This window comes from Equus caballus, chromosome 5, assembly GCF_041296265.1.
Source record: "Equus caballus isolate H_3958 breed thoroughbred chromosome 5, TB-T2T, whole genome shotgun sequence".
NCBI lineage: Eukaryota > Metazoa > Chordata > Mammalia > Perissodactyla > Equidae > Equus > Equus caballus.
Genome location: NC_091688.1, coordinates 1,953,686 through 2,076,620, shown reverse-complemented (window position 1 = coordinate 2,076,620; position 122,935 = coordinate 1,953,686). Strand labels below are relative to the sequence as shown.

The 122,935-nt window shown below is 52.3% G+C and overlaps 3 protein-coding genes and 3 long non-coding RNA genes across 22 annotated transcripts; 3 read left to right on the top strand and 3 right to left on the bottom strand.

Moving 5' to 3' along the window:
• Positions 1 to 1,416: 1,416 nt before the first annotated feature.
• Positions 1,417 to 4,779, bottom strand: LOC138924194 (uncharacterized). The gene is made up of 2 exons (XR_011438945.1): positions 2,260 to 4,779; positions 1,417 to 1,805 (listed from the first exon to the last, which is right to left on the bottom strand). It is a non-coding gene; the product is annotated as an uncharacterized lncRNA (long non-coding RNA).
• A 934-nt stretch (positions 4,780 to 5,713) lies between these two features.
• On the top strand, positions 5,714 to 25,876 carry ELK4 (ETS transcription factor ELK4). Of its 4 annotated transcripts, none has more exons than XR_002807797.2 (6): positions 5,790 to 5,966; positions 11,742 to 11,957; positions 12,934 to 13,809; positions 15,097 to 15,213; positions 16,884 to 17,052; positions 24,341 to 25,876. XR_002807797.2 is itself a non-coding variant. In XM_023640412.2 (5 exons), the coding sequence occupies exons 2-5, from the start codon at positions 11,751 to 11,753 to the stop codon at positions 16,980 to 16,982; spliced, it is 1,299 nt and encodes a 432-aa protein (XP_023496180.2). In that variant the 5' UTR covers positions 5,714 to 5,966; positions 11,742 to 11,750; the 3' UTR covers positions 16,983 to 25,876. The 4 variants fall into 4 exon arrangements, 2 of the variants coding, with proteins under 2 accessions (XP_023496180.2, XP_014594940.1); XR_011438940.1 differs by lacking the exon at positions 5,790 to 5,966 and adding an exon at positions 11,231 to 11,371; XM_023640412.2 differs by having other exon boundaries at positions 5,714 to 5,966; positions 16,884 to 25,876.
• A 5,141-nt stretch (positions 25,877 to 31,017) lies between these two features.
• Positions 31,018 to 64,683, bottom strand: MFSD4A (major facilitator superfamily domain containing 4A). 4 transcript variants are annotated; one of them, XM_023640410.2, is made up of 11 exons: positions 64,270 to 64,683; positions 55,797 to 55,995; positions 54,841 to 55,101; positions 51,303 to 51,471; positions 50,750 to 50,865; positions 49,606 to 49,779; positions 37,425 to 37,572; positions 34,041 to 34,111; positions 32,684 to 32,804; positions 31,480 to 31,531; positions 31,018 to 31,240 (listed from the first exon to the last, which is right to left on the bottom strand). In XM_023640410.2, the coding sequence occupies exons 1-11, from the start codon at positions 64,497 to 64,499 to the stop codon at positions 31,144 to 31,146; spliced, it is 1,638 nt and encodes a 545-aa protein (XP_023496178.1). In that variant the 5' UTR covers positions 64,500 to 64,683; the 3' UTR covers positions 31,018 to 31,143. The 4 variants fall into 4 exon arrangements, with proteins under 4 accessions (XP_023496178.1, XP_070123702.1, XP_070123701.1 ...); XM_070267601.1 differs by having other exon boundaries at positions 64,033 to 64,289; XM_070267600.1 differs by lacking the exon at positions 64,270 to 64,683 and adding an exon at positions 61,323 to 61,642.
• Positions 54,658 to 64,030, top strand: LOC111773425 (uncharacterized). Of its 3 annotated transcripts, none has more exons than XR_011438941.1 (5): positions 54,658 to 54,795; positions 62,153 to 62,221; positions 62,623 to 62,796; positions 63,358 to 63,449; positions 63,682 to 64,030. It is a non-coding gene; the product is annotated as an uncharacterized lncRNA (long non-coding RNA). The 3 variants fall into 3 exon arrangements; XR_011438943.1 differs by having other exon boundaries at positions 63,358 to 63,461; positions 63,682 to 63,816; XR_011438942.1 differs by lacking the exon at positions 63,682 to 64,030 and having other exon boundaries at positions 63,358 to 63,490.
• Positions 64,311 to 66,628, top strand: LOC138924193 (uncharacterized). The gene is made up of 5 exons (XR_011438944.1): positions 64,311 to 64,440; positions 64,824 to 65,116; positions 65,245 to 65,307; positions 65,832 to 65,920; positions 66,036 to 66,628. It is a non-coding gene; the product is annotated as an uncharacterized lncRNA (long non-coding RNA).
• Positions 66,629 to 89,396: 22,768 nt separating this feature from the next.
• CDK18 (cyclin dependent kinase 18) lies at positions 89,397 to 115,177 on the bottom strand. Of its 9 annotated transcripts, XM_070267604.1 has the most exons (17): positions 114,873 to 115,152; positions 113,719 to 113,906; positions 98,605 to 98,755; positions 98,293 to 98,369; positions 97,594 to 97,719; positions 96,734 to 96,790; positions 95,809 to 95,923; positions 95,526 to 95,620; positions 95,222 to 95,284; positions 94,632 to 94,755; positions 94,408 to 94,528; positions 93,323 to 93,420; positions 93,034 to 93,139; positions 92,877 to 92,919; positions 92,131 to 92,221; positions 91,690 to 91,767; positions 89,397 to 91,025 (listed from the first exon to the last, which is right to left on the bottom strand). In XM_070267604.1, the coding sequence occupies exons 3-17, from the start codon at positions 98,726 to 98,728 to the stop codon at positions 90,991 to 90,993; spliced, it is 1,353 nt and encodes a 450-aa protein (XP_070123705.1). In that variant the 5' UTR covers positions 98,729 to 98,755; positions 113,719 to 113,906; positions 114,873 to 115,152; the 3' UTR covers positions 89,397 to 90,990. The 9 variants fall into 9 exon arrangements, with proteins under 9 accessions (XP_070123705.1, XP_070123703.1, XP_023496175.1 ...); XM_070267602.1 differs by lacking the exon at positions 113,719 to 113,906 and having other exon boundaries at positions 95,809 to 95,938; positions 98,293 to 98,432; positions 114,873 to 115,177; XM_023640407.2 differs by lacking the exon at positions 113,719 to 113,906 and having other exon boundaries at positions 98,293 to 98,432; positions 114,873 to 115,177.
• Positions 115,178 to 122,935: the final 7,758 nt, after the last annotated feature.

Here is a 122,935-nt window from a genome sequence, read left to right as displayed (position 1 = left end):
TTTGGAGTTTGCTACTGAAGGGAAGGAAAGAGAGAAAAAGATGGGTCGATAGTTGAAAGGAGGCGTCTTCTTAGGATGGGTGAGACTCAACCACGTTTACCAGCAGAAGGCCAGGGAGGCGAGAGGCTCAGACTTGAGGCGACAGTGGATGGGGCAAGCCCATGGGGCGGTGGAGGGAGGCGGCCCGAGCTTCAGTCACACCGCACTTCTGTGTCAGGCACGTCTGTGCCTCTGAGCTGTGCTACCCCGTGCCCTTCACCTGGACGGCCTGGTCATCCCGTGAGCATTTATCAGCAGCTCTGGGGGTGGGGACAGTGCCGCGAGCTGGCCTGCAAAGGTGAACGAGACCTAGGCTCCCCTCTCAAGGACCTGGTCCAAAAGGTTGAAGAGACAAACAAGAAATTTCAGGTCAGTGTGGTGAGTGTCACAAACAGCGTCAGTACTGGACACGACGGGAGACACTGGAGGTCCCAAACCCAGCCGAGGGGCGTGGGGGACTCCCTGGAGGAGGTGGCTTTGGAGCCGAGACCTAGGGTGGGAGATAGCGGTGGGGGGCAGAGCAGGGGAGGAGGCCATCCCTAACCCTACAAATCCCCTCCCCGATTTCATCTAAACCCTCCACACCCTGGAGCACTGGAGTCATGTCCTCTGGGGGGAACCTGAGGGTCCTCCTGCCCCCCTACTCCCTGCTCCCAGCACCTGGGGTTTGTGCCTATTGGATCAACACCCCGTCCTGTCTCATATCGGTGTTTACCCTCTTGTTCACCAGGAACTTCTAAAGAGGACAGACGGAGCTTAACCACCCTGTTTCTCCTAAAGTATCTAGTGCAGCGCTCAGCACAGGGTCAATACTTCAAAGCATCTTTTGATATGACATTTTCTCAGGGCCCAAGGGCCACTATCATGGCTAATAAATTCTCAAGGGGGTCACTGGCAGGGTTAAGGCATAGAGGTAAAAAGGGAAAGGAAAAGTAGGCATAGGAAGAAAAATAAGGCTGAGTGAGAGGGCTGGGGTGGGGGTGGGAGGAAGCACAGAGATGAAGACAGAAGTGCACACACAGCGGGAGGGGGACATTCCAAACAAACTCTACCCAGGACTCTGCTCTGTGAAACCTTGCCTCTGGATTCTTCTCCATGGTAGGAGAGGTCCCATTCTCCTTCTTCTTTAGGGCCCTCCCACTGGCATCGATTCCCAGGCATATTCAATGATACAGCATCCCAGGTGCATTTTCTGAGAAGCCGGGAGAAGCTGAGAGAAAGAAGGGAGAAAAAAAAAGCCCTACAGACCCAACAATTTTCCTACTTTACGCGGTGGGCCCAGACGGAATTCACATCTCCTTCCCTTGAGAGTCTGAAGGAGGGAAGCTGGTGGCTGTGTCACTCTTCCGAATTGGGTATATAACTCACAAGCAGTTCTCTAGCACAGCAAAACTAACTTTGTTTTGCAGCTGGATAAATAAAGTTAGGAAGAAAAAAAGCTGGCATTACACATTTTCGAATTAACACCAAGTCTTTAAACTCCACCCCTTTCAGGAAACGTCCCTTAACACAGGGGGAGGTGGTGCCTTTGCTCCCTCCCCAATGCCTCCTCACCACAACATGAAACCCGTGAGAGCGCAGTTACCCCCCACTTGTCAGCTTGACCTCGCCTTCCGGTCATTTCTGGACCCTTAGCTGAATTCTTTGCTGATATCAATAGAATATCAAAAGAGGCTATGTGAAAGAACTCTAAAAACAATGGAAATCACGGACAGTAACGACGGTCTCTGAGGGTGTCAGTGTCGCTGGTCCAAGCCTGAAAATCCCTAGAAAACAGAACAAAGCCTCTGAATTTCTTCTGTAGGAAACAGCATAGTATTATACATTGGTGATTTAATTGTAATTGAAAAAGAAATTTTTTTCCAGCCAGTTATCATAAAATATACAAGAGTGGAAACAAAACTTCTGGCTTAAAATTCGGAGCAATATGTATCCTACAAGGCGTTGGTCAAACCAACCAGAATCTTATACGGTTATACCCGCGGTCGACTTGATGAGCTCGTGTCAACTAAGCTACATCTTTCCCACAGGGCGGCTAGGAATAAAGCCATCAGTTCCCTCCTCTTTCTCTAGTATGTACTCCACATCAATTTTCATAAGCCCAGAAAAAGTACGTTTATCAAAGATCAATCAAATTATTTTAGGTTAAAAATATTAGCAGAGGAGGAAAGAAGTAACTGGGTGTAGATTCCAAAGACGACCATTACACGAAGTTATTACCGAGGTGTGTTTGTGACAGGTCACTCCTGGCCTGGATAGCTGCTGAGCCCCACGCACATAACCGCAGTAGCTCACATCTTCTCACGTCATCTCTGAGAAAACAGTGTGCTGTGGAGGCCACAGCGAGGGCTGACATGTGCCAGGAGCTTTCCTCAGTCAGTCTAGAGGCCACAGAGCCTTGTTCTATGGCCTTTTCATGGGTTTTCCTCTGGATGATGAATACCTTCTGATGATATCTCATTATCAAGGACGAAATTTCTTTGCCCAGAATAATAGTCTTGGTGAAGAGGTATTTCTAACCATCATTTCACTGGCTGTCTTTGGTGAATTTTAGGGCCTTGAGAGGTAGTGGGGTTCGCGAACGCTGCCAAATTCAATACACAGATAGCCTGCATTTTATTTTCAAAGATAACTTTTCCTCTAACTGTCAATCCCCACAAAGGCGGTAACTATGGGGTCATTTAACAACAGCTCAAAGCATAGTTTGATCAACTGTCTTTTTCGTTTACTCCACCCACCACACACTAGATGTGAAAGGAATGAGTCGCTCTTATTTTTAAAGATGTTGAAAGCGAGGGCTAGAAAGGAAGCATTATAAGGGTTTTCTCAGGAAGCTCCAGCTGTGCGTTTAGGAGACTGAAAGGCTAGAACCCAGAAATCCCCGACCTTTCTTCTTCCATCGCAGTCACGCTGCAGCTTGCTTCCCACCTGTCCCGACCTGGGGTTGTCAGTGCTCCCTCCAACTTAAAGGGCCTCTCTTTATTTCACCTGCTGGAAGACGTAACACGCCATCGGATGGCTCCGTGCTTGCGTGAAATATTTCTTTAGGGAAAAGGGATACTGACTTGGGGCAATGATGTCGCAGTGAAATAGAAGGAAGGGGAAGTTGCCTTGAGATGAAATGATCATAACGAGGTGTTACTGGGATACGAAATGTCATTAACTTAGGGGAATAGAGGTGGCAGGGCTGAGACAACTGTAATGGCTAAAAACACAATCTAGGGCAGGTCAGGCAGAAAATATACGTTTGAACACAAATAAAATTTGCAAATTTTATTTGAGATAGCCCTGAGTGGCTACGGCCAAGACTGGGAAGCCATCTATCTGGTGGGAAAATGACCACACAAGATAACAAAAAAGCACAGTCTTTTTGGTTGACCAACATAACCACCACCGGGTTTGCGAAAACAGAACCATCTGTGGTGTGAGGAACCAGGGAAAGAGATTCTGTATTTATAGAATCCTGAGTGGGAAAACCACCCACATTAACAAACTTTTTCCCCCAGTTCACTAATCTGAAATTTACTTTTCTTCTAGTTTCTCTGCTGTCAACGTGCACTGTGTTTAAAAAAAGAGCCAATTTAAAAGCAGACAGACTTGCTACGACTAATTTAAGAACTCCAAAAGTAGGCTGTTTTCCAAAAATACACTGCAGTTGACAATCCTGTCAGCTCAGTCTAAAGGGTTATGATACAACTCCAGCCCCTGAGGCTGATGAGACGCCACTGCGCGTCCATGCAGAGCAGGGGAGGCCGCACAAGAGTTCCACACCCCCTGTGCTTGGTGTGGGGCTTCAAGAAGAAAACGTTCTATAAGCAACTGTTTCCAAAGGCTGTGTCTGAAACAGCCCACCTCAATAACTCTGATTGTTTCCTCTTGGTTTTTAAAATGGAAGCTGTTGCAAGAAAAAAAATTATATCATGGGCCAAGAGTGCTAGCCCCTGATATAGCCCAGATACTGCGCTAGCCCAGACACTGCATGCTCCTTTTAAAGCACATATTTCTTAACGAAAACATGTTTACATGCTTTGGTAAAATTATTTTAGAAAAGCTATCTTTTGGTAGCGTTGCTTTTACAGAAATACCTCTGTGTATTATAATTACTCTGTATTATGGTGGAGGAGGTTAGAAATCAAAGGAAGTGATGATTCTCTTCCAAAAGCCTACCAAGGGATGACAGGATCACATTTCACCAAGTGAATTCAATTAATTTTACCCTGAATTCAGTTTAAGGGAGAATGGGGTGGCAAAAATAAATGACATCACCATTAACTGGGCGTCTATGTGCCAGGTAACGCGCTAAGCGCGTTATAGCCTGTATCTCATTTAATCTTCTCAGCAACGATGCACATTGTCGTCTTCATTTTATATAAGGCACTGAGGTTCAGAAAGGTTAAGAAACTCGCTGCAGGTCACACAGCTAATAAATGGCCAGGAACAAGAAGTAACTCAGACAGTCGCCTTTGGTTTCCTGTTAAATAGAATATGCAGTCTATGTCTTGGAGGTTTTGGTCAGCAGTCCGGCTGATTAATGACTCTGCGTCCCTCCTGCTAAATTATTCAAGCAGCCTCTTGTACCAAGTGTGTCCTGGCTCCTCAGAATTGTCTTTAATGAGAACCTGGGGCTAGAAACTCTGCTGGGTGACTTGCGCGCCTTGGCTCCCCGCATCCTTACGACAACTCCAGGCGACAGGGCGCCCCGGCCTGCAGGTGAGGCAGGTGTCCGGGGCGGTCGCGAGCGTCGCCGAGGCCGCCGCGCCCCACCGGACGCGACCCGAGGCCGGAGCGCGCCCCCCGACGCCCGCGGGCCCGCGCTGGCCAACAGTCGCCGAGCGTCAACTGCCCGGGCGCCCGCACTTCGACGAGGGCGCGGGGTCGCCGCCGCCTCCCGTCCGCGCAGCGGGCCCCCGCCCGGTCACCGCGCGGGCAGGCAGGAGCTGCCCGGGCCGGGCGTGCGCCGTGCAGGCGGGAGCGCGGAGCTGCAGGGGCGGGGGGGCCGGCGGGGGGAGGGGCGTGCGCGGGGGGCGGGGGGCGGGGGGCCGGCCCGAGGGGTCGTGCGCGCGGCAGGCTGGTCTGCAGCGGGAGGGCATGCGCGGGGGGAGGGGGGCGGGCCTGCGGGGGAGCGTGCAAGTGGCGGGCGGACCTGAGGGGAGGGCGTGCGTGCGGGTGGGAGGGGCGGTGGGGGGGCGTGCATGCGGAGGGCGGGCCTGCGGGGGGGGGGGGCGTGCGTGCCGGGGGCGGGGCGGCGGGGGGGCGTGCGTGCTGGGGTCGGGGGTGGGGCGTGCGTGCGGAGAGCGGACCTGCGGGGGGCAGGGGGGCGGGGGGGGGCGTGCGTGCGGAGGGCGGGCCTGCAGGGGGGCGTGCGCGCCGGGGTCGGGGGAGGGGGCGTGCGTGCGGAGGGCGGGCCTGCAGGAGGGGCGTGCGTGCTGGGGTCGGGGGTGGGGCGTGCGTGCGGGGGGGCGGGCCTGCAGGGGGGCGTGCGCGCCGGGGTCGGGGGAGGGGGCGTGCGTGCGGTGGGCGGGCCTGCAGGAGGGGCGTGCGTGCTGGGGTCGGGGGTGGGGCGTGCGTGCGGGGGGGGGGGGCGGGCCTGCAGGGGGCGCCCGCGCCCGCCCTCCCCTGTCCCGGAAGTGACGCGCCGCCGCAGGCGGGGTGGAGCGCGGCGGCGGCGCAGCGCCGGCGGGCCGGGGTGGGAACGCCCCGAGCGCGCGCCCGGCCGAGGCGGAGGCGGTGGCTGCTGGCGGCCCGCGCCGCGTGCGGGGGCGGGCGGGGCGGCGGCGGGAGATGCGGGTGGCTGCGGGCGCCCGGCGGGCTCGGCTCGGCCGCCGCCGCCTTCTCCGGCTCCGCCGCGCCGCGCTCGAGTGCCCAGCGTGAGGAGGCGGCGGGCGGAGAGCAGCAGCGTGTTCGCGGCGGAGACCCCGAGGGAGCCGGTGAGCGGCCCGCCCGCGCCCGTCGCCGTTCGCGCCGCCCCGTCGGCGGGCGCGGGCTCGCGGCGCTGCAGGAGGCGGGCGCGGGCGGGCGGGCGCGGGCGCGCTGCCGGGGGCCCCGCCACGGCCGCCGGTCCCGCGGCGGGCGCGCAGGTGGCCGCGGGCGCCCCGGCTCTCGCCGCCCCCGGGCCCGCGGCGCTGGGCGGGGCCCCCGAGCGGGACGCAGGCCCCTCTGCGGGGAGGGAGCCGCGGGAGCGCAGCGCCGCCGCCCCGAGGGCGCGCCGGCCCGGACTTTGCGCCCCTGCGGGCCCGGCGGCTGCGGCCCCCGGCGCGCCGCATCCGGTGTCGAGTTTCGTTTCGTTTTCTCCTGCCCAGCACCCCGCCGCCCTTCCCTTTCCGCCGAGGCGCCTTCGCCCCCGGAGGCCCGGCTGGATGCGTGCCCCGGGGGCGGCCCTGGCCGGGGGCGGCGGGCGGCCTCGCCCGCGCGGTGGCTGCTGCCCTTCCGGGCGGCGCGCTGGCGCCCCGAGTGTCCCCGGACGGCTCGCCCGTCTCTGGCCGGCGGGTCACGTCCTCCCGCCGCCGCCCGCCGCGCGGAGAACGAGCTGCTTCAGTATTTAGGGCCGTCAGTGGGGTTTTCCTTAAGATGTAGTGTGACTCCACTTCCCCCGTCAGGAATTCTCTCCTCTCTGATTTTATTGAAACGTTGAAACCGCACAAGTGGATTCGGTTGCATTGTTAGGGAAGTGTCTCCGGTTTCCTTGTAATGTAACAGTGTACTTTTAACGTTCTCAGCGTAGGATGCGATACACCTGGATACACCTGGTTACTTTTCGACGACCACGATGACTTAATTCAAAAGTAGCCTTGATACGTTTCATAGTTTGGCTTTATTTTATCTAGACAGCACGCTGAATTTGGAGACTTTTTTTTGGATCTTAGCTACTGTTTCTGAAAAATAGTTGAGCCGTGGGTCACCACAGCAACTGGACTATGTATTATAAACACGTTCAGGGTGGAAAAGGTTTCATTTAGCAAAGACTTCCTTTCCCTGATAAGTCAGTTTAGCACAGGGATTAACTACTCTCTTGGAAGTGTTAACGTAGTTAATGTTTTCATCATTTAACCCCTCAAAAGTCAGATTCCTTCATTTGGATCAGTTAAGAATTTCCCTCCATTATACTTTTACTAAAAAAAAAAAACTCTTTAATTATAGAAAACTTGAGATTTTTGTGAGGAAACAAAGGTTTTTGGTTTTTTTAAACTGATAGCAAGAATAAAAGTGTATATATATATATATATATGTATATATATATTTTTTTTTTTTTGAGGAAGATTAACCCTGAGCTAACATCTGCCAATCCTCCTCTTTTTGCTGAGGAAGACTGACCCTGAGCTAACATCCGTGCCCATCTTCCTGTACTTTCTGTGTGGGACGCCTGCCACAGCATGGCTTGCCAAGCTACACCCCCCGGGATCCAAACCTGCAAACCAGGGCCGCCACAGCAGAACGTGTGACCCTAACTGCTGTGCTACCAAGCCAGCCCCTAAAAGTATATATATATTTTTTAAAGATTTTATTTTATTTTTTTTTTCTTTTTCTCCCCAAAGCCCCCTAGTACATAGCTGTGTAATCTTCTTTGTGGGTCCTTCTAGTTGTGGCATGTGGGACGCTGCCTCAGCGTGGTTTGATGAGCAGTGCCATGTCCGCGCCCAGGATTCGAACCAACGAAACACTGGGCCGCCTGCAGCGGAGTGCGCGAACTTAACCACTCGGCCACGGGGCCAGCCCCCCTAAAAGTATATTTTTTGACTCTTCATTTCACCTTTGTAATTTTTTAATAATTGTCTTCTGGAATTTTTTTCCTTTAGTTCTCTTTTATGGCTGAGGAAATAATTGAATTTCATATTAATAGCACACTTTTAGGAACTAAAATGAAGAGGTTCACCACCTTTTCAAAGAATAACTTGGGGCCGGCCCCGGGGCCGAGTGGTTAAGTTCGCCCACTCTGCTTCGGTGGCCCAGGGTTTCACCGGTTTGGATCCTGGGCACGGACATGGCACTGCTCATCAAGCCATGTTGAGGCGGCGTCCCACATGCCACAACTGGAAGGACCCACAACTGAAAAAACACACAACTGTGTACCAGGGGGCTTTGGGAGAAAAAGGAAAAATAAAATCTTTAAAAAAAAAAGAATAACCTGACATCAGAATTGAATAAATAAAATATTCCTTTAAAGTACCCACTGAAGATGTCTATTTTATGTCTGTTAGTTTTTCACAAAAGAAGATTCTTTTCCAGTACTTCAGTCCAAAACCACAAGGCCCTTTTTCTTTCCTCCTAGCAGCCTTCTATCCCAGACGCACTGTAAAGTCCTGCAGAGGCATCAGCGTTTCCCACAGCTGTTAGGATCTGCCCTGGAGCATCCAGCAGCTCCCCAGCATTTGACCCAGTGCGCGCCACGCCCCTCCTAACCAAGGGGCATGCCGAAGTTAAACCCGGAGCACCTCGGGAACACCCATGCTTTCGGGAGCCTCCCCTTGCTCAGGATGGCACTTGTGTGCTCATTGTGGAGATGTTGACGGTTGTTTTTCTTTTTGCATGTATAGCCTAGCCATTATACACCTAGGGCTCAAGCGTTATCGACGTGATAGGTATTAAGCCTGTAGCATTTGGTTTGGGGAACTTTTCCAAAATCAAATGAAATTATAGACACCAAGTGTGTAGTAGCCTTGAGATTGCGGTTCTCTGCCTGTCTTTCCTTCTGTTGTCATCATCATTTCTGTCTCTCTCTCTCTCTGACACCCCTATAAGCATTCTTGATATGAAGAGGATGTCTGGAAATGTGGAGACTGAGTTTTTTGGTTAAGCTAAAATTTACTAGAGAGTAGTTTGGACAGATTTAGACTGACAGTAGTTGTTTAAACGGGAAACGTAGTTCAAAAGTAACTTGCCATGAACAGGCATCATCAGAACAAAGGCCTTTCTGGTAAATTCAGAGAAATGACAGGGAACACACCCACCCTCCATCCCCCACTTGATGGATATAATATAAAACTACTATTTTAATCCAGTTTGAGTGAGGCTGTGGGAAACTATGATTTCGAGTGGGCATGGTTATTTAGCATTAAAGTAGCGCCTCCTATTTGTAGATTATCATCACTTAGTAATACTTCTTTACAACCAGCTGGTGATGTGAATGCTTTTATCTATCTGGGGCAGTGGTTTCCTTAAGGAACCCAGTACGTGGCTGTGATGAAAGAGACCTGGACCCATGGCCTCAGCGTCCCCATTAACTCTCACGTTGGGAGGCATCTCCCCTCTCTCTGTGGTTGCCCCATCTCTACTTTTGGACGACAGTGTCTGTATAACCAACTTCAAAGTGATAACTGTGGGGATTATTGGAGGATGTTTTGAGTGTCTTAGGAAAGTTGTAGAAACCCAGGTATTTTGCACTATAGTTCCTCATTTCTGCCCTTTCTGGAAGCAGGCATAGTTAACCCTTAAGGACCCCATCCTCTGTGAGTTGCTTGTTAGAATTAGGCTTCTCAGGCCTAACTTTTGTTTGTAGTGTTTTTAACGTCTTTATTGAGGTAAAATTCACCTAACATAAAATTTATCTACTTAAAATGTCCGATTTAGTGGTTTTAGTAAATTCACAGAATTGTGTAACCACAACCACAATCTTAAATTAATAATATTTTCATCATCCCATTAGCAGTCACTCCCTATTCTTTTCCGCACATCCCCCATGCCTCAGCCCTGCATAACCCCTGATTTACTTTCTGTTTCTAATAGGTTTGCCTATTCTGCACATTTCATATAAATGGAATCATACGATATGCGGTCTTTTGTGGCTGGCTTCTTTCAGTTAGATGATGGTTTCAAGGTTCATGTTGTAGCATGTATCAGTACTTCATTCCTTTTTCTGGCCGAGTAATATTCCACTGTACGGTTATACCGCATTTTGCTTGTCCATTCATCATTTGATGGACACTCAGGTTGCTCCTACTTTTTAGATGTTATGAATAATGCTGCTAGGAACATTTTTGTACCAGTATCTGTGTTGACGTACATTTTCATTTCTCTTGATTATATACCTAAGAGTGGAATTGCGAGTCGTGTGGTAACTATGTTAGCATTTTGAGGGACTGCTGGACTGTTTTCCGAAGTGGGCGCCCCATTTTACGTTCCCACCAGCCGTGTGTGGGGGCTTCCCGTCCTCCGCATTGTGGCCATCACTGCTCCACTGTCTGTCTCTGATGACAGCCATCCTAGTAGATGTGAAGTGGTATTGATTTCCATTTCCCTAAGAACTAATGGATGTTAAGCATCTTTTCATGTGCTTATTGGCCGTTTGTATATCTTCTTTGGACAAATTTTTTTCAAATCCTTTGCCTATATTCTTTTTTTTTTTTTAACTGTAAGAGTTCTTTATATATTTTTAATCCAAATCCCTTCTGATCTGAAAATATTTTCTTCCATTCTGATTGTCTTCTCACTTGATTGTATTGTTTGCAGCACAAAAGTTTTAAATTTTGATGTAGTCTAATTTACCTGTTTTTGTAGTATTTTATGGAATCGAGTTGATTTGTTTTCAAGTCCTATTAGGATCCATTGAGATCTCATTCCTAGACAAAGAAAAGAAGGTTTTATTTTTGTGTGTGTACAGTTGAGTTATAGGTTTCTTAGGATGTGCTTAGGTGTATTTGCCCAGAGTTTTTGCCATAAAGAATTCTTCCTAACAGACAAAGTGCCTTGAGGTTTTGAGCAGAATAACTTTGTGGGAGCATTTCCTTGCTGCTCCATGATTGAACCGATGGTTATAACCAGGATGATTTTTTTCTCCCAGGAGAACATTTGGCAATGTCTGGAGACATTTTTGGTTGTCACAACTAGGCAGGGCTTGCTACTAGCATCTAGTGGTAGAGGCCAGGGATGCTTTTAAACAAACCACAATGCACAGGACAGGCTCCAGGAACAAAGAATTATCTGGCTCAAAATATCAGTAGTGCCAAAGTTGAGAAACTCTGGCCTAAACAGGAAGATCCTAAGACTTGAGATATTGAAAAGTTTTTCAGTTCACATCTGGATAATTAAATAAAGTTTGCTAATCAAATCAAAGGAGGATGGACTCTCTGTGGACAGAATGGTGACAGAACTTGTAAGTTAAATCAGGGAACAATTTGCTGAATTTTCAGTGCCGCCAATTTATATGTAAATTACATTTGTGATCATGGAAACTATTTGGAGGAGAAATAGCAGTCGAGCAAGAGTAGATTATTCCTTAGACCTCCAGGACACCTGGAGACACGCACATGTACGTATCCTGGCAAATGGACCGACTCGGTTGACTTAGGTACTGCTGAAATGGTGGTCTCCTTGGAGAATATGGCGATGAGTTTTTAAGGTAAAATTTAATAACTGATACTCTGGTGACTAACAGTCATTGGTCTGCCCCTAGAATTTGTGGAACTAGGTTTTCCTCCCAGCAAGGCTTTTCTTCAGCAGCGTGGCATGCTTAAGTGTCTGGACTTAGGATCCAGATTGCCTGGAGTTGAATCTCAGCTCCACCATCTCCTTGTGTGACATTAGACAGGTTACTTAACTCTTTTATGAATCAGTTTTTTCGTGAGTAAACTGAGGCTGTGGTAGAACGTCTTACAGGATTGTTGTGGGAATGAAGTGGAGTCGCACATTAGAGCGCTGACGGCAGTGCCTGCCGTCCGGGGTCGTGTGAGTGCTGGCTGTTAATGTTCTGTGTCTTCTGCCCCTTCCAGCTCTTTGCTATGGACAGTGCTATCACTCTGTGGCAGTTCCTTCTCCAGCTCCTCCAGAAGCCTCAGAACAAGCACGTGATCTGCTGGACGTCTAATGATGGGGAGTTCAAGCTTCTGCAGGCGGAAGAGGTGGCTCGCCTCTGGGGCATTCGAAAGAACAAGCCTAATATGAACTATGACAAACTCAGCCGAGCCCTCAGATACTACTACGTAAAGGTAGTACACATCCTCCTCAAAGCAAGAATTGTTCTTTTCTGTTGAGGTTGTTGCTGCTAATGTCTTGGTTTATTTTAATCCAATTTATTTTATAGGATGAAAGGTGTAAATGATCCAGCTATACTTAGCAAACTCTTACTCAGTACCTTACTCCCATTATACGTATTTTATTCCTAATTGCAGTTGTCTTTCAAGAAAAAGTGAGTATAGGGTTGAAATAAAAGGAAATTTGAGATTCTCGGGGGTAAATATTCTTTTATATATCATGATTTACTCTTAAAATGATCATATATGTACATGTTTTTAGCTTTACTTAATTTTTACTTTTGAGTTTAACCCAGAGAACACAAGTTAATACTTTAAAGAATAGCTGTTAATACATAGATTTGATTTCTTAGTTCAAATGGTAATTTTTTGTGAATTCATATTATTTTGAATACATTCTTTGGGCACTGAAGTAAAATAAATGGCTCAAAATGATAGAGTCATGAGAAGCTGCGATCTTAGTTTCTTTCACCCGTCAGTGGTTAGTCTTAGCAGTTTTCTTGTGTGGAGACATGAAGTAGGAAAGCCCTGGAGCTTTTGAAGGAAGTGGGAGCCTTAGCAGAAGCGGTGTTCTAGGTGCCTTTGTGCGTTCTCAGGATGTGTGTGGCTTGTCCCTGTGGAATTATCTGAAACTGCAGTTCAGTGCGTTTTGACTTAATATAGATATTTGGTTGAGAGTGTTAAGAATTAAAATCTTTCAGCTTTTATGTAGCATGTAAGTTCAGCTATTAATAAAATATTGAAATGTTCTTCTCTTATGCTCCATAATAGTAGCGACTGTGTTTGGCATGGCTAGATAAATTTAGATGATTTTGAAGCTTTTAAGTAAACTACTTGTCAAATAGAGAACCTCACTGGGTCAGCCTTTTCATGAGCTGTGGAAGGTAGGTTTATAAGAAAGTATAAGAATGCTTATTTTATTTGTCTACAGAATATCATTAAAAAAGTGAATGGTCAGAAGTTTGTGTACAAGTTTGTGTCTTACCCAGAGATTTTGAAGATGGACCCCATGACAGTGGGCAGGACTGAGGGAGAGTGCGACATGCTCAGCTTCAGTGAGGTCAGCAGCAGCTCCAAAGACATGGAGAGTGGGGGGAAAGAGAAGCCGCCTCCCCCTGGAGCCAAGACCTCCAGCCGCAACGACTACATACACTCTGGCTTATATTCTTCATTTACTCTTAACTCTCTGAACTCCTCCCATAAGAAGCTTTTCAAATCTATAAAGATTGAGAATCCAGCTGAGAAACTGGCCGAGAAAAAATCCCCTCAGGAGCCAACGCCATCTGTCATCAAATTTGTAACAACACCTTCCAAAAAGCCACCAGTTGAACCTGTTGCTGCCGCCGTTTCTTCTGGCCCGAGTATCTCTCCATCTTCTGAAGAAACCGTCCAAGCATTGGAGACTTTGGCTTCCCCCAGACTGCCTTCCCTGGAGGCCCCCACCTCTGCCTCCAGTGCAACCACCGCTTTTCCCACCACGCCTCCTCTTTCCTCCATGTCCCCATCTTTGCAAGATCCTCCAAGAACACCTTCCCCACCGCTGAGTTCTAACCCAGACATTGACACAGACATCGATTCGGTGGCTTCTCAGCCAATGGAACTTGCAGAGAACTTGTCACTGGAGCCTAAAGATGAGGGTTCATTTTTGCCAGAAAAGGACAAAACAAATAGTTCATCAAGATCCAAGAAACCTAAAGGGTTAGAGTTGGCCCCAGCCCTTGTGATCACAGGCAGTGACCCAAGCCCACTGGGAATATTAAGCCCCTCTCTGCCTACAGCTTCTCTCACACCAGCACTATTTTCACAGGTAACTTTCTTTAGATGCCACCATTGTTTGCATTTACTCACCTCTTTAAGCAAATCCAGAATTTATAATCTCAAGTTCTCATTCTGCTACTTCGATTTCTCTTGGAAAGATTATACATAACCCAGTGAAAGTAACCCAATTGCTCACTTCAGTTAGGATTGCCAAAATAAAAGGTTTGGAGTATTGTGTTAAAAAATTTATTGTTCTACAAGTAAATAAATATTTTGATTTTTTCACTTCTCCCTAAAGAAAATAAGTATTCTCTCTCTCTCTTTTTTTTTTTGGTGTTACAAAAAAAACAGTGATAATCTCAAGTTAGAAGACAGTAGGTTCTGAGAACCTTAAGAAAAACGACGAGTGTGATGCTGAGTAACGAGTTTATGCAGTTAGCTTAGGAGTTTCTTTTTTTTTTTTTTTAAAGATTGGCACCTGAGCTAACATCTGTTGCCAATCTCCTTTTTTTCCCCTCCTTCTTCTCCCCAAAGCCCCCCAGTACATACTTGTATGTTCTAGTTGTGGGACCTTCTGGTTGTGCCATGTGGGAGGCCACCCAGCGTGGCCTGAGGAGTGGTGCCACATCTGCACCCAGGATCTGAACTGGCGAAACCCTGGGCCACCGAAGCAGAGTGTGCGAACTTGGGCCACCACTCGGCCACAGGGCCGGCCCCTAGATAGTTCTTAATTTGTTTGTCTCATTAAACATTTAAAAAGATAGGTTATTCCCAGACTTTCTTATTATTAAAGAAAAAATATGTTGTTGACTCAGTTACCCGTTATTTCTCAATACCTGAATTCAGATTGTGTTTTCTCTTTGGAAAAGAACCTACAAAAGGCGGGTTAGAAAATTTTTTTTTTTTTAAAGGTTGCCAATCTTTTTTTTTTTTGATTGCTTTTTCTCCCCAAATCTCCCCGGTACATAGTTGTATATTCTTGTTGTGGGTCCTTCTAGTTGTGGCACGTGAGATGCTGCCTCAGCGTGGCCTGATGAGCGATGCCCTGTCCGTGCCCAGGATCCGAACCGGTGAAACCCTGGGCTGCCGAAGCGGAGGGTGTGAACTCAACCACTCGGCCACGGGGCCAGCTGCTAGAAAATACTCTGACCTTTATCTTTCTTAGTTTGTCACAATAATTTCTGAGTTTTTCCTCGTGCTACAATTTCAGACTTGGAGATATTTGGAGTGGCTAACAGGACAATATTTGGGTTCCGGGCTATGTGTGTATGATTACAAGGATAGAACATAATGCTGTTAGGTCACTGAGTGAATATTTCTGTTCTGTGTATTGCAGACACCCATCTTACTGACTCCGAGCCCCTTACTCTCCAGTATCCACTTTTGGAGCACTCTCAGCCCTGTTGCTCCCCTGAGTCCAGCCAGACTGCAAGGTGCTAACACGCTTTTCCAGGTAAATTACCTAAAAGCCTGTCTCTTGGGAAGTGAGGAAAGAGGCAGCCAGGCGGTACCCACTCTTCAGCTTAATCGTTAGGAAACTACTATTTAATAAGTGCTCTGGAAACTACTATTTAATAAGTGCTCTTTAGGTTTATTTTTGAATTTCTTTGTTAATTTTCTAGCCAGCAAACAGCTCAGATAAATATTTACAGCAGTGTCTTTCCATTGTTTACTGTTACATACATTTGTGTTAGACCAAGAATTGTTCAATACTGAAGTAAATTTTGAGCTTGCCCAATTTTTTCATCATTTTAAATGCTAGAAATCTTTTTTCGAAAAAAAACATAGGCACGTATGTATTCATACAAATACACAGATACATGTATATGTGTTTTTATAGCTGTTGAGGGCATTTCTGCACATGAGTTCCTCCTTTTAACTGAAGATTTTACAAAGAGAGAACACTCTTGAGAGTAGTATATCGAATACTCCATATCCCCTCACTCAGAGTTGACATTTATCAACATTTTAAATATATGTTTTTGAAAATATGATATTATGTCTTACCAAAATCTTAGGAAAGGTCTTATAGTGTTTAACCATTATTTTGCCCAAAACATCCAGACTTTATAACTTGTAGGCTTTCTTGTGGTTGATTCATTCACTTATTCAGGGGTGACCCCCTGGAACATTTTCTCATGTTTTGTAATTTAACTTTTCATTTGTTCTTTTGGAAATGAAATGGTAAGGAAAAAGAAGAAAGTTAGCAATCTTTCTACTTTTATGTTTTGTTTTTTTTTTTTAAGATTTTATTTTTTTCCTTTTTCTCCCCAAAGCCCCCCAGTACATAGTTGTATATTCTTCGTTGTGGGTCCTTCTAGTTGCGGCATGTGGGACGCTGCCTCAGCGTGGTTTGACGAGCAGTGCCATGTCCGCGCCCAGGATTCGAACCAACGAAACACTGGGCCGCCTGCAGCGGAGCGTGCAAACTTAACCACTCGGCCACGGGGCCAGCCCCAACGTTTTTTGTTTTTCTGCAAAAAGTTCTAAATTACTCAACAGAAAGAGTGTTGAGAACTTTCCATTCATTTTTACATTTTTCTTTGCCTTTCATAAACAGATAATTGAGTTACAGAGTGATCTGTGAGACTGTAGGCAAAGTCATAGTGCTCACGTAGCTTCAGCCTGGACTCTCCCTACAGAATTCGTCTCAGAATACATGATGGGGACCCTTTTCTAGGATGAGCACCCTGTAACTATTTGTACCAGTTATAAATGGAGTTAATAGATGGGCATCTCTGTCTGGACCTCTTTTTGACAGTCTGATGTGCTTTATAATTGAATTAGACTCCAAAGTGCATGTTGTCATGTACTGAACTTCCTAAAACCCTCATTTGAAGTTAACGTAAACCTGCGTGCCTTAGGATGGGGGGCGGGGGTTGTCCTTTCTGTTCCATCAAGGGAGGCTGGAGACTATTAGTATTTAACATGTCGGACAAACAATTGTTTTCTTTAAAGTTTTTGTTATGACATCATATACTTCCATGATAAATAGTTACTGCCTTTGTCCTGTGAGCCACTGCAGGTGGCTGTCATCTTCTGCCTCAGGGAATATAGTAGGGACAGAACGTGAAAGCTGGGTTGAGTAATAGGATGATAATGTGGTTTTTTTTTCTTTCTCAGTTTCCTTCTGTACTGAACAGTCATGGGCCGTTCACTCTTTCTGGCCTGGATGGACCTTCCACCCCTGGCCCATTTTCCCCAGATCTACAGAAAACATAACCTATGCACTTGTGGAAGGAAAGAACGAAGGAATAAAGAAGGAGAGACATTCAATGTGGCTACATTTGAAGTGAGCAAATGATAGTTCCACAATGCTGATAATAGACTATTGCGATTTTTGCCGTTCCTTATTGAAATGCCTTTTTAGGCTTTTCTTTGAATAAGACTCAAGTTGGATTGTGTATAAAAATGCCTTAATTGGAGTCCTAACTCCACCTCCCTCTTTTTCTTTTTTTAAAATGTTTTGAGCTTTGTGTTAAAGAAATTTTGGTTTGTGTTAAAGAAAATTCTGGCTATGCTTTGCAGGAGCAATTAAGAACAAAGTTACTCCTTCTGCCTTATTGGAACCTTTTGACCAAGAAAAAAATCATGCTTTGAGTATATTATTTAAAGAAATATTAGTTAAGTGAAATTGGCCATATCTTTAGGACTAAGTGTGCTCTGTTGAATAACTAAAAGTGAGCTGTGCATAAGCAGCGGAGGGAAAAGAATCATTCGTTTTCACACAAAGTAAGATCGGAGCAGTGCTATTGGGGAGATTGTATTCTGCTGTGAATGTAACCTGTGTAAGCAACTCCACAAAAAGGCATCTTATTTACATTTATTCAGGATGGGTCGCTGAGCCATGTGTGTGATCTTGTCTGGACCTGTCGACAGCATGGTGCTAGTCTGTTTAAGCATAGGAAGATTTTAGACCTGGGGTGTAAGACTGTTTGGAACAGCCAGTGAGCATATGGGACCCGTGTCTAGCACAGAAATGTTGCCTGCTCTCTGGGTAATGTGATTACACACCCATGGGACACAGCATGGTAAATGGTGGCCTTTGGGATGATGAACCTGGGTTTTGAAGTTTTGAGGCATCTCTGAAGTGAAAGACTCAGTCATATAACCTGGAACAGCATGCGGGGCTCTTCCCAGGTAGAAGACACCCAGTATGAGGACCCTCTCTCTTTTTTGTTTATTTTACCGCAGTTTCTCCTGTATATTTATTTTCTTTTAAATTGAAGTTGTTAGAGGTTGTGATAGCTTTTTGTTGTTGTTTTTTTTTTGGTGAGAAAGATTCACCCTGAGCTAACAACAGTACCCATCTTCCTCTATTTTGTATGTGGGATGCCACCACAGCATGGCTTGATGAGTGGTTTGTAGGTCTGCACCTGAGATCCAAACCCCTGAACCTGGGCTGCCAAAGCGGAGCATGCGAACTTAACCACTGTGCCGCTGGGCCAGCCCGTGATAGTTTTAACGATGTGATTAGGAAAATGCAAAACAAAATGAAGCCTCAAATCCGTGGTGAGCTAAAGATGTACTTCTTTCTTTTTTTTTTTTAAAGATTGGCACCTGAGCTAACCTCTGTCGCCCATCTTTTTTATTTTTCCTTCTCCCTAAGCCCCCCAGTACATAGTTGTATATTCTAGTTGTGCGTGCCTCTGGTTGTGGCATGTGGGACGCCGCCTCAGCGTGGCCTGATGAGCGGTGCTGTATCCGCGCCCAGGATCTGAACTGGCGAAACCCCGGGCCGCCAAAGCGGAGCGTGCAAACTTAACCACTCGGACTCCAGGCCGGCGGCCCCAGATGTGCTTATTTCCTTGAATTTTTTTTTAATTATGGAGGAGCAGAGTTCGCTTGGAAATGCTCCTACTTAGGGATTGGATTATTCATATTAGTATGAAAAATTTAGGCCTTTGTCTCTGCATTACCAAATTTATGAAACATTACCGTGTGGTAATCAATGCCAGGTACAGACAGATTTGTTGATGCCCCCAAACTGAATTGATACAACATCACAGTGGAATCTTTTGAAAAACTTGGCTTCAAAGTCCAGAATTAGATTATATACTGCTACTGCTTCCACCACCACCACCTCGTCCATTAAACTAATGTTTGAATCCTAGAAATAGTTCCTATGATTGAATCATATGAATTTAAATGGAATGAGGGAGTAAGGACTTGAGAGCTGCGAATGACACTGATACAAAACCAGCTTCTTCCAGAGGCTAATGTTCCCTTTCACTGTGCGTATGCAGTGTGGGGAAGCTCTAGCGTGAGCTGCCGAGGCGAGCTCGTTAGTGGCCGAGGGACAGCATTCAGGGAGCTGCCTTTCTCTGTGTCGTGTTGGAGACCTGTGACTGCCTCATTGTGGCTGTCAGCTGGAAGTTCTGTCCCTGAGACGTGCAATAGTGGTGTCAGAAGGTGGAGTTCGTGATGGGGAACAGACAGACTGGACTGTTTCCCGTATCAAATCATTTAGTTTGCATGCCTGTTTGAACTTAGACCTCTCAGCAGCACTTTGGAATAGTTTTCTTAGGCTAATTAACATTTTGTACATTAAATAAGTAAATATTGATAGCTTGATTTAACTAGATATTTTAAATTTTGAAAGCACAAAAAGTGTTTTATCTTTTTGAATTAAAGGAGAAAAGCCATTGATTTGTTTTCACAGATGACATCTTTGATAATTGACTGTCTTGGCACAGGGCCACCTGGGAGCCGAGGGCACCATTCAGACTCAGTCAGAGCAGCTTCTCGGAACGAGTTCTGGGGGGTCCTCTGTGGACCCATCCCGGAAGCATCCGAGAGGCGTGGGCCTCAGGACGCGGTGAAGAGCTGCGTCTCCCTGAGACCAGCTCCTCTGGGGAAGCTTGTGTGTGTGTGTGTTTCCTTTTTTAAGTGAAAGTTTACAACCTTAGCTCGAGTGTGTGAGGCCGACCATCCTGTTTGCTCACTCCCTCCTTCCTGGAAAAGTCTCAGCGTCATGTTCTTTCCAAACACCCGCAGATCATCAAAAGGTAGCATCCCACTTAAGATCGGTATTCCCTGGAGAGGTTTACGTTTGGGAGCTGGAGCTGGAATCCATCACTAGTCACTTTGCCAGAATGAATGCTGTTGAAAAAGGAGCCCAGGTTAAGGCTGGGGAGCAGATTGAATGAGTTTTTGAGGTGTCTTCTGTGATTATCTTAGCTTTTCATCTGCTCTGGCCCATCTCTACTCAGTCATATGGTGGAAAATGTTTAACAACCAGGCTCTCTGAAGGGGGAAAAAAGCCCTAAATTGTAGCATTTGCCACTTTCCATGACGTAAATTTCTCCTCCTGTGGCTGATTTTAAGCCCCCACCTTGGAGTTGAGAAGGGTGCACACAGTTGGCTCAGAGGCGCTCACTCAGCCACCAGACCACTGCATTGATTTTACCCTCGGATCCATTTTCACATTATTTCTAATTGTTTTTCTTGTTCACATGCTTATTTTTAAAAATACAAAATTAAAATTGCATCTGACTTTAGTAATCTTTTCTTTAATGTTGTATCACAGTGCTTTTGTGATGTTACAGCATATTGTGTGTGTTCAAACAAGGGTGGAAACTTCCACTGATTTTTAAAATTTATACATAATGGAAGAAAAGAGTCTAGAAACCCTCAAAAGGTCATCCTTAAACTTCTTAGGGTTAAAATAGAGGTTTAATTTTTTCACATTTTGATGGTCCTAATATAGGTAGAATTTTTTTTTCTTAAGATTTTTATGGGGAAAGTAAGCCCATGAGCCTATGTGGTAAGAGGACAGATTCTTTTTTAACTGGAAGAATTCCTACTTTATTAGAGATCCAAGAAACCTTGCCTGACTGTTGAACCTATTTACCTGTCACAACTTCTAGTTTTCTCCACACTGTGTGTCTCTTAGGCCTGGAGGGGAAAATAAATCAGAGGCTTGCAATTCTGGAGCTGTAACCACAGGCTATAGATAGTGTCACTTCAATTCCGTTCATACCTGCATTGTAGGATTTCTGGTCTAATGACATTGTTTCATCCTGAGCTCAAAATTTGTGCTATAGATTCTAAAGTTCCAGAAGGCAGTTTTGTATTTTTCTAGTGAATTTAAGCACATTAGAGGCACTCGTTAACATTTCAGAAAAGCAGTCTCCAACCTTTTTGAAAACACACATCGATCAGTAAAAGTTTTTGAACACAAATTCCGTATTGCAAATTCGTATGTATGTTAAGTTATATACTGGTGTACTAAAGTATTATGTACATTATGAGACGTAAAAATAGAAATTAAGGATGGCATAAAGTGTACCCCGAGGAAAGTCCTGGTATTTTCCTCCTGCACCCAGTAGGCTGTCCTGTGCACCCCCTGGCAGCATGCACCCTGCCTTCCAGACCACGCACTGCAGCTGTCGTTTCTCAGTCTCATCCTGAAAAAGGGGGTGCTCTTGCTGTGATGTGTGGAGAAATCTTTCACGTGTCTGGTCTGATGTTCCTGTGAAGTCTCTGGCAAGGGTTGGGAATTTTTCAGGAGAGTTTGTCATCAAATTTCTGAAATTTCATATTAATTCTTTTTCATATTGCCAAATAACCTATTACCAGATGTTTTCCAGAGCTTCACACGTATTATTTTTGACAGCCTGTGGTCTATTTCCTCTTCATATTAGGTATGAATCTAATTTACTTTTCTTTTACTAGTCTGCTAACAAACTTCTTTTGGCCTTGTGTTATATTTTACCAACAAACTGAGAATTATTTCAAGTTACTTTATGTTAAAATATATAATAACCTCCTTTTTTTTAATAGAAACTAGATATTTTTTTTTTAAAGATTGGCACCTGAGCTAACATCTGTTGCCAGTCTTCATTTTTTTTCCTCTTCTTCTCCCCAAAGCCCCCCAGTACATAGTTGTAGATTCTAGTTGTAGGTCCCTCTGGTTGTGCTGTGTGGGATGCCACCTCAGCATGGCTTGATGAGTGGTGCCATGTCTGCGCCCAGGATCCGACCCTGCGAAAGCCTGGGCCACCGAAGCAGAGCGCACGAACTTAACCACTCGGCCATGGGGCCGACCCCTATAATAATCTCCATTTTTTTGCCGCGTTAGTGTTTGACTTTTTTTTATTTGTAACATTTCATCATCTGAAGAAGTACTTTTCTTGCTGGGTCTGTTCTGTTCATCGCTTCCTTTACTATTTATGTGTCATTTCCCCATGGCAGAACTCTGGAATGGTGCCGAGGTGCTGTTCTCAGGTTTGTGAACAAGTGTGGAGACGAGTGCGGGTCTCTGTGCGGAAACCTGGACGCTCCTAGTGCATTACTAAACCAACAGGAAAGTTAAAAAGATTGCCCCTGGTGTCTGTGACCCGTGATCTGAGGGCACGGCAGAATCTATTATTCCTAAAAGGGAATCGAGACTTGTTCAGTCCATGGTAGCGAAGTGGAGGTCAGCCGTAATTGCCTGTCCCTCACAGGGACTCTGACCAGGGAACGAGTTCAATGGGAAGGAATTTGTTAATTACCTTCTTGGTTTGGGGTCTAAAATAAGTGTTTTATCATTGTTTAATGCTGCTGGCATTGCCTGAAACAAGGTGCCCTGTTATTCCTCTTATGTCATCAGAATTCTGCTTACTGAAGTTGAAGTTTTAATCTTAGAATCTAGAGTTCTTGTGGGTGGTAGTGTATTGAGCAAGAAAAGCAGGCGGTTTGATTTCATTTCTCACACTTGGTGGAACCTGTTAGTGTAAAAGTCATGTTTTGACTTGTAAACAGAGCAAATCTGAAAGGTGGGTTGTTGATGTAGTATCATGTTCCATTTGAAGCTGCCGGTTTCTGCAAGCTACTTTTCTGAAAAAAAATTGTAAGTGATAGCTTGACAGCCTACCAGAAAATAGCAATTTCTAGGGGGCTGCTGTTCACACTTAGCCATTGTGAGAGCTGGAAACCCACAGTGGTTTGCGTGAGAGGGGAAATGTTGGCTTTAAGCTTTCTTCAGAAACCAGGAAATTCAGGCTGTTGTTAACATCATTTGAAGTGAAACCTTTAACAGGAAAATTCATGAGGGATACAATCAAACATAGTAAGTCTCTTGAACTCTAATCTTTCGAATATAATACACATCAGGAAGTTTTATGAGGTTTAAATTTTTATTTTTAAATATTTAATTGGGAGACTAGAGAATTTCTTTCCAGGTCATTCTGATTTATTGGCTGAGTACATATATGTCTGTGTACATAGACTGATTTATTGACTGAGAGTGTTTATGTGTGTATAAATAAATCTATTTTTCAGAGGGAACATATATTATTCATCCTCTTGGATGGCTCCTAGGCTATTTTATACTAAAACTTAAAAAAAAAAATTGGCTGCACTTTGCAGTTGCCACTTTTTAAAAATTAATGCCTTGCACATTTCAGTTTTTTTAAATATATAGAATCATAGGCCTTAAAGATTAATTGCTTGCCAGGATTTTAGAAATACAGCGCTACATATGACATACTCTAAACAAAGTCATCTTAAAATATTCGCTAAATGTTCATGTATTATCGAGCAAATAAGGCTATCCTTTCTTAAAATTTCTACATTACTTTTGCTTTTGTGTAAAATCCTTATTACCCTGGTTCTAAATTTCTGAGAGAGGAGGTTTACGCCAGAAGTGGTATTTCTAAAATACAGATTTGACCATGGATTGATACCGTGGTGGAGGAATTCTGACGTTGTAGCCTAGTTTACCCTTTTAAACTGTACATAATAAGCATTAGCAGAAACCTCAGAGTATCTTGGGCTGAATATTCTTCTCAACTTTGCCTTGTTTCCCATCTCTTAAGGGCCCATTCTGGTTCTCATTCCTTCCAAGGATTATGAGCCAAGCTGGGACGGGCCAGGTTGGGGTGCCCCATGGCTGGGCCAGAGTTCTAGCCAATGGAATCACTCAAGTATGCCCAGAGTTCAGGGTGGGAATGCCATATACTGGTATTAAATCACTTGGCACTTTTTGGAGCACCATTATTAGCACTGTTTTGTTTTTAATAACTGGAAGCACTTAATGATTATTTCGTTTGTTTAATTTCAACTTGAGATTGTGGGTCGGGGAAGTCAGTTTATGTCTTGTTTATGTTTTCTGGATCTTAAGACTATTTGGAGAAGGGATAAATGTATTACCTAATGAGCCATTATTTGGCTGAGACGTTTTAAAATAATTTACAATCTTTTAACATTGTGCTTTGTAGAAATATAAGACTTTTTTAATGATTTAATGGGATTACACTCAACTTTGCAAACTATCCTATTTTAAGTTTCTTTTCTCTTTAATTATTGTTGCTTATTGTCTGTTATGTAGGGGGCACATTCTCTTCTAAGACATTTCATGTTTTTTGTTTTTGATGGCAGGATTACCAGTGGCCTTTACATGTTCTTTACATCCATTGCTTATCTGATAAAGTAGCTTATTTTATGAACTTCCCTGTTCAGTATTAGTGAAATTAAGATGCATTATATGTAAAGATAGCAATTAATACAGGTTTTTTTTTTTTTTTTTGGCACCTAACAGCTAACAACTGTTGCCAATCTTTTTTTTCTTTTTCTTCTTCTTCTTCTCCCCAAAGCCTCCCTAGTACATAGTTGTATATTGTGTTCGTGAGTGCCTCGGGCTGTGCCATGTGGGACGCCGCCTCAGCATGGCCCAATGAGTCGTGGCATGTCCGCGCCCAGGATCCGAACCGGCGAAACCCCGGGCCGCCGAAGCAGAGCGCGCGGACTTAACCACTCGGCCACGGGGCCGGCCCCTGTAATTGATTTTTGATTACTCGAGGCCTGTTTATTCCGTTTGGCCATTTGATCTTTTCTAATCACAGTCTTATCTGTCCTTCACTTTTGCCTTCTAGCAGTTTCATCTGTTTTTGTGGGTGGGGAGGATTAAATATGAAACTCAGCCCAGTCATTTTGCTACTGGTTAGCTTTGGTTTGAGGTGAATAAAATTTTTGACTAAAATTAGTTTTTTAGAATTATGCCCTTTATTCACCAAATAATCAAGTTGGCTAAAAAAAAATGTGTAACTTTGCATTTTGAAGAACAAACTAAGAATTTCCTCTGAGCCCTCCTGGATCTTCAGGTGTGGACATGACTTGACAGTTAAATGACGTGAAGTAAGACACTTCTGATTCTCCTTCGCCCAACCTGTCACTCAGAAGAGAGGCTGTGTCTGCCGTGGCCTCAGCACAGGACAGGCGTGTCCTCTTACGCCGGGTCTCAGTTTGGGATCTGTGGTAATAAGAACCTGTCCGGGTGCTGTCCTCAAACCTAGACCCACCCAGCTGAGAAGACAGTTACTCGTGTATTTTATTAAACTCTCTCTCTCATAATGTCCAGTATCCCCCACTTTTGTATAAATGGAATATTATATATAATGCAAGTACACACCCACCCAAAGGAATGAATAACTGTTAAAGTGTCGTTAGTAACTTGTCTTAATTTCAGTGTAATTTACATTATAGGGAGAACTTCAAAGTATTAAAATCACTTGGTTTCTTTTCTTTCTCCTAAAAAAGCAATTTTAAAATGATGGTAACTGCTAATGTTTATTAAAACCACGTTAATTGTTGATGCAACTGGAGAGAAACTGCCATGTCTTCTAGCTCAGCCGTCTGATGTAACCTGTTGGGAAACAAAGGGTGTTGTCTTGGGGTTGACCAGGATGACGGTCACGGACCCTCAATTCCGTCTGCATGTGACCGAGAGACTTGACCCAGAGTTTAGGGCTGAGAAGAGGCGCTCGCCCTTGAGGGCTTTACAGTACGCTGCTTCTAAGAAAGTGTAGTCGATACTCAGTGCGTCTCCAGACCTAGTCAGGGGTTGCTCTGAATAACCAATCAGGTGATCATTTTTTCTATCGCTTCAAGTTTTATGCAAAAATTTTGTTAAATTCTGTAATGGTGATATGCATCTTTGTAGAAAGATGATACATTAAAAACTATTTTATGTAAGAACTGACAGAGGCATTTGCTTTGTATCCAAGCTGGCTTTAAGAAAGCACTGTAGCAAATTTACTAAAGTGCAAAATTATATAGATATGTTAATAGATATATGTGCAACTAGATATGGACAATTGTATTTTTTTAAATAAATATTTTTAACAAAATGACGTTCTGAATTGATTATTCATTTCCGTCCTCTCACATCCATTGAGGTAAGTAGTGTTTGTCTGTGCTCAGTGTGGGTAAGGAGAGAGTTCAGTTTTCCCCGTGATTAGCATTAAAACCTGGCCTTCAATTGTTTGATGTGTATCTGCATTACTTTTTTTGTTTTGTTTTGTTTTTTTGGAGGAAGATTAGCCCTCAGCTAACTACTGCCAGTCCTCCTCTTTTTGCTGAGGAAGCCTGGCTCTGAGCTAACATCCGTGCCCATCTTCCTCTAGTTTATACGTGGGACGCCTACCACAGCATGGCTGTCAAGCAGTGCCATGTCCGCACCCGGGATCCGAACCAGCGAACCCTGGGCCGCCGAGAAGCGGAACGTGCGAACTTAACCGCTGCGCCACCGGGCCGGCCCCCTGTATCTGCATTAAACTAATTAATACGAGAGTTAGGATAGGTGGTGAAAGGGGATTGTAAAATGGTTGTTGATATAAAAAGGAATTAAAAGGGAACTGACAAGGTTGAAAAATTATTCACCATGTGAAATCTCTTTATTTTAAATTTTATTCTTTTATTCCAGCTCTTGTAAGAAGCAAGTTTTATTATTTCTGCTCTAGGCACTATCCCTTCATGTAGTTTTTGAGATAAGAAACTAGAAACTGCAGTTTGTTTAGCAAATGAAATTAGGCCTTTTTAGAACTGGGTCAATATAATATACAGGAGAAAGTGGGGTTAATAGGTGGCGAAATCACATCAGAGAGGTCTGTATCCTATCTCTAGGTGAAAATAAGGAGAGAGAGTAACAAACCGTCCAGTGTGGGGCAGCAGCTCACTAACCCTGGTGAAGTGTCACTTCGGGGGGTCAGTGGGCAACATGCAGCACAGCTGGGTGGGAACAATGGATGAGGAGGGCTGGGTTCTCCCAAACCGCTCTTCTCAAAATACGTTACCTAAAACAGTAGTCCCGTGAGGTCATCCAAGTTTGGGAAGTGGGGTCGTCTCCCTTGGAGACTCAGAATGCATATGAGAATATTAAAAGCCCTGAGAAGTCCTTCAGGAAGAGCCTGTTTAATCCACCATTTTCTAATCTTTCTGTTGACACGTCCTCTTTTGAGAGACATAATGTCTATTTTGCAGTCACTTTCTGCGTTTTATAGATGCATCTAATGACAAACTGATGCCCTAACGTTGGGTATTTTCCAGGGCTGGAATTATCAGGTAGGAGATACTCATTAACAGCTGTACGATTTCACACTGATTGGAGTGCACCCTGTAACTGAAGGGAGTCCTGGAAGATGACTTCACTTGGAATAACCTTAAAGTAAGAGGACAGTGCATAATGAAACAGGAAAGGTAATTTCTTTTCTTCTCTTTTTTTTTGAGGAAGATTAGCCCTGAGCTAACCGCTGCCAATCCTCCTCTTTTTGCTGAGGAAGATTGGCCTGAGCTAACATCCATGCCCATCTTTCTCTATATATGGGATGCCTACCACAGCATGGCTTTTGCTAAGCGGTGCCATGTCCACACGCAGGATCCGAACCGGTGAACCCCAGGCAGCCGAAGCAGAACAAGCGAACTTAACCGCTGTGCCACCGGGCCGGCCCCAGGAAAGGTAATTTCTAATAGGTGGAAAGCGTCGGTGTCAACGAGGTTGCTGGAACATCAGAGTTGATTGTGGGATTCCTGTGTGCTTTGAATACATCATCATCGACAGAAACCCTTCTCTAGTTGAGGTCGCCTTCCTTCCATGTTGCCAAATCCAGTGATTGATGCTCAGACCTCTCTGGACCTCGTGGCAGCACTGATTACTTCCTCCTTGAGATATCCTTCACATGCCTTCTGGGAGACCACATTCTCTCCTGAACTTCCCTCCCACTTCTCTGGCCTCTTCTCTCATTGGATCTCCTGGATCCTATTTTTTCAAACTCCTAGGTGTTCAGAACCCCAGGCTCAAGCTTCCAATCCTACAGTCACTCCTGGGTGACCTCGTTCAGTCCCATGGCTTTAAACATTATATTACTATATATATAGTACATACTAGATGTACGTGACAACGAAACTTTTATATTTGGGCTTGACTTCTTTTCAGCTCTAGACTTATATCTACCAGCCTTCTTGACATCCAAGATGGTGTCATAAAATGAGCATGTCCAAAACAGAACTCTTGAGTGCCCCCACTGTCTTCCAGTGTTAAATGGCCTCATCATATACCCAATTACTCAAATTAAATGACTTGGGGTCATCAGGGATGCCTGATTCCCATCTTTGTCTCACACCCCACACCCAATCCATCAGCAAATTCTGTCAGTTTCAAAATATAACTTGAATCCAGTCACGCTCACTACCTCCGACGCTAGCAACATTGTCTAAACCACCATCATCTCTTACATAGTTTCTTGCAATTGTACCCTTACTGGTGTGCCCAATTTCATTCTTGCCCCCACAGTCTCTTCTCCGCACAACAACCAGAATATCACTTTTAAACATGGAAATCACATCATGTCCCTCTCCTGCTCAAACTCTCCCGATCTCAACAGAACGCAAAGAAATCCCCCACTCCTACCATGGCTTCTCTGATCCAGCCCCTCACGACCACTGCACCGTTTTCTGCCCTCTCCCCTTTCCGCCCTCACTGAAGCCACGCTGGCCTGCTCGCTATTCCTCAGATACTACGAGCACCTCCGTTCAGGCTAAGGCCCTTGCACGTGCCGTGTCCCGTGCCTGCTACCTCCTTCCCAGGGACTTGGCTTGCTCCTGCATATCGTTTAGGTTTCTGCACAAATGGTGCCTCCCTAGATAGGCCTTCCAGAGCATCCCTTGACATGCTACTCGTATCCCTTGCCTGCTGGATTGTTTTTATGGTACTCAGTCATCCCTCGTCCTGCGGCATGTTCTCTCAGTTTACTATCAGGTCTTCAACTGCACTGGAACCTCTGGGAGGCGCGGACTTCCATCTCATTCTCTGCCGTATCTCTGCACCTAGATCAGTGCCTTGAACAGAGCGGATGCTCAGTAAATCTTTTTTACATGAATAGATGAATTCTCTAGAAGACTTCCATGTCCCCGTGTCTCCCGTTATGGAATCGGGTGTACTGGCGGGTTGATTCCGCGTCTGAGGAGCAGAGGGGAATCTGGGAAGCGGGTGGCTCCACAGCACTCTGAGATGTCAAACTCTTAGGAGACAGGAAAAAAGCCCTACCTACTCTGTAACTGATTGCCAAGGTGGGATAAACACCCATCTGCCTTCCCTTGTTCCGACTGCATGTGAGAGGGAATAGTGGTTCTCAGTCCTGTGCGAGTTTTGTTTCTTCTAAAGTGTCAGCCATGTGAACCTATAGTATGAGAGAGACCTGTCTTCAGTCATTCGTTTCTGAGCTCACATAAAAGGATCAATTGTCCTTCAAAATGCTTAGTAAATTTAAAATATTTTGGGAAAGGTACTCTTAGATTTGTTTCAATCTTGTTTGCTGTATTCACAAATTAATAATGATCACTTTAGATATAGCCATTGATTCTTCTTTCTAAATCTGTATAAAGAGGGTGTTTTCTTGCAAAAACCACAAGAAAAATACAGCTGTTTTCTTTTGCCCAGGTCAGTGACTAGAGTAGATTGCCCGTTTAAGGTTGGCTGCCATGTAATACTTTGACGTATTTACAGACATAGCTGAAACTCTATCTCTAGACCACCAGCTTTCAAAAGAATTTGGATCTGTTTGACTGACAATGAATATGTACCAAACACATGAACAGTTTCTAAGCTGCTTATGAGGAGGTTTTAAAAATAAAAATGTCTAACATTTATTAGGCAATTTCTGTGTCAGGCATATAATAATTGCTTTACACAAATTCACTTTAATTCTTTCAGAACTTCTTTGAGGTAGGGTAAGGCTCTTTTAGAAATGTCACTTTACAGATAAAAAAGCGAGGCTGGAAGAGCCTCAGGGCCACACAGCTGGAAGGTGAGGCCAGTGCTCGAACCAGGTTCGCACTGCTGCTTGCGTTGCTGGCAGCGGGAGCCGGCTTCCGTGCCAGGATAAACCTCCAGTGTCGGGCATGGGAACCACGCCCCTTGGTGGCTGGGTTACTGAGAACTAGGATCCACTTGCTTCTTATGTGCCTTGGCGTGCTATGTCAAGGTACTTCACATGCTAAAAAACCTTGACAGTTTTTTTCTCTAAAGAAGATGTAAAGTTTAAATTAGATATTTCTGAGAAATTCTTAGTGCTGTTTCTACACTTTTTATAAGTTAATATCAGGAAAGAGAAATAGAACATCCATCCATTCTTCCAGGCAACTTATGGACCGATTATCATTGATTATTAGCAGTGGTGTGCTGGTCAGCGTTCAGCAGCTGGCTCTCCAAGGGGAAAACAAAGCCATGGCTTGTAGCTTCTGCCAATTTCTGTGATGTAAATACCCCCACCGTGGCTGGTCTCAAGCTCCCCACATGTTATCACTGAGAGCGGAGCTGGAGAGAGGTGCAGACGCACACCTCCAGACAGTATCTCCACCCTGTGGGTGCAGCAGACACAAGCTCGAGAGTGCAGATGGAAGACAGCTAGGAAGTGATGAGTTCGAGTATTACCTTTGTTTTAATGTAATTTAAATTTCTGTAATGTAATTTTTAATATTGGCTGCGCTTTACATACCAGCTGTCAAAATGAAAATTTAAGTCAGTTTTTATAAGCTGGTATAAGCTAGCCCAGCATACCACTGAAAGGTCTCAAGGTATCTCAAAGATAGCAAAATTCAACTTTTCCGTTCTGTTTTTTTTAAGGTATGCTTTTTTTTTTGGCTGAGGAAGATCAGCCCTGAGCTAACATCTGTTGCCAATCTTCCTCTTTTTTTGTTTTTTTCTCCGCAAAGCCCCAGTACGTAGTTGTATATCCTAGTTGTAAGTCATTCTAGTTCTTCTGTGTGGGATGTCACCACAGCATGGCGTGATAAGTGGTGCGTAGGGCCCGTGCCCGGGATCCGAACTGGCAAACCCCAGGCCACTGAAACCGAGCGCAAGAACTTAACCACTCGGCCACGGGGCCGGCCCCTCAATTTCTCCTTTTGATGTTTTAGATTCCAGATGAACTACTGGAATCAGCAGCAGGAATCTGAGGGACTTTGGACTATTAATAAGTAGAAAGCACACAAATCCTTTGAGCATGCCAGGGAATAACTGGGGGTTTGATTCATTTAAAATATATCTACATACAGCAAGGATCATCAGGCTTTACAATTTCAACCTATTTTTTCAAATTTCAACTAAGAGTGATCTTCAAACTCAGGATGTGGTCCATGCAGGAGGCGGCCAATGAGCGAAGCATATGGCTGTCTTCTTCCTTCCCATCTGGGCATCCTGGACGGCTCTTACCAAAAGTCTGAACCAGGGAAGAAGAAGTTCACTTGAGTAGCCAGGTAAACCACTAATGATTTGCCCAGGGAGGACCCACATACCAGAATTCAATTTAATTTCTTCTACCCAACCAAGTGTTAGTGGAGAAGATGTGAACCAGGTGTTGAGAGATTGCCTCCACTGCCACCTCCAGCTTCCTTAAACACTGTGTGCTGGTGCTCAGGAGGCTGGAAGTCCTTGCCTGCCTCCTTCGCCCAGTTTTACCTCTGGTAGCACTCCAAGTTTTCCATTCCAAGTGATTTGTCCCGGGTAGAAACTACAAAAGAAAAAAACAGGCCGCAGGCTTCAGCAGCTCCGATTAGTGGCAGCCAGCACCCGTTCTGAGAGCTCACCAGGCTCTCCGTTTCTCTGCCACCTCTGCTCATCAGGGAGCCAAGTGCAGAGCCAGACCTGCTAGTTCCGGCACCCTGTTGGTGAAGGCGGCTCGTCGAGCCTAGCCTCTAGGGCTTGGGAAATATGTACTTCTTTTTGTGCCCCATGAACAAGGAACTCATTAAGGGTTGCTCATTTGATATGCAGAAAATATTTCTTGAACTTGTGGCCTAAACGAAGGCTCTGTGCTGAGCGCCGCGCTGGACGACTGGTTCCGGCCGTCTCAGAAGTGAGGCTGCAGTCAGGGCTGACCCGGGGCCCCTGCTGCTCTTCCGGACCCTTAAACTGAGCATTTAAAGGGGACCTATGTCCACCTGTGAGAGACAGGACGGTGGAGCCCGTCTCTTCAGGCTTCCTGTGATTCTTTCGCTTTCTATGGAGAGGATGAGGGCCCTGCCTGGCACCTCCTCTCAAGGACTGGCTCTCTGCACAGCTGATGCACTTGCCGGGGCTGTGAGCGCTCTGGGCGGAAGGGCAGGGGAGGGCTCAGGGTTATGAAAACAGCTTTGGGACTCCCCCTGCCTGGGGTCTCTAGGAGGGAGACTATTCTTAGGAAGCGTCTCTACCCTGAAGGAGCTTTTCTTCACCACTCGGCCTGAAGGACTTCTTTTTGAAAAAGACCTGGACTAGAGTCGAATCCCGAACTGCAAAGAGATGGCCAATTAGGCTGCTTGGCCGCGTTCTAGCCAAGGAGGCAGCCCCTGCCTTTCAGGGCCCGGCACAGGCTGGAAAGAGATTCTTGGCCCGCGGTCCCGTGGCGCGCTGGGATGCAGGAAGCCCAGTTCGCAGTCCCTGCCCCTCTGCTCATGGAGAAACCATGAGTCAGCCTATCCCATTCCCTCCTGTGCTGAGAGCCCAACGCAGACAATTGCCTGGCAAAGCAGGAAGAGGGGAAAGGGAAGCTGCAGGAAAATAAACATTTCCTTGCATTTTACTTGGAACTGAACGGCATTTGTGGCGTGCTAAGATCCATAGCATCGCCCAACTCCCCCCGCCTGTTTTCCTCCTCTTGTGTAGAAACAGATTCTTTCCTTACCTGATGAGAGTCCAGGGTGCATCCTGTGGAAAAACAGGAGCAAGATATAGAAGGTAAAAGCCAAGCAACCAAAGATCACGCCGCAGACCAGGAAACTATAGCTGCCCCGAGCCTGGAAGACCTGCCAAAGGGAAAACACGGAGACAGGCCATCGAACCGCACACGGAGGAGGAGTGGAGGAAGCAGCCTGCTGGGCTCGGCAGGTCTGCCAGTCAAGTTCAGGCCCGTCACACCAATAGATAGAAACATGCGGAGGAGGCACGTCCTGCCCTCCTTTCAAGGCTATGTTTCTGGAGGAGGCAGAAATCCTGCTCTAAGGCAGGGGCTGAACCTGGTGACCCCTGGAGTCCCTTTCAGCTCTGTGTCTGGGACCTTCTGAAAATCTCTAAATCTTCATTAAAACTCCAGTCATGCTAGGTGTTTCTATGCCCACAAGGCCTGACCAGAGCTTTGCAGAGGATATCTTTATATATTTTCAGCCTTTTACTATGGAAAATTTAAACATATGCCAGAGTAGCCTATGGAACGCCCACAGACCCATCACCCCACTTTAACCATCAGCGCCGCTCTCCCCTGTGCCCGCGCCCCCTGAACGAGATGACCCTGAAGCACACCCTGGCCATGATGTCGCCTCCACGCAGAGGCTACTGTGAGATGCGGGGGAGCAGGGCCAGAGGGCAGGGCAAGAAGAGGAAAGCAGAGTAGTGATTAGGGGCATTCTGGGGACTGAGAGACTCAGGTTGGAACGGCATCTCTGTCAGTTACTAGAAGGGTGATGGACCGAGGGCAGGTTGCTTAATTTATCTGAGCTTCAGTATCCTCCTTTGTAAAAAGGGGAATAACAATATGTATATTGTAGTTTTCAGTAAAAAACGGATATGGTTTTTTTCCTGGTAAACAAATAAAACGTGGCTATGTTTGAAGAGGACTGGGAGAGTTGGCCCTTGATCAGGGGAGGAGTTGGGCAGGCAAGCTGGCCCCTTGCAGGGTGGCCTAAGGCTGGGAGAGGTGGAGTAGAGAGTGGGAGGTGAGAAAGGATGGAAAGAGAGCTGTGACTGCAGCTCCAGCCCACCCCAGGCTCTGAGAGCTGAAGAGCTGTCCCACGGGGCCCTCTGGCCCTGCTCCCAGACATGGCTGCTGTTTGCTTTGGACTGTACCCTGCAGCCTTTCCCATCTCCAGGTCCCAAATTCAGAGGCTCAGCTTTCAAGGCTGGCGCAGAACCAGAAACAGGTAACACCGACGGAGGGGGCCCTTGCTGTGTGGATGCTCGGGGAAGGGCCAGCTGGGTTCAGCACCTTCTCACCTGCCTGGAGGAGTGGTCCCCAACTGCTCCCCCGCCCAGAGTTTCCCACGTACCGAGCCAACAAGCATCTGGAGGGCCATCTCACCAATTCCTGCCCCGATCACCAGCACCGTGGTCGCACAGCCTAACCGAAAGAGAGGATTTGGATTAGTAAAAGCAAGTTAAAAGACAGAAGTCAGCTAGCGTAATCCAGGTTGTTTCTGGAAAATGGCAAGGCTGCCTAAGGGGACTACTTTGGATTCCTAAGATTTCTCAGACTTTAGCCCTTATCTTTGCTTCAGGAATGCTTGGGTCCTGTGTCATTATGGTCCTTCCTTGTTCTGAAACCTTCAGTTGCTCACGATTGTCTTCAGGGTAAATTCCAAGTTGCTCAGACTGGTATTCAGGGCTCTTCGCAATCTGACCACCACCTTCCTTTCCAGAAAGATTTCCTGGTCTCCTCAGGCCAGCGCTCTGCCCTAGGCATACCAGTGTCTTCACTGCCCTGGTGTTGCCTGACCAGCCACACCGCTGATGAATCTGGCGACATGGCACACACCTTCAGAGCCCAAGCTTCAGAGTCAGACTTGGGTCCCAAGCCCAGCTGTGCAGGTAGCCTACTAGCCATGTGACATTAGGCAGGTTCTTCCCTTCTCTTGGTCTCCTGCTGTCAAATGGGCATGATGACACCACCTTCACAGGGTGGCTGTGTGGTAACTCCGAAGCAACCCGTGCAAGTGCACAGTGCTGGCAGAGTCCACCTCGAGCCCGGGCCAGCGCTCCACTTCGACCCTTCGCTGCTGCCTTCAGGATAAAGTCCAAACTCCCTGATGTGGTTCGCAGGCCTTCATCCCCATCCCTGCTGAGAGCTCTCACGCTCCCTGCTGACCTGCCCTCGGCCAGCAGGACTACCTTCAGTGTCACCGGCGTCCTCACGCTCACCGCTGGGTCTGCCATATGTGCTCACTCCCTCCAGAACATTCCTGCTCCTACTCCTTGTCTGGCAAGCTCCCGTTCATCTTTGAAGTCCTGGCTTAGTTTCCCTTCAGTCATCTTCTCCCCGGCCCTAACCCTGCATTCCTTGCTCTGCCTCTGTGCCCCCTCAGCGCCCCGCCGTCACATACCCCACTGTCTGTGTACCAGGCGGCCTCCCCACCAAGAGAGGACTGCGCCAGGAATGTCAGTTCCAGCGGCATCTACCGCTGCTGATTATGAGCGCAGTGGCCAACGTGCGGTAGACAGTGTTTTCGAATGAGACAGATCATCATCATCCGCCTGCGGCTTTCGGTGCTTCTTTTAATCTCGCTCACATTTAGACCCATCCTGGGCCTTGGCTCTGCCCTCCCACACCCCTCCCCGGAATGCCTTTCCTCTTTCCTTCTGCTTTTCCAAATCCTGGGCCAGCTCCCACCCCATCTCCTCCAGGAAGCCATCTCTAGATTCAACACTGGCCACTCCCTTCTCTGAGTTCCAGCAGCACCCATTGTCAATTCTGCTCGTTCATTCAAAACCCTTTCAGGACCTCTGTGCGTCAGGCACTGTGCCAGACACTGCAGGGAGTCCGATGGATGATCAAAGTCGACACAGATGCTGGGCACCTGTGAGCCAGTTAAGCTGCTAAATCAATTACATTTTCTCTGATGCACAAACAATCCTAAAAGGTAGGTATTTGCAAGCCTATTTTACAGGCGAGAAAAGAGGCTCGAAGAGTTGAATTGCACAAGGTGACAAAGCCAGAAATGGTGAGGCAGGACTGACATTCAGGTCTGCTGATGACCTCAAAGCCAATGCTCCTGCCCTTGTCCCCTGCTGATGCCCATGGGAGCATGGTGTCGAGGAGAGGATGTGGATGATGTAGGGACGAAAGCCTTGAGGTGGGTCAGACACGAGAGGCAGGTACAAAGGAGGAGGCACACCCTTCCAGCAGAGATCAGGGAGGCTTCCCAGAGGGGGAGGGGGGAGGGCAGGAGATAAAGGGGTGGGACAGAGTAGAAGGGGCATTTCAAACAGAGGGTTCACCATGTGCCACAGTGTGGAGGTGCGAGACGGTGTCTGTGCCATCAGGGAAGAGAAAATAACTCCACGTGGCTAGAAGGCAGGCTCTGAGGGGCAGTGGTGGGGAGAAGCCCGGAGGAAGGAGGAGCTCCGCAGGAAGATAGGAAGACTGTGATCCCCTCCGGGTTTGAAAGGACCCTCTGCATCAGGCGGAGGACGAATCAGTCAGTGGTCCCCTGGCTACACGCTAGGATCACCCAGCTGCTCTGGACCCACACCATCAGACTGTGTGCAGAGGAAGCCCAGGCTTGGGTGCTGCTACAAGTGCTCCAGGGGATATTAACGTGGACCCAGGGTGGAGGACCACTGATGGAGGCAAATCTGAAGGCAAGGACACCAGCCCAGACCTGCCAAGGCCGGACGGAAGTGATTAGAAATTGGGAAAAGCTGGGCGCCGTTAAATATTACAAGTGGGTAAGTGACGATAAACCCTTGAACTAAGTCAGGGACAGTGAGAAATGAGATGAAGAGGGCGGATTTGAGTCACTATTTGCAAGCGGAAAGAACCGATATAACGTGATTATTATTATTAAACCCTAACATTTGTTGATCACTTAACCTCCGTGGGATACACTGTGTGACGGGTGATACCAACATTGTTTCATCACTTCATTTACCGGCTTGAGGCATGGGGACATCCTTGGCTTTCCAGGCTCGGGGTCTCCGTCTCCGTTCCTGTGGATAACTGAGTGCGGGCTGCTCCCCTCGGCCCCAAGTTCCCCCACTTCTCCTCCAAAGAAATCTCTCAACTTTAATGCTGGTTTTCCAACACTCGAGGGCTTCTCTAGTTACTTCTAAGGATAATGTTAAATGTTCAAAACATAATTATTTTTAACTGGTTAAAAAACGCATCTTTGCTATATGTCCTTGGCAGGCTACAGAAAGGGGAGGAGATTGGTCAAGAGAATTAGAGGTTTTTGACATCAAAGAGGCTGTGTCACTCCCCAAATCAGGCGTAGAGTCACTGTCCCTGTCCTCCACACCCCAAACAACATCCACAAGAGCAACAAAGCGCGGAGGCACCCTTACTAAGGTCTCACACCCCTGCCTCTGCCGGGACTTCTCCCGGGACAGTGTTCTCCTTGGAACCCAGAATCCCAGCACACCCGTGGTACAGCATGCCAGCTGTGGGTGAGCAGACACTACCACGGGAAACAAACAACGGCACGCAGCTTACTGCATCCCCGTGGCCTGAAATCACATGATGCAGGTGTCATGTTGAGTGGGGAGCTTCGTGGTCAGAACGACCCCCGTTGTGAACCTGCTCCCACCAGAGTGGGAGGGGAGCATCATTTCTGCAAGGAGGCAGGCTGATCTGGCTGGAAGACCAGAGACGACGGGGGGTGGGGGAAGGGGCGCCCAGCCCGAGGAAAGGCCTCTGCGCTCTTACCCTGCCCGCTCACCTCTGTACTGCAGGATGTCCTCAGTGTAGGCCAGCATGCTGGGGAAGGAGCTGCTGAGAAACAGGCCCAGGCTGGCCGTGCCCAGGAACAGGAACACGACGTTGTAGGAGAGCACAAGCAGCACCAGGAACGTCACCATCACACCGACCTGTCACAGCAGAGATGGAGGCCACTAGAAACTGGGAAAAGCTGGACACCCACTGAGAAAAGGAAAAACCGGGAGCCACTGTCCGACTTGGAGAGCGCCTCCTCCGGCCCCGGGCGCAGCGCCACGTAACCAGGGCACCGCCCTGTGGGAAACGGGGGAATTGCACCTTCCCTGGTCCGGCGCCCACCGAGGAAGCCCCGAGGATCCGGGAAGGCGCCGGGAGGCCAGCCCACCCAGACCTCTCCGCAAACGGCCCCACACGCTTAAGGAGCGTTTGATGAGGGACGCCCGCCTGGCCCCGGGGTCTCATCTGTCAGCGGGGGGCTCCGTCCGAGGCATCGGCTCTCTCTGCCCCGCGGGCCGGCGCCGTATGAGTCGTCCACTCCTCGTGAAGAGGAGCTGCCTCTCTTTCCCCAAAAGGCCTGTGTTCACAGAGGGAGCGTAGGGTAGCCGGAGAGGGGCGGGGATGGCTGCAGGGTCCCCACCGTCTGGGAATCCTTGCAGACCTCCCAGGGAGCGGGTCGGCGGCTCGGCAACCAGCCTCCCAGGTTCGGCTCAGATGCCCTCGGGCAGATGCTAACCTGTACGGTCCGAAACCCCTGTGACTGGCTGTGAGGGCAGAAATCTTTCCAGTTCAGTAAGGGTCTCCGTCACCTGGGCTATCTTTGTTAAAGTAACCCTTTTTCTAAATTCTTTAAAAATGTCAGTATTGAATAATCTCCGCGCAAAACACATCTAGGAAGAAACCCAGGCAGCACAGATTGGGAGGCAGAAAATCCAGGTGTAGGTATAAGGCCGTTGTTTCTCGTGGGCTCTGGGGCTTTGAAGCAGGGATCTCTCCGATTCCCAGCTTCCTACTCTTCCTAGCTGCTTGAAGGCTGGGTGAGCTGACAGCAGGGAAGGGCTTAGAGTGTGAAGCTGCAAATACCGTCCTGGAATTTGTGTGTCAGCTTGTCTTAACGTCTCAGGAGATAAGGGTCTTCTATAGAAACCCCCCACTTTGAGGTAAAAATCTCCTGGGTGAGTACATCTGCTTCTAGAGAAAACGAGATAAAATTATAGAGTAGAGAGTTGGGAGGTGAGTAAGGACCACATCTAACCCCCACTCCACCAGGCGCTGTTTGACAGACAAGGAGCTGAGCGTGAGGCGGGAAGGGACTCTCACCCTCACAGGCGGATCCTGGGGAATTTGCTGACGGCATCCGTGAGCCTGGCCCTCACTCACCTCTGCTGTAGGGGCTCTTAGGCGCGAGACTCACTCATCAAGGGGCAGAGGCCTTACGGGGAAAGACCTGCTGCCTGGAGAGGGATTGGCCATAAACAGGGGCTCAAGGAAACACATTCTCTTCACGATGAGGGGACAACATGAAAGAATCTTTCATGCAGTAAAAATACGAAAGCAATGGACACGTCTATGGTTCCTAATATAACGTATTTCTTTGGCGCAGAAAATGGTCCCACAGCTCCCTCTGCTCTTTCTCCCACCTCTGCCCAATTTCTAAATGTTGGCCCAGGACTCTGTTCTGGCTCTTCTTTGTCTGCATTCTCTGTTCATCCAGCTCCACAATTTCAAATATCTCTATGCTGGGACTCTTAAATCCACGCCCGCAACCATGACCCGAGTCCAGAGCTCCGGACTTGCATATGAAACTGCCCCTTTGATCCGTCACTGGGATGACTTACGCAGGGGATCAGAACTGGTGACCCCAAAATGTGTCTTTTTGGATTGATTATTTTTAAGGACAAAAGACTCTGAAAGAAGCTTTGACCTCCCCCACTAACTGCCTGAAAGAATTCAGGGTAGAAGCCCTGATCCAGCACAGGCCGTCACCATGGATAACTCTGGATGTGGTAGTCTGGGAGGACCCTTGAGAAGCCCACTCTCGTCAAAGTTCTCTCTCAGGTCACACTGTCTATAGGTGGCCCAGCAAACACTTGTTTACCAAACATTTGCATTTTCATCTCCATGTGAACTGCCTTCCTCCCCTTTGAAGTCCCAAACCACTACCCCCAACACCCTTCTCTGTCCTTAGCTGAAAATGATATTTAAGGTGGCGGCTTCTGCCATTTTGGCGAGTTACTCAGTTTTCCTGGGTTTCTCCTATGTATACATGTTATTAAACTTTGTTTGATTTTCTCCTGTTATTCTGTCTCCTGTGAATTTAATTCCTAGACCAGCCAGAAGGACCCAGAGGGGAGAGGAATAATTCTGCCTCCCCTATAGTTTGGTGTCCAGGATGGGACAAAACTTCACTGGCTGGACGCTCACATCTGGGCTGCTACAGCTGAGAGATCCTGGACGCCTGACGAGAGCCAGCAGAGGTGCGAGTTCTTACACAGGTCTCCGGGATCTCTGCCTGCAGGGTCCAGTGGAAGCGAGAGTGGTGGGTTTTGTTCCTGTGTCTAAATTTAGACTAGCAGGAGAAAATAACAGTGAAGCTGGCTTCTTGGACTCCGTGAGTCTGGGAAATTTGGTTTGAGTTCTCTTGGTTTATTGAGTCTTCTCCTCTCAGAGACGGTCGCTATTTTTCCTTGTCTCTGTCTTTTGTGTCATTTTTAATAAAAAGAAGAAAACATAGGGCAAGACACAGGCATCTATAAGCCCATCGTCTGGGCCGGCCTGCGGTGAACTTTGCTGTGGTTTAACATGTGCGTGAGGTGACAGCTGTTGCTAAGGGGCATCTTGAAAGCCAGAAAGGCTGCAAATTTGGTGGGCATGGGGGGAGCAGTTAAGAGCCGTTCGGGCGTCCCACCTCAAGAAGCCTCCTGTGATAGGATAAGTTGGTCACAGAAAGGGGTAAAATGACACAGGTCCCCTGCCTACCTCAAGCAAGTGTCCGTGCAACAAGGTACTCTGTAAAGTGCACATGATCCCCAACCCCACGGCACCCGCCTCCGACGCATTAGTTTGGCTCCAAGAGACCCAAAGCGTAGCTACAGCTGTTAACGTACATGCAAGATGAGGCTTTTCCTTTCATCTTGTTCTACGTCTTGAGAGCTTGGCTTTGTGACCTCTTTGGTCTCTGCCATCTGGAGGATGCACACACAGGCATGCATCTTGGCAGCTAGTTGAACAGACTGGGGTTCCAAGATGCACTCTCTTTGTCGGGCTGAGTCAGCTTTCAGGGGAGTTTGTCATCAGGGGTGCCCAGTTGCTTTCATAATGGGCCTTTGTTGTCTCAACCTTCATTGCTTGTCAATGCTGGTACTATACCATCCTTACTGCCTCTGAAATGAAGGCCTTTGCTATCTTGGACTATTTGGGGAGTGAACTTTCTGGATCTTGTGAGGGCGGCTTCTTTTGCACTCTCTCTTTTGGGGTCACCTCTTGTGTCCATGATTAACACATAAAAGGATTATTGGTTTGAGTCACTATTAAGATCCTACTGGTCAACGAGCAGACGATGGGTCATTTAAATTGGAAAAACTTCTAAATTGGAAAAATTTTCAGAGAGGTCACATCATGATTGTTTTATTGGTACCTACGAAAAGACCAAATTAAAAAGGAAATACAAAGAAATAATGACTAATTTTAAGAATTTAATCAAATTTGGAGTCTCAGCTTCCTCTTATGGTCTTACAGATGCTAATGAAAGCATTAATTGACAAAAAAATAAATAAAAAGCCCAAGGGAAAGTCAAGGAACTCTTCTGCATGAGGTGAAAATTTTTAAAAGAGTTTTAAAAAAATACATAAGGTAAATAAGACAAATATTAAAAGAGGGAAAAACAAAAAGTAATCAAAAAGGGAAGAGTCATGAGACCCATCTCAGCAGGATGGAAATCTTAAGATGGTTATTAAACAAAATGCGATAAATAAAGCAGACATTAATGGGCTTAAAACAAAGGTTTGAATCTAGCACTGCCTGAGGTTGGGTGGGCCAAAGGGACCTGCTACCAGGTCCCCCGAGATTAAAGGGCCCCCAACAACTCTGCTCTATTTACTCTAGTTCGGAAAAATTTGAAAAGCCAGAAGGCAGAGATCACAAAAAAACACTGTGCTTGGAGCAACAATTAGGCCACTTAATCAAGTTAAAGATTGACAAAAGGACATGGTCCCTTGGGTGAACCATGGGGACTCAAGCCTTTTAAACAAAAATGGGTAAAATAACGAGGAGGTGGAGAAGAGAATTCGCCAGGACTCCCTGATACAGGAACCCCACAGCTGTTGTACCAAAAGCTATCGGTGGGACCCTGAGTCAGGCTGCAATTAGACTGAAAAAAACAACAGAAGACGTAAAGGTATAAAGGTTGATAGGACTATAAAGCTTGGAATGTTTGAACTAATATCATGCAAAGAGGTTTTATCAACTTTCCCTGAGCGGCTTTCCTTTGAAAGTGGATGCTGTGTCTGGCTGGGAACATGTCCCCTAGCCAGCACTAGAAGCCCGAGACTTGTGGATGAAGTCCTAATAGGAGCTAAGATCAGAGTATAAGACTTGATGGAGTTCAGATGAAGTTTTGTAGGAAAACTGAGACATTTGCGGGCTTTATGTGAAGTGACTGTACTCTTTTTCTCCTGATTGTATTACAGATTGCATTGTGGGCACAGACCCTGTGTCTCACTGGGGGACGTTTCCCCTGCCTGCTCCTAAGGCAGCGTACAAACCTGCCCTTCAGACGGTGTTAATTAAACACACAAGGGGAAGTCACTAGGGCTGCCTGAGCTCACACAGTGTGAGATAAAAATTAGAGGCTAATATCAGGTGCTAATAAAAAAGATAATAAAAGCTCCTCCCGCCAAGGTAAACTGGTCTAAGGTTAAACTGTACACTTAGAAAGACGGCCTTTGTTAAATGCTTTGTGCAGATTTTTAAAGGTGTAGTACATTGTCCTAAAGTTTTGAAACAATAGCTGTGGAGTCTGTGTGTGTGTGTCTATATGCATGTTATATATGTGTGACATTTTACCTCTGGATGGTATAATTTCTAAAAGAACTCTGTTTAATTGTCTTAAAGTGTGTGTGTCTATATGTATGTTATATGTGTGTGACATTTTACCTCTGGATGGTATAATTTCTAAAAGAACTCTGTTTGGCTTAAAGTAAGTGCTTATAATAAATTATTCCTAAATGTAATAGAAACTAACCCAAATGGTTTTCAGGCTAACAAGATATAAATTAATCTTTTGTAAATGAAAGCTCATTTAAGTTTGTTGGTTTGATTGAAATAAGCATATCTTTAGAATTATCAACATCAGATATGATGTGGACATGCAGCCTTTATTAGGCAAATAAGCTTATGTTATCTCTGTTACAAAATTTGTCAACAAAAATAACTTAAAATGATAAGCTAATTTTGTCTAATGTCTCATGAAGTTTTTGTGAATAATCTAAACATAATTGTTGGGAGCAAATGATTTAGATGTGAGATAAGAGTTTATAGATAAAACTTTTAGCAATAATTATAGTTTATGGCAGGTGTATTTAAAATAAATTCAAAAATCTCTTTGGTAACTTGAAACTTTGAAGTTTTGCTAGGCTAAATTAAATAAAAGAAAATTCATTGAGTATCCAGACCATTTCCAAATAAGATAAAATAATGAAACATAATTGCTAAACATGTCTAAGTTTACCTACTTTTGTCTTATTACAGAGAAACTAAAAAGTGTTTGGGTCTATTAGTAAACATGTCTTGTGTTTTATTTAAAAGATTGTACTATGAAGTAGCATGTTTCTAGAAATTATAAAAAGTATTTTTAAATCTGCCAAGCCAGAGAATGCTAATGTAAGAGACAGTTCATAATTGCTTACTTCTTAGTTTTCACCAAAAATTAAGGTTTCTAAGGATTAAAAATTCTAATTAACGAATGTGATTAAGGCTACTAAAAATAAGGAAACATCTTTGTATTCAAGGAAAGTAAGATGTATGTTTTCAATAAAGAAGGTAGAAGAAAGATATTTTTGTTTGTTAAAAACTCTAGAGGGGCCAGCCCCATGGCTGAGTGGTTAAGTTTGCGTGCTCCACTTCAGCAGCCCAGGGTTTTGCCAGTTTGGATCCTGGGCGTAGACCTGGCACCGCTCATCAGGCCACGCTGAGGCGGCGTCCCACATGCCACAACTAGAAGGACCCACAACTAGAAATACACAACTATTTACCAGGGGCCTTTGGGGAGAAAAAGGAAAAATAAAATCTTAAAAAAAGAAAACTCTGAGAAAAGAGTTTAGTGCATGGTCAAGTTGGCTAAGGATAAAATGAATTTAAGTAAGTGAGTTTCAAAATCAAAAGTAAGCTGGTGCAAGGTTAAAATTTGGTGTTCTCTCTCTTAACAGGATAGTTTTCTTAAACTTTTTGTCTGCTCTCGACAAAGAAATTGTAAAAGGTTTTTCTTTTCCTTTGAGTAAATCTACCAACAAGACAGAAATTCTATGTTTTGTCAAAATAATTTCCTATGTTCAAAAAGGCTGAGGTCTGTTAAGAAAATGAAGGTTTTTAAAACTGTTTAACTCTCTGTTTGTCTTTAACATCTGTTGTCACTTTGGTTAAATGGATAACTAAGAATTGTTTCATACGGACCTGATACTAGGTGGGTAAATGTTATTGATATGTGTTAAAAATTATATGACATTTCTAAAATTCTGACCTGTCTTGATTATCAGTCATAAATTCTAGTTATTATCTTAAAATACTATATGCACAAAAATAGCCAAGTTTGTCAATTGCCATTGTGAAGTCTTTTCTCATTTACAGACGGTTTCGTTTTACTGTGCTGTTGCAAATATGTTTCATCTTCAGAGATTCACGGAAAAGACTCTCATACTTACTCTAGAATACAAGTTTCTGATAAACTTTCAGATCATAACACTGAACTGGGTGAGGAATTATAGAACTAATGGAAAAACTGACGACTTCACGAAACTGCTAACAGAAGGTCAAGGTCAAAAGTTGATTACATGGGACTAAATGAATTAATGAGGATGATTACAATGTTTATGACTTTTCATTTGAAATATTGCTGATTTTTAAATATTTTGTTTTCTCAGGTTTAAGGAAACTTTTTTCTCTTTTCTCTTAAGGTAACTATGACTTATAGCAACTTGAAAAATTATACCTTTGTGAGCAGAATTGAAACATTTATCTTTTTTCTCCCTACCTGATCCCTCCAGAATTTGGAAACTCTTAGTGAGTGAATATTCTTATTTTCGTGGCAATATAGTTATTTGCATAAGTTCAATAAGAATCTGTTCTCCTTATAACAGGACACAATTGGAAACATTGGTTATATTGCCAAAGCTTTGACTGGAATGTCATATTTGCGAGAGACATGCATAGACTCAGATATGACCAAAACAGCTTTAAGGGACAAAGATTGACTTTATAAAACAAATAAAGCCAGTTGGAAATACTGGCCTGGCAACTTGCTTACAGGGTTCCCATCAACCATACCAGGTGAGTAAAGGTTACTTCCTGGAAGATGCGAAGAACCTCAGGACATTTTGGGGACTTTGAGAAGAGAGGAATTCACCCAAATCTAAGGTACTGCAGGCAGAGTCTGATAAAAAGTCCTTGGCTTTCCTGACCTCAAGAGGCCTTTGAAATTCAATCTGAGATATCTTATGAAAAGTTCCAGCAAAGCAGATTTAAAAGAGCCTACGTGATCACCTGCTCCTGTTGTTGTACTATGTAAATAATTGGGCCAAGTTCATTGAAACTAGACTTACTTTACAAACTAATGAGTCTTCATTTGGCTATCTTTGGTAAAAAAAAAAAAAAAAGAAAAAAAAAGAGGGTGATTTTAGAGAGAAAAATTGTTTCAGTAGAAACTACAATATTAGATTTCAGTTCTGTTAATTGTCTTTGAGGTTTTTGTTTCCTATCTGTAAACTGAACTGGATCCTGAATTCTTCTAGTCTCCTGAAATTTCTGGCTAAAAATTTCCTAACTAATGTTTTCAATTTTTTCCAACATTTTCACTTGGAATCATTGAGAACTGAAACCACCCTTGTTCCTGAAGCCTTGCAAACTGAAGCTGGGCAACCTGATACAAACTTCAGAGAGATCACCACGATAGCCCATCCTGAGACAGTCTGCATACCTGCTACTGTGTCAGCCCCTCAAAAGGATACCGAACGCTCAATGGCATCATCAGCGACTTCTCAAGATGCAAGAGATGCTTCACCCTGACATCTAGAGATCTTCTTGACTGGCTGTCCCCTGGGCTCAGAAACTGGGTTATAATTTGCTCCAGCCATTTAACCTTGTTTTTCTTTTTGTTTGCATAAAAGTGCTTATTAAATCCCTGATTGCTTGCTTATACATCATAGGCCTAACTTTGGGAGCCCACCTGAATCACTGCCTCCTGAAATGAATTTAACTGGACTGACCTGTCATCAGAACTAAGAGACCAGTTCATGAGATGGAAACAACCTACCAACTCAGCTTCTGGACTGTGAAACTTCTTAACATTTCCAAGCTGGGACTGTGGGGGATCATAATCTGCCACCCCAAAATGTGTCTCTTTGGCTTGATTATTTATTTATTTTCTGCTGAGGAAGATTCACCTGGAGCTAACATCTGCGGCCAATCTTCCTCTTTTTGTATGTGAGCTGCCACCACAGCATGGCCACCGACAGATGAATGGTGTAGGTCCATGCCTGGGAGGGAACTGAACCCGGCCGCCAAAGTGGAGTGTGCCAAACTTAACCACTAGGCCACGGGGGCTGGCCCTGGCTTGATTATTTTTAAGGACAAAAGACTCTGAAAGAAACTTTGACCTTTCCCCTAACTGCCTAAAAGAATTCAGGGTAGAAACCCTGGCCCAGGACAGGCCGTCACCATGGATAACTCTGGGTGTGGTAGTCTGGGAGGACCCTTGCGAAGCCCACTCTCGTCAAAGTTCTCTCTCAGGTCACACTGTCTATAGGTGGCCCAGCAAACACTTGTTTACCAAACATTTGCATTTTCATCTCCATGTGAACTGCCTTCCTCCCCTTTGAAGTCCCAAATCACTACCCCCAACACCCTTTTCTGTCCTTAGCTGAAAATGGTATTTAAGGTGGCGGCTTCCGCCATTTTGGTGAGTTACTCAGTTTTCCTGGGTGTCTCCTATGTATCCATGTTATTAAACTTTGTTTGATTTTCTCCTGTTATTCTGTCTCCTGTGAATTTAATTCCTAGACCAGCCAGAAGGACCCAGAGGGGAGAGGAATAATTCTTCCTCCTCTACACCAACAAGGTGGGCAAAAGAGAACTCCTCCTTTCCTGCCCCAAACCTGCTCTTCCCCACGTCAGTTAATAGCATCCCACCCACCCAGCTGCTCAAGCCCTTGTATCTAAGGTCCTTGATTCCTCGTCCCTCCCTCCTACATTCCAGCCAATGGCAAGTCCCAAAATGTTTCACAGAATCTTGTCCCACTCCCAATTCATCCTGACCATCCTGACCTGGCCACCACCTCCCCTGCCTGGACTGTCGTAGTGGCCCCCGCGTCTCCTGCATCACTCTCGCCCTGTATAATTCGTTCTTCTGCAGAACAACCAGAGTGTGCTTTTAAAATGCAAAGGAGATCATGTCCATTCCTACTTAAAACCTTCTAAAGGCTTTCCGCCTACTTAAAATGAAATCCAGAATCTGGCTTTCAGAACCCTACAGGATTTGGCCCGGGTCTGCTTCCCCAACCTTGGCTCTTTCTGCTCCCTGCCCGGACCCTGCCCACCATACTCTCGCCAAGTTAGTGGCCCTTTGGCTCCTTTCGCCAGCAGTGCCCTCTGCCAGGAGCACTCGCCCCTTGCTCTTCAGGGGGCTGGCAGCTTCCTGAGAGTTAGCGGTCAACTTATGAGCCTGGGGTAGAACCAGTACCTTGAAGATGCTGTTTCTGCTCCCCCACCACCACCTGGCCACCCCACTTACAAACCACACACATTTCCAGGCAAGCCTGACAATCTCTAGACTTGGGGAAATTTTAAAAATACCTAACTCTCTTATTTTAGCCTGGGTGACAGAAGACTGAGTATGCCCAGGGTGAATTAGCCACTCTGCCAACCAACTGTCCTCCCACTGGGTGCGGCCCCCCCCTCAGTCTGCTTCCCACCTGCCTCCCAACTCCTCGTCCTCATCTCCGTGCCAGGGCCCACCGTCCCCCTCCCCTGCCCATCTTCCCCAGTCTACTGTAAGCAAGCTGGAGGCAGAGCCCTCGGCTGAGAGCACTTGGCAACCCCGCAGCCCCCTGGAGAGGCCTGCACAGAGTGCGGACGCATCAGCCAGCAGCAGTGCTGAGAACAGGAGCGCTGAGAGCAGGCTGACTGTTAATTGAACAATGAGAGGACTACTCAGAAGTAGTCGCCGCAGCTACGAGATGGTCACTCGGCAGCTGCAGCCTCGGGGAGCTGGTTCAGGGCTGTTCAGCTGTAGTCCCAACAGGGTGCCCATCAAATGCTTTAAACACCTGAAACATCTTCAAACATCCTCTCTACGCCCCCGGAATCAGAACCTCTGGGCTAGAGGCCCAAGAATCTGTATTTTCCAAAAGCACCTCCAGTAGGTCTAGTGTCTTGGGAATCACTTGCTCTAGGGCAGTGTTGCCCCAAACCTGCTCGATGATGTGAACCCTGCCCCAGGATGCCTGTGTTAAATATACAGATTGTGGGCTTCTCCTCTGGACATTCTGACTCACAACGTCTGGGCTGGGCCCAGGAATCTGATTTTCCTTTTTGAAACCCAGCACCCCAGGTGAGTTCTATCATCAGGGCCTAGTCCTGTGGATGCTTCAGACCTTCTGCCTTCTCTCAAACCCAGAGTCCCACCCCACGCCCCTCTCTCTAAGCAGCTGGCCTCATGCCCCACAGAGGCTGGCCACCAGCAGAACCCTCACTCTTCCACGTCACAGACTTGTGGAGTCCTCGCGCCCCCCGCCCCCCAGCTCCACGGGCCAAGCCGTCCTCACTGGGCTCAGCACTTCCTTCCGCACCGCTCACCCCCTCCCCCTCCCGGGCCTCCCCCACTCCATCACTCTGACAGTGCTTCCTCCCCTGCCTACATACAGGCTCACACCACCCAACTCGTGTCACACAAAACTGCCTTCAGCTCAGAAATATTTGTAATGTCCATGCTACCACTTCCCACCTACCTCTCACCCTCAAACTCTGGAGTTTGGCTTCTACCCTCCCTAACTCCCATGGACGTTGAATAGAAATTTCTTTCTTGAAGGTCATCAACCAGCACAAGGGCCAAATCCAAGGGCCTTTCTTGGGGCTCAAGATCTTTGGTCTCCATGGCCCCAACATTATTTCCCACCTCCCACTCCACTAGAAACTCAACCCAAGGAAGCACTTTCTGACAGTGGATTGGGCTGCCTGGAAAGGTAGTGAGTTCCCAGTCACTGGAGGTATTTAACAGATCGTGGATCCCTTGGAAGGGCTATTACAGGGGTGATTCAAGCCCTGGTGGGAGGTTGGGCTAGATGACCCTACAGGAGTCTATAATCTGGACCCCTTTGTCATAGATGGTGACATGGACACACAATGGGGCAGAAATCTTCAGCCCTTACTCAGGCCAGGCCTCCTGCTTCCCAGGCAGAGCAGTTCCTTGAAGCCCGTCCTACATGCCAGTCTGGCCACTTAAGAATCAGCTGGGAGAGCTTCAGAATGCAAATTCCCAGGCCCCAGCCCAGCGATGGTGACTCGAAAGGCCATTGTGTCCCCGGCCTCCCCTAGCCACAGGGCTCCGACCAGCTGGGCACCAAGGGGAAAAAGAGGGGACCAAGGCCCGCACCTGCTTCTCTCATACTCCTGGCAGGCTGACGGCTGGGATCTGCTCCACACACAGCAGTAGCCACCTCCTAAAGCCCCTTCCTTTTATGGGAACAAAATCAGAGGCCCAGAGAGGGGAAGAGACTTTTCCAAGATCACATGGGCAGGCTCCATCTACGGGATTTCCATCCCTTCCCCACCAGCATCTCTCTCCTCTCCTCTCTTCCCTCTGCTCCTACCTTCCCACCCTGTCGGCACAGTCCAGTCCCGAGCAAATGTCCTGGGGCAGTGGGAGAGCCAGGAGAGAATGCTTCTCCTGCACCTTCAAGAAGTGAAAGGAGGCCACTTACCACATTGATGAAAACCATGGTGGCTGGCTTCACTTTTGAGGAGATGGGGATGGAAATAAGCCGACCCAGAGTGATGAAGCCCCAGAAGAGGCTGGGGAGGTAACCGGCCACCTTGTGTCCCACAGACAGGGGTTTCTCCACTGCATAGCTGTACACGAAGGCAGAATATGCCCCCTGTGGAGAGACAGGCCCTGCTGAGCACGCCTGCAGACCACACCTCTCAAAGGAAGCCGAGGCTGGGGCAGGCGTGCTATGGGCGCGGGGAGGACTGTCCTGCTCCTAGAGGCTCAGCAAAGGGTGAGCTGAGACACAGCTCCACACACAGGCCTGAGCTGAGAACAGACCCTGGGGTGCCACAGCTGCGGAGGTCTGGGGGTTCCAGGGAGGTGTCTCTGGATCTCCCCAGGGAGTCCCGAGGGATCTGGCATGCAAGCGTTCCACCACGCCTTCTGTATGAGGATTCCACAGAAGGTTTTTTGTTGAAGGAAGGTGCCGCAGCTAAACAACGGTGTGCACACGCATCCCACATTACAAACGAGGGCAGGGAGAAGTCACTTGCCCAAGGTCACCCTGAGAGCTGGAAGTCAACCAGTACCGTCACGAGCACTTCCCACCAGGTCATCTAAGTTTTTTCTGGCCTTCTCTTTGGAGAGTCCCTCATATGGCAATCAGTTAGTCAGCCATTCAAAACTGTCTTAATCTAATCCTAAGAGATTTCTGGAAACAGGCACTAAATAGGGCCCAGGTCCTGCCTGCAGCTTGTTTACATTGCGGCTTGAGAAGCCCAGGATTGGAGTGAGTTCCAGGAAGCCGAGTGCCCCGAGGTTTATTTGGAATGACCTCTACTTGAGGGGACAGGGCTCTGCTCCTTTGAAAAAGCGTGGGGAGCCTGTCCTCAGCAACAAACCAGGCAGGCCCCCATCCAGAGTCAACAAAAATGAAAACAAATGGCCGGGACAGAAGGCCATAGGCTCACGGGGCTGTGAACGAACTGGAGACAGTCTTCCCCGGGACTTTTATTTAGTTTGAATTTCCAAGTTGACTGTAAGACATGTGAGGTCTCTAGGAAACCTGGGTGCTCCTCCTTCCCCTCACCGTCCCCAGACTCGAGCTTGATAAGGGCACCCTCCGAACGCAGGCTCACCGTCATCCCATCGGTCATGAACAGGACCAGGGCGGCTGTGATGTGGATGGCAAAGAAGGAATACGGGGCTCCTTTGAAGTTCTTCCTCTGGCAGCAGCTGAACAGGTCCCCGTGCCCTGGGTGAGACACAGGAACAGGGGTGAGCCTCAGCTACTGCTCCCTTCACTCTGCACGCCCAGAGGAAGTGGCTGAATGAAGAGCCCCGGCAGGATCGGAGACCCCTCACTACCTCCCACCTTCTCTAGCTTCCAACCATCTGTTAGGGACAGCCCCTCCACATCTCATAGTCCTGGTGGAAGCAAGGCTCAGAGAGGTCAAGTAACTTGCCCACACTGACACAGGTGGGGTTAGGCAGAATGGCGGTTGGAGCCAGAAGTCTGCCTTCCTCATTCTCCTGGCCAGGTTGCTCCATCTTCTGCCTCAGGAGACCATTAAGTGCCAAGGTGTTTTTTTCCAACCATTATCACCTGTGATCTGCGTTCAGCCTGGGGGTGGGGTCCTAGGGAAGCCTCAGTGTGGGGCTGTGAGCACAGAAGCTCACGAGAGCCCCTACCTTGGTGGGGCTGACACTTTGGGGGCAGCGAGGAAGCGTCTTCCTTCTCAGGAGGCTGCGTCTCCAGGGCGAGCTCGTCCGCAGACAGGAGCAGGGGCCTCCTCTGAGGGCAGCAGGTCAGCAGCCGCTCTTTGGACAGCAGAAACAGCACCGCCAGGGGCACCGGGAGCTGGAGGTGAGCAGCGGTCAGGAGAGCCCTGTTCCCACCGGGCTCCCCCTCCCACGCCAGGCCCACTGCTTCCACCTCCACACAGGTGTAGGGCACGCACAGTGTCTGCGCAGTCCTGGGAGAAGACAGCTCTTTCCTATGGGGGCCACCTAAGAGCCATCCCCAGCTAATGCAGCCAGGTGCCTTGACCCGGGGCAGGCTGGTGCAATTGCTGCCCCATCTTAACCACATCCGCCTCCCTGGGACAGGTACTCATCACATGCAAAGCTTGGCCTCGTGCCGTACCTCTGCTGGCACCTCTGCTGGCACAGGAGAAGTGCCAGAGGCTAACTCATTTCTAACGGCCTGAACAGCGCTGGCGCTGGCTCCCACCCTTCAGGCTGTGAGACCCCGTGACGATTTACAAACTTTTCATTTTGTTCATCGCAGCTCTATAAAATGTGCTAGGCAGAATTACCCTCATTTTCCAGACGGGGCAAATGAGGCTCACAGTTGTCACTTAGTCATCACCTGTTACAACTGGAAGAGACCTGAGCAGTAAGCTGGAGGCCCAGAGCGTTAGCACCCAGTCACACGGCGGACGCAGGGCAGGGCTGGACTGGGGCCCAGGCATCCCACAGCTGTGGGTGCCGTCTCCACCTGAGGGGCTATCTGGGGCACTATACCCGAGGAAGGCACAGCGACTGTCCTCAGGGGCTGTCTGGGTGACATTACCCCCCGGGAGGGCACAGAGGCTGTCCTCAGGGGCTGTCTGGGTGACATTACCCCCCGGGAGGGCACAGAGGCTGTCCTCAGGGGCTGTCTGGGTGACATTACCCCCCGGGAGGGCACAGAGGCTGTCCTCAGGGGCTGTCTGGGTGACATTACCCCCCGGGAGGGCACAGAAGCTGCCCTCAGGGGCTGTCTGAGTGATATTAACCTCTGGGAGGGCACAGAGGCTGTCCTCAGGGGCTGTTTGGGTGATATTACCCCCCGGGAGGGCACAGAGACTGTCCTCAGGGGCTTGGTGTCTGGAAAACAGAGACATGGGCTCCTTTTGATTGAAAAAATGCCAGCTACAAGCAACACGCACACACAAGCTTAAGGGTCCGCTCACTGCCATTTACCTCAAGCCGCTTAGGCCTTCCGAGCTCCCCAGAGCCCCGCGGACGCCTCCTGCTCCACCGCCCCCCAGGGCGCCCTGCCGGCACTGACCCCCCTCGCTGCCAGGAAGCGCCTCACGCCTAACCTCTGCCCTTCCTGCTGCACCCCCCCCCCCCCCCCCCCCGTTCCTCCTGCCTAGGAAAGAGAGGGAGCCTGGGGCCCGCAGAAGCTTCCCAGGCTGACAGGCTTCTCTGGGCTCACAGGCAGAGCAGCGGGGAGACATGGAAGTCAGCGCACTGCCAGCCCCTGCCTGGTGCCGCTCAACAGGAGCCTCCCCTTCGCCTGGAGCCAGGCTGGCCCATCCGGGCATTTCCCCATGCCCCCGCCCTATCGCTCCTCTGTGGGCACCTTGGGAGCCTCGTCCACACTCCAAAACAAGTTAAAATCAGACCTCCTTCCCCTCAGTGGCCTTAGAGACACAAAGTGGGCCTGAGTGGGAGGAAAACAGCCCTGCCCTCAGGAGTCCCGGGTCTGAAGGGGGAGACAAGCCCTCCCTCCAGTCTGATGGGGGAAACAGGAAACCCACATGCAGAGGCCTGCAGTGGCAGAGTGCCCGGGTGAAGGCCAAGGGGAAACAGCTGTACAAGAGGCGATCGCTCAGGTGGGGCTTTCCAGGGAGACGGCCAGGGGGAAAGGCTTCACAGGGCATTGGCTTGCGGGGCGCAGGAACACACACGATCAGCATAAGAAGCCCATTCAGGGAGGCAGAATGCCAGGTGGGCTGTGCCTCTGTGTGGGTGGGGGTGGGTGTGTGAGCACGTGTGCAAGTGCGTGCCCACATGCATGCACAGCGCCATTCTCTTCTGTGCTGGAGTGTTTATCTTCAGACACAAACCAATGGAAACAGCCCGGAAACCCTGCAGCAAACACAGTGCCTGCAGTCTGCACCTTGTGGGGCCGAGCAAACAGCCCTCAGGCTCAGGCTGGGCCTTCCGGTTTCCCGGTCCTGGAGGCACAGCCTTGACACTGCACCAACAGTGCTCCTGCCCTACGCTGGTCCCCTTGGAGGGCACAGGCCCCAAAGTGGGCCTGGCAGAAAAGGGAAGGAGCAGAGGGAGAGGGGTGTGTTTTTGAGAGGCCCCAGCGAAGATTCTGCTACAGAAGTTACAAAGGAGAAGAAAGAAAGGAAAAATGAGCAGTGACCATGGGGCGGCAGGGTGGAGGTTTGTGCGGGAGTCAGGGTTCCGGCCCGGCCCTGCCTCTTGCTAGGCCCGATCAGGGCCCCAACTGAGCCGGTGTCACCCTGCTGCTCAGTGGGCCTGGGTGGTCTCAAAGGCCCCTTTCACGCTGCACATGCGGCATCACTGAGGCCCAGCAGTAGCTGGGCAGGGGGTAGTGCCTGAGCCCAGGCTGCCTGCCTCTGGACAGCTGATGAGTTGGCCTGGTGCAACAAGAGGCTCTTAAGTCAGGGTGGCAAGCTGTGCGGTGCCTCCATCCCGCAGCCAGGCCAGCACTCCCCACCCCAGCCCACCCTGCGCCCAAGCCAGGAGGCCAGGGCTGGTCCTGTGTTCATAACAGTCCTTCCCAAGCTAGAGGGGGGAGAGCAGAACCCACCACCCTCTGGCTGCAGCCTGGGCTAATGTAGGGGAACTCCTCTTGGGTTGCAGAGTGCCAGAGGAGGTTTCCAGAAGGGATCCGAGTCAGTGCTGACGTGGCAGGGGAGGATGAGAGCCAGGGGTACAGAGGGGCCTCAGTGAGGGGCCCAGTCACGGTGAGGTGGTCTCTCTGCTCTGCTCCCACCAAGGCAGCCTTGGCAGGCAGGGTCATCTCGCGTCTATCCCCCGGCTCACAGGAGCCCACCTCATAGCAGGCACAGGGGACTCCCACCAGAGACTGAGGGTCCCAGAGAGGAGCGTGACACGGCCTGCAGTGCTCCCAGCTCTGCTTCATCTGACCTGGGAGGAAAAGAGCTGGTTTCCCATGGAGCCTCAGACGGCCTGAAGGCTGGCCCTGATGTCATTGTGCTAAACCTGCTCAGGCACTGCTCTGCCTGCCTTACAGTCTCGACCACAGGAAGTCACGACTGAAGAACCTTCCGGATGATCGCTCACCACCCTCTTAGTGTGCAGATGAATCCCTGGGGGTCAGTTCTCCCCTCTGCTTGCCTTCCTGAGGGCACACCTCAGCCCCAGCACCTTGCTCAGAATCAGAAGACTCTGCACTGGGAGCTCATATGGACAGGTATGTGTGACTGTCCCCACCCAGCCCTGTCCCATTGGCACTCACATTGATCAGGGCCATGATCCAGAAGGCATAGGACACACGGGTCCCTGCCCCGTCCTGCGGGGGTGGCCCAGGGAGCGACTGGTTAGACCAAGGCCGTGCGTCAGCATGGTGCTGGCCCAGGACCCGGGATGCATGGAATAGGTGGCTGCCGGAGCTGGCGTTGGCTGTGTTATTGGCAGGCAAACAGCTGGCCTCAGACAGGAAGGGGTCCGCGATAAGAGGGCTCAGCAGAGCCCCAAAGCCCACAAAGAAATGGAGAACCTGTGGAGGGAGGAGAAGTGGAGGGTGGGGGATGGCTCAGGCTTTATCCCCCACGCCCTGTGTCCCATCTGGGGCGCCCCCGCCTCGCTCCAGCGTGGGGAGCAACAGGGAGCGGGAGGCGGGAGAGGGGAGGGAGGAAGCTCCTCTCAGCCACCTTCCTAGCCTGGGTAACTTGGTGACAGTGGCCAACCCCTCCTTCACTCTCCCTTCTTTCCCAAACCTTAACCCCTGACGGGCTGTTCCCATGTTAGTATCCACCACCTCACACCCCAAAGGCAAGTGGGCTTTAATAAAGAGAAAGGCTGAACAGGTAAGTGGGAGGAGAAGGAAGGAAGAAGAAATAAGATGACAGCGAGCCCTCCCATCACGCCACTTCCCAGTTCACGAAGAACCTCCTCTCATCAGCATGTGGCCTCCGGTGGCCACCCTGCAGTGCCGGAGGGGTCATCGCCCCATCCGAGAGATGAGGGGACTCAAGTCCAGAGAAATTGAGCGACTGCCCAGGGGTCCCAGGTGGGCATGGCCACACTCAACTGAGACCTTGGTGCTCTTTCTCAGTCACCACCCCGGCCCAAGGAATAGATACTTAGCCCCAGGGAGAGGGCCGAGATGGCGGGGGCTGGGAGAGACAGACAGAGCCCAGGGAGCTCCCCGTGCCCTCCCCCCGCCCGGCCCCACTCCCGCCACGGGCTGACCTGGAGGAAGACGGCCGAGTCCTTCTGGTACATCCTCACCAGCTGCATGTTGGCCACCGTGTCGATGCAGCCCATGGCCAGGCCGGCCAGCGCCATGACGGAGGCCAGCACCTTCACGTCACGACAGAAGGGGATGACGGCAAACACCAGGGAGATGGCCAGAGAGGAGGTGAAGAGGGCCCATAATGACTGGGCCAGGCTGAGGAGCAGAGGGGTGAGGTCAGCGGAGGCGGCTGGCGCCCCTGGAACGCAGAGCCCCCTCTTTGTCCTCCAGTGGCTGAGCGGTCACGGGGAAGCTGAGACATCTCCGCCAGCCTCTGGTAGAAGCGGAAGGCGCTTTGGAAGAAGGCTGTCACTCATTAGCTACGGGCTGTGCGTGAGATGTCTGATATGTCTCGGTCTCCTCGGATAACAACCCCGACCGCACAGGTGGCTGTGAGAACTGAAGACACTCTGTAATGCCGTGCCACGGGCACCTCACAAGGCCCAGCTGCTATTATTTTACCCATAGGCAGGTTCTCATTGTTTTCTTAGACTTTGAATTGTTTACTTACAAACAATGCGCATCCCTCTCAGGGGATATTTCCATGCCTCTCAGGGATGGCGTGAGGGCAAGCTGCTTTGAGCATTGCAACGGAACAGAGTCAAATGCACGAGACTGGAGGTGGGACCTGGGATGGAACCTGGACCCAAAATTCCCCGAGCTGGGCTGCAGTCTGCCCTCCCCACGCAAGAGTGGAAAACGTCTGCAGGCACCAGGCCTGAGCTGCCTGAACCAAAGCGCACAGCCCAGGTATTTGGGTAATTTGGTGACCTCTCCATGGGCAGAGGTCTCGGGCTCTGTGCCTGGCAAGTGTCCAGAAGGAAGGCCCTGTGGCCGTCCCCACAGAGAAGTGTCTGAGTGGTGACCTTCCCCCCACCCTCCAGGAGCCCATAGCAGGCAGCTGAAGGCCTGCCCCACCATGAGTGATGACGGCCCGAGCAAATGGGTGCATGGAGTAGCTGAGGCTCCACCCAGTGAGCAGACGCTGAGACAGGGAGGGGGCCCTGGATCCTCTGGGACCAGTCTGAAAGGCAAACTGGGGCGGGGGTGGGCAGGGCAGGAGACTGGGTAGCAAGAAGGTGCTGGAAGGGAGGTTGTGGAGGAACTTTCTCAGACGATGAAAAGTCGGAAAGCCCCCACACCCTCCATCTGGCTACTGGACCTGGGTGTGGAGGTGCCTATGTGGCAGAAAGGCCTGTCTGAGTTTCCAGCACATTGAAGAAAAGAGGGAGGCCCCTAGGAGCCCCCAGGCTCTGCTACTTTTTTCCAGGAGATTCTTGCCTCTGACCCCCTGGGCTCTCAGCTTTCCATCTTGTCCCATCTTTGATTAAAATCCTTTATAGGAAGGGTTCTGCTGATAGCAACAGCTCGTTATTTTCTCTTTCTGCTTCCCAGGCTGATCTGCCGGGGAGATTACTGCCTGTCCCCAGCTCAGAGCTGTGAGGGGGAGGAGGGACTCACTTTACCCAGCATTGGGAGAGAAACAGGGGGGTGGTATTGTGGGAAGGCCTGTCATGGTCCCTCCCGACCCCCTCGTTCCTCTCGGCATCACTGCTCTGCCGGCCGAGCACGGACAGCCCGGGCTGCCCACTGAGTTCACGTGTTTCTGCTTCCCGCAAGCTGGGAGCCACGCCTCACTGCCCTCCGTGGCCCCGGCAGAGGAGAGGCCCACACTCTCCGGGCTGATAAAAACGGCAGGCTCTCACAGCAGCCCTTTTCCCCTTCTGTTCCTGCACAAAATAGACTAGGCAGTCTCCTGGGTGGCCTGACGTCAAGGATAGCAAAAGCGTCCCGTCTCCCCCTTAAACGTTCCCCCACTGACCCGGTACACGGACCTGACAGTCCCACCACCTCGCTCAGCACTGGGTGGTGAAGCACAGACGCACTAAGTCAAGGGCAAACACTCCTGTGAGAGTTTACATGTTATCGCTGTGGCCCTGGAGAGCTTGACAGTGGCTAACAAGCAGTCCGGTGGCAAAGTCCCGAGGGAACGGGGCCCGGGATCAGCAAACTGAGAGAGAAGCAGCTGCGGGAAAAGAAAACGGTAACTAACACTACCGTGCACACGGGACAAAGAGCATCTGTCTACAGTGTCCAAGACATCTGGTGCACGCGACAATGCCGTGAGGGAGACTTTGCGATGGTGCCTATCTGACCCATGAGTAAACTGAGGCTGAGAAACGCTAAGAAAGTAGCTGACAGAGCCTGACTCAAACCCAGGTCTTCTGACTTGATAGTCCCTATGTCACGCTGCTTCTCCACGGAGGAGTGTGTGTGCAAGTGCGAGTGTGTAAAAAGGCTGCTGCTGGGCCACAGACCCATACAGGCTGGAGAGCGAGGTGGCCAGCAGGGAACACAGGCCACATCCTGCAGACCCCTGGTCTCAGGGAGCAACGGTGAACAGTCGCCGGAACACGAGCCCCAGCGGCCCCTCTGCCAGCATCATGGGAGCTCAAATGCTCCCTCTTATAACTGCTGGCTCCATTGCGGGCTTCCCACGGCATGTGCTGCCGCCCGTCCACTGCGGGACCCCATGCCCAGACGGCGCTTGGCTCTGAGAAGGTGCTCCGGGCAGGGGTGCTAGATGCTGCTGATGAAATGGGAACAGTGCTTGAGGGAGGCTTGTCCCGTCACCCCACATGGGATGGCCAGAGGAAGGCGGCTGCAGACTGTCGAGATCCTGGTGTGGGCATTGGATGGGGGTGACAGAGAGAGAGAGACGGAAGCAAAGAGATGAAGAATAAAGTCGGGCAGGTTGACAGAAAGGTGCTGGGTGAACAGCAGGAGGCTCGGGGTTGGAGAAGGGCTGGTGGCCAGTGGGCTGCCCCGTGCAGGCCTCTCTTCTCTTCTCTCCCATTTGTACCCTCTCCCCTTCTCATTCTTAAGATGCCCGCGGGGGCTTTTCGTTCCCAGGCCCAGTGACAGGCGGGAGAGCCGTCAGGCCGAAAGGAGAGGCTGGACGGAGCCTGGCCCGGGAAGCTCCCTCCCCGCATCGCCTGCCAACGCCTGGGCTGTGATGTGAACTTGCCGCCCTGCCAGCTGGGGCTGGGGAGGGCCGAGCCCGTCCTGGGGCTGGGGTTCCTGGCCATCAGTGGGATGGAGACCTGTTCCCAGTAAACAGTGACAGCTGCACCACAGGAAACCTTGTTTGGAACCCCCCACCCTCAGCAGGCTGTGCCTGGGCATTCCAGAAATCAGCCTGAACAAATTTCTTTAGAATGGTATGTTGTTGCCAAGTAAAAAGGAGTCCCAGATACATCCCAGAGCCAGACTGAAATACACTAATTGGTGCGGTCACTTAATGGTTTGGTCAACAGCCCCTTCCAGGAATGTGAGTAATTGAAAATTATAGAATAATAATGTGGAAACAGCTTTGGCAGCACGGATGTGGTGGGGTTTGTAATCAGGAGACCGGTCCTAGGCCCACCTCTGCCACTTCCCAGCAGTGTGGCTTGGGGCAAGCCACTTACACTCAGCCCCTCTGAGCCTCAGTTTCCTCCTGTAAAGTGAAGACAGTAAGCTCTGCCTCGTGAGGCTGCCTTGAGGGGTGAGTGTGACGTTACAATGCGCACTCACTGGGCTCTTCCCCTGGCACCTGCAGAACGCCCTCCCCGATGCTCACCCCCTCCCTGCTGGCCCCAGGCTCCCCCAAAGATCACTGCCAGGCCCAGAGAAGTGCGCTCAGCAGAAAGGGTCCTGGATTCCCCCAGGCGCTGCCTCTGTGCCTGCTGCAGGGCCCACGGGGCGACCCCGGGTGGCTGGTCCAGGAACTGCTAGCGAGGCAACAAGGACCCAAGAGTCCTCTCCTTCATTTTACAGAGCAGGAGACGGGCCAGAGCGGGGAAGAGCAGAGTACTGCCGAGCCAGCTTTCTGATGCCCAATCCAGGCAAAGGCCATTGGAGTGAACGTCCTTCCCCTGGTCTTGGGTTCAGAGGTTAATTCAGGCCAGTGAGAGGAAGAGCCCCACGCCCTCAAGGCACGCAGAGACCCAGGAACGGTCTAGGCCGTCTAGGGATCCCTTCCTCAGGAAGCCTGAGAATGTCGAGTTACTCATTAATGGCTCCACACGGAAGGTGCGAATGCGGAGGGAGAGCAGGGAGCCAGGTCCTGCCCCAGCCTGGCACAGGCTCTGCTAGAGGGGCCTGCCCGGCCAGTTTGCTGTGTGACCTTGAGCACACGGCCCCTGGCAGCCCCGTGCTCTGCCATACCCAGAGGGCACACGTGATTACCTTGACCTGGCCTTGCGGTGGGCGCTGGCCCTCCTGGGGCTGTGAGAGGAAAGGCTGCTTGGCTCCCAAACAGCGGAAGGGCTTCAGCAGTAAGGTGTCAGCCAGCCCGTCTGACCCTCCACTCCCCAAGGTGGGGAAGAACGCTGGTGAAGCCCAGCCCCAGGCCCCCAGTGTGACTGACCCCAGGGCAGGCACTGACCCCAGGGCAGACACTGCCAGTCTGCTGACACTCTTGCTTCAGGGATCCTCCTGTCCACCCTGGAAGATCTCCTTCTTTGAAGGACCATGGCAGAGGGCCACAGCGCAGAACCGAGGGAGACCAAGGGGCATCCCCAGCCCTTCTCCACCCTAAAGGGGCAGGCAGCCCCGGAGAGCAGTAGGGGCCTAGGACAAGAAACCAGGAGACAAGGTACCCCCTGGCAGCTAGGGCAGGCTGGAGACTGCAGCACAAGCCAGGGAGAAAGGGAAGGGAAATACGGCTGAATAATATTCCATCGTGTGGATATACCACATTTTGTTTGCCCATCCACCCAATGATGGACATTTGGGTTGCTTCCATTTTTTGGCTACGAGGAATAATGCTGCTATGAACATTCATGTGTAAGTTTTTGTGTGGATACATTTTCAGTTCTTTGAGATATGCGCCTAGGAGTGGAATTGCTGCAGGGTCATATGGTAACTCTGTGATGAGAAGGGTTTTTAAACCAATGACCATGCCTGGTGCCAGCCCCCTGGTGGGCTTTCGGCCCAGGTTTGTTGCATGCTGAAAGGTGGAGAGGCTGCAGGAGGGAGAGGCAGAGGCTTTCCAGACAGAAGACTAACCAGGGCCCAGCTCAGAGGAAGGAGCTGGCTTTTGCACTGTGTTCCAGGGATGCAGAGGGCCAGCATCTTGGGAAATCCTGCATGGAAGACTGGGTTTCATGCAAGGGGCAGGAGGGAGTCAGAGCTGAGTTTTGGGCAAGGCAGGACTTGCAGGAATTCAAGAAAAAAATAAAGGTAGAGAAGGAGATAGTGAATAGGGAAAAAAGAGGAAGAAGTCAACAAGTCTTTAATTAAGAGGGTGCAGGCAAGGGAGAGGACAAGGGGAGACTGGGAGAAGGCTGGGGAGCCTCTGGAAGCCATTTATCTACCTGACACCTTTGAGACAAAGGGGTCTACCCAGGGTGGTTAGACAGGTCCCCAAGAAACCAGAAAGAAACCCGAGGCTCTTGTCTAAACACCTCCTCCTCCTTCCTGTTTGACAAAGCACATACCTAGACACCCTGCCAACCAGGTGGCTTCGTGTTCTTCTCTTCTCTGAATGGTTTCCTGCTCACAATAAGCAAGACTTTCCCAAGGAAGGTCTAGTCCAGATTCTTCGGGCTGTAACTGCACCCCTTTCTTTCTAGGCCTGCATGTGGCAGCCTCGTTCAAGATCTCTGTCTATGCTAGAAGCCAGAGAAAGCGAGAGCGAGAGCACGAGCTGGTCCTGCCCTGAGCAGAGGGCTCCTGTCCTCCCCTGCACCCACTCTAACAGCCAAGGCCCTCCACACACAGTCCTTCTAATGCACAACGCCGGCAGCCAGGGCCAAGCAGTAGGCAGGACTTGAGCAGGAACCCTAGAGAAAGAGGCACTGCCTCGACTCTCCGCCCCCACGCGCCGTCCCTGCGCGCTCTCCCCGTCCCCCGCAGCAGCTGGCCCTTGGTCTGTTAAACCAATCCCCTCCAGTCCCAGCCAGCAGTAATCACTTCCACGGAAAAGCACTGGCAGGGGTATTAGCATTTTAACTGAGACGTGGAGAGGAGAGGCCCCGAGCAGCTTTAGAGGCTGGTTTGGGGGAGGCGGGGCGGCCTGTTTGTTCTGTTTGTTGTGGGGGATGGGGGACTGTGATGGGCTGCCCAGCCCTGGCTAGGTGGTGACTCTCATCTGCACACAGGCCACCCCCGTGACATCCCTGCATTGCCACTGAAGTCTGCTTTGCTCTTAGCCAAAGGAAAGGGCTCTTGATGACATCTTGTCTTGGGGGTAAGAGGACTGAGGTTCAGAATTTAAACCTGAAACACTGACAGGCCCGCCCCCCCCCCCCCCCCCCCCACCTCTCAGATCCTAGCTGGACGCTCCAGAGGCCCACAGCTTCCTCCCCAGGAGTAGCAGCTCAGGAATACGCAGCCCGTGAGTATTCATAGGGATCCTCATGCCGTGTGGGTGCCTGGCGAGTATAGTGCATAACTTGTATCCTGCAGAGTTGAAGCTGACTGCTCATAAAGCAAGAGGCATTGCCAAAGTATCTGGTTCTAGCGGCATATGCCTGGATTCAAATCCTGACTAGGCCTCTTAACAGCTATGTGACTTGGGGCAAATTTCTGAACCTCTCTGTGCCTCAGCTTTCTTATGCATAAAATGGAGATAACAGTACTCCTCTACAGGGTTGTTGTAAAGATTAAATGAGTTGATACACGTGAGGTACTAAGAACAGGGCCTGGCACTAAGTGCTCAATATTATTGTTACCATTATCACTTTCTTTTCTGTGAGCTGGTTTCCTGCTAAAAGACCCTTTCCACTGCCTGCCCAGAGCCCCCGAGGAGTGAGTAACCCTGAGAGAAGCACAAAGCAAAGGAGGAAGAGATGGCCCAGCTGGAGGGGATCTCTGCTGCCTTCACAAAACCTGGCACGCCAACCTGCCATTTAGAATTACCCTCATCCCCTTCCTGTTCTTTGCACTACACATGTTCCTAAGAAGTTCCAGGTAAGGGAGCTTCTGCAAGTCACAGCACTTAAAAAAAAAACAAACAGAAAACACCCTGATAGGCTTCTAATTGAACCACTAGGCAGAATCAGAAGGGACCTTGAGCTGCTTCGTAAGATGTCCTGCGTCTCACATGCATCCAGTCCTGTACAAAACCCACAGAAACACCAGCATACACAAGGAGACTTGCTTCTTAAGGGAATTTTTCAGTGTACAAGAGGATTTTGGCCATGGGGATAATCACTCCCTAACGGATGACGTTTTGTCAGTTGGGTGGCTGTGTCTCTGTGACACCTGTACTCCTCTCTCATCTCTGGAAGTGACATGGACAGGAAAACCCACCCTCATGGACACCTCTAGGAGTGAGTCAAAGGGCAAGAGCCCTAGGCCCAGATGGCCCCCTGAGGTTTCCCGGGGATAGCCCAAGCGTTCCCAGGCCATCTGCTTGCTTGCGTCCATGCAATCCAGGAAACCCCCCAGCCAGGAGCTGGGGCTAGGGAAGTCTCTCGCAGCCTATGGCTTGCAAATCTTCTCTGCTCTGCTTTGGGTCTGTTTTCCCAGCTGCACTAGGAAAATGAATATTGCTGGCTTTCCAAAGGACTCCAAGGACGTGGCCCTGTTCAGTTCGAGCAAGAGAATCAGGCTCTGCAATGGTATCCAAAACGGTATCTCTGGGGCATGGCAGGCAAAGTCCAGAGCCCGGCCCTTGGGCAGAGGCCAGGGAGGAGTAACATGGTGGGGAGTGGAGGGGGACCCCTGCACCAAGGATGGAAGCGCCCTTACCAAGCTTTGGGTGAAACACCTGTGCCTGCCCCCATGGCCCTAGCGGGGGAGGTCCTGTATGTCTGCCTCCAGGGACCAATACAGGAACCCTGGCCCCCTCAGGAGCAGGACCACGCAGGACCCTCCAGCCCCGTGGCCACCGGGAAAGGGAAGGGACAGCCTGTGTCGGCTGGGCTGGAGCTGACAATTAAGTGGAGCGCGCCCCAGGGCGCTCGTCAAGCCGCAGCAAGCTCTGGCACCTAGAGTGGCCCCTGAGGCTACACTCCCACTTTCCTGCCCCCACCCCCTTCCAACTCCGCTCCGGCAGCAGGGGCTACGGACACACCTTGGACCTCCCACCTGGGCAGACTCCACCACTCCGCTCCCCAGGGGTGTGGGTGGGGGGAACAGGCGTGAGACACGGTGTACCCCTCACAGGGGTGAGCGAAGGCAAGTAAATAATCCAGAAGTCACCTTGAGTCCCTGGAGAGAGTTTTCCGGGGAGAGCTGGGGTGGGGGAGGAGGCAGCCCTTCGGCTCAGGCGGCGCGGCTGGCGGAGCCGGGAGGGGTGGTCGCCGCTGCCAGGAGGCGGGGGCAGCGCCGAGGGCGGCGGGAAGGGAAGGGAAGGGAAGGGAAGGGAAGGGAAGGGAGGTTGGGGGGTGGGCGCGGAGTGCGGGCGGCAGCGGGGCGCGGGCGCGGGCTGGCACTCACGTCCTCTTGCAGACGCCCCCGAGGGCGCTGCCCAGCAGGAGGCAGAGCTGCTGCGAGAAGAATACCCAGGAGATCTGGGGCAGCGAGCTGTGCGTCTGGCAGCGCAGGTCCAGCAGCGTGGGCCCCAGGAAGGCGATGCACAGGCCGAAGCTGAAGAAGACGCTCCAGTAGGTGAGCGTGGGCTGCAGGTTGCGGCGGAGCAGCCCCGACACGCGCCCGTCGCAGCCCATGGCCCCGCTGGCGGGCTCCCGGCTGCTGGCCCGAGCGCGCGGTGCCCAAGTGCCGCGCCGCCCGCGGAGGGCCGCTCGGGCCCGGGAGGCCGGCGGCCGGCGGGAGGGGCGGGGAGGGGCCGCCCCGCGAGGGCCCCGCCCTCGGGCCCAGGGAGCGGCGGGGCGCCTGTGCGGCCCCGCGGGCTCCGCGTCGGGGCCCGCGCCTTCCGCGTGCGGCGCCGGGCGCAGGCCTCCCCCTCCTTCCCGAACACACAGGCTCCCCTCCTCCGGCAGCGGGAGAGCGCCCAGGAGCCACTCCTCACTCCCACCCCCTCTCCCGCCCAGCTCCCCTCCCACCAGCCTCCTTATGCAGCCCGGAGGGTCGGAGGGGCCTGCGTGCCCATTTTAGAGCTGGGCAACCTGAGAGCTCGAGACGTCCTGTATGGACGCAGAGACTGGAGCTGGGATCTTCCGGCGCCTCGCCTAGGCTGGGGAGAGCTACAAGCCCGCCCCAGACAGCAGCCTGGCCTGGGCTCTGGCGGTGGAGGAAAGCACCAGCTCTCCCCCCTTAACCCTGGGGGCTTCACAGATGGACTCCGAGGGTCTGACAGTGCCCCCATCTTCCCCCGGAACAGAAGGCAAATCTCCTACATACTTTCTTTTTTCTTGGGAGGGTATTCATGGCTTTCATTAGAAGCTCAAAAGGGTAAGCACAGTGCCCTTTAAACGGAAAACCCTAGAAGCTTCCCGTCTTCTTCACCCTAAGCTCCTCCGCGGAGGTCCTGAGAGCCGGTCTTCACCTGCCGCATCTCACCTGCGCAGTGGACAAGTGCGGAAAGGAGGAGGATGTAGATGTCCTGTCCACACTCCTGCTCTCTCCTTCTTCCTAGTTGGGGGAGGGGAGGAGAAGAGAGGGGGCAGGAAGGGAAGGATGGCCACCTGGAGGAATCTCAGAAGGAATTCGGACACAATCTTCTAGGAAAAAAGAGTTATGGGGAAAATTACCTTTTTGCTGGAAAAACAGATGGGAGTGGGGTGGGATGGGAGGGTGTTAGCCTCCAGTCCGGGAGTCCTTGGAGGAGCCTGCAGCTGACACAGGCTGTCCACCCCCCAGGTGGCCAGGGGGCTGGTGGGTCCTGCTCCTGAGGGAGCCAAGATGTGGCTCCTGCACTGGCCCCTGGAGGCAGAGCAGTAAGGCCCTACAGTGTCACCTCTGCCCAGGTGTTCTAGGAGCCGTGACATGACCACTTGCACCAAGGGGACCAGGGCTGAAAGGGCTGAGGAGGTGGGTGGGTGGGTGGGTGCCCCCATGACAACTTGGAATGAGGTGGGGGCAGCCACTTTCTCTTGCAGGCACTGCTCTCGTCTCACAGTGGCACCCAGCATCTGCTCCACCCCCCTAGACTGAGCCCCAGCATCCCTCTGGCTCAGTCAGTTTGTAGGTGATGACAATTGCTTATTCAGTGGTGATAATGGTGGGCCTGCACAGGATTTGTGATTGAATAAAAAGTTATCCTCTGGGGGGAAAAATCAGAGAGTCCTCTCTGCCACTCACAGAATTCCAGAAGCATAAGCGCTCAGAGTTGGAAGGAGTAATCTCCAGCGGAGTTCCCCAGCCTCGCCCCATCGTTACTGATCAAAGCTTGTCAGTCCTGTTCTTGACTGATACCTCTTACTGATGGGGACCTTACTTATTTCCCGAGGGTCCAGTGCCGGTGTATGTCGGCTCTGGTTTGTAGGAAGGGTTTTATGCTGAGCTGGAATGCTCCTGCCTGTGGCTCCCCACTGCCACCCACAGGACAAGGCTCCCTGCACGTTGGTCCTTCCCACACAGAACCCCTCGCCCTGGCGCTTGGCTTCTCCAGCCCAACACCTGAAATTCTTTCATAAGTGCCTTAGAAGGGGCCCCCCATCTACATCATTCTCCTGGTTCAGCTCCTCTGGCCACAGAGGCAGTGAACCTGGTACCGTGAGGCAGCCCGCAGAGCCTGAGGTGTTAGAAGCACTCATTCGGAAGCTTGATCTGGCTGGTGGTTACACAGATACGAATGTGTAAATATTCATTGGGCTGTACATTTATGATTTTTGCCTTTTCATGTATGTAAGTTATACTTCAATAAAATAATAAAAAGTAAAAATGAGTACATAAACAAAAGCAAAGTGAGACACCCCACCATGAAGGCAATACCCAGCCCGCTTGTAGTCAGAGGCCTTCCTCCCTTGCTGGGCTGCAGGGCCCTTGAGCTGAGACAGCGGATAAAGAAACAAGCACCACAGCATGGTACATTTGGCCATGGGTGCTCCGAGAGCCTGGAGGGGCGAGTGGCTACTTTTGGCAGGGAAGGCTTCATGGGAGAAGCGGTGACTCAACTGGGTCTGGAAGGATGAGTGTGTGGAGAGGTTTGGCTTTTTCTCTCTCTTCTCTTTCTCCAGCTCCTCTATTTTCCAGCATCGTCACATTATGCACTCCTCCAGGAATCTCTCCCAGAAAAATTCTATCCAACCCCCAAATTCCAGCAAGCACCTAATCCACTCCTTGCCCCCCACAGGCTTCACAGTGTCAGCTGTTATATTCCACGGACTGTTAGCTTCCTCTTCCTGCCACCCTGCCTCCCCTGCGGCCAGTGAAACTGTGGGTTCTATATTTACCTGTATTTCTGACTCTCCCTGCCCCTCCCAGGTGCCTTGAGGAACGCCTTGCACACAGCAGGTCCTGGAGGAATGGCCGGGGAACTGAATTATTTGTACAACATCTTTACAATTATTTTTGGGTTTTCGTTGACATATCTTATCTTCAAGTGATAACAAGTTCCTCAAGGGCAGAGGCTGTCTTTTATTTCCATCTTGCTGTATTCAAATGTCTAGCCCTAGATGGGCTGTCTGTGGTCATTCTTAAATTTGAAAGACAAAACCTTAGCTGGTCCCTTAGCCACTCTCTGATTTCCTTCCTTGTAAATTAGAAGGGAATTATGCCTGTCCCTCACAAGCTTTGGAAAGAAGTTTGAGACCCTCAAATATGGAACGACTGAATAGGTTGGCAGAAACCTTCTGTAGGAGTGGAGAGTTCTCAGGCTCTTGCCCTGAAATCTATTCATCTGCCTCAAGGGTCTCTTCCTCCAGGAAGATTTCTCTGACTTTCCCAGGATCCCTCCTTGGGGCTCCCAATCTAAACCATTGCTAATGATCTGTTTACTGCTGCTCTTCCAAGGCAAGGGCCATGGGGTTCGTTCTTCCCTGAGTGCCAGGATTGACTCCTTGGTGAGAGGTTTTTGACTGCACTGACTCCCGCTTACACCAGGAAGTTGATGAGGAATAAGTCAGCTGTGTGTCTTGGGCCATCCGTAGGTGAGCTCCATCCTGCAAATACTCAAGGAGAAAGCAGACGAGATAATATAACACGGAGTGAGATGAGAGCTAGGTACCCTCACCACGATCCTCTTACCTGCGCAGCTGCCCAAATTCCTTACCCATCATGTATATTTTACCCATCATGTATATTTTATTTTTCTTACTGTTTCTTACTATTAGAATTGAAAACCTTGGGGCTGGCCCTGTGGCCGAGTGGTTAAGTTCGCACGCTGCGCTGCAGGCGGCCCAGTGTTTTGTTGGTTCGAATCCTGGGCGCGGACACGGCACTGCTCATCAAATCATGCTGAGGCAGCGTCCCACATGCCACAACTAGAAGGACCCACAACGAAGAATATACAACTATGTACCGGGGGGCTTTGGGGAGAAAAAGGAAAAAAATAAAATCTTAAAAAAAAAAAAAGAGCTTCCTCACTTAAAAAAAAAAATTGAAAACCTTTAATATATGTATTTTTTAAATGTACAAAGAGGAAAGCTCTGATTATCGCAGCCTAGCGGGGAGTCCCTGGGATTGGGCCTGATTTCATGCTTGGCAGGACCCTCTGCCCTTGGTCCGTGGGGCCCTCCGGTCTCTGCTCCCCAGCCTCTCAGGAGGCCAGGCAGGAGCAGTAGGGTGAAGTCTCCAGTTCCAGGTTGTTAAGCACATCCTACAGCTTCTCTGGCCATTCTGGGGCCTGAGGCCACCCCCCACCTCTCTGTATTTTGTCTTCGCGGCCTCCATATCAGTGCCTTGCTGGCCAGAGTGAGTGGAGTGGATTGAAAGGTGCTATCTAGGGTTGGCATGGGGCGGGTGGCAGACAGCTTGGTGCCAAGGATTGCACTCGGCTGATGCAGCCACCCTACCCAACGTGAATGCAAACAGCAGAGATGGGGTGTGCATGAAGACCCTCCTTCACGAAACATCCGGATGGACTGACTTCTCAGCCTGCGTGGAGGGTGAGTGGGGTGGTCACTGCAGGTGCCAAGAGGGACAGGAGCAGCTGAGACGGCCCAGAAGCAGCTTAGAGTTAGACCAGAGGCCACATGCATGCTGGAGGGATGTTGCTTAGTACCTGACATTTAGTTGGTATTGAGTATGTGCTAGTGCTTAAAAGTGCGAGTTGAAGCTAGCCTAACTTTGATGAGAGCTGGAAGGACTCTGAAATTATCTAGCACAGCCTCCCGCTCAGAAACAGAATTTTGTTTACAGCATCCCTGCAGGTCGCTCCTCAGCCTCAGCCTCAGCATGCCCAGGCTTAGGGTCACAGGGATCTCCTCCAAGCTGTGAGACCTGTGAGAAACTGAGCCTCAGTTGTCTCCTCTCTAAACTGGGAGAATAATACCTCCCTCACTGTGAGAAAATGTAGACAGAGTACGTAACACAGGAGCTGGTACACTAGGTTCTCAATAAATTCCCCTCCCCCTTCACACAAACTACTCTCCTGGTTTCGTACACGAGAACAGTGGCTGACAGTGTGTCCTTGGGCCAGCAGCGTCAGCATGTCCTGGGGACTTGTTCAAAATGCAGATTCTCAGTCCTGCCCAGACCTGCTGAATCAGAAGCTGGGCAGGGCTGGGGGGTGAGGGGTCAGTAATCTGTTGTGTAAGCCTCCAGGGGATTCAGATGCAGCCACAGGTCGAGAATCACGGCTCTAGAGCCACAGAGGAGAAGCCTCATTCCCGTTTTGCAGAGAGCCATTCTCTCTGTGTCTTTGAAGACATCCTGCATGTTGTTCCTAAATTTTATTGTTCCCAAGAATATCCTCTCAACTTCCTTCGGCTATTCCTCATTTACCATGCATTCCAGACCCTCCCATCCTTACCACCCCATCACGTCATGCTCTAATTGCCAGTGACCCTCAAAAAGGGGAGCTCCCAGCTCCTCCCAGGGCTCCCGAGTGGTCTGAATAGCAACAGTGCAATGGGTTTCCTGCCTCCTCTTCTCTCAAAAGCTTGACGGTATTTACTGAGCACCTGCTCTGTGCCAAGCGGATAACATACAATTTTTTTATGTTAATTTTTTTTTTTTTCTGAGGAAGGTTAGCCCTGAGCTAACTGCTGCCAATCCTCCTCCTCCTTTTGCTGAGGAAGACTGGCCCTGAGCTAACATCCATGCCCATCTTCCTCTACTTTCTATGTGGGACGCCTACCACAGCATGGCATGCCAAGCAGCGCCATGTCCGCACTGGGGATCCAAACTGGCGAATTCCAGGCCCCTGAAGCGGAACGTGCGCACTTAACCACTGTGCCACCAGGCCAGCCCAACATACAACTTTTTAAAAAACTGTTTTATTGAGGTTAAACTTACACATATTAAAGTACACAAGTGTTAAGTGAACAAATTGAATTTTTACATGTGTACACACCCAGGTGACCACCACCCAAATCAAGATAGAGAACGTTTCCAGCACCCACCCCAGAGACAGTAGTGTGCTTGCTCAGTGTTATGTCTACGAAAACAGTCGTTCACTCTTTCTCATTGTTGGTAGTGTTCCGTTTTACACACACACCACTCTTCGTTTATCCCGTCTACTGCTGATGGACAGTCACCTTGTTTCCAGTTTGGAGCCGTTCTGCGTAAAGCTGCTGTGAATGTTCACGGCCTTGTCTTTCAGTGGATGGGGGATGTCAGCTCTCGTTCTGTTGAGTACACACCCAGACATGGAGTTGCCAGCTCAGAGATCGGTCTAGCTTCAGTAGAGGCTGTCAAACAGGTACCTACAGTGACTGTGCCAGCCTACACTCCTGCTGGAGTTCCGGGTGCTCCACGTTCCCTTCAGGGCTTGGCCTTGCCGGTCGTGTGAATTTTAATTAATTAATTAATTAATTTTTTGAGGAAGATTAGCCCTGGGCTAACATCTGCCACCAATCCTCGTCTATTTGCTGAGGAAGACTGGCCCTGAGCTAACATCCATGCCCATCTTCCTCTACTTTATATATGGGACGCCTGCCACAGCATGGCTTGCCGAGCAGTGCCACGTTCACACCCTGGATCCGAACCGGCAAACCCAGGGCACGCCGGAGCGTGCGCACTTAACCGCTGTGCCACCGGGCCAGCCCCGGTCCTGTGAATTTTAACCATCTTCTCGGGAGTATATTGGTACTTCAGTGATTTTCATTTTCATTTCCCTAACAGCAAATACTGTTCAGTATCTTATCACATGCTTATTGGCCACTTGCATATCCTCTTTTGTGAAATGCCCCTTCGTCTTCTGCCTACTTTTAAAATTGGGTTGTCTGTCTTTTTAAAATTTATTTAGGAGTTCTTGGTATAATCTGGATATGAGTCCTTTCTCAGTTATGTGTATTGTAAATATCTTCCTCTTGTCCATACCTACATTATCTTTAATCTTCACAATGATGCTGTGAGGTGGGCATTGTTATCTCTATTTTATGGATAAGGAAACTAAGGCTCAGGAAGGCAGAGAAACTTGCCCAAGGTTACACAGCTAGTAAGTATCAAAGCTGAATTTTGAGGGGCTGGCCCTGTGGCCAAGTGGTTGAGTTCGCACGCTCCGCTGCACGCGGCCCCATGTTTCGTTGGTTCGAATCCCGGGCGCGGACATGGCACTGGTCATCGAGCCACACTGAGGCAGCGTCCCACATGCCACAACTAGAAGGACCCACAACGAAGAGTATACAACTATGTACTGGGGGGCTTTGGGGAGAAAAAGGAAAAAAATAAAATCTTAAAAAAAAAAAAAAGCTGAATTTTGAGCCCAGGTCTCCAAAGTCTGGATCCTTCCCGGGACACCACCTGCCTCTGATGTCCCACTCCTACTTGCACACCTAAGACTTGTGCACGAGCTTGCAGATGTTAGCAGGGCCCCCAGGACGCGCTGTGGAAGCAGGGCTTCCCATCTTGTCCATGCACCGTTGGTCTGTTGAATCCAGGGATATGACTTGGTGTATGTGGAACAATGGAAAGAATCTGGACCGGGGAGTGCACAGGCCTGGACCAGATTCTGGCCCCGCGCTTGGCTGTGTCACCTCAAGGCTTGAGTTGTAAGCCTGATTTTCTTCAACTATAGCACGTCAGGTTCTCCCCATGTGGCGGAGAGTGAGGAGAGAACAGGTGAAGAGCCCCCGGGAGACGCTGCCAGGCTGCTCACGCCTCAGCCGCCTTCCCCTCCCCCGAGTCTCGTTTAATTTAGGTTTGGGCTCCTCTTCCCTGCCCTCCCTTCGCTTTGGGTCCCAGTTCAGCCATGTGACAGTAGGGCTGTTCCAGAGCAAGGATGACACCGCGCATTCGTGATGCATGACTACTAATACTCATCCAGATCAGTGAGAAAAGCACAGAGCACAGGGCGCCGTTCTCCACCCTCCTCTGTCCTGATTGCCTTTCCTTCAGGGCTAGATGAGCCCCCTTCATCCTGCGGGAGCTCCCCACCCACCCAGGGCTGCCCCAGGCACCTGCCTTGTGCCCCCTCCATCTCCTCACTCACCACCCTTCCTTGTGGTCACCAGCAGGGTGTCTGGAATGTGGACCAGCTGTCAGCTCCTGAGGATGAAGGTTGGATCACACGTGAATCCTTGGGTCTCAGGGGCACAGCACAGCAGCTGCCTGGCACGTGGCAGGTGTTGAGAAAATGTCACCTACTCACATATGTGTTTAATTACTGTAACCTTGAACTTATGAAAAACTCTGAGGCTAGAAATAATATTCATAGAGGGTTTCATGAGGGATGTACAAGTCATCTATTTACTTCAGTAGTTCTCAGACTTGACTATGTGTTAGAATCACCTGTAAGCTCAGAAAAGTCAGACTCTCTGGTCGATGGAGTCCTGTGTTGGTGTTTTGCAAACGCTCCCCACGGCTTTCTAATGTGCAGCCAGGGTTGGAAACCACTGCTGCAGGGTCTACATTTTACCACCGGAGAGTTGCTTGCATAGCCTACACCATTTAGGCCCCTCATTAAAGTGCCTTTATTGAATTACGCTTGAGCTTCATGCCTCGCCTGAGCACCCCTGGGATATGCTACTGGAGATCTGGTGGGGATGTTGCTGCCGGTGGGCCCCAGACAAAGACGCCCCAGAGGGATTTCTATTGGGCATCTGCACCAGGAAAAGTTGCCATTCTCCCAAGCAACTAGTTTGCGTGTGTCTTAAGGACGCTGGGAATCATTTAATTAACACTATTTTCGAAGCTTGTAGCAGCTGCGAGAAGGCCCACGGTCACAGGCATGGTCCACTTTTGTCACCTCTATAGAATTCTGTGGTGTGTGTTGTGTCCTGCTTGATTCCTCTTCATTTTCTGTACTTTTCTCTTCACCCTCCTTTCCTCATTTTTGTTCCCATAATAGTGCTTTTTAATTGAGACATAATTCACTCAGCACAAAACTCACTCCTTTAAAGTGCACAGTTCAGTGGGTTCTAGTATATTCGCAAGGTTGTGTGGCCATCACCACTACCTACTTCCAGAACGTTTTCATCACCCCAAAAAGAAACTCTGCCCATTAGCAGTCATCCCCATTCCACCTCCCCTCGGCTGTTGGCAGCCACTGGTCTTTTTTCTGTTTCTGTGGATTTGCCTATTCTGGACATTTCATATAAATGGAGTCAGATGATATGCAGCCTTTGTGTCTGGCTTCTTCCACTCAGCATGGTGTTTCAGGGTTCGTTCGCGTTGCAGCGTGTGCCAGTACTTTATTCCTTTTTGTGGTTGAATAGTATTCCATTGTATGGATGTACCACATTATTCTGTTTTTGTGGTTGAATAGTACTCCATTGTATGGGCATACCACATTTTGTTTTTCCATTCATCCACTGATGGGCGTTTCGGTTTCCACTTTTTGGCTGTCGTGAATACTGCTGCTGTGAACGTTCATGGACAATATTTTATGTGAGCATGTTTCAGTTCTCTTGGGTATACACCAAAAATGGATTTGCTGGGTCATATAGTAATCCAGGTTCAACTTTTTGAGAATCTTTTCTCATTTAAAGAAAACCTCTTTTTGTCTTGTATATATCTCTGTAAGCCGCTACAAATCTTTCTTTTTGGAATGAGGCAGAGTAAAAATAAATAAATAAATCACAAAGCACTCCCAAGCCATCTGTCTAATAATCTGTGCTAGGATTTTGCCAGGATTCTGTACTGAGCCATGTGGTCTATAGCTTCCAGAAATACCTCTGTCTCTATGAAAACCAGAACATTGTCTCATCTCCACTGTCCTCATCATTTATCTGGGTCGTTTTTCAGTCCTACATGCAAGGTATGTCATGCCTCTGGTGTCTAACTCATCTGAATCTGGCCCCAGAACTCCTCTGCAGCCACACAAGCTCTCACTGTCCACCTTCTCGCCTATCTGGCGAGGTACTTAACATTTTCATATCCAAGTAATTCATGCATATGGTTAAAAATAAAGTGGAACGAAGAGCCCACAGCAAACAGTCCCACCTCTTCCCTTCCTCCTCCGGTCCTGCTCCACAGAGGCACCTGCTTCTCACTCTTTTAGCTCTTTATTCTGGGAGTGACCTCCACATCTCTGAATAATATGCTTACGCTGCTGTGTCTAGATTTCTCTATTTTAAACATCCTCCACTGATTTATGACCATGAAAGATGAGGATTTATTTCATATATATCTTCCAAACAACCCTCCTCCCACCCTGCTCCCAACATGGTTATATAGCTGTTTGCATTTAGTTCCTCTAAATAAAATAAAAATAAATCTGCTGATTACCTTTATTGCTTTAAGTAACATATTTATATCTTTATTTCTCATCCCACTGCTGTTGAGAGTGGTTTTGACTCACTGTTTTGTAGGACAAGGATCCTTTCCCTTTTGGCTCCCTTCCCAACTTCTCTTCTTTTTTATTTTTAATTAATTAATTTTTTTTTTAAGATTGATGCCTGAGCTAACATCTGTTGCCAATCTTCTTTTTTTTATTCTTCTTCTCCCCAAAGCCCCCCAGTACATAGTTGTGTATTTTAGTTGTGGGCCCTCTGGTTGTGCTATGTGGGACACCGCCTCAGCATGGCCTGATGAGTGATGCCATGTCCATGCCCAGGATCCAAACTCGCGGAAGCTGAGCGCGTGGACTTGGCCCCAGGGCCGGCCCGCCAACTTCTCTCCTCTGAGCTTTTACTTTAAATGCTCAAGGTTGATAACATTTATGTTCTGATCTTCTAATCGTAGTGAGGTCTTCGTGCTTTGCCTGTGCGTTGGTTCTCAAAGTTTGAATCCTGTCGACAATGGCTTTTTTTTTTTTTAAAGACTGGCACCTGGGCTAACAACTGTTGCCGATCTTTTTTTTTTTTTTTTTGCTTTATCTCCCCAACCCCCCCCCCCCCCCCGTACACAGTTGTATATCTTAGTTGCACGTCCTTCTAGTTGTGGGATGTGGGACGCCGCCTCAACATGGCCCGATAAGCGGTGCCATGTCCGCGCCCAGGATCCGAACCCTGGGCGGCCACAGTGGAGCGGGTGAACTTAACCAATCCCTTCGACAATGTTTACATCTATGACCATGCAAATGCTGCTCATTGCAGAGCCAGCAATGTCCTTTCCTGTCTTTTATTTGTCTCTTTCATAGTTTCAGATTCCCTTTCTTCCTCTCCTCCTTTCTCTTCTCTTTTCTTTGCCCTTATGGTTTCCTCACATTTGTTTCCGGCTTTTCAGCATATCGAGTGTTTGATTTATGAGGCCGCTTTCCCAGGGACCCCTGAGGGCTATCTCCCATACGCTCTCCTTTGGACCTGTTGCTTTCTGTCACAACGCTCTCAGTCTGGGATTTGTTCCTTCTCTGATGCCCTGGGCTGGTCCCACTGTTTTCTCCTCCCTCTCTCCCTCCTTCCCTCCTCACTGCCTCCCTCCCTCCCTTCCTTCCTCCCTCCTTCCCTGCCTCCCTCTCTTTTTCTCCTTTGTTTACATTCTCATTTTGCTATACCTCAGGTAGTTTCTTAAGAAGGACCACGTGGTACATAGATTTTCTGAGTCCCTGGCTTCTGAAAGTGTCATAGCTCCACCCTCACGCTTGAATGGTAATTTGTACTGATATAAACTTCTTGGTTGAAATTTGCTTTTTTCACAGAATGTTGAAGGCATTTTTCTTGCCTTTGCTAATGAGAATCCTGAGGCCAGTCTGATTCTTATAGTTCTAGAGGTAAATTTTTTCCCCTCTAGGGAAATTTTTAGGATCTTGTCTTTATCATTGCTGGTCTAGAATTTCACCATGATGGTGCTTATATATGGGTCTCTTATTCACTCATGTGTTGGGTTCTTGGCATCCCCTTCACATTTAAAAATTCCGTCCTTTAGCTTTGGGGAATTATTTCATTTTCTTATTTGAGAATTTCTTCCCTTTCATTTTCTCTGTACTTTTTTTCTGGATGTGCTCTTATCCAGAGAGCAGACTAATTCTCTAACTCTCTTACCTTCCAACATTTTCTCCTGACATTTTTATTTTCATAATCCTATCTTTAATTTCTGGTAGCTCACATTTATTTTCTGGTTGCTCCTTTTCATAGCGTCCTGTTCTTGTTTAGGGTTGCAACACCTCAAATTTCCCTGAGGATACCTACTAGTTATTGAAAGTTTCCTTCTGTCTTCTGTTTCCCAAATTATTTTTCTTCTTATGGAGCATCCTACCCAACATTTATTTATCCACGTCTCTTTTTATGCTAGAGGCTTTTTTCAAATGTCTGATGGTCTTTGTCTTTTCATATTTAAGAGTGAGGCCTGGCTGCTCAGACAGCAGATTTCATTTCACTTAGGCAAGTAGCCTGCGTCTCGGGGACTCCAAGTAATAGAGGGGGAAGGCCCTTCTTTAGGGTCGGTGAACTCTCTGATTGGAGATGAATCCCGGCTGCCCTACCTGTTGCTTGGGAATTGACTGTTGTATAAAGGGTTGGCTGATCCTGTGTCTCCTGCCTCCTCTATACTGTCCAGCCCTGCGGCCTCTCGGAGGCCTGAGCCCCTGTGGCTCTGCTGGGATGGTGTGCAGCTGCCTCAGCTGCCTCTGCTTCTGGGTTCTCTGTCCTCCATCCACTTCATCAGTAACAGCTCTTTTCTTTTCTTTTCTTTTTTTTTCCGGTGTGGAACATTGGCCCTGAGCTAACATCTGTTGCCAATCTTCTTTTTTTTTCCTTGAGGAAGATTGGTCCTGAGCTCTTTTCTCCATTTCCTAGCTCCTATACATTTGCTGAAAATGTTCATCTTCAGTGGCCTTCCTCCTGTTCTCTGCATTAGGAGAATATACTTTTTCTCAGTGCTTTATTGTCATTTTGGTGGGGTCACAGAAGGAGAAATGACAAACACATATAGACACACATTCTGTCTTTGAAGGAAAATCTTCAACTCTCTCTTAGTGTGTCTGTTTTACCTTTTTCAGAATGAAGGTCATTCTCCTTTGCATAAAACGAGTCAAATTAAGAGTTTCGTCTTCCTGATAACCCTCTCTGCACCTGGGAAGGGAGGCGCCTTCCTTCTCAGGCTGCTCTGGTCCCCGCCGGCACTCCACTTCCTCACCCACCAGTCACCCTGTCAGAGACCTCTGCGTCCTCCGTCCAGATGCCAGATCATGTCTCTGTCCTGTCAATTCCAAGTCCAGCACATTCCTGGAATTCACAGCTCCCGCTCCATCCACTGCCTTTGTCCAATGCTTCTGACCGAGCCGTGAGTTCCGAGCGGGTCTCGAGCACCAGCGCAGCCCCTGCTCGCGGCCCGCCTGCCTCCAGCCTCCTTACACGCGGCGTCAAACCTGATTTCATCCCGCGTGTATGTCAAAAGGGAGACATTTTAAAGCAGTTAGCATCACCTCTCCAGAGGGCTGTTTGGCAATGCCTGTCAATGCTGACTGCGCCTCCCCCAGCTGCGCTCCACTGCTGGGAAGTTACCCTGCATATAGAGTTGCACTTGTGCAAAATGATGTGTGTGCAACGGTATTTATTGCAGCACTGTTTATAAAAGCAAAAGACTGGAGACAATCTCAATGACTATTAGTAGAGATTCGCTACATAAATTAGAATACATCCATATAATGGAATATTATATAGCATGAAAATGAGAAAACTCTTCATATATTGATAGGAAATAGTATCTAAGATATATGAAGTAAAAAGGATGCAGAATAAGTGGCTAACACTTGTGTAAAGGGGGAGAAAATAATATTTGTTTATCTTCTTGTCTGTGCGTAAAACCCCTGGAAGGTTACGGCAACATTGACTGAGCCCAAGGCGGACTAGATGGTGGGGGGTGGGGTGGAAGGGCCCTCTCACTATGTGCGCTCTTGTGCCTTGTGAATTATGGTGCACATGAATGTGTTGTCTATTAAAAATAAATAAAATTTAAAACTCCCCTTTGTGTCATCTCAATTTAGTTTTTTAAAAAGCATACATATTATCCTAAATTATTATAACTTGTATATTAATCTGTATATACTCTGAATTCAGAATATGTTCTAATATGACATAATCTTTTAATGTGAAGTATGCATTTTGCTATATTAAAATGCCTACATATTACATATTGTATCTATCATACATATACTCTTTTTAAAGGTCTCTTTATAAAAAAGAATCCAAAAGAAAACATCCAAATGTTAACAGTGGTTATTTCTGGGTAGTTGGCATATGAGTGATTTTAATTTTCTTCTTTATCCTTTTTCTGTTTCTCCCTCAATTTTTTATGATAAAGATACATTGCTTCCAATAATCAGGAAAAAGTAATGTATGCTCCCTCCTCCCCACTGTCCACAACATGAAGCTCAGCCCCTTCAGTGTGCCCGTCGAGGCCCCTGCCTGCACCTCTATCCTCTTTATCACCCACCTCCACGGGACGGTCCGTACCCCTGAACAAGGCCCCTGGGCTGTTCTCCTGTCCTGTAGAAATGTGACCCAGCCTGTCCAGCTCGAATGTCCCCCCCAGATAGAATCAGTGGCGCCCTCCTTTGTGCCCAGGTAGCCCACTGTCTCCATCTGGACTGGATTCCTCATGTGTGCAGCCCTTGTCTTATAAGTCACTGTGCTTCCAGGTGTGGTCCAGGCCCTGTCTCGCAGTGAGTGCCGGGAAAGTGGGGGCTGAGTGTTTCCCTGTTGCCTCGTCCTGCTCCTGCGAGATGGAGGAGATGCAGGCGGTGAGCATTACTGTCGGCTGCCGCGCTCTCCGCTCAGGTGTCTCCTTTCTGTTTGTCACTTTCTGCGGTGCGGTCTTGGTGTTCTGCCTGACCTGGCTGCAGTCCTGTTCCTCTCCTGGTGGGGCCCTCTGCCTAGCGGCGTTCTTCAGACAGCACTGCATCTTCCGATCCAATGATGGGTACCGGCTCAAGTCCCAGTGGTCCACTTTGAGGGAAAGGGCTCTCCCCAGGACGGCTGTTCTGCCCCGGGAGTGGGGAGGGAGATGAAGCCCTTTCCTCATGTGCACAGGACATGAGGTGACATTTCCCCAGAGACTTCCAATCTCCCCCAGGAGCCTTGCAAGCCTTCCTGCCTGCCCCTCTCCAGAGGGAAATTGGCCAGAAAAGGAGGACATGAAAGCAGGAGGAGGGACTGAAGCAGGCCCAACCTTCCATCTCCTTTCCTGCAGGAGTGGAGTCTGACTCGTGCGGGAGGACAGGGCTGTTGGAGAACCCCACTCCTTCCCAGTCCTCAGAGCGCAGAGGCCCAGTGACTCAGACTGCTCTCGGCTCTCACCAAGCCCTGCCCCTGGTTCCCCCGGAGCTGAGCCTAAAGGCGGAGCAGATGTCAAATTCCCCTCCCCTCCGTCGATGTCCTGGCTTGAGAGACACTAATAGAGACTCTCCCCCAGTCCGGCTGCTCCACTCTCATCCTTAACTGTGTTCCCGGGGAGATTTACCAAGAGGAGAAACTCCAGCCTGAGAACTTGGCCATTGGGCTCCATTTGCAGCGTCACCTCCAGATGAAGGCGGCTGGGGCTGAACTTGGACGTGATGGGCACACGGCCCTGGACGGACACAGGCTGTTAGCTATGAAGTCCAGACTATTAAAAGTCTCCCATGTCCAAGATCCTTCCACTAATAAGCAATAGTAGCCAGTATTTCCCGTGTGCTTAACATGTGCCAGGCGTGTTCCGAGTGCTTTCCCTGTGTTAATATCTCTGTTTTACATGTAAGGAAACTGAGGCACACAGAGGTGAAGCAGGTGGTCCCAGATTGCTCAGCTAGTGAATAGTCTGGCAGAAATGAGAGCCCTCTGGCTCCAGAACCTGTGCCCTTCAAGCCCCACTGTACCATTTTCTTTCTTTTTCTTTCTTTCTTTCTTTCTTTGGTGAGGAAGACTGGCCCTGAGCTAACATCTGTGCCATTTTTCCTCTATTTCGTATGTGGGTTGCCACCACAACATGGCTTGATGAGCGGTGTGTAGGTCTGCGCCTGGAATCTGAACCTGTGAACCCTAGGCTGCCGAAATGGAGCGTGCAAGCTTAACCAGTGTGGCACAGGCCAGCCCTGTCTAGGCACCAGTTCTAAACCTCTATTTGCTTCAGAGTTGGCTGGGGAGCATATTTAAAATACAGATTCGCAGAGTTTGCCCCACAGAGATTCTGACTACAGAGGTCTGGGGTGGGGCCCAGGACTCTGCATTCTCAGCAAAGGTGCAGGTAATTCGGAAGCAGAGGTTCCGATGCACCAGCTCTGAGGAACCCGCTCTACTCGCCACCTCAGAGTCTCGGAGGTGTCTATTCCGAGCCCTTTCCCGTGACAGGAGGCCCACAAACATCTGCGGGCCGAGTGAGGTCCCTTGTCCCGGATGGCGTTGCTCTGCTTCCTGTCTTGCAGGTTTAAATGTGACGAGGGGATGGGAGACTTTTCCAGGCTGCAGGCGGGTGTCCTTTGCCTTCCGAGGCTCCAGGCTGCTTCCCCTGGGTTTGCTCCACAGCAAGAGGAGAGAGGACCACCTCTCTTGAGGTCTCGGCAGGGGCCTGGGGCTGCTCCTGTGTTTTTAGACAAAGTTGCTGCTCGCTTGGCTGAAGTCCTAAGGTGGAGCCCAGCCCCAAGGCAGCCGGGCTCACCCTGTGGCCGACTTCAGAATCATCTGGGTTTTTGGGCGAAAATGCAGATTCCTGCCCCACCCTGATTTATTGAATTAGAATGCGGGAGAGGGGACAGGGCCCAGAAATCAGCATTCTTAGCCAGTGCCCCAGTCAGTTCTTATGCACAGGAAAGTTTGAGAATTCCTGCTGTAGATGACGGACTTTGGCGTGTCCCAGTCCTGGGCTCAAATCCCAGCTCTGGCACGAAGTAGCTGCATGGTCTGGAGCTAATCCCTAAGCCCGGTGAGACTCAGCCTCCTGGTCTGTGAGAGATGGTGTGCTACACTCGCCTATTGGTCCCGCTGTGAAGATTAAAGGGAGCCATCAGGAAATTGGTGCACAGCGCCCGGCCCCAGGGGCTGCGGTGGAGAGGGACCGAGGAAATCCCCGCCCCGCAGGGGAACTCGAGGCTTGTGACTCGCCCCCAGCAAACACTGAGCCCTTGCGTTTCCTCTGGGTGAGCTCAGCGGGGCTTCTCATGGGGACTCAGGCCCTTCCCGCCTCAGGTGTGAGCCTCCCCAGGTTAGGGTCAGGTGTCGTAAACGAAATACAGTACTGTTTCCTTTTGGCTCGCTCGACACCCTCAGCCAAGCCCCCCAGCCACCAGCGCCCCCCAGTCCCCTCCACTTTACATTCCCAAACCCCTCACGCCCTGTGACAAGACACTCCTGGCAAGCCACAGGTCTGCCAAGGTCTCTGGGCCTCAGCCTTGCGGGTGGCTGACAGGAGCCAGGAGCTCCAAGTCCTTCCTTTCTGAGGCTCCCCCGGGCCTCGTGAAAGGCTTCGGTCATTCAGGACGAGTCAGTTCCCTCCGGAAACGTTCCCCAGCTCTGCTGAAAGCTTGCCAGGCGACTTGGTGACGTCCTGCCCTCCGTCCACACAATGGGCACGGGCAGAACAATGCCGGGGAGGAAAAGCATCCCACCCGTCCACAGGCTCACATCCTCCGGGGCCCCACTCCCCCGACCCCACGCTCCCAGGGCTGGGGGGGGGGCAGGGAGGGGTAACAAGAGGGGCCGCTGTGGCAGAGGGGAGGTGCAGTGAGAGCTTGACCAAATTTCTCCAGCTTGGCTGCATTCTGAACCAGCTGGGCGAGTCAGATTAGAATTGAATTTGCTTATTCTGGCTCCCCCGGCAGGTAGGATTAAACCTCAGCTGGCAGACAGAGCAGTTTAGAGTGGGCGAGGCCCGAGCCCTGCTTGGTGGGAGGCCTGCTTTGTCCCTTAGTGAACCGTGTGCAAGGTGTCGCACCTCGTGGACTTCAGTTTCCTTGTGCGTGGAGAAGGGTACATGCCCTGTCTACCTCACAGGGTGTGGTCAGAGCAAAATGGGCTGCAGGGCATGAAAGCATCTCACTAATTATGATGGAATCCCTTGGTCACAGCTGGTGTCATTACCCTAACAAAGCGACTGGGGAGTGCAATGGCAGCCTGGGGGCACCACACCCGGGAGGGAACGGCCTCTTCAACCCCAGCAGCCCACAGCCTAACAGACGTTAGAGACCTGAGCGCAGACTGAGGCTGTTAGAAGTTCTAGATTGGAGTGGGGGGTGTTGGTGGATTTACCTAGAAGTCACATTGCCAGACTAAGCTCTCTGTTTTCACTTAGGTTGTGTATATTTGAGTGGCCTTTGGGTGATGGAGGTTATGAGGGGCTAAGGCCCCCCATGAGCCCCTTGCATCAGCTTTGGTGTAGGCCTACTTGGTACCAACAGAACTGAGCACATAAAGAGTGTTCATGGGGTTGATCAAGGAAGGCTTCCTGGAGGAGGAGAGTTTGAGGCACCCTTGAAAGGAGAAGAGAGGGAAATGGCTCATACAAAACACTAAAGTGGGAACAGACAGGTTGAGGTAAAATTGGGAGCAGGAAGGACACCATGAGGGCATCTGCAGCCCCCTTCATTGTAGGGACAGAGGCACTGAGTCCCAGCAAAGAGAAGGCATCTGCCTAAGGCCCAGTGAGTCTGAATGAGCTGGAGCCGCTGAGAGAGGTGGAAGGGGCTGTCCAGGCAGAGGGGATGCAGACAGACTCTGGAAGTCCAAAGGCTTGAGGGAGGAGGCGCCTTTAGGAAAAGGCAGCTCCTTGATCTAGTAGCAAGAGTGTGGGGCTGGGGCACACAGGGCTTGGCCCCTTGCTGGGGACCGGCACAGCCCTTAGAGACGACTGGGAGGAACCACAATCCCCTTAGGGGGACAGTCCCTCTGCAGCCCTGGGCCACAGTTCTTCTGAGTATCCTGGGGGTGGGGATGGGGGGGGTGGGGGAGTAACGTTTGGAAACACCTAAAATGTGACCAGCTTTACCATGTGACTGTCGATGGGCACACACGAGGCGGGAGGGAGTCAGGCAGAGGCAGCTGGGGGCTCACTGCAGCAGGGAAGAGGGGGGAGGGGCTGGGGAAGGGGGGCCAGGAGGTTCTGAGATCAGATCTTTCCTCTTCATGTTGACTCACAACTATGACCTGAGCCTAGAGGGTGGGGTCCCGCTGCCTCTCCAGGCTTCCCGGACTGATAGGTATCTAGCAGCTGAGGGTGAGGAAGAGGACGGAGGGAGGCACAAAGTCGCAAGTCCCCTGGGCGGGCTGCTCTAGTCGGGCTCTCACGAAAGCATCTGTGAAATGCAGATAACAGAGCCCCCTCCTCCCCTCGGAGCCTTTATTGTCCTGATTTCTGCAATTAGCTTCTCTCTCTCCCCGACCAGGCTGCAAGTCCCTGGAGGAGAGAGCATGTTTACTTATTTCTGGATCCTAGTGTTCCAGAGTGGTTTGGGCCAAGGAGATTTTTAATAAATGTCTGTTAAATTAAAAAAAAAAAAATTAGTTTAGATGTTAAGCTCCCAGTCCTTTGCCATCTGTTAGGATAAGGGACATCAGAATTCAAACTCTGGTGGCAGTTTGGGGGGATGGGTGGCTCCCCAGGGACAGAGGGGCTTTATTCACTCCTGTGCCCCATACAGCCCTTCCCCCGTCTAGGGATCATGCTCCTGCCCTAGGGGACAGGTGACAACAGCCAACACTTACCTGGCGCTTTCTATGTGGCCAATAAATTCTGAGTGCTTTCCACTTATTAACTCATTTAGTCTCCACATTAACCCAAAAATCATGCCATTTTACAGATGGGAAAATTGAGGCATGGAGAAGCCATGTTATGTGGTCCCACAACTGGGAAGTGGTGGAGCTGGGGTCCAGACCGAGGCAGCCTGGCACCCGAGCTCCCTGCATGCCGCACTGCCGCTATTGCCTCTGAGCCCCAATCCTGCCCCTCCTCTGCACCCTGCAGCTGGGCAGCCCATTCCATCACCAAGTGGAGCCCTTGGCCGGAGGTGAAGAGTCACAGAAGGCAGAGGGTGACCTTTCAAGACATCTGTACAAGGCAGGAAACAGTACTGGGCCCCAGGCCCTGGGCCCACGTTCTCTTCCCGAGGCAGCCCTCCCACCCTCATCAGCTCCAGCTTTAAGAATCCCAGGTTAGTTCATTCCAACACCCCAGAGTCAGTCCCGGGTCTCGAAAAGCCAAGGCAGTTGGGCCTCGAAGCAAGTGGCCTGACTGGGAGGATGCCCCGGGCAGCCCGGGATCCAGAGGGACGGTGTTTGCAAGCTCAGAATCACGGTTTGCCACGTTCGTTCCTCTCAGCTTCTCTGAAGAACACTTCTTACCTGTGGGCCCTACCTTGCTGCCCTGCTTGGCAGAGTAGTGACCCAAGGAATATGGTCAGACCAGGTGCAGATCTGGCCGACCGAAGGTGGCCCCTTCCTCTGCAACCTGCTAAGACCTCCCAGAGGCAGAGCATGCCCCTGGAACTCCCAGCAAGAGATCTCCCAGCCTCTGCTTAGAAGCTTCGAGGAAGAGCATGCTCACTACTTCAGAAGGCAGCTTATCCACTGGGAGTGACACCTGTGACCCAATGCTTTTTATTGTAAGCTTTTTCCATGCTTTCTTCCCCTGCTACATTTAAAGCTCTGTGGAGACAAAACTCTGGGCTAAGGTCATCTTCTAAAAGTTTTGCAAAATCTTTTAGGTACAATATGCTTAATACATTCTTTCAGAGTAAGATCTTATCAAGGGTTAAGAATGCAAGAAGAAACGAGTATATCCAACTTTAATGCCAAGACCAGGATCCCTGGGGGAGGGAGGGAGCTGGGCTTCCTGCTCGTGGGGACGGGCTGGGCATGTGCAGAGTGGTGCTGGTGCTCCTGCTCACTGAGCACACTGTGCCAGGCCCCTTGTGGGAATTCTCTCATGAATCCTTGTAACTCTGCGAAAAAGGCATTGTTACTACGGCCATTTTACAGAGAAGGGAGCTGAGGCACAGAGAGGTTAAGAACATGTCCAAAGTGACACAGCCTGCAAGCAGCAGAGCTGGGATTTTGATCCAGGTCCATGTACTTTGGAGCCAGTGTGTTGTGTCCATGGATGTGCGAGACTCCTCCCCAGGAACCCAGGACCCAGCCAAGGCCTCCTCCAGGGAAAACATGGATGGCATAAAAAGGTTTTGTTTGTGTCTGAAATTAAAAAAAAAGACTTGGGAAATTTTAAAAGAATGACTCACAGACAGCTTCCTCTCCCCCAGGTAACTGAGGGAGACCTTGTGAGAGGAAGCAATGACCGCGTCCTGACCGGCTCTGTGGTGCTGAGCTCCTGCAGGTAGCGTCTACGTGCGGGGCAGGTTTGTAGGAATCATGAGTGGACGAGGCAGGGAGGAGCTCAGAAGGAGGACAGGAACTGGGCTGGAAGCCTCGAGCAGGAGGAGCGCTGTTGCATCCACACTGGCCACGCTCTGGCCGACCCCCCAGGCCCATGCCCGCAGCACAGCACCTCGTGCCCTGTCCTGACGTCGCTAGGAAATGGACGAGGGTGCAGGATAAAGAGATGACGCTTGGCAGAAAAAGAACTCCTTAGTGATTTGAGGCTTGGGGTGGACAGCAAGGAGAGGCTGCAAAGTCTTATTCCTTAGGGAAGAGGCCAGGCCGGATGATTGCTCTCTGGGTTTAAGAGTTACTAAGGGCCACCCCAGGAAGAGGAATGAGGGGAGGGGCAGAAAGAGCGGGTAGTAAAGGGAAAAGGGGGAGAGAAAGGTAGAAAGAGAGAGACGAAGGGAGAGAGGGAGGGAGGGAGGGGAGAAAACGTCGACGGGCACGAAGGCAGTGGCCCAGCGGCATCTGTGACCCCGTCCGAGCTGCGCCCTGCCCCATCCATCCCGGCTGAGGAGAGTTGGTACACTCTTACCGGAGCCGGCCACAGAGTTGGAGCAGGAACCAGGGCTCCCAGTGCCCAAAGCTGCCCTTTGAGTTGGTGGAGGGTGGGGGGTCCAGAGGAGGGCCTGGGGGATGGTGGGGGGCACATGGGGGAGGTGGGGCACAGTGCTGTTTGGCTAACTCATGCCTACTGGCTCCTGTCAGTCATGCTTGTGGGTGACCAGATGCAAAGGTGTGGCCAGCACGCAGGTGAGGTGGCGCCTCCTATGCCCGCCACCCACAGCTCCCTGGAAGGCAGGTGGTGGGCTGCTCAGCTCCGCAGAGCTGGGTTCCAACTCTGACAATCCCCTTACTCTCTGTGTGGCCAGGCAGTGACCCGACCCCAGAGCCTCACCTGTAAATGGACGACAGCCCCATCTTGGGCACCATGCATGGAGGGGGCTGCTTCCTCCTTGCTTTGCTCCTGGCCAAAGCCCCCCAGTGCCTGTGGGGTCCATCGATGCCCTTCCCTACTCCTCCCACAGCACCCTCCTTGGGGGCCTGGCGTCTCCTGTTGGCCTCTCTGAGCCTTTAAAAACAGGTCACTGGCTTCCCATCTCAGAGTGAAACAGAGTCCCTCCCACGCCCCACAAGACCCTACATGAGTGGTTCTCAACCCTGGCTACACAGTAGGGTCATCTGAGGAGCTTTTAAAACACTACAGATGGCTGGTCCCACAGCCAGAAAGTCTGAGTGAATCCATCCGAGCTGGAGCAGAGCATCAGTTCCTCCTAAATGCTGGCCGTGCAGAGCTGGTGAGAGCCGGCCGGCATGGCGCTCCAGCCCACCGCCTCCTTGCTCATCCTCAAGCAGGCTCCCTTCAGGGCCTTTGCTGGAATACTGCCCCTGGGGTCCACATGGCTCCCCCTTACAAGGTCTCATTAGAGGCCCTGACAGGTGGATGTCACATCCGCACCTCCCCCCAACCCCGGCATACTCTGCCTGACTCTACTTCATCGCACTTGACCCCTGATGTGCGGTGGGTTCATCTGTGTGAGGTCTTTCTAAGCTCTGTGAGCAGGACGTGGCGGTCTTGTTCAACGGCCCGTCCACCGTGCCCTGCACATGCCTGGCACACAGTGGGTGCCCGGCAAGAATCTGCGGAAGGAAAGGCCATCTCAGCTGGCAGGTGAGAGCTCTGGGAAGGCGAGGGCAGAGAGGCACGCATCTGGGCATCCTGGCGCCCAGCACAGGGCCAGGTTGTGGCCAATTTGTGGTGCCGATGGTTTGCTCTGGAGACAGCGGGACTCAAGGGTGCTGTGGAGCGTCAGCACTGGAAGCAGGAGAGAGAACAAAGGTGGAGGCGGAAAGATGGGCTGACAGCCGCTGAGCTGCTTCAAGGAGGAAGAAAAGGAGGACTGGCAACAGTGTCCAACACTTGGCTGGCCCAGGCAGCCAGCAGGGCAAAGGGAAAGGTCACCTGTTGGGCATCAGCCCTGACCACTGGACCGGGACCATCGGGAGCCCACAGGAAGGCAAGAGTGGGGCAGCGGAGAGCCAGCCCCAGGTCCCACCAGGGTGGGGCAGGGCCCATCAGGGGAGTCGGTGTCACCCCCCCACCCTTGCAGCCACCATCAAATAGGACCTCTGTGAGGCAGCTGCAGGGTTGCTGCAAACTACAAATGTGCCTGCCAAAGGAGCAGAGGGAAGGGAAAGGCCGGTGGGGCGCGGGCATTCCTGAGGCATCCCCCATCCCAGGAACAGATGAAAAATCGAGGCTGGAGGGGGAGATGACTTGTTTGAGGGTGCTTTTGCCCAGGGACTCCAGCGGAATGGGGCAGGCCCGTTTGTGAGAGCCATTTGGGGTAAGGACATGATGGTGGGGGGCCCAGGAACAGGGCTCCAGGACACCGGCCCTGTGTTGTGGCTGTCTGGGCCCTGGAGAGCCTGGCGGCAGCCCTTGCACTCCTGCCCCAGCAGCTCAGAACTAGAGTCGCGCAGCCCCTCCAGTTTCCTTCTCCAGAACAATCCTTTTTCCCACTGAAAGCCTGTAACACACAAGGCCTGGTGTGAGCCTGTCCAGCGCCGCCCCCCAGCCTTCCAGGGCAGAAGCTCAGAGTGCCTTGCCTCCAACAGGGACCTTGGAAGGGCCCCCACCCACGAGAGCCTCCACGATAGGACCCCAGCTGCAGGAGCAAGGACAGCTGCCTCAGGAAGACTCTCCAAGGGGCAGGAGCCTGTGAGGTGGGGGCTGCAGCTGCCAGGGACACATCAGTCATCAAGGTACTCCCGCAAAGCAGCGTCGGCCCTGGGGCCTTCATCGCGTTGGTTTCCCTGGCTCCTGGGGCCCACGCTGTCCACACTCTTCCTCTTCTCACTCCTTCCCCTCCTTGAAGACCAAGGGCTGGGGTGGCAGAGAGACCCGGGACTCTCATTTGCTTTGTGACTGGGCAAGTCATTTAACCCCTAGGAACCTCACTGTCCCCCTCTGCAGAGAGGGGAGAAACGGGGCTGTTGTGGGATTCTGTGAGACCTTCTGTAGTGCCTGCTACATGGCGGGAGCTTAATCAGTCAGGTCCCTTCTGGTCTCCTTCCAAACTTGGCTGCAAAGGCCCAACTCTGGTTCCCGCCCGTGCGTTTCCGGCTCTGGCCTCCCCCTGAGCACTGACTGTCCTACACTTCGGTGTCTGGCTGCCTACAAAGAGGTGAGGAGGGTCAGGCTGGTGGCATTGGTGCTGGGTGCAGAATCATGCTTGGTCCCCCCTCACTTCCACGGCCTGGGGAGACATCACCCAACCTCTCGACACTAGCTTCCTCCTCCGGAAAGCAGCCGCCCCTTGCGGATGCCAGCGAATTGGAGTTCTCACGGCCAGACGTGAGGCCGCCGGATGGGGGGGTCAGGAGGTGCAGTCTGGGGAGAACACCTGGACGCTGAATTGGGAAACAGATCAGGATGGAGAACTCCCGAGACCGTGCAAAAGGAGGCTGCGTGCAGACCCCAGGCAAGACGTGGCCTGGGCAGCAGAAGGAGTCGTCAAGCTTCTCAGCCGTCAGGCTGGGCCAGAGTCAGTGAGGCTCGTACCCTTGTCCTGCTGCCCTGGCCTCAGTCACCCCCCATGCCAACCCTCTCCTGAACTGCCCTCCCACCCTCTCTTCCAAGAAGTCAGGAAGCACAGGGATCAGCTACAGTAGCCAGAACCCCAGACCTCTCCCCAGCTCCTTCCTGGCTCTCCTAGCTGCCCCCACCCCTCAGGCACCAACCTCGGCCAAGGCTGGGATACAGAGTGTAGGGTCCCAGGCCCCGTCCATGCCACCCACAACACCCAGAGTTGACTGCCCGCCCTGAACGCAGCAGGGAGGGTGCAGGGCACGCCTCCCACAGCCCAGGGTGGGTTCAGAGATGCACACAAACCAAACTCTCTCTCCACTTCATTCTTGTATATATACACACACACACAAGCAAGCCCCGCCCACACTCATGAGGCCCACAGAAGGGCCTTCGTCTTTCCTCTTTGGCACCAATCTGTCAAAACCAGCTTTTCTGCAGGAGACTGCTCCCTCCTTTCTGTACAACATGAATTAAATATATTATCCGTCTTTGTGCTGAGTCATGGGACATTCACAGTATGGTGGGGGAGGAATGGGGGGACTTGTGGGGGGCCAAGACCCTCAGGGCTGCTCCTCAGGCTGAGGGGCTTGGACTAGGCAGGGGGCTTGTGTAGGAAGGCTGGGCCTGGCCTCCCCTTGGCCCTGCCATTCAAGATTCAGCCAAGTGCTGTGGAGGCCTTGGGAATACAATGGGGGTGCTCCAGAGGGATGGTGAGGGGCCCTTCTTCAGCGGCCCTCACCCCTCATACTCCCAGCCCCCTGGGGCAGGGCTCTCAGGATCAAAGCCTGTCCTGTCCTGTTCCACCTTCCTCCACCTCAGACTGTGGCATTTACACCCTTACTCTTGTGACCACCCTCTGGGGAAGCTGGTGCCAGGATACCAGGTGGAGCAAAGACAGGGCTACAGGGGCTGGGAAGGAGGGATGGCGGAGGCTGTACCAGCCCCAAGGAGCCGCAGTTGGCCTGGCACCAGCGTCAGGGCGACCCTGCATACCTGGGTGCTGTCCCCAGGACGCTGGCCCAGGGCTGCTTATCAGTGCTCAGGCCTGATAAGCAGGAGGTGCTCCCAGGAAAGGGTGGACAGGGAGGAGCCCGGCTCAGAGCTCCAAGGGCAGTGAGTGCTCTCCCACCTGCCAACGTAAGGCAGTCCCATTCAGACTGGGGAGACGGGTGTGGTTGGCAGAGGTGGCAGGAGTGCAGCTGGCGGTACCAGGCCACCTCTGGACTCAGCCGGGCATCAAGTGGCTTATGGGGCCTCAGGCAAGGAGGGGGGAAGGGGAATAGGGTGGGGTGATGAGAAGAGGGGATGGGCTACGATTCCCTCTGTCCCTCAGGGGATACCCTCCCCTCAAGTGGGGGGTGGGCTTTGGCACAAGCATTGGTACCTGGATTCCAGGGTGCCAGACAAGATGCCATATTGCTTCCTGCTCTCAGAGGAAAAAAAGGTGAAAGGCGTGCAGGCTCCAAGGGGTCTGTAAGGGGCTCTACCAAACTGCTGAGGCACGCAGGCCCCGGGGAGAGGCCAAGTGGTGCCCGTGTCCAGGGCACAGCGCTCCACCCGGCACCTGGATTCTCCTGTGGGTCCCATGCCAGTGCCTGAGCACTTCAGGGTGGAAAGTGTCTGAGGTCGCTCCCTGCCCCTTACCTCCTCCCAGGGAAGCAGCTCACGCCCAGCCCCAGGGCAGGTGACAGAGGGCTTGACGTCCAGACCAAGGCCCCTGGGGAGGCGTGCAGGAGGCAGCGGGAGGAAACAGCCGTGGCCAGCAGGGCTGCTGAAAGGTCTTCTGGGCTGGCCGCTAGCCCCCGCTCCTCAGTCTTCCAAGGGCACGCAGGCCCCGACCTGCCCCCAGTGGTGCCGTGTGACTTTCTGTCCCTCATGCCACAGCAGGGTGTGCACAGCTCAGAAGATGCTCTGTCGCCGGTTCTTCCCTCGTCCTGGAGAACAGAGGGTAAGAGGATGGACTGCAGGGAGGAGGCTGGGCGGGAGGGTGCCAGCCACAGGAGGGACGGGTGTGCTACAGACCTACTCCAACAGAGCCGGCAAGAGCATGTGCTCAGGGGCCAGTCAGTCCCGGGTTCAAATCCCGTCTCTGCTACTCACTAGCTACGTGAAATTGCAACTTCACCTTCCCGAGCCTCAGTTTCACTGATTGCGAGACGGGGAGCATTAATACTACCACCTTCGAGGGGTGCTTTAGGATTAAATGAGATAACGCATGAACACGTCACGTCCGAGGCCATCAGCTGTCCTACAGACAAGGTACAGTTCTCCCAGAATGGAAGCAAGATGGAGAGCTCAGAGTCTGCAGAGAGAACGCACCAGAGAGCGCCCCGCCTTTGTCGGGCTACTGTCAGAAGCTGAGTTCTCTCTGGGGTGGGGTTTGAGGAGGGAGACACTGGAGGAGGAAGCCTGGGCAGAAGATAGGGAAACTGGCCCCTTTCCTGCTCCCCACGGGCCCCCGGAAGGAAGGCCAATGTCAGGGAGGCCACGCTGACTCTCCGTCATGGGAGGAGCTGCCAGGCACCGTCTCTGTTCCTTGAGAGGGAGGAGCAGCCTGCCCTGGTCTCCTGGAAGGGGAAGGGAGGCACGAATCCCTACCTGGCTGCTGAAAGGCCAGGCCCCGGTAGCCTGGGTCCTTCTGAAGTTGGATCTCCTTCAGGGAGAAGATGGAGGCAGCTGGGGTGAGAGAGGAGAACGGCAGGGACAGCTGGGTGGAGGCGGGCCTGCTCCTGGAGTTGCAGCCCCCATTCCCATTGAGACTACCGAGCTGGGAGCACCCCCGGCTGGGGGACCACTTCAGTTAGGACTCACCCAGGAGCACCTGACTGGGCCTTTCAGGCAGCATCTCAGATCCAGAGTTTGGCCCCTTGGGGACCCATGAGAACCCAAGGAGGGGAAGCCATGTGCCCAAGGCTGCTCAGCCGGACCCGGGGCCTCGGGCCTCTTTGCTCTGGCTCTTCTGCCCATACATGCTGCCCCTTCCCTTGGTTCTGGGGCCTCCCCACCCCTCCCCTCCCCTCGCCTCCCCCAGACACTCACTGTCTTCCAGCTGGTGCACGCGCTCGCCCAGAGACCGGAAGTAGGGGTGGCTCAGGGCAGCCTCTGCGGACATGCGGCTCTTGGATTCATACTGAAAGGCACATGGCAGGCTACTGGGAGCCCTCTGGCTGTGCTACTCCTATGCTAAGTTAGACGGCCAGGATGGGAGGGGCCTGCATCTAACTTGAGAAGCCCTGGGGTCGGCTGCCAGGCCCCACCTCTAACCCAACCCAAGGAAGCCTCAGGCCTCGGGCTCCCAGGTCTCTGGCCACCAAGAGAAAGCCAAAAATGGAACTTCTGGAGAGTGACGGCTCCTTGGGATGGAAATGCAGGTGCTAAAGCAACCATGACCATGCCATCAACGATAGGAATATTAACAGGTAACCCTAACAACTGCCCTTTGTCGTGTGCTTATTCCAGACAGGCACCACACTAAGTGTGTTCCATAATCTCAGTTTACCCTCACCACCATCTTACGAAATGTGAATTATTAATTCCAATTTGCATTGGAGGAAACTGAAGCACAGAAATGTTCTGTAACTTGCCCAAAGCTACACAGCTAGTAAGTGGGTTTGAACTGGGGTTTGAGTAGGGAAGTCGGTGTGGAAGAAAGCCAGCGCTCCTCCGGGGCCTCAGAGTGGAGTACGGGGCACAGGGACATTCCGACTAGTTACACAGGGGGCGGGGTTGGGGTCTCGGGCATCAGCTCTCTGCCTGCCCGTCCCTGGGCCCCGCGGAGCACTCACCAGGAGGAGGCTGGTCAGGAGGTTGATGCCTTCAGGGTCCAACCTGCAGGAGAAGGAGCTGGCACTGGGTGCGGCGGGGTGGGGGGAGGTGTGTGTGGCCGCCCCCAGGAGGGACAGCCAGGCCCGCGAGTAGGAGAGGCGTGGGGGGCAGGGCTACCTGGGGGCGTGGCTGATGAGCGGCTGCGGGAGGTACCGGGGGAAGTTGTAGGCTCGGAACTCCGACAGGGCCGTCACGCCAGGCCACGTCTCTTCTGTAGGGGTCCCTGGGGAGACGAGAGGGGGTGGGGGCGGTGAGGGGCGTGAAGGGGCGCGACGTCGGGGGCGGGGTAGCCGCAGGGGCCGCGGGTCGGGAGGTGGCGAGCGGGCGGGCTGCTAGCCCGGCGCCCGGGGCTGCACGGAGTCCCGGCGCCTCCTGGTGGCGAGAGGCGGGTGCGCAGGAGACTGACCGAGGAGCCGGAAGATGAGGTGCAGCTCCTCCTTGACGGCGGAGCCGGGGAAGAGGGGCCTCCCGGTGGCCATCTCGTAGTGGATGCAGCCCACGCCCCTGCGGGGAGCAATGCGCAGGGGCGGCATCAGGCTGGGCCTCCTCGGCCGCCCTTCCGAGGGCTGCTGCACCGCGACGCCCTACCTCCGCGCCTTGGATGGGTCACGGTCTGGGGTGGGTGGCCCAGGGCAGCGAGTCTCCTGGCACCGCCCAGGCCCCACCACAGCCTCTCTGGGGCTTCTCCGGGGTCTAGAACGCTTTGACCTCTCCCTTTTCACTCTGTAGGGTTTGGGTCTGCATGGCCAGCACGCATGTGGCAGTACTTATGCAGTGTTGTCTCAAACCCTTTCCACGTGTGCCCCATCCAAGAGAGAAGTCCATATATCCGTTCTCCTAGGGGACCCTGGGCACAGGACACACTGGCCATTTATTGGAAACCTTTGATTTAGCTTTGAAATTGGGCTGAGTTTTCATTCCACGCCAAATCACATGCCTGTTAATTTTAACATAAAAATAATATATCGTTTCCACAATTTTCAGTAAACCTGATGGTGGGGGACGAGTCATCATATTTACTGTGGAGCTTTCTTGTACCCTCTGGTAACCCCCTACATGCCCCTGGGGAAACATTTCAGAAGCATGGGCTTGGAGAGGCTACCTACAGTCAGGGAAACCCCAATGTAGTTCAGACTTCATTCTTTTTTGTGTGTGAGGAAGATTCGCCCGGGGCTAACATCTGTGCCCATGTTCCTCTGTTTTGTATGTGGGAGGCCGCCACAGCATGGCTTGATGAGCAGTGTGTAGGTCCATGCCTGGGATCCGAGCCCACAAACCCTGGCCCGCCGAAGCAGAGGGCACGAACTTAACCACTGCACCACCAGGCAGCCCCTCAGACTTAATTCTTTAAAATCCAGTTCAGCGGGATGCCACATGGCTTTTAGTTAAAGGAGGTTAGAGAGGTCTTCGCGGAGGCCCGTGGGGCAGCAGAAGGGAGTCTGGAGGTGTGGAAGACGCCCTCCTCCCCTGGGTCCCACGGTGATCACTCACCACATATCGATGGGGGTGGAGTACTCTGTGGACCCCAGCAGCACATCCGGGGGCCTGTACCACAGGGTCACCACCTCATTGGAGTAGGTCTTTGTGGGCACGGACTTGGCCCGGGCCAGTCCTAGGGACAGACACGTCACTGAGCCTCCCTCCCTCGGGGGACCTGCGTCTGAAGGAGACTGTGTCAGACCCCCCACCCCAGCCCCACGGACTCCAGCCCTCACCAAAGTCGGCCAGCTTCAGCTCCCCCCTCTCGTTGATGAGCAGGTTCTGGGGTTTCAGGTCCCGGTGCAGGATCTTGCGGCGGTGGCAGTAGGCAAGGCCCCTGAGCAGTTGGAACATGAAAATCTGGGAGAGGGGAAGAGGAAGGTGAGCAGTAGAAGGTGGGAGCGTGTCCCAGCGGGGAGACCCTGTGCCTCCACCCCACGGCTGGGATGGGGATCGGGATGGGTGGTGGGTGTACCTGGAGAGCTACCTGGTTCTCCTGCCCACACTGCAGCCCCGCCCCAGGCCCCATCACCCCAAGGAACCCATCCAGCGGAGAGGGCACCAGGCGTGTGGAGGAGCAGTAGGGTGAAGGCCAGAGTTCTCAGGCCTGGGAGCTGGGGGGCCATGAAGGGCCAGGAAGCCCACCTGTGTTGGGACGAGTGTGCACAGAAGAGGTCCTGCATCCCTCCGAGCTCCCCTGGAAGCCCCCCTTCCTCCTGGCAGGTAACTCATGCTCCCATTTGACAGATGGGGAAACTGACGCTCAGAGTTGGGGGTGGTTGTATACCAACGCCGAGGGTGGAGTCCCAGCTATGGAGGGTCTCACCTTGACGTTGTGCATGCTCATGAGGTTTCCACAGTGGTCCAGATACTGCTTCAGGTCACTGTCCTGGGACACAGAGCTTCGCTCAACCCTGCCCTGTCTTGACCTCAGGCCAGAAGCCCCTCCCTGGGCCGGGCCCAAGCCCAGGAGTAGGAAAGGGCCCTGGGCTCCGAGCTGCCTCTAAGCCTGCATGAGAGCATCTGAGAACCTGATTCCAGAACAAGGCCTGGGCCACCCCCACCCCCTTCCCCACCTGCTTCCCTCCCCTCCCACAGGAGGACAAGCTGCCCGCCCCAGCCCAGCTCACCAGGTACTCAAACACCAGGGTGAGAGACCGCTCCGTATGGATGAGGTCGTGCAGGGTCACAATATTGGCATGCTTCAGGTTCTTCAGGAGAGACACTGTGGGGAGACAGCCCGCCTGGGTCTCTGGGGCCCCATGTGCCCCTCAGACTCTCGCTTCCTGGCATCAGCCTCAGAAGTCCTCACTCCAGGAATGACCCTCCACCCCCAGGTTCCCACGGTAGCTCGGGTCAATAAGCCCTTCCTCCGGGAAGGCCCCAGGAGCGCAGGACCCTAGGAGGCTGTACCCTCTCGGATGGCAGTGCAGGGCGCCCCCTCCTCATGCTCCAGCCGGATCTCCTTCAGGGCCACGAGGTTCTCTGTCAGTTTGCTGCGCCCTTTGAAGACGGTGGCATAGGTACCCTGGGAACAAGACCGCTGGCAGACTGGCCTTTCAGGCCGTGCCCTCCTCTGTCCAAGCCCTCCCCTTGGTGCCTCTGCCTGGCTGGGACATGGCCAGAGGCTCCCCTTCTCCCTTCACTGAAGTTGTTTCCTCCAGACCCACTTATTGCGAAGCTGTCCCTAACGCCTCCCAGTCAGAGTGGCTATTGCTTTCTAAGCCCCCAGCAGGCCAGTGCTCTCTGCTCTGACTCCAGTTCGGCCCTTCCTGGCCCTTCCTCGTACTCTGTTGAGGTTGACATGCGGGTCTCCTTTTGGCTCCCGGAATGAGGGCTGTGTCTCCTGCAAACCTTTGCCCTCCCCCAGCCCGGAACACAAAGCCTGGCGCAGACACAGCGGAAAGAGCTCATGGTTCCACAGCACTTGCTGTGTGCCTGGCCTTGTCCGCACTGCAGAAAGCTCTCAGCAGGAAGCTCTTCCCTCCCCGTGACAGCCTATGAGGCAGGACAGTTACGCTCTCCATTCAACACAGGAAGACACTGAGGCACAGAGAGCGGTCACATAACTCGCCCGAGGCCACAGAGCTAATAAGTGGAGGTGGGATTTGAACCCAGACAAGAAACACTCACAGAAAAAGGAGTAGATTCTGCCCAGAGCCCATGGGCAACTCCAGCCTCCTGCCCTCCTGCACGACCTGAGCCCACCAAAGGCCAAGATCGTGCGCACCTCTGGGGCAGGGGCAGGGCGGGGGCAGAGCAGAGAAGCAGGGGAGACCTGAGGGCTAGGACAGTTAGGATGCCCGGTGCCCCAAGAGGACCAGGCCCAGCCTCTTACCTCCCCCAGTTTGTCCAGTTTCACATACGTTTCCAATTTCCCAAAGCCGATGTCTGACTGAGAGGGAGAGACATGGGGTCCTGTGAGCTTGAAGGCCCAGGAGCCCCACAGACACTACCCCCCCAACGCAGCCTGCAGGTGGCAAGGAAATGAGACTCCCGTCAGGGAGAGGAAACAACTGAGGCTAGCTGCGGTGAGGACAGCTACAAATCCTTCCTCTTCGCGTCTTCCCTCTGTCCCTGTGATGGGCAGGAGCCCTTCCAAGTGGGGGTGCAGGGCCGGGCCTGCAGCTGCTGCGCCCCCTTCTCACCTGCCTGTCTCTGCCTCTCTGCCGCTCAGACTGCCAGCTCCTAGAGGGCGGGCCTGTCCTTTTCTCCACTGTACCTCGAGCGCCAGCTCAGAGCCCACCACCCCGACAGCTGCTCTCATCAGCACACTGCCTCTAGCTCAGTGGTGCCCAACCCTCAAAAGTACAGATTCCTGGGCCCCGCCCCCCAGAGTCTGATTCTGTAGGTATCTGGAGGGGGGCCCAGAGTCCGTGTTTTGTCAGATGGTCCCAAGCAAATCTGATAAGCAGCTAGGACGAGAAGCATGTGCCAGCCAGTCTACTGATCTCATCTGGAAGAGACCCTGGGGCCCAGAGGGGGCCTGGAGCCCAGCTCTGGCCCTGTGGGGACCCACCCAGGGAGTGGATGTTGACCAAGGAGGTCCAGCTATATAAATCCGCTGTGGCCAGCAGGTGGCGCCAGAGGCTTGGGAACCTCCCTGGAAACCGCCACAGGCCTTGGCGGGAACCTGCAAACCAGGAGTGACGTGTGCCTCCTAGGGAGAGGGTGACCTCTGACCCTCTAGGGACTCACCAGGGAGGCACGGCGGGACACGCGGCTTAGCGGTTTGGGCAGGTCTGGGCTTTCCAGCTGTAGCTTCTGCAGGAATTCCTGGGGCAGACGGATGTCCGTGGGCAGGGAGAGCCTCTTACTGATGTCCTACAGTGGCCGAGATGAGACCGGGGCACTAGGGTTTGCTCCTAGCGCTGTGGGACCCTTGCCTCTCCCCTGGGCCTGGCTTCCCCTGGGGCATCCCCAGCAGGGCCAAACGACGGCTGTGACCCAGGCTCACAGCGGCTTCACAGACGTGCTCAGAGACAGCTGTGAACCCCAGCGGTTGCTGTGTGACCTTAGGAGGTCCCCCCACCTCTGGGCTGCACTATCATCATCTGCAGAATGAGATTCCTGCAGACTCTGCCGTTCTGTAAGCACATTTTTCTTATACTTGGGCACATGCATATGGGTCATAAGAACAACAGTCAAATTGTCTAGTGCCAGGAATGTTCTAAGCACTTGGCATATATTAACTCATTTAATCTTCACGATGACCATTGTAACACAAGGAGGCTGTGGTACACAGAGGCTGAGAAACTTGCTCAAGGTCACATAGATAATCGATGGCAGAGCTGGAATCTGAACCCACGAAGTCTGGCTCCAAGGCAACCAGCCTCCTGGGCATGCATTTGTGGGTGCATCCTGCCAGGCTAAAGGGTAGAGCCCTGCGCCCCTTACCTCCATGGAGAAGCGGCGCTGGTTCTGGCGCCGGTACCGCGTGCCAGGGGACGGCTGCCTGGGGTCCTCTCCACCATCTGGGGGGGAGAAGGTGCTGGGCTCTGGCTGGGGGTCTCTGCCAAGAGGACTGAGCTGCAGGTCTGAGAGGCAGAGACATCAGCTCCCCTCCCTGCCCTCGGCGCTGAGCGAGGGGAGGAGAGGGGAGTCTACTCCCCACCTCTGTCCTTCCCCCCAAGGCCCGCGGTGACAGTGTGGTCAGGGAGGCAGGGATGGGCTTTGGCGGGACACTGGGGCCAGAGCTGGCTTCCTCACCCTCATTGCGCCGGTTGTGGAGCTGGTTCAGCTGCTCTGTGAACTCCGCCAAGGACTCCTCGATGGTCTCAGTGCGGGGCACTGACAGGGAAAAGCGGCGCCTAAAGTTCTTCATCTTGTTCATGATCGGCAGGGACCAGGTGGCCAGGTCCTGAGGCGGGAGGAGAGTGGTGAGAACAAGGCACAGGGTCCAGTCGACACCAATGTGAATCCGGGTCTTGCTCTCCGTCTTCCCGTCGAGCTCTGTTACCCTGCACTGGGAGCGAAGGTCACTTCTCCACCAAAGCTGGAGCTCCTGGACGGTGGTCCTAACCCTTCTCCTCCCTGTGGCTCTCATCCCCCAGGATTCCCTGCCCCTGGGGAGATATTCACGATGTGTTCAGTCAGAACAGCAAAGTACCCCATATAACAGTGGTATGATGGGCCAATGGATCCTGGGGGCCTCCGCAGGGCCAGACGGTGAACTTTTAGCTGTCAGAGGTCTAGAGAGTTCTGGAAGGAGGGCTGGTGGGGCCCTTGGGCCAGCAGCTCTTCACCAACTTGTGTGTCAGCGCTTGAATACATCAACAGCCAGAGACCTTGTGATTGATGCCCGTAAGCTGAGCATCAGCCTGGCCTTGCGACACAGTCTGGTTTAAACCCCATTTCATCCTGATACCGACACCGGAAGGTCCCTGTCTGGCTTGTCCTGGGCCCCCAGGAGACAGGAAAAGAGGAAAGGATGAGGGAGGGGATGTTTGCATCTGAGCTGGCCCAGCCCCATCTCTCTAGCTGAAATTGGGAGGTTAGGAGCAGCTGAAGGTCTCATGGGAAACACAAGTTGGCGGGAAACAGAGAGGCCCCCTGGGGAGGGGAGGCTGAGCTCTGCTGGGCCGCCCACAGGAACCCCAGACGGCAGGGCGTCCACTGTGGAGAACGCTGCAGGGAGAGGGGCAGGCTGCTCCACTCTTCCTCAGCCCCTTCCCCAGCCAGCAGGAGCTCCCTCCATGGGCTCCTGAGCCCTGCGGCCCTGAGTCAGGAGAATTGCTGCCGGCCTCCCAGTGAGCCTCGTGCAACGGCTTCTTCTCGCAGGCCTTTCTTCTCTGTCCTGCCCCAGACCCCGAGTGAGTCTGTCTGTCTCTCCTCCACGGTTTCGTAAGCTCCCAGTGTGGCCGCCCCCTCATCCTGCTCTGCCCAGCATCTCCCTCAGCGGCAGTGCGGTGGGGCCAGGACCAAGAGGCCTCGCAACAGCCCCCACTCACACCTGCCAGAAAGGCATCAGGGGCCAGCCTGCACCCTCCCCTAGCTTTTACCATGCACCAGGCACCACCCATTCCCAGAGGATGCTCTCAGCCCTGTCACTGGCCGGTCGGTACCCAGTTGCCAAGGCAACCAGGCCCCTCCTGGATCCTCCTGGTTTAAGGGATTATGGGTCAGTAACATGTTTGCTTTGCTTAATGATCACATCCTTCAGTCCTCAGCCAGCCTGAAAAGGGTCCTTTCCCTGGGCCTGCAGGCTCCTGGCTGCCCCCAAATGAAGCTAAGCTGTGGCCCTCCACCTCCCCTGAACCCAGAGACCGGGTATGGCCAGGCCCTCCTTCCTCAGGCTGGCACCTCTCAGAGGCCTCGGGTCTGTCCTGCCAGCTAAGCCTCTGTCAGTGGGCCCCAAAGTCCCACTCGGGTCAGCTCGACAAACGAGGACTGAGTCCCTGCCACGTGCCAGGCTGTGCACTAGGCCCGGGGACTGCAGTGTGAGTAAAGCGTGGTCCCTACTGTCAAGGAACTCAGGGGCTGGTGCAGCTTCCTTCAATGAACAGGCAGCCGAAAGCCTCCTTGGCAAAGCCCACGGGCCTTGGACTTCCCCGATGCTGTCCCATGGCTCACTCCTGCCACCCAACCTCAGCCGCTCCTCTGTGGCTCTGTGCAATGTCTTAGACCTGCTGTCTGCAGGATTCTCAAAGACAGGAAGCTCCCAGGGGGCAGCCTGGCACTCCTGTGTGCAGCCAGCCTTGGGGGACCCATAACGGAGGCTTCATGATGGTAGCCCATAAGGGTTACAGCGACAGGAGGACCTAGACACGTCCTAGCTGTTGACTCATATTTCCCGGCATGACAGGAGAGTGGAGATGTCCCCACTATAGACATCAATTGCTTACAAAGTTGGCTGAACATCCGCATTACCAGGGAGTACTGTAAAAAATTCAGATTCCTGGGTCTCACCCTCAGATCCTGCAACTGAGGCTCTGAGCATGATGCCTGGGAAAATGCATTCCCAGTGATGTGGACATTCCACAGGTTTCCAGACTGCCCTACTGAGCTGAGATGGGGAACCTTCAGAGCTGGTGGGGCGGGCGCAGGAGGCAGAGGGCTTGCTGAGTGAGCAGGACATGCGGGAAAAGGGGAGGAAACGTCTGCCCTGCACAAACGCATGCCCCAGTCCTGGGGGGCGCAGGCGCTTGTCTGCCTGAGGTCTGAGCTCTGCCAAGAGGGGCAAGCCACACCCCCTTCTAAAAACAGGGCTCCCCCATAAAGCCGTCCTGCAGTCTGGGATTTATGGGATGGCGCGTTGGGTTTGTGGCTCAGGAATCTCCCAGTAGCCGCCATAAATCTCACGCCCTTGCTCCTGCCTGTGGGGGCGGGGGAGAGGAGCTCATTAAAGCCTTCTGGGAGGAAGGCCCCCCCCCCCATTTCTCCAAGACAAAGGGAAACCAGCCCTGAACTGCACCTGCTCTCCCCGCAGGTCAGTTAGGAGCAAGGAGCCGCCAGCTTGAGCCTGGGGCGGGATGGAAGGTGGGACAGGGAGCCAGAGGGAGGGTGAAACTGGGGACAGCTGGCTGAAGCAGGAATGTGGGGCCAAGTGATGCAGAGGGCTGGGGACCAGCTGTTCTCCACCCAGCCTGAGAAGAGACCAAGAGGAAGCGGCTGTCACTGTAGCAGGAGCACTGGAGGTCAGATGTAGGGATGAACTTCCTGATGGTGACAGGGGAGCAGGCAGCAGGGGTGGTGACCACAGCAGAGAGTGGACGCCTCTCTCTCTGCTGGGGACAATCGGGGCATTGAACCCGGCAGGGCCTTGGGTGTGACAGGGCAGACTGGGCAGTGAATGGTTTGTTGTTCCCAAGCTCAAGACACAAGATGCTCTGTCACTTTTCTCTTGGGAGCGTCAGCTCCTCAGATTTGGGGGTCGAGGGGGAAGGGAGACAGGAAAAGGGCTGTCACCTTGGTGCTGTCTGCCCCTCACCCCCATCTGGGGACAGAAGGGCTCCGTGTGACCCAGCCTGAGGCCAGCCCAGGGCCGGGCACAGTATGGCCTTTGTCCCCGGGCCAGGGAGCCATCTGGGGCTGTCCCCGGGCAATTGGTGCCAGGGGAAGAGGGAGACGGGCGTCCAGGGATGCTGGCCGGGATGGGGTCGGGGGACGTGGAAGGAGCAGAGTCCCCCTTGGGAGCTGCAGGGATGGGCAGGCAGACCCCCCAGCCAGGTCTTGCCCCTTCCTAGGGACTTACCATGCCAGGTAAGTCTGTAAGGTTCTCAGCCTGCCTCTTGTCACTTTCTCCTGGGCACACACCAGCCAGCCCAGGGCTTCCTGCTGGTGCCAGAGGGGCGGGGGCCAGGGAAACTGATGTGCGCCCAGAGGCCACCGTGTGCCCAGTGAGCAAGGGCTGGAGTGCCGGCACGTGAGCGGGAGAGGCACCTTCAGACGCACCTTTCCAACCCCCCGCCGGCCCCTGGAGGACGCCGAGGCCGAGGCTCCGAGAGGGGAACGGACTTGCTGAAATTCGTGCAGCAATTTCCTGGCTGTGGCCAAGTGCACAAATTCTGTGACCACACGGCTCCTTTCTCCTGCTGATTGGATCTGCCGCCACCCCAACCCCTCCCCGTGGCCTAGGCTATAAGTGCTGTTTCTCCTCCACCCCCACCCTGAACTGAAAGCCAGACAAACCCCGCTTTAAATTCTGGTGCTACCACTAGCAGGCTGTATGATGGCAATTGAGTTATATGATCTCTCTTAGCTTTGGCTCTGGTCATTCATTTGACAATCGTTTATTGAACAGCTATCACATGCCAGGCACTGTTGTTGACCCTGAGAATCTATTTGTGAACAAAACAGACATTAATCCTGCCCTCATGGTACTTACACTCTAATGGGGGTGGGGAGGGGCAGCACAGACAGTAAAAAACACAGTATGTTAGATGGTGACTAGGATAATGGAGGAAAATAAAGCAAGAAAGAGGGTGTGAGAGGTGGGGTGTTTTAAATAGCATGGTCAGGAAGGTCCCTCTGAGAAGATGACATCTCAGGAAAAATTCCAAGTACGTGTAGGCAAGGGAGCTAGTCATACGGAATCTGGAGGAGGCGCATCAGCAAAAGAACAGTAGGTGCAAAGGTCCTGAGGCAGAAGTGAGTTTGTTCTGGTCTAGGAACAGCAGTGTGCCTGGCGAGGAGGCCAGAGGGGAAGATGAGCAGACCATGTTAGGCCTTGTGGGAACGAGAGGGTTTGAGCAGATGGGTGATGCAATCCCCCTTGGATTTTAACAGGCTCCCTCTGGCCGCTGTGTTGAGAACACATCGTGTGGACAAGGAAGGAAGGAGGGAGCCTAATCAGGGGCTACTGTAGAGATCCAGGTGAGAGATAGAGGTGTCTGAGACCAGGGTGAGAGCAGTAGAGGTGGGGAGAAGTGGGGAGCCTCTGGATATATTTTGTAGGTGGAGCCAAAGAGATCTGCAGACAGATTATATGTGGGGTGCGAGAAAGGAGTCAAGTACGACTCTGAATGGTTTTGGCCTGAGCAAGTGAAAGGGTTCCTAGACCCAGTTCCAACGTGGGGGGCTGGGGCCCTTCCCCACACCAAGAGCAGTTCTCGGACACCAGCAGGGGGTCCGCGAATGCAGCTCAACCCTGACACTCTTGGCCAGGAGTAGGTGGGCTCCCACAGGGAAGGCTCAGTCCCACGCAACTGCCCTGACTGCAGAGGTGAGCCCCTCCCCAGGCTGTGACCTGTCCTCCGACCGACCAGCTACCCACCAGAGGTTCCAGCGACCCCCTCCTCAGGTTCGCTTACTTTGCTAGAACGGCTCCCAGGACTCCAGAAAACCCATTTACTCACTAAATTACTGATTTACTACAAAGGATGGTAAGGATACGAATCAACAGTCAGATGGGGAGATAGGCGGGCTGAGGTCCTGAACAAAGGAGCTGCTGTCCTCATGGAGCTGGAGCCCGCATGGCGGCCCATGGAAGTATGCTGGTTTCCCACATGGAAGCTCTCTGAAAAAGGGCCGAAGAGCTGTCCTTTTGGGTTTTTCCGGAGGCCTCCCTACATAGTCACGATTAATTAAGTCATTGGCCATCGGCAACTGATTCAGCCTCAAGCCCCCTCCCCTCCCCCGAAATCAGGGGCTGGGACTAAAAGCTCCAATCCTGGATCACACGGCTGGTTCTCCTGGCAACCAGCCCCACCCTTGGGTGGGGTCCAAAAGTCACCTCATTCACATAACAAAAGCCACCTTTATCACTCTCAACACTTGGGAAATTCCAAGGGTTTTGGGAGCTGTGAGCCAGGAACTGTGGACCAAGACCAAATACATATTTCTCATAAAGCCCAGGACTGCAGGTGGCCATTTGTGGAGACGAGGAATGCTGGGCGTGGAGGTCTGGGTGGGAAGACCAGGAGTGGGGCTTTGGGCAAGCATTTGATGTGCCATGGACCCCTGAATGGGGGTGCAGAGTGCGATAAGGTGACACAGCGCCAGTACAAGGAAGACCCGCGGAACACCTTAGCTCTCTTCTCTCAGGCTCCCGCTCAGATGGAGAGATGCACCAGATGGAGAGACGCACCAGAAAAGAGGTCATCTAAAGGTCACCACACATCCCTCCCAGACTTCATTACAGCCCACAAGGTACTTTGAGACCCCCGGATGGAAGAGCGGGGAGAAGCAGGGAGCGTAGTCAGCTACAGGCAGGCCTGAACCACCAGACCCAGAGAAAGGCCCCGAAGGCAGGGTCGCCACTTAGACTGACACAGCTTGGCAGGGCCATGCAGGGCAGGAGACCCCAGCCTGCTGGCTGACAGCGCTCATCCTCCTGTCCTCAGAGGGGAGGAAGCTCCACAGAGCAGGCCAGGCTGGTCCAGGGGCTCATCGCCCAGGTCGTCCAGACAGCCTGCTGCCCCAGACCTCGGCAAGGCCCCAGACCTAATCCCTGCCCTGGGGCTAGGTGGCCTGGGAGACCCTGACCGGAGACCACGGAGGCAGACAAGGAGGCCAGCAGAGCATCTGCGGAAGGTGGACAGCAGCCCCCACCTCACGGAAGTTTGGCTGCGGACAGATGCAGAGGGCGCAGAGTCAGCTGTCCTTCTTACCCTCCATGGAGCCCAGCTTTGAGAACCTCAGCAAACCATTCTGAGAAACCCCTTTGCCTCCCTCCCAGGTAAAGCCCCAGTTGGCAGCCTGCACCCAAGGCCCTTCAAGACCCGGCCCCCTTCCTCTCTGGCCTTGCTCTCCCCATCACTCTTGGTCTGCTCCAGGCCACAACCCTGCATGCAGTTCAAGTGTCAGGTCTTCAGAAGCTTCCTCAACCCTCCCAGGGCCACCAGGCGCCCCTCTGATGGGCATGACCTCACAGGACCACAGTGAGGACTTCTCCCGTGCCCCCTCGCCAGGACACTTAGATCCTTATGCCCAGTGCTGGGGACACACGGCCAGCATGGCTGTCTGCTGCATAGCACGTGGTGAGCTCTACTGTATTCCAGGTACCTGTCAGATGCTTCTCTAAGTCCTCGTTTTGTTTGTTTTATTTTCTTGCAGATCTGAGTCTCTGTGGGGCCAGGTGCAGGGGTTGAAGGATATCCAATTGCCCACTTGCTGAAGCCCAGAGGATCTGACCCTCAGTCCCAAAAGCGGACCACCACCCGGGATCCTTATGACACCTCTGCTGCCCACTCTCTGCTGCACCCCATCATCAGCCAACTCTGGGGGGGTTTCAGTCTGCAGACATCACGAGCCAGACTTCAGAGACTCCCTCCTCCCAGCGAGAACAGAACCGTGCCTGCAGGGAGCCTGCAGACAGATAGCATCTCTTCCTGCATCCTCTAACTGACCCTGTCCGGCACAGCTTGAGGCTTTAGTTTCCCTGGCTTGCGACAAACCTCAGGGGAAGCCAGTCACCCATGGCCGCCTGGAGCTGGGCAGCCGAAGCCACTGCAGAAGCCCTGGAGTCCTAGTCACTGACCTCGCCCCGCCCCAGCTCCGGCCTGGATGAGAGGCGGCGAGCCCAGGGCCTTCTGGGTGGCCAGGATCGAGGAGGACAGATAGCCCGCAGTCACCCTGCCAACGAACAGATGCTCTGGACACCGTGACAGAGCTCAGAGAAGACTCCCACAGCCTCCGTTTGGAATGCAGGCAGCAGGCGGGGAGAGCCTTCCGGGGCAAGCTGGGCTAACCTGCAGGAGGCCTGGTCAGGAGGCGAAGTGTCTGGGGCTGGGGTCGCCCCTGCTCTGGACAAAGTCACCACTGGTCCCTGCAGCACCCACTCTGAGGGAAATGTCCTGCAGGGAGGGCCACATGCTGTCCAGGCCTGCTCTCCAAAATTCTCTGCAGTTTTCAGGCCTGGAAGAAATCCCAGCTCTCCCACTTACTAGCACTGTGCCCTGGGAGAGAGCGTGCCTCAGTTCCCTGTCAGTTAAATGGGGATAATCCCTAACCTCTAATCCAATTGCCACCAGGCTGTGAGAATTAACTTTCTCAGCTGCTTTCTGATGAAGTCACTCCCCTGTTTAAAATCCTTCACTATAACACTGCCCTCGGGAAAAAGTCCAAACTCCAGGGCCCTGCGCCGAGGCCTCTTGTGTTTCAATCCGTCTCCTTCTTGTCTCAGCCACGGCCCCTCCCTGGAGGGTCCAGTTTTATGGAACATACTTCGCGTTCCCAGAGCACATCAAGCTCACACCCCACAGCTCTGCACATGCCGTTCAGCTGGCCTGGAATGCCCTTCCTCATTTTTCCCTCCGTAAAACCACCTCCAAACTCAACTCAAGCGTCGTTTCCCCTGCAAGGCCGCACAGGACCACACCTCCTTCCTGCAGGTATAGCAAGATGCTTCCTCCTTGTGCTTTGAGCAGCCCGTGCCCGCCCACGACTGGCCTGTCATGTCCTTCAGGGCAAGAGCAGGGTCTCACACAGCTTCACTTCCCCAGCGCTGCGCAGTGTAAGGAGCCTGCCGGGGCTCAGGCAGCGTGTGCAGAATGAATGAACGAACGGCTGCATCAGACCACGGCCACTGTAGCATAATGCCTGGCCTGAGCCTCTTCCTCTGCAGACAGACAAGCATCCGGCCCCTTGAATCTCCAGGACACTCTGTCTGTGTGCAGTAAATGTTGGTTCTCCCCTAGCCAGGCCAGGGACCTGTTCTAGGTTTATCTTCTACTCCTCAGGCGGCCCCACTCTTGGGAGGTAGGACTTGAGTGGGAACTGGAACACAGGCATTGGTGGGCCAGGGACTAGGGGAAGCCAGCAGAGGGCTCACAACCCCAAGGCTCAAGCCAGGAGCGAGCTCTCCCTAGACCCTTCTCTGCTGCCTGCCACATGTCCTCTACCCGGTCTCCTCCGCTGGACCAAGCCCGTGGGGCCCCTGCCCTGTGCTCCCACAGCACTCTGGACGTCCCCCAGCACAGCACTCGGCTCCCAGTGCTGTAACTCTTGTCTATCTCCCAAGTTTGCCTGTGAGCTTGTTAAGCACAAGGACTGGTCTGCCGCCTCATTATACCCCAGAGCCGGACACACGGCCAGGCACCGAGCGAACTCTCAAGAGATGAGCGAGTGAGTGACTTCCTAGTTCCAGGAGCGTTTTGCAGGCAAGGGGACTGCCAGAAAACTGTCAGTTGCCCACTGGACTGAAAGCCCCAGCTACACCCTAACCCTCCTTCTCCAGTCAGCTCCTGGCCCTGATGACAACGGGGGGCTGGTGAGCTGGGGCGGAGGGGGCAGCTTCCTGCCCAGCAGCAACTCCCTAAGTGAGGTCTGAGGAGGTGGGCAGGTGCCACACCACAGTGAGGGGTGGCCTGGGGGTGGGAAAAGTCCTTGTGAGAGCTTCCACCTGAACAGGCATGAAGTTGGGGCCTCCGGGGCTCGTGGGGAGGGGGCTGGCAGGGCCCTGGGGCCCTCCTCATGGGCTCATAGCCCTCAGGGGCAGATTCCCAGAGCCTCACAGGTCAGGGGATCTACCCAGGCTCAGACCTTGGCCATGACCCCTACAGATGACCCCTCCTAGCTGCTGACTGCCCCACTTCTAGCCCCTCTGTGTAGGCCCCACATCAGCCCTGCTGATGCTCGCTCTGCTGCTCTCTCTGGCTTCCTGAGCTCAAGGACTGGAGGCACACATACCATCTTTGGCCATCTTCTTGGACCTTCTTTGGAGGCCCAACTAGAGCAGCCTGCGACCTTTGGGCAGGCTCTAGATTTCCCAGTGATGAGATGGGACAAAGTGCCCTTTCGTCAGCACTGGTCCTGGCTGAGCAGAACATCCCAGACCGGAGGCTGGAGCCAGGGGCCAGTGCAGGCAAGACCTCTGTCTCCCACATCTTTCTGCTTCCAGACAAGCCCCTCACCTCCCAGCAGAGGAGACCCCTTCCTACTCCTTTCAGCAGCCCCCACTAAAGACCTTCAAGGAAGGTCCCTCACTGACCACCCAGTGTTTTCAAAATTCCAAAGTCTGGAGCTTTTCTTAGAGCTTCCTTCCATCCCAAAGAAAACAGCTCACATCTCTTTTCTCTGTTTGCTGAAAGATGCTGATGCCGCCATCTTCTCCACGACAAAGTGGAGGAGAAATAAAGAGCATCAGGTTCACCCGCCTTCTAGCTTTCCCTCCTCCAGATGTGGGGACCTGTCATGGGATCTTTGTTAACATCTCTTTGGCTTTCTCGCCACGCCCAACTTTAGCAACAGAACGCAGGGGCCTTCAAGCGCTGGCATCCAGGGACCTCTGTCTCACGAGCTGCGAAGGCAGGAGGGGAGGCTTTCCCAGCATCTCTAGACCACGTTCCTATTTATACTCCTCTCCCAATCCCCACCCTGCTGGTCTGGCCCAATGACCCCATGCCCACATTCCATAAGACCCCCTGGCCAACATCCTCCAACCTTTAGGACAAGCTGGCCTCCTCCCACTCAGTACGGCCTCCCCCCCCCCAGGAGGCCTCCGCTCCTCCCTGTCTCCAAGGCCCCCTCTGGGAAGGCTCTGAACATCTCAAGTTGTTCAGCTGTTCTCTAAATGCCCCTAAGAGGCCCCCACCCCCAGAGCTCAGGCTCCTGGAGGGGAGGCGCTGGTTTCTCCTGGCCCTTCCCTCATTTCACAAGTAACTGCTCGGCGCCAGGCACTGTCCTAGGTTTCTCCTGCTTCTTTCTCCTCCCAGGCTGGAGGAGGCACTTCTTCCACCTGTCCCTGATGCTGGCACCGCCAGAGTTCCCTCTTTGGCCCTCTCTTCTTCCTCCACACCGTCTTCCTGCTGACCTCATGCTCTCCTGCTGTGGAAACCACCACCCACGTGCCGAGGACTCCCAGAGCACGGCTCTGGCCCCCTCAGCCCTGAGCCTCACACTCACAGGTCCATACGCACTGCCCACCAGGCACCTCTGCCTGGACGTCCCCCAAGGGTCTGAGATATGAGACTAGCCCCTGGGCCTAGGACAGTACAGAGATAGCAAGTCGTTTGAGACGTGTTTTTAAGTGAAAAACGCAGATGTACACGACTCGTAAAAGCTGTATGTCTGCTTGATACACACGTCATACATGTAAACATATAAATACAAACACCATATATAATCTAGAAAGATGCAAGTGAAATGCCAACAGCATCATCTCTGGCTGGCAGAATCGCGGGTGGTTTCAATGTCTTCTTTTTGCGTATTTGCATCTTCTAATATCTCCACAATGAACATTCATTGCTTATGCTAAAAGAAGAAGTCGCACTTCTTTTTAAATGAAAACAAAGTATTTTTAGATTGAGATTCCAGACCGTTTAGTACGAGCCTTGGGAGAACCACAATTCTCCCGAGCAGGCTTGGCAAACTTCTGTAAAAGGCCAGACACTCAAGATCGTGGGCCTTGTGTGCCATTCGGTCCCTGTACGATCACACAATTCTACCCTTCCAGGAAGTACCCACAGACAAGAGGTAAACGAACGAGTGCGGCTGTGTTCCAGCAAACCTTTACTCATAGAAGCTAAAATCTGAATTTTATATAATTTTCAAGTGTCACAAAATGTTGTTTTCTTCTTTTGAATTTCCCCAACCACTTAAAACTGGAAAGACCGTTCTTCGCACACGTGGTTCGTCAACCTGACTCTTGAGCATCCAGTGCCCGTGTGGCGTGTGAATCCAGAGTCCACTCCTCCTTTTTGTCCTCCCCTCTGACAGCAGGGAGCCTTCCAGGGCTTCCTTGTCCATCGGAGCCGAGGCAGGGACCGGCTACCCGGGCCTCAGCTGGGCGAAGCCCTGTGCTCCAGAGTTTGAAGGAACAGAAGGTGGAGTACCACCTGGGGTCTGAGAGCACAGCTCACCTTGTCAGCAGGATTGGCCAAAGCTGGAACCACAAACCATCAATCATTCTTGGATGGGGCTTCAGAAACCCCCTGATCTGTGCCCTCATTTTTCAGGTGAAGAAGGCAAGACTCAGAAAGGGGAGTGACCTGCCCAAGGCCAGTCATTTGATGGGCCAGAGCTGAGACTAGAACAGAGGCCTGGTGAGCTTGAGTTCAGTGCCCTTGCTGCTCCGCCAGAGTTGGAGGGGACTGCAAGGACCTGCCCAGAGACGGCATTCCCTCCAGGGCAACGTCTCCAGGGCGATCAGAGCCCACTCAAGGGCTGCCTTGCACAGGGAAGGAGCCACGTCAGATCTGGCATCAGCCCAGAAAGTGGCACCCAGCCCAGCCACAGCAGGGGGTGCTGCCAGCTGGGCACCATGCCAGGAACAGGGAGGGCTCTGGGACCCCTTTCCTGGCCTCATCCCATGCCCTGCTGGCAGAGGTGGTCTGGAGACTCCGCACTGCTAATGTCATGAGTGACGCCCTCCAGCACAGGGCCTACCGCCTCCCTGCTTCCAGGCACTGGGTCCTGCCAGGAGGTGGGGAAGGACAGCCATGTCCCCTCTTGGGCCTGGTCACCCAGTCAGGGTCTCCTTTGCTGGATGGCTGGGGCCAGAGGAGAGAAGCGGTCCTGTTCCTGAGGGGACCCCAAAGGGAGGAAGGGGATGCCTTCTCTAGGCAAGTAAGATGAGGACAGAAATCATCTGGAGCTTTGTCAGAACTTCCCACGATCACACTAAAAGGCAGAGGGTGCTGCGGTGAGGGAGGGAAGGAACGTTTGAAGAGCAGAGTTCCCTTCCCCGCCTGGGGCCTGAGCCTGGTTCCTACAGGGACTAAGCAGAGGCCAGGGCACTGAGAACTGCCAAATGTGGCCCCTAACTCCGCTTGTCACCACCCCTCGATAAGGCCACCAGGTACGGCAAAAAGCCAGGAGTATCGAGGACATTACCTCATTGGGATCCTGGCATCCACAGGAAGGAATACCATGACTCTCCCCATTTCCTAGTTCAGGAAACTGAAACTTGGGTGAGCAAGTTCCCTCCCGAAGGGTAGAGGCAGGACTGAACCGAGCCCAGGGCCATAAGCTGCCCCCACCCGCCAGGGATGAAGACGCTCGCTCAGCGAGAGCGAATGCATCAGCCAGCCACTATAAAGTCTTCTTGTCTCTCCCCACCCCGCCCCCATTTCCACGGAAGACCATTTAATGTCAGCAGGGTCGGGTAGGAGCACAGGGTGAGATCATTGTCCAGAGTTCCAAGAAACAGGGTCTCACCACGGTCCCTTCAAAAGTTCTGGCCAAGGTCCCCGAGAACAGGGTGCCTGTCTCACCAGCGTCACTCCTGCTGTCAGGGAGCGTCAAGACCCTTTTTGGTTCAAAGCCAAACCTCACACTTGCCTCCCTGTCCCTCCTCCTCTGCAGGCGGAACCGTGGAGGTTTCAGGCCAGATGGGCACTCCTTCAGAAGGAGGTCTGGCTGAGCTGTGCCTACAGCCTTCCCTCCTTCCGATCTGCTGCCGAGCCTCTGGCCTGCTCCTGCCAGGCCCAGCCACCAGCTCTGTGCGATCCTGGGACCCAGAGCCTCTGCCTGAGCTGCCCGGAGCCCAGCCTCAGAGCTGGCTTCTGTGCGTGTACGCAGCTGTGAGGATCAGGACAAGCCAGGACGAACCTTGGTGTGCTCCCACCCACTGGAGATGGGAAAGCACTCACTCAGCAGCTCATGCCAGGAGGGCGAGGGCAAAGGGTCCGGGGTGGGCGAGAGAAGGGGTTATGGCGGGACACAGGGCTGGGGAAGAGAAATGTGACTTGTCCCCAAAAGGGTGAAGCTAATCAGATGAGTCTGGATCCAGGCCAGCCACTCCCTCATGGACAACAGAGCAGAACAGGGACAGCAATTAATTAAGTCCAGGGACGGTCTTCTCACCCCAGGGAAAGGAAGCCCTGCCAGAGGCCCTTGGAGCGGGAGGCAGTTGGTTTTCCAGCTCCCAGTGCGTACCTCACTCATCCTGGAAACCAGAGGGTAGAGTGCCCATAGCACAGATTCCTGGTCCCCTCCTGGCAGGTTTCCATCCAACCCGCACCCCCACCCCCCAATTCTCTTATACAGAGCCGTCCTCCCCAACCTGGAAGAGGAGGAAAGACCCTGTCCAAGGGCTTGACCTTATGGGATTAGCTAAGCCTGCCTTGGTCTGTACCCCAGAGCCAGGCACCATGTGATAACTATGGAATTCCCTTTCCAAATAGCCACCGACAGCACAGCCACCAGCCATTCAGCATCTGCTACGTGCCAGGCACTATGTGTTATTTCATTTAATTCATACAACAATCTTCCCTATTATGATCCCTATTTCACAGATGAGGAAACTAAGGCTGGGAGAAGCCCAGGAGTTTGCAGATCACATAGTTAGTACAACGTGCTGGAGCTGGATTCCAGCAAGGCCCTGGGTTTGCCCCCCTTAGGTCTCAAACTCAGTTAAGGAAGGAAAGAAGGAAGCAGGAGAGGGAGAGATGCTGGACAAACATCCAAAACGGGTGACCCCAGGTTGGGGGAGGAGCTAGGAGGAGTCAAGGCAGGCTCTGCACTACAGCTTGGGCACAGGGAGGCTTGCAGAGGCCGGAGTCTGGGTCTGTGGAGAAAAAGGCATCCATAAAGGCAGCTCCACGCTCTCCAGGCCCCAGGGGCGGCTTCTGAGGCAGGCAGCTGGATCCCCTGAGATCTCAGACCAGGAGCCCACTTGTTCCTCAGATGCAGTGCCCTCTCTGCTGCAACCATGGAGAAGCCTGGCTCTGCCTGGCACAGGACCAGCGGGAGCCTCGCTCCGGAGCACCCCCTCCCCATCCTTCCTTCTCCTGAGGCCTGATTAGCAGCAGAGAACTCCAGAGCAGCCTGGGCTCTCCCTCAACCAGGCACGGCCGAGAGCACGGGGCCTGGGCTCAGAGGGAAGTGGGCTGGATCCCACCTATGTGGGACTTTGGGAAAGCTGGTCTGAGTCTGTCTCCTCACCTGTGAAACAGGGACAATGATACTTCATACAGCTGTGTGACACACTGCTTGGCACCTGGTAGATTTTCAGCAAATGACAGCCACTAAGGCATTCAGAAACTGGATGTAACTTACTGAAGGCTACTCTGGCTCTGGAAACTCCACTAAGTTTGGGAAGAACGAAGGCTCCATTCTCCTGGAGGGGCGGCAGCGGGAAGAGTCCCAGGCACCTAACAGGCAGTGAGGCTCCAGGGGTGGGGGGAGGTCAGCCTCCCAGGCTCACTGGCTGCATGGGGGGGGGGGGGACTGGGGCAGGGTAAGCCAAGACACAAGCTTTGCTGTGGCAAGGTGACCCTCTCTCCAGACCGCTTTCAGGATGCAGCCCCAAACCCATAGCCAGTGTTGTCTGGGCCCATCCTCGTCTTCCCCCAACACCAAGCAGCATTGTCCCAGCCCCTCCCAAGGCCAGAAGAAAGGCAGGGGACCTCTGAGGACGTGCCCGTCAGCCAGACATGCCAGGCGTCCTCGAGGATTCTGCTCCCTCAGGCCAGTGTCCAGGAATGTGCGGTGTGCCCATACCCAGTGGAAAACGCCACACGGACATGCCAAATCTCAGGGTGCTGACACAGGAGGCGCAAGCCAGTACTGGCAGTGAGTCAGAGGGCCCAGGCCGCGGCTGGGGAACTGGTGAGGGCTGGGCTACGGGTGGGGATGAGGTTTTGCGGAGCTGAACCCCACTCCTCACAGCCCCAACGGTCCTCTCCCTGCTGTCAGAAAAGGATTCAGAGAGAATTAGAAAGAGCCCTGGTGCCTAGGAGGGTGCTGACCCCACAGCACAGAAAACCCGTCTGTCTCTGGACTGACTCCCAACACAAGGCTGCAGACAGCTCCGGGGAGCCCCGCCCCCCACGGGGAGCGAAGAGGGGCTGCAGCCCATACCCGATTCCTGATCATCTCCCCCCAACCCCCAGAATCCTCAAGCCACATCCCCTTAGCCCAACAGGCCACCCACCCTTTCCCGCCGTCGCATTAACCCTTTGCCCGATGCTGCTGCCGCGGGGTGGGGACCACTGCCCCTGTGGGCTTCCGGGGGGCAGAGAGAGAAGCAGCAGCGACCCTCAGAGGCCCCCGTCAACACCCTCTCCCCCCCAGCGCCGGACCCGCAGCGCTTCGCGTGTCCTTCCCTGTGCGCCCCAGGGCTCCGGCCTCCCACCCCCGGCCTGCCGCTCGGGAAAGTTCACAGAGCCCAGGAAGCCCCACACTCGCGGGCTCTCTCGTCACCGAAGACTCCTGACCCTTGCCCTTCCCAGAAAGAAGGGCGATTAGAGAGTGTCTAGTTCAAGACGGGGTGGAAAACTTTGCTTCCCAGGGTTCAGAGCGGAGCCCGGGGCCAAGCGAGCCCCGCTGGGGAGTCCCCGCGGGGTGGGGGATCTGGGAATGCAGAAGAGCCCTCCCTCCTGCGCACCTGGAACTTGGGAGCGGCCGTGCAGGGGGTCACCCGCCCCGACACACAGGCCCGGACGCCTCGGGACCGCCGACCTCCCCCGGCGCTCCGGCAGGTCCCCCCAGCCTCTGGCCCCAGGGCAAAAGCAGAACGGCGCCTTTAAGGGCCGCTCCGCTACCTTTGCTCCGTTTCCCGGCGCCGCGGTGCCCCCTCCGCCCTGCCCTCCCCTCCCTCCGCCGCGCGCCGGCCCCCAGCCGGCCGGACACGGCGCGTCGCCCGCGGGACTCACCGCGCGCGTCCTGGGGGCACCGCGACGGCCGAGGCGGCGGGGCTGGGCGCGCGCCCTGCGCCCTGCTGGGGTCCCTGCCCGGCTCGGGGCTGCTTCCCCCGCTCCGGAAAGGTGAGCGGCTCCCCAGAGGAGCTGCAACCTGAGCTGGAGGAGGAGGAGGAGGAGGAGGAGGAGGAGGGGAGGGGAAGGGACCGGGAGGAGGAAGGTGGGGAAGAGGAGAGAGGGGGAGGAGGAGGAGGAAGGGAAGAGCCCGGCCCCCGCCAGAGTTTTTCACGTGTACAAATTGACTCCTCCCCGTCCCTCCTGCCCTGCCCACCGCGGCTGCCAATCCCCAGGGCTCCCTCTGCCCGGTGCCCACCCCTTTCTCCCACTCTGGGAACCAGGGTCCAAGCGCTTCTTCCGGTTTCGTTCCTAGGCCTGGCCTCTGCCGGCCCTCTGGGGTTGGTCCTGAGAGCCTTAACCAAGGGGGTTGATCCTCTGGTCTGGGGCCCCCCAGGACTGGGGCCAGGGCCCCGGGTGCTTTGTTGAGAGATCCTCTCTCTGAATGTAGCCCTCCGACCTTCTGAGTCTGATCCTGGATCCCAGCACCTGGCACCCCAGGAGCTAATGTGCACAGACAGGTCCTCTTGGTCATTTTCGCCTTTAGAGTTCTTGACAGCCATAGCCCTGGGGCTCTTCTTCTGCCCTGTGCAGTGGGACCTGTCACTTACCTTTAGGGACAAAGCTCCTACCTGGTTGGCCCCCCCTCTCCAGGGCCTGAATGAAGCCTCACTACTGGCTATCACCCCCACTCCCTACCCTGAAGGGTAATTCAGTTCATCCTTTTGGAGTTAAACCCCTCAGGCCGACTGAGAATCATCCAAGAAGCCTTTCAGAATAGCTAGTGCTAGTCCAGCTTTCATTTTACTGAAGGGGAGACTGAGGCCCACAAAGGACATTGGACCAACCCAAAGGCCCACAAGGAATTAGTGGCAAGCTGCAATTAGGCTCCAGGCCAATGGCCACTTCACCCACACCATCTGACTTCAGGGATCAAAAGAAACCTGAGTTGGGGTGAAGGGCACCATGGCCACACCTGGGCCCCTCCCAGCCCTCCCCCCTGAGGGCGCTCCTTGGATCTGATGGGCCCCAAAGATGGAGGTCTGTGTCCTCCGCCTTGCCAGTGGGCCTGGCCTCTGCAATCTGGATGAAAGGACAGGGCGGGGAGGATGGGTTTTTCTGTTTTTCCAGAAGGGATAACATCATGTGCAAAGTGCAAGGTTGAGAGAATATGGCCGCCCATTCTGTAGGCCGGAGCTCAGAGTCGGTGGGGCTGGAGGCGACGTGGTAAAGGGAGGCAGTTGCCGGGTTCTGAAAACCCTTCCACATGTGCCGTGGCTCACCAGCCAGGACCCCATCCTGAAAATACGGGGCAATGTGGAGCATTTTGGAGGAAAGAGATACCACCAGGTGTGTGATTTAGGACCATCCCGCTGGCAGTCAAGCGGAGGATGGATGGTGGGGCAAATCTGGAGATGGGAAGCCCAGTTTGGAGGCCAATCCTGGTGAAAAATGATGCAGGCTTAGACAAGAGCAGGGGCAGCACGGAGGAGAGGAGGGGCTTACTTGAGAGACAGTGAGGAGACGGGATCAGGAACTTTGCGGCTGTTTGAGTCCAGAAGATAAGAAGAGAGTGAAGTGCCGAGGTTGGAACCACCGTGTGACAGGCCAAGCTGGAAGCTCCTTAGAGATGCCTTGATCCCCAGAACCTTCTTATATTGGCGGTGTGACCTGGGACAAGTGATTTCAACTTTCGGAGCCTTGTTTTGCAATCTGGAAAGCAAAAATACGAAAATCGATCTTGTGTGCTGTTTGTGCAGAGGGCTTGGCTCATAACAGGAAGTCAATAAATAGTAGATATAATAACCATTGTTTATCCAGTCAATAAACATTTATTGAGCACCTGCTATATGCCAGGCACAGTACTGGATCCTTGGGATTTAAGTCTCAGTGCCTGTGCTCACGCAGGTCACCATCCATGGGAGAGAGATGTGCAGAAGAGCAGTTACATGGCAAGGCAACATGTCCGGGGCAGAGGAGGAATCCCTTAACTGTGCCCAAGAGAATCAGGGACAACTCACAGAGAAGAGGTGGCAGCTTAAATGATGTAAGATCAGCCCTCTGGTCAGAGACTCTCCCATCACCCCTAGCCCACTGACATGGGACTACATTTCAGAATCTTTGAAATCTTCAGTTTTGAAGGCAATGCCTTCCTCCTCGGGGGTGGGGGAAAGGAATGGGCCGCAGATGAGCTTCTGTATGGCGCCCATAGAATGGCAGGTGGCACCTGGGCAGCTCCAGGGAAGGGCATGAGCAGAGGGCCAGGTAGAAGGGGGAGCTAGGGAAGAGACCTGGGCACGTGGGCAGAGCTTACTAGCTGCATAGGGAGCCCGCGTGTGTGCGCTTTTTCGACCATCCTAATTTTTCTGCTCCCTGTCTGCCCTTTCTGAAAATTCCCTCCAAACTCTCTGTTGTGCCTGCCCTTCTCCCAGGCCAATTTGCTTTCCATACATCTCTCGACAAGCCCAGCTTAGTAGAAGCAGCACTACCTGGGCCCTCCCCGAAGGAGGAGCTCCTGCCCTGCTGCCCCACCAAGCAAGACCTTGAGCTTTAAAGCCACCTAGACTGTGTGACCTTGGGCAGTTGTCACATCTCTGGTTTTCCCGTCTGTAATGTGGAGATAGTAATGGTCCCTCCCTCATGGGGCTGTTGCGAGCTTTCAGTGAGATGTGCACGTGGCCCCCAGTCAATGCTTGTTTCCTTCTCTGCAGCCAGTAACTGTCTCCTTGCAGGGGGTCAGACAAGAGGCTCTTGGCGGAGGGGTTTCCCCTGGCACCCCGTTCCTTGGGTCCCTCCTCTGTAGGCCCTGCAGGCCCCTCCCCTCTGTAGCCTACAGGGTCTGTGGCATTCCTGGGAGGCCCTGGTGGCCCTAGCACTGCATGCGGGCAGGCCAGGGCAGCATGACAATGGTGGTCCCCAGCAGCAACCCAGCCCACTCTCCACTCTGATCCTGTCTCTCCTCCCTGCTGCTGGGGACACGCCACTGCTCTGCAGATAGGACAGCCATCCCTGGGCGCCTGAGGGCTGAGTGGGGAGGCTGGAAACAGCTCTCCCTCACAGACTGTGTGGGCAGTGCATTCAAATAGCTTCTGAAAAACCAAAGTTCAAGCCCGCCCCACTTTCCCCTGGGAGGCGCAGCATCCAGACAGGGAGAGTTCAGCCAACAGAGAATCTCCTTTCTGCACACTGCCACAGGCTCTCCTCCCTTCTGGCCCTCATGCAGCCACTCACGCAGGCACAGTCTCCGAAAGCACTGCGGGGACACCTGGGAGGCCCGGAGGCCTGACTCTGCCCCCAAGGTGCAGGAGGCATTTTGTTCATCCAGGCCTCAATTTTCCTCCTCTGCAGAATGGGCATAATGTGAATGCCTGCCTCCCAGGAGGATTCAACGAGTGTGATGTGAAATTGCTTGGTGAACTGCACAGAGACCTGTTTGTGCATGAGATCATTGGGGTTGGGCCAGAGGGCCCTTCTTAGGGTTCTGGGAGACAAGTGGAGACAGGAGAAATGGGAAACTAAGAACAGAGAGGAGCTCTCCCCAAGAGCCTGTGTGTCCTTGGCAGGGAAGAGGGAGAATGGCAGCAGAGACCTGAGCCCAGGGACTGACCGCCTGTGGCCTAGCTCCTTAGAAGTGTGCCAGTCTTGGGGACGGCCCGGTGGTGCAGCAGTTAAGTGCGCATGTTCCACTTCTCGGCGGCCTGGGGTTCACCAGTTCGGATCCAGGGTGTGGACATGGTACCGCTTGGCACGCCATGCTGTGGTAGGCGTCCCACATACAAAGTGGAGGAAGATGGGCATGGATGTTAGCTCAGAGCCAGGCTTCCTCAGCAAAAAAAGAGGAGGACTGGCAGTAGTTAGCTCAGGGCTAATCTTCCTCAAAAAAAAAAAAAAAAAAAAAAGAGGAAGTATACTGGTCAGTGGGAACCGAGGACTTGGCTGGACTCAGCCAGTTCTTACTCCTCCTCTGAATACACCCAGTGATTCATGAAGAGTGGGGATGATTGTGAGACAAATGTCATTTACCTGGTTCCAGCGCGATTCCAGGAGAAAGACAGGAGTTTCCGCTTTATCACTACACCAGGCATCGCATCCTCTCCTCACTGTGCTCACTGTACAGGCGTGCGTGCACTTGTGCGTGTGTGTGTGCACGCAGATGCGTGCACACACACATACACACTATGCACGACCACTCCAGACTTCAGTTGGGGCAACAGCTGCATCCCCAGAGGCTTCTAGGACAGAGAGGGCACAGAAACAGAGTCAGCCAATCACAGCCCTGTTGACCCTGGCAACCATCAAACCAATTAGAACCCCACCCCTGCATCCAGCAGTGCCTCCCAAACACCACACACACACACACACACACACATAAACACACACACGCACACACATGCACACACACACACACACATAAACACACACACACACGCACACACATGCACACACACACACGCCAGCACACACACATAAACACACACACGCACACACATGCACACACACACAAACACACACACGCGCACACATGCACACACACGCCAGCACACACATAAACACACACGCACACACACACACACATAAACACACACGCACACACATGCACACACACACACATAAACACACACACGCACACACATGCACACACACACACACGCCAGCACACACACATAAACACACACACGCACACACATGCACACACACACACACAACCTTCAGGTTGCTGCATTGCCACAGCAACAAAACCACCACAGAGCAGAGAAAATGGGAAGTGGCCCACCCGTGAGAACAGACTGGAGCAGTCACTGGGGTGGGGATGCAGGCATCGTTGCTGAGGTCAGGTCACTGCAAGGGCCCCATGCTGGGTGGGAGGGAAGAGAGGGAACTGGTTCACCTGGGCTTTCTGGGTCCATTTTTTAGCCCTGAGCCTCAGTTTGCTTATATGTGCTCAGAGCATGCAATTACTTTTCAACTAATAAATAAGCATAGGAACTATAGATTCTTTTTCAGAAAACCTTAAGAATTTTGAGACTTCTGGGTAAAAGCTGATCGAGCCCCAGAAAGACCTAAAATCCCACCCTAAAATCGAGCTCATGAGTTCATTGTAGAGTTGGACCTTGATTCAACTGGAAAATGTTTCCTGATGTGTGCCAGGCACAGACGCTGACTTCAGCTGTGGGCGGGCAGACGTGTCGGCGTCCAGGAGACCTGTGGGTGGGGCTCGAGGCAGGTGCCGTAGGGATGGCAGTCTGCTCAGGGCCAAGAAAGAGGGCTGAGGCTCAGACCCTAAGGGCCCTACTGGTAGCCTGGCTTCCAGCTTCCATAGGTCATTGTCCTCCCTTCGGTCAGCTACCAGAGAGATCTTCACTAACAACAAAAATCTACCAACAGGCTCCTCGGCCCGGCTACTTCTCGTGCTCCCCACCAGTGGGCCTGTGAGTCTCCTTCAGATCCTGAGGAAAGCTAAGGAGCTCCCTTTCTAGAATCGAAAACACACATGTGCAGCGTGTTCCATCCATTTGGGGAGCAACGGGCCTCTTTCAGCTCATCCATGGACCTGCTCGGGGAGCCATGGCAAATGAGGCCCCTCGTCACCTGGCCTCTGCCTGCCCCCCACTCGTACATGGCTGGGCACATCAAGCTACATTGTCTTCCCTTGCACACACCACTGTATTTCACGGCTTCAATGACTTAGCATGTGTTGTTCCCTCCACGAGAGAGGCTTCCCCCTTCACCTGTTACCTACTGAATGCTTATTCGTTCTTAAAGCCCAGTTCAGGAGTCACCACCTCCTTGACAGGGTCCTCACTGCTGTCCAGGCAGCTGTGATCACTCCGCAGTCTGCAGCACTTCTGTTCTGTCTGCTACTTCTCTCGTTGCAGGTCTCCTGATACACGGGGGCTCCGTGTCTGTCTTCTTTCCTGGGCTGTGAGTTTCCTGAGGCCAGAGACCACATCTTTAGGTTTTGGATCCTCAGTACCTAGCATAAAATAGGGCTGGAGAGCAAAATGGCAGAACCAAACTAGCAGAGGAAACGGAGCTGATAGAGGAAGACGAGAACGAGCAGGCTGGAAGTTAGGACAGGCGCCAGGAGAGGAGACGGTGACAAGAAGGAAAGAGGCATCAGGAGGAGCCTGGGGGTCAAGATGGTTAAGGACTGAGAGGCATCATGGCGTCTGGCGACGAGGAAGCCATTGGTAGGGGGACCAACTGTCCCAGTTTGCCCGGGACTCTCCCAGTTCTAGAATTGAGCATCCTGGGCAAATGCAGATGAGCAGTCCCCCTGGACTGCTGACCTTAACAAGGGCAGTTCTGGAAGTGGGAGGTGGGACAGAAGCCTGAATATGGGGGGCTGAGGGATGAGTGGAAGGTGGGAAAGGGAGACTGGGGGTACTAGTGGCTGTGCCAGGAGGAGGGAGAGCAGGCAGGACCTGAGGATCCCAGCAGCTCCCAGGCCATCTGTCCTGCCCCCGCCGCCCTGGAGAGTAAACAAGGCTGGTGTGAGGAACACCCTGTCCACCTTGGCAACTTCTTCCTGAAAGGCTCTGGGCCTGTCGCCTCTGTCGCTGACTGGTCCTCCCCGACACTCATCGCCGAGTGCCGGCGGCCCTCTGGCCCCTGCGTCTGGGTATTTTGTCCAGGAGGCACCATGGATCCTTGGCCTGCTGGCGGCTCCTCTCTTCTTTTGAGCTGTTATTTAAAAGTCTCCTTTTAGTTTGTGTATCTTGTCCAACTAATGAGGTTCCGCGCTTGTTGAAGGCAGGGTTCGCGCCCTCCCTCCCGGCTTCCCTCGCGTCCCCCTTTCCCTCCTCCAGCAAACACTAATTAAGTCCTGCTCCTCCAGGGGACAGAGTCCCCGCCCTCAGGTATTGCCCGTCTGGGTTCAGGCCTCCCAAATGTGAGGAATTTACACCCCTGAGCAGCGGGTGGGAGTCCATGCAGGGCTTCAGCGAGTCTGTGAAAACCCATAACGTCATGTGCCAAGACTGACTCTGCGTGTGTGTGTGTGTGTGTGTGTGTGTGTAGACAGAGACGCCATGTTTCTAGAGAGAGAGTCGCTACAGATGACCATGGTCAAGTGGAGTCAAGATGCTGATTCAAGTCCTGTCTGTGTGATCTGGGCAAAGGGTTCCCCACTTGGTGCCTCCGTTTCCTAGTCTGCAGAATGGGGATAGAGCACCTCTCTCACAGGGCCTGGTGAGGCGTGGATGGGACACAGAGGTGAGTGACTCTGCACAGTGCGTGGGACGTAGCGAGAGGACGATTGATGTTAGCCGCTATTCGCCGGGAGAGGAGCTTCTGTGAGCCTCTCAATGGTTCTATGATCCAGGAAGGCCTAGGGGCCTGCGGGCTGTGGCGGGACAACTATGTGCTGGCTGATGGGGGCTGAAGGGGAACGGGTCTGAGATGTGGTCGGGACACCTTGAGTTCCTGTCTGCTCCTCCTCAGGACCCGGCTCCGAACAGTCGCTCACGAGGAAAGACATTTGAATGGGCCCCTGGCGGCACTGAGAAGCGCGGCCAGGTTGGAACGACAAGTCAGGAGAGACCAGAACTCCATTTCTCCCCGTTGGACGGATTAAAAAAAGAAGGCCTTTGCTCTTGATCGCATTAAAAAGCAATAGCCTCCACAGCAATTAGGGCCCGTAAATTACAGAGCCCGCCTCTGTCGGCCGCTGGCACCGGCTCATTAGCCAGGGTGCGGAGCACGCTGCCCGCCCTGCGGGAGCCGCCTCACTGCCGAGCGCCGGCTCCATAATTAAACACAAAAGCCCCGTCTCTGTCTCTTCCAGACACCCGCCAGCCCTGCTGGGGGACAGGGAGGCAGTGGGGAGGGCGGAGTGTGGGTGAGGCCTTGCCCCAGGCCCTGCTCGGGGAGGGAAATAGAGGGGTGTGTTGTGAGTGGGGAGCCCCGGGCCCCTCCCATGACCTTGGGAGGAGATTTGGGAAGTCCTCAGGGAGAGGAAGTGA

What these genes read in the sequence shown, in the direction of transcription:
- ELK4 (XM_023640412.2), top strand. Translation starts at nt 11,751, where the DNA reads ATGGACAGTGCTATCACTCTGTGGCAGTTCCTTCTCCAGCTCCTCCAG. An exon ending in TCAGATACTACTACGTAAAG is followed by an intron (nt 11,958 to 12,933) that starts GTAGTACACATC and finishes ATTTGTCTACAG; the next exon opens with AATATCATTAAAAAAGTGAA. An exon ending in GTGCTAACACGCTTTTCCAG is followed by an intron (nt 15,214 to 16,883) that starts GTAAATTACCTA and finishes TTTCTTTCTCAG; the next exon opens with TTTCCTTCTGTACTGAACAG.
- CDK18 (XM_070267602.1), bottom strand. Translation starts at nt 98,728, where the DNA reads ATGAACAAGATGAAGAACTTTAGGCGCCGCTTTTCCCTGTCAGTGCCC. An exon ending in TGAGCATGCACAACGTCAAG is followed by an intron (nt 94,756 to 95,221) that starts GTGAGACCCTCC and finishes CCCCTCTCCCAG; the next exon opens with ATTTTCATGTTCCAACTGCT. An exon ending in CTCATCAGCCACGCCCCCAG is followed by an intron (nt 92,920 to 93,033) that starts GTAGCCCTGCCC and finishes CTTCTCCTGCAG; the next exon opens with GTTGGACCCTGAAGGCATCA.
- MFSD4A (XM_023640410.2), bottom strand. Translation starts at nt 64,499, where the DNA reads ATGGGCTGCGACGGGCGCGTGTCGGGGCTGCTCCGCCGCAACCTGCAG. An exon ending in GGGGGCGTCTGCAAGAGGAC is followed by an intron (nt 55,996 to 64,269) that starts GTGAGTGCCAGC and finishes TCTGCTCCTCAG; the next exon opens with CCTGGCCCAGTCATTATGGG. An exon ending in CCATGGTTTTCATCAATGTG is followed by an intron (nt 37,573 to 49,605) that starts GTAAGTGGCCTC and finishes CTGCTGTGACAG; the next exon opens with GTCGGTGTGATGGTGACGTT.